A 117,820-nucleotide genomic window follows, 5' to 3' on the forward strand; every position below is an offset into this window, starting at 1 on the left:
ATAAACTCTTTTTCATAAACTATCTGAATTCTCTATTCCCTTATCTGCCTACACACGACTGCAGCTAACCTACAGTATTCATTCTGTCATTTCCTATTTAAACTAATACATATACTTCCGCAGTCAAGCGAAAACAAATCTTTTCATGACTATATTTTTCATGCTAGGTTTGTGATAAAATTTTGGTAGTTGTTTATGGTTTAAAATAAACACGTTTATGACTTTGGAGAGCTGAGTGAGTGGGTGCATGTTTAATTCTCATTTTTACTGCAAGCCTGACTTCTAGTTTCAACAATCATTTTTCATTTCCATGGAAAATATTTGTTCATGGACTAGTTTTTTTTTTTTTTTTTTAATTTGAGTTGACAAAAACCAGTGGCATGGCATACAGAGTCTATACACATCACTTATGAACTTTGAGATGTACATGACTGCAAATACATTGGTCATGGATTGAACTACATTGCACGCTAATTAAAAGTGCGCACAAAAACATAATCACTGTTTACAACTCTTTTGCTTGAATGTGAAACATTATTGACGACTATATACTATAAAAGTGGTACAGTCTATAAAAAGATGTTTCCCATGAATGGATATAAACTCACCAGCCACTTTATTAGGTACACCTTGCTAGTATTGGGTTTGACCCCCTTTTGCCTTCAGAACTGCCTTAGTGCCGATTCACATATATGCGGATTGGATGTGTTTTGAACCGCATCCAAGCCACATGAAATAACATTGCTTCCTATAGTGCCTGTTCACATACAGTGGAGCAAAAAAGTATTTAGTCAGCCACCAATTGTGCAAGTTCTCCCACTTACAAAGATGAGAGAGGCCTGTAATTGGCATCATAGGTAGACCTCAACTATGAGAGACAAAATGAGAAAACAAATCCAGACAATCACATTGGCTGATTTGGAAAAATTTTATTTGCAAATTATGGTGAAAAATAAGTATTTGGTCACCTACAAACAAGCAAGATTTCTGGCTCTCACAGACCTGTACCTTCTTCTTTAAGAGGCTCCTCTGTCCTGCACTCATTACCTGTATCAATGGCACCTGTTTGAACTTGTTATCAGTATAAAATACACCTGCCCACAACCTCAAAACAGTCACACTCCAAACTCCACTATGGTGAAGACCAAAGAGCTGTCGAAGGACACCAGAAACAAAATTGTAGACCTGTACCAGGCTGGGAAGACTGAATCTGCAATAGGCAAGCAGCTTGGTGTGAACAAATCAACTGTGGGAGCAATAATTAGAAAATGGAAGACATACAAGACCACTGATAATCTCCCTCGATCTGGGGCTCCACGCAAGATCTCACCCTGTGGGGTCAAAATGATCACAAGAATGGTGAGCAAAAGTCCCAGGACCACACGGGGGACCTAGTGAATGACCTGCAGAGAGCTGGGACCAACGTAACAAAGGCTACCATCAGTAACACACTACACCGTCAGGGACTCAGATCCTTCAGTGCCAGACGTGTCCCCCTGCTTAAGCCAGTTCATGTCCGGGCCCGTCTGAAGTTTGCTAGAGAGCATTTGGATGATCCAGAAGAGGATTGGGAGAATGTCATATGGTCAGATGAAACCAAAATAGAACTGTTTGGTAGAAACACAACTCGTCGTGTTTGGAGGAGAGAGAATGCTGAGTTGCATCCAAAGAACACCATACCTACTGTGAAGCATGGGGGTGGCAACATCATGCTTTGGGGCTGTTTCTCCGCAAAGGGACCAGGACGATTGATCCATGTACAGGACAGAATGAATGGGGCCATGTATCGTGAGATTTTGAGTGCAAACCTCCTTCCATCAGCTAGGGCATTGAAGATGAAACGTGGCTGGGTCTTCCAACATGACAATGATTCCAAACATACCGCCCGGGCAACAAAGGAGTGGCTTCGTAAGAAGCATTTCAAGGTCCTGGAGTGGCCTAGTCAGTCTCCAGATCTCAACCCCATAGAAAACCTTTGGAGGGAGTTGAAAGTCCGTGTTGCCCAGCAACAGCCCCAAAACATCACTGCTCTAGAGGAGATCTGCATGGAGGAATGGGCCAACATACCAGCAACAGTGTGTGCCAACCTTGTGAAGACTTACAGGAAACGTTTGACCTCTGTCATTGCCGACAAAGGATATATAACAAAGTATTGGCATGAACTTTTCATATTGACCAAATACTTATTTTCCACCATAATTTGCAAATAAAGTCTTTCCAAATCAGCCAATGTGATTGTCTGGATTTGTTTTCTCATTTTGTCTCTCATAGTTGAGGTCTACCTATGATGCCAATTACAGGCCTCTCTCATCTTTGTAAGTAGGAGAACTTGCACAATTGGTGGCTGACTAAATACTTTTTTGCCCCACTGTATGTCCAGAGCACTGGCGGTGCGGATTTAGTGCAGTTTTAAAAAGAGTCATATATGATTTCTGAACAGTGCCTTCAGGTTCAGGTGCGGATTACAGGCTATTGACTTCTACAGGAACCGTTTCTAAGCTGCATATATGTGAACAGGATAAAGTCCTGACCTAATCCTGTCCTGAACCTGATGTAAACCTGACTTGAACCTCTGAACAACTACTGTATCAATTAGCTGTGAAACCTAAGCTTCAATCCGCACTGCACATATGTGAATCAGCTCTTAAAGTGTTACTAAACCCACAACAGTAAAATCAGTCTGTATATGCAGTAAAGCATGCTTGTTATACTCACAGTGGAACATGAAGGGTTAATCTTCTGCATTGTGTAAAAACACAGTTTGATCCTGTCATCTCTGATCCTCCCCTTCTTGCAGCTTCCCCCTCTTATCTACTGATAAGGCATATCGTGTGGAGTCACTCTGCAGCTTGGTGTGTATGGCTAGAGAGGTTTTCATTTCCTTGGGAGAGTGCATGTGATCAGCACACGGCCAAACAGCACTGTCCAGACCAAGGTCAGGGGTTCTGTATCCTCTTACAGCAGACTGAAAACTTCAACTACAAGTTTTAACATGTGCTGTGCTGGACAATGACAGATGTCACAAGACTGCTCTAACTGCTGATGAGAAAAGGTATTAAACAGTTTATAGTTACTAAAATAATTGCATTTCCATGGACTGTGTACTGCGGGAGACCAGATAGAGTGAATGCAGGGGCCTGGGATTCGTGGCATGGATTGAACAAGTTGTTGGAAACATTCCTCAGAGATTTGGTCCATATTGACATGCCTTACTGTTGCCTTTCTATCATTTTGAAACAGTCTGCCCATTCTCCTCTGACCTCTGACATCATCAAGGCATTTTCATCCATACAACTGCGGCTCATTGGATATTTTCTCTTTTTTGGACCATTCTCTGTAAACCCTAGAGATGGTTGTGCATGAAAATTCCAGTAGATCAGCAGTTTTTGAAATACTCAGACCAGCCCGTCTGCACCAACAACCATGCTATGTTCATAGTCACTTAAATCCCCTTTCTTCCCCATTTTGAAGCTCGGTTTGAACTTCAGCAAGTCACCTTTACCATGTCTAGATGCTTAAATGCAATGAGTTTCTTCCATGTGATTGGCTGATTAGCAATTTGTGTTACCAAGCAATCGAACAGGTGTACCTAATAAAGTGGCCAGTGAGTGTATTGATCCTTTAAAATTTTGTACACCAAATCCTCAACTAAAGCCTTACCGCTGTCACAGTGCTTGTTTCCATACTGACAGCAAATATAGGAGTACATTAGACAATTCAAATTGGTAATTATCACCCCACTGAGAAAGGGAAACTGGAAAGGACAGAGAAATTAGGAGCTATATGTAGGTTTAGGCCAGTGGTCGGCAAGCCGCGGCTCGCGAGCCACATGCGGCTCTTTACACATTTTAATGCGGCTCTTCTGTGTGCTCCTCCCTCCTCTCGGGCGGCCGCCCCAAAAGTCAGGACTCTGCAGCTAGCCCAGCAATGGGCAAACTACGGCCCGGCGGACCTTTTAATCCGGCCCGCGGAGCGTGGCAAACATTGGCTGTCAGGATGTAGGCGGGGCAGCGTGACGAACTCCTCTCCTCTCACAGTCAGCCCTGAAGACCGGAACGGCGCGGGAACACGGCGAGAGGAACGCGCGGAGCAAAGGTAAGTGAATTGACACAATATGGGGAATGAATTACTATAGGGGGGATGAATTACTATATGGGGGATGAATTACTATGGGGGATGAATTACTATATGGGGGATGAATTACTATGGGGGATGAATTACTATGTGGGGGATGAATTACTATATGGGGGATGAATTACTATATGGGGGATAAATTACTATAGGGGGGATGAATTACTATGGGGGATGAATTACTATATGGGGGATTAATTACTATGGGGGATTAATTACTATATGGGGGATTAATTACTAGGGGGGATGAATTACTATATGGGGGATGAATTACTATGGGGGATGAATTACTATATGGGGGATGAATTACTATGGGGGATGAATTACTATATGGGGGGTGAATTACTATGGGGGATGAATTACTATGGGGGATGAATTACTATATGGGGGATGAATTACTATGGGGGATGAATTACTATATGGGGGATGAATTACTATGGGGGATGAATTACTATATGGGGGATGAATTACTATATGGGGGATGAATTACTATAGGGGATGAATTACTATATGGGGGATGAATTACTATATGGGGATGAATTACTATGGGGGATGAATTACTATGGGGGATGAATTACTATATGGGGGATGAATTACTATATGGGGGATGAATTACTATGGGGGATGAATTACTATGGGGGATGAATTACTATATGGGGGATGAATTACTATGGGGGATGAATTACTATATGGGGGATGAATTACTATATGGGGAATGAATTACTATGGGGGATGAATTACTATATGGGGGATGTATTTTCAGTTTTAAAAATGTGGCTCTCAAAATAAATTTCAATCATGGTTTTGGCGAGATTTGGCTCAGTTGAAAAAAAAGGTTGCCCACCACTGGTTTAGGCTAAAGTGTAAAATGATTATATTTCCCCATGATTAAGCTCTGAAGGGTGGAGTGAAAAGCGTTGGGGCATGGCCTGGCAGGAGCCCTGGCTGAGACTGCCATTCAATTCAATAACAGTGGGTCTGCATAGATGTGCGGCTTCATGGGATCCTTGCTTTGCTTAACAAGGATTATATTTCCTCTTTTTCCCCTAAAGAAAATACTAACACATTTTTAAATAAACCATTTCCATTTTCATGATATGCCTAATTTCAATCCCAATGATGTCATCACCGGGTCTCTGTGCTTCTCAGTGTAGTAAGAAAGGTACATTTATTAACCGATTTACCTGCTGCCCTATAGCAGAAATACTGCTACAGGGCAGCAGTGACATGTAAAATTAGGTACATATATACATGTGATTTTGAATTTTCCGGTGGGGGGCGAGCACGCACCCTACCCATGCCACCATTCATGGCCTCGGCTGTCAATCACCAAGTGTGGCCGGTGATTACTCGCTGGCACCCAGTGATCTCCGAGTATGTAAACAATACAGTTCTCTCCCCTGTCAGCTCCTGCACACTGCATACAAAGCAGTGTGCTTACAGTGGAAATCACAGACACAGCCCCACAGTAAAACACACACAGCAAACAGTTAACCCTTTGCTTGCCCCTCATGTTAACCCCTTCCTGCCCAGTGTCATTAGTACAGTGTCAGTGCTTTTCATTAGCACTGATCACTGTATTGGTGTCACTGGGGATGTCAGTGACACCAAGTCAGTTTCCCCCAGTGTCCGAATGCCTGCTGCAGTGCTGCAGTCCCACTATAAGTCGCTGATTGCCACCATTACTTGTAAAAAAAAAAATCAAATGGCAAAAAATATGTGCAAACCTAATCATACAAGGTGCATGAAACTATAAATGCATGAAGCTATAAATGCATCATAAATAATACATAAAAATGTAAAGGCCTGAACCCAGACCAAACTAAGTGCAATATAGACTGTGATGAAATACAACGTGAACAATAGTCAACAAGTGAACATAAATAATGTATTCAACATAATAGGACTAACACGTCCTAAGTAAAAGTGCACAAAAAACACTGTGCAAAGAAAACTGTGACAATCAAAAAGCAAAGAATTATATGTGCAAAACTAATCTTACAAGGTGCATAAAACTAAAAATGCATCTTATAATCAGGATTGATGCCAGTGCAAAACGTACAGTGGAAATAAACGTGCATCAATAAGCACAAAAAATAATTAAAGCCACGTGACATATAACAAATAATAAGTGACCATTAAAATAAACATAAGTGATCATCAAATCGGCATAAAGTCCATGTAAATAGACCGCCAACTCCAAACGAACAAAGAAACTGGGTGAAATGAATGATAGATAGCTAAAATGCCTCCTCACCTCCACGCCAAGACCCCAAGGGGCCACACAGCTTTCAGGCCTCACACTCCCAGGGCCCTTAATAGATATCCAAGATGATAGAATCACACCGATCACAGGAATATGGCCTTCCTCACTGTATAACCATAATGATTTCAGTAGTGTTGAAACTGGTAATCCTTTTCACAGGAACATCACCAAGCTCAGACGTACCCCAGAGGAAAAAGAGAGAGCACTCCCATAGTGTAGTAATTTAAAGCAATAACTTTAATGGAGAGATGCCAAATGAACACTTACATCACATCAGTTGAAATCAGGCCTCAAACACATGTATTGATATGTGTTTATACTTCCAGGAAGTACCAAAATGGCAGCGACCATCCCCACGCTCTGCTAACAGACCCACGCGTTACGTCACTGTCCTGTGACTTCATCAGGGTTATTTCAGTGGGGATATTTTTCCTGTCTCCCCACTCTTCAGATTATTGTGTCCTTAGTACTATTGATATTAGCGCAACTGCACCATTTTATGTGTTTTATTTCCTTGTGCTAGTGGTGTCTAGGTCTAGGTATTTGCAGCTTTTTTCAATAGTCCTATCTATACCTATAGTAGTGTAGAAGGTTTTTTTCTATCAGGTGATCAAATACCACTGAAAGGAAGCTCCATTTGTGGGAAAAAAGGACGTAAATTTCATTTGGGTGCAGTGTTAAAGTAACGAAGTGCCGTAACACAAAAAATGGCCTGGTCAGGAAGGAGAGTAAATCCTCTGGAGGACAAGTGGGTAATTAATGTGCCTTACTTACTAAGCCCAGATCGCGCCCTCTGCTGTCTTTATGTGTACTCCTAGAGATTCTTCAGTCTCATTGTGGTGCTGCACAGAGTGTTTGGAGATCTTACCATCTACAGAGGAAGCGAGTTACCTGTGGGCAGTAGATGTTGGCATAAGAGGGATACCAGACCTTAAAGGGACACCCTGGTTCTTTGAGATTGTTATCTCTAAATGCGCAGTGTGATTGCATATCTGGTGAGTGCGCAATCTTTACACTTCTCTGTTATCACCAATCATTGGGACCAGTCATTTGGATCCGGAAGATTTCTAGGCACCCTAATTTTTGGATTTTTGGACCTTTATCTGGCACCGTGCACATGGCGAGTCACTGACTAGTGACGTAATACACCATTTATTTATTGTTTATGTGAATGCACTATGTCACTTTAATCACTTACTTTGGGACTGTTATTATTGCTGCTATATTGATGCATAATAGCGTTTTATAATATCCTATTCATAGGTTGTTATCAAGATATTATACATGTTTTATTATTTATACTAGTACCTTTATTACTAGTATCTTTATTACGTTTACTATTATTTCATTTACAGTTATTTTAGCGCTACACCCTGTTATTAAAATGAAAATGGTAATGGAATTGGGTCAGTTTCGTTTTGAACATATCTTTTCATTCTGTTTTGTAGATAGATAGATAGATAGATAGATATATATCTAGAGTACAGCAGAAATTCTGTCTTTTCAAACATGTTGTCTTTGACATTTGGGTGTACGTTTATTAAGCAGAGATAATTTATCTCATTTCAGTCCTCTGCAATTCTCGGAAAAATCTCCTCTGTCCCCCTGTCTATGAAGTGGAGAACATTTGTTCTCAGAAGGAGAAAAGAGAAGTTTTTCCAGAGAACAGCTGAGATCTGTGTAGAAGGGGGAGGGCTGCCTGTGATCTCATGAGATAATTGTGTGATTACAGATCACCTGAGTTTAAACAGTGAAACCAAAGTTAAAAAGGCCATGCAGTGACATGAAAATAATAAGCACTGACCGCTGTTATTTTTTTATGCACATTTTGGCACATTCTTTAAATGTGTATTTTGGCTCCTTTTTATTGTGCATTTTAGCATTACTTATGTTCATTTTGCCACTTTTTAACATGCTGTATTTTTGTTAACACGCATTTTGATGTGGGTTTTTTTAATGTGCATTTTGGCACTTTTCTAAAAACACATTTATTCGCTTTGACACACATTTTGGTACAGGTTATTTTAATATGCATTTTGGTGTGGTTTGTAACATTTTGACACTTTTCTTAGCACGTATTTTGGCACTTTTTAAAAGTGTATTTTGATTTGGTTTTTATGCATATTTTGGCAAACTGCACATCTGCTAGCTACTTTTGGGTGCCATTAACAAATAATGGCACTGCAAACATGACATGCATTTTGCATGCATTTCCAGAACATACACAAAAGCGGAGGTAACAAAATGAGCCAAAATACATGTTAAAAAAGCACCAAAATGCACATAAAAATTTCAACTCACATTTAAAAAAAAATGACAATACACTATAACTATACGGTATGTATGTGTGTGTAAATATATATATATATATATATATATATATATATACATATATATATATACAGTTGTGCTCAAAAGTTTGCATACCCTGGCAGAAATTGTGAAATTTTGGCATTGCTGTTGAAAATATGACTGATCATGCCAAAAAATGCTCCTTTATTGAAGGATAATGATCATATGAAGCCATTTATTATCAAATAGTTGTTTGGCTCCTTTTTAAATCAAAATGATAACAGAAATCACCCAAATGGCCGTGATCAAAAGTTTACATGCCCTGGAATGTTTGGCCTTGGTATAGACACACAAGGAGACACACACGGGTTAAAATGCCAATTAGAGGTTAATGTCCCACATCTGTGGCTTTTTAAATTGCAATTAGTGTCAGTGTATAAATAGTCAATGAGTTTGTTAGCTCTTACGTGGAAGCACTGACTAGGCTAGATACTGGGCCATGGGGATCAGAAAAGAACTGTCAAAAGTCCTGCGTAACAAGGTAATGGAACTTTATAAAGATGGTAAAGGACATAAAAAGATGTCCAAAGCCTTGAATATGCCAGTCATCACTTCCACTAAGAAGCAGAAAATTCAGGGACCTCTTGATACCAAGTCAAGGTCAGGTAGACCAAGAAAGATTGCAGCCACAACTGCCAGAAGAATTGTTCGGGATACAAAGGGAAACCCATAGGTAACCACAAGGAAAATACAGGCTGATCTGGAAAAAGACAGTGTGGTTGTTTTGAAGGAGCACAATATGGTGACACTTGAACAAAAATGAGCTGCATGGTAGAGGTGCCAGAAAGAAGCCTTTACTGCATCAATGACACAAAAAGGCATAGTTAGGCATGTCAAGGTGTTGTCAGGCATATTGTAACCGGGCTTTTTTGTGGCATTGGTGCAGTAAAAACTTCTTTCTGGCACCTCAACCAAACAGCTCATTTTTGTTCAAGTATCTCTTATTTTACTCCTTAAAAACAACCACACCATCTTTTTCAAGAGCAGCCTGTATTTCTTTTGAGGTTGCCTGTGGGTTTCTTTGAATCCCAAACAATTCTTCTGGCAGTTATGGCTGCAATCTTTCTTGGTCTACCTGACCTTGGCTTGATATCAAGAGATCCCCAAACTTTCCACTTCTTAATAGGTGATTTAACAGTACATATTGGCATATCCAAGGCTTTGGACATCTTTCTATGTCCTTTTCCATCTTTATAAAGTTCCATTAACTTGTTATGCAGGACTTTTGACAGTTCTTTTCTGATCCCCATGGCTCAGTATCTAGCCTAGTCAGTGCTTCCACGTAAGCCACAGATGTGGGACATTAACCTCTAATTGGCATTTTAACCCGTGTGTGTCTCCTTGTGTGTCTATACCAAGGCCAAACATTCCAGGGCATGTAAACTTTTGATCACGGCCATTTGGGTGATTTCTCTTATCATTATGATTTAAAAAGGAGTCAAACAACTATTTGATAATAAATGGCTTCATATGATCATTATCCTTCAATAAAAGAGCATTTTTTGGCATGATCAGTCATATTTTCAATATCAATGCCATAATTTCACAATTTCTGCCAGGGTATGCAAACGTTTGATATATATATACACACACACACACACACTGTACACTATATATAAAACACAAATATACATACATAAACATGCAGTATATAGTTATAATTTATGTCAATGTTTAACCCCGCTAATGCTGATATTAGGAAGGAAGAAGCCTTCTTCCTCACATCACAGCAGCTTCTCACCAAGATTCTCCAGGCCTGGGCTGGAGGATCTGAGACAGAGATATTTTAAGAGATTGGCAGTGAGATCTTCAGATCTCACCTTCATAAACTGGCCATCTCTGTAAAAGTGAATGATAGAAGGGTGTGTCCTATGATGAGAAATGAAGAAAATGTTCTCTGCTCTTCACCTCAGCTTCATAAACTGGCACACCTGGGAGATCAGATGTGATCATCAGGATCTTGGCTTTTCTCTCTTTCTTAAATGGACACCTTGGAAGGGAGCTGATGGGATGAAGAGAGAGTGAAAGAGAAAAAGTCTCTGCTCCCAAATATATTATTTTTAGAGGGAATTAAAGCAATTGCTATGCACAAAGTGAAGAAACCAATGGGAACCTGTTACATTTCAAGTTATTGTTGTAAGGATATAAAAAAAAAAATCATTCTCAGTAGGCATCTGTGCTTTCAGGACAATTGCTATAAATTAAGGATACTGTCTAAACATCTAGAGCCATTTGTGATTCAGGTGTAACAGCGCTATATGTGAACAATAGAGATGAGCGAATCGAAGTATCCAAAGTGGAATTCGAGTCGAATATCGGAAAAATTTCGATTCGTGCCGAATCCGAAAAATAGCCTAATTCGGACGCGCGAATCGAAATTTTTCAGAAAATGGCGGCTGACATGTGCGGCGACGGAGCGGGGATGTCTGGGAAGGCGCGCAGACAAGGCGCGCTGACCCATAATGCATTCCTCAACTACATGTGATCGCATCAGCCAATCAGCAGCCAGCCAGCCAGCACTGTGTAATGGTCGAGCTATAAATAGCGGCCATTTTGGAATTCTTCATTTGCCTGCAGTTATTGAACAGAGGCAGACCGCTCTGTACTAGGGACAGGGACAGAGTTAGGGCCACAGAAACGATAATTGGGGACAGAGAAAAGTTACTTAGGGACAGAGAACCATTACTCAGGGACACAGACTTGTTAATGAGGGCCACAGAATCGTTATTTAGGGACAAAGAAACGCTAGTTAGGGCCACAGAATTCATAATCAGGGACAGACAGAATTGTTACTCAGTGCCAGAGAATTGTTACTTAGGGCCACAGAAACGTTATTAGGGCCACAGAATTTTTACTCAGGGACAGACAGAATTGTTACTGAGTGCCAGAGAATTGTTACTCAGGGACAGACAGAATTGTTACTGAGTGCCAGAGAATTGTTACTTAGGGCCACAGAAACTTTAATTAGGGCCACAGAATTTTTACTCAGGGACAGACAGAATTGTTACTGAGTGCCAGAGAATTGTTACTCAGGGACAGACAGAATTGTTACTGAGTGCCAGAGAATTGTTACTTAGGGCCACAGAAACTTTACTTAGGGCCACAGAATTTTTACTCAGGGACAGACAGAATTGTTACTGAGTGCCAGAGAATTGTTACTCAGGGACAGACAGAATTGTTACTGAGTGCCAGAGAATTGTTACTCAGGGCCCCAGAAACTTTACTTAGGGCCACAGAATTTTTACTCAGGGACAGACAGAATTGTTACTGAGTGCCAGAGAATTGTTACTCAGGGACAGACAGAATTGTTACTGAGTGCCAGAGAATTGTTACTTAGGGCCACAGAAACTTTACTTAGGGCCACAGAATTGTTACTCGCACAGACACAGAATTGTTACTCGCACAGACACAGAACTGTTACTGAGGGCCACAGAACTGTTACTTAGGGCCACAGAATTGTTACTCGCACAGACACAGAATTGTTACTCAGGGCCACAGAACTGTTACTTAGGGACAAAGAAACGCTAGTTAGGGCCACAGAATTCATACTCAGGGACAGACAGAATTGTTACGGAGTGCCAGAGAATTGTTACTCTGGGCCACAGAAACTTTACTTAGGGCCACAGAATTTTTACTCAGGGACAGACAGAATTGTTACTGAGTGCCAGAGAATTGTTACTCAGGGACAGACAGAATTGTTACGGAGTGCCAGAGAATTATTACTCAGGGCCACAGAAACTTTACTTAGGGCCACAGAATTTTTACTCAGGGACAGACAGAATTGTTACTGAGTGCCAGAGAATTGTTACTCAGGGACAGACAGAATTGTTACTGAGTGCCAGAGAATTGTTACTTAGGGCCACAGAAACTTTACTTAGGGCCACAGAATTGTTACTCGCACAGACACAGAATTGTTACTCGCACAGACACAGAACTGTTACTGAGGGCCACAGAAACTTTACTTAGGGCCACAGAATTGTTACTCGCACAGACACAGAATTGTTACTCGCACAGACACAGAACTGTTACTGAGGGCCACAGAACTGTTACTTAGGGCCACAGAATTGTTACTCGCACAGACACAGAATTGTTACTCAGGGCCACAGAACTGTTACTTAGGGACAAAGAAACGCTAGTTAGGGCCACAGAATTCATACTCAGGGACAGACAGAATTGTTACGGAGTGCCAGAGAATTGTTACTCAGGGCCACAGAAACTTTACTTAGGGCCACAGAATTTTTACTCAGGGACAGACAGAATTGTTACTGAGTGCCAGAGAATTGTTACTCAGGGACAGACAGAATTGTTACGGAGTGCCAGAGAATTGTTACTCAAGGCCACAGAAACTTTACTTAGGGCCACAGAATTTTTACTCAGGGACAGACAGAATTGTTACTGAGTGCCAGAGAATTGTTACTCAGGGACAGACAGAATTGTTACTGAGTGCCAGAGAATTGTTACTTAGGGCCACAGAAACTTTACTTAGGGCCACAGAATTGTTACTCGCACAGACACAGAATTGTTACTCGCACAGACACAGAATTGTTACTGAAGGCCACAGAACTGTTACTTAGGGCCACAGAATTGTTACTCGCACAGACACAGAATTGTTACTCGCACAGACACAGAACTGTTACTGAGGGCCACAGAACTGTTACTTAGGGCCACAGAATTGTTACTCGCACAGACACAGAATTGTTACTCAGGGCCACAGAACTGTTACTTAGGGACAAAGAAACGCTAGTTAGGGCCACAGAATTCATACTCAGGGACAGACAGAATTGTTACGGAGTGCCAGAGAATTGTTACTCAGGGCCACAGAAACTTTACTTAGGGCCACAGAATTTTTACTCAGGGACAGACAGAATTGTTACTGAGTGCCAGAGAATTGTTACTCAGGGACAGACAGAATTGTTACGGAGTGCCAGAGAATTGTTACTTAGGGCCACAGAAACTTTACTTAGGGCCACAGAATTTTTACTCAGGGACAGACAGAATTGTTACTGAGTGCCAGAGAATTGTTACTCAGGGACAGACAGAATTGTTACTGAGTGCCAGAGAATTGTTACTTAGGGCCACAGAAACTTTACTTAGGGCCACAGAATTGTTACTCGCACAGACACAGAATTGTTACTCGCACAGACACAGAACTGTTACTGAGGGCCACAGAAACTTTACTTAGGGCCACAGAATTGTTACTCGCACAGACACAGAATTGTTACTCGCACAGACACAGAACTGTTACTGAGGGCCACAGAACTGTTACTTAGGGCCACAGAATTGTTACTCGCACAGACACAGAATTGTTACTCAGGGCCACAGAACTGTTACTTAGGGACAAAGAAACGCTAGTTAGGGCCACAGAATTCATACTCAGGGACAGACAGAATTGTTACGGAGTGCCAGAGAATTGTTACTCAGGGCCACAGAAACTTTACTTAGGGCCACAGAATTTTTACTCAGGGACAGACAGAATTGTTACTGAGTGCCAGAGAATTGTTACTCAGGGACAGACAGAATTGTTACGGAGTGCCAGAGAATTGTTACTCAGGGACAGACAGAATTGTTACTGAGTGCCAGAGAATTGTTACTTAGGGCCACAGAAACTTTAATTAGGGCCACAGAATTTTTACTCAGGGACAGACAGAATTGTTACTGAGTGCCAGAGAATTGTTACTCAGGGACAGACAGAATTGTTACGGAGTGCCAGAGAATTGTTACTCAGGGCCACAGAAACTTTACTTAGGGCCACAGAATTTTTACTCAGGGACAGACAGAATTGTTACTGAGTGCCAGAGAATTGTTACTCAGGGACAGACAGAATTGTTACGGAGTGCCAGAGAATTGTTACTCACGGCCACAGAAACTTTACTTAGGGCCACAGAATTTTTACTCAGGGACAGACAGAATTGTTACTGAGTGCCAGAGAATTGTTACTCAGGGACAGACAGAATTGTTACTGAGTGCCAGATAATTGTTACTTAGGGCCACAGAAACGTTATTAGGGCCACAGAATTGTTACTCAGGGACAGACAGAATTGTTACTGAGTGCCAGAGAATTGTTACTTAGGGCCACAGAAACTTTAGTTAGGGCCACAGAATTGTTACTCAGGGACAGACACAGAATTGTTACTGAGGGCCACAGAACTGTTACTTAGGGCCACAGAATTGTTACTCGCACAGACACAGAATTGTTACTGAGGACCACAGAACTGTTACTTAGGGCCACAGAATTGTTACTCGCACAGACACAGAATTGTTACACAAGGACACAGAACTGTTACTGAGGGCCACAGAACCGTTACTTAGGGCCACAGAATTGTTACTCGCACAGACACAGAATTGTTACTCGCACAGACACAGAATTGTTACTCGCACAGACACAGAATTGTTACTGAGGGCCACAGAACTGTTACTTGGGGCCACAGAAACGTTAATCAGGGACACAGAATTGTTACTGAGGGCCACAGAACTGTTACTTAGGGCCACAGAATTGTTACTCGCACAGACACAGAATTGTTACACAGGGACACAGAACTGTTACTGAGGGCCACAGAACCGTTACTTAGGGCCACAGAATTGTTACTCGCACAGACAGAATTGTTATTCGCACAGACACAGAATTGTTACTCGCACAGACACAGAATTGTTACTCAGGGACACAGAACTGTTACTGAGGGCCACAGAACTGTTACTTAGGGCCACAGAATTGTTACTCGCACAGACACAGAATTCTTACTCGCACAGACACAGAATTGTTACTCAGGGAAACAGAACTGTTACTGAGGGCCACAGAACTGTTACTTAGGGCCACAGAATTGTTTCTCGCACAGACACAGAATTGTTACTCGCACAGACACAGAATTGTTACTGAGGGCCACAGAACTGTTACTTGGGGCCACAGAAATGTTAATCAGGGACACAGAATTGTTACTGAGGGCCACAGAACTGTTACTTAGGGCCACAGAATTGTTACTCGCACAGACACAGAATTGTTACTCAGGGACACAGAATTGTTACTCAGGGACACATAATCGTTTAATTAAAGAGTATGTCAGACAACATGCAGAGGAGTGGCAGAGGAGGCAATGTTTTAGGAGCGAGCAGACGTGGCAGCAGAGGAAGGGGTCGAGGCAGCACTATTCGCAGCCAGAGGCCAGTGCTCCCGGTGTCATCCAGCGGTCGTGTTTCCACCGACAACCCTGCCGTCATCGATTGGTTGGCTCGGTCGTCTTCCTCTTCCCAGGTCACCTCTGACACCTACAGCCAACGGTCGGTGGGTACGTCAGACACAACCGTTAGTTGGCATGGCCCGGGACCAAGCCCACTGAAATCACGTGTCCTCTACCTGCCCCTGTCCTTTGGTGTTCCCTCACCAAGCGAAGTATCGCATGCTGTGGGCTCAGCCCCACTGTACAGTGAGGAAGAGCTAACAGAGGGCGGTCAGGAACGGGGGGAGACATCCGCCTTTTCAGCAGCTAGGCGAAGAAGTAGTGGCGAGGAGAGTGGCCCGGTAGCCGGTCTAGAGACAGGTCTGTCTCCTGACCCAGACGCAGCCGAGGGGGCTAGTAGTGAGGCGGAGACCCTACTTGATGATGAGGAGGTTGATCACACTTGGCAGCCTCGTCGTCATCAGGCAATTTCTTCCGCATCATCAGGAGAAGAGGGTGGCAGCTTGGCAGTGAGCGAAACAGTCGGTGGGTTGCCCAGGAGACAGCAGCAGGGTCGCAGCAGTGTCAGTGGAAGCAGTGTCAGTGGAGCCAAACGGCCACGGAGTAGAGCACCAGCTCCACTGCAGCCTACCACCACGGCCAGTAGTGGTGCCGGTGTGCACGGAGGAAGCAGCAGTCAGCCAGTGAGGAGTATCGGGGGCAAAGTTTCCTACTCGGCGGTGTGGCAATTTTTCGTCAAGCCGCCCGAGGAAGTAAACGTAGCCGTATGTCGACTATGTGGCCAGAAAGTCAAGCGTGGCCAGGGGGCCCATGTTGGGACTACAGCGTTGCGGCAGCATATGCAGCGTCGCCATTTGGTGGCCTGGGAAAACCGTGATAAAGATACGGCGGTTCTGCCCGCCCCAGCCCCCGCTCCATCACCCGCTCCGTTACTTGCTCCGTCACCCGACGTCAATCGCCCTCCATCAGCCAGTCAAGGCTCCAACACCTCTGCTGAGGGGAGTTGTCGCTCGTTGGCATCTTCCGCTCGTTCAGATGCTCCTTCTCCTGCTACTCCTCTTCACGGATTCCGTCAGCAGTCTTTCTTGGAATCCGTTTCCAAGAGACAACAGTTTGCGAGCACGCACCCGACGGTGCAAAAGCTGAACGTCCTCCTGTCCAAGTTGCTGGTGCTGCAGTCCCTCCCTTTCCAAGTGGTGGACTCAGCACCTTTCAGAGAAATGATGGCTTGTGCCGCGCCGCGGTGGAGAGTGCCAAGCCGTCATTTCTTCGCCAAAAAGGCAGTGCCAGCCCTGCATTCACATGTAGAAGACATGGTGGGCCAGTCTTTGAGCATGTCGGTCTCTGCCAAAGTGCACGGCAGCGCCGACGTGTGGAGCTGTAACTATGGTCAGGGACAGTACATGTCATTTACGGCCCACTGGGTGAACGTGGTGCCGTCACAGCCGCACCAGCAACTTGGACAGGTCACGCCGCTTTTGCCTCCACGTTTGCACGTCCTTGGTCCGGCAAAGATGTCCGCCTCTACCACCTCTTCTTCCGCCGTGTCCTCAGCCGCCACCCCCGTGCCAAGTCCCATTACCCGACCGGCATATCACATGTGCAGGGTGCAACGGTGTCACGCTGTTCTGCACCTGGTATGCCTTGGCGAACGTAGTCACACAGGGGAGGAACTTCTGAGTGTAATGAACAGAGAAATCGACAGATGGCTGTCTCCGCGCAAACTGAAAATCGGAACCATGTTGACCGACAACGGAAAGAACATGGTGTCTGCTCTGCGTCAAGAAAGGTTGTGCCATGCGCCATGCATGGCTCACGTGTTCAATCTGGTTGTCAAGCGGTTCCTAAAATCCACCATCCCACTGCAAGACATCCTTAAAATGTCACGTAAACTTTGCATGCATTTCAGCCATTCCTACACCGCAAAGCACACCCTCCTTGAGCTGCAGCGGCAGAACGGAATTCCACAGCATCGCCTGATCTGCGACGTTGCAACAAGGTGGAATTCAACCCTACATATGTTAGACCGCCTTTACGAACAGCGAAAGGCCATCACCGATTTCCTGTTGTTACAAGCGGATAAAGGTACTCCCCTGTGTAACTTCGATGTCAGCCATTGGCAGCTCATGCGTGACACCTGCCGCTTGCTCAGGCCCTTTGAGGAGGCCACGCTATTCGTGAGTCGGCAGGACTATGGGATGAACGACGTCATTCCTCTGTTGCACGTCCTTGAACAAATGCTGTTAACAATGGCTGGTCAGGGTGCGGTAGACGTGGCGCACAGATCTCAACGCCACATGACCCCTGTGGGGGCAGGACAGGAAGAAGAGGAGGAGGTAGAGGAGGACATTGGTGCTCAGGAATTATTGAGTGAAATGGGTGGTTTTTCCACTCAGCGGACAGGAGTGGAGGAGCAGGAGCATCTGGTAGAGGAGGAGGAGGAGGAGACAGAGGACCCAGACGCACCGTGGCAGTGCTGGTGTGTAGAATTTTTTGACATAGGGTGATGGCAGATTACGGGCCTCCCATAGCTGCTGCCAGGCCCCTAATCTGCCATAGGCCCCTATATACCGCCTCCTCATGCTGCTGCCAGGTCCAGAGTCTCTCATGGGTCCCTGTACGGCCTCCCATTGCTGCTGTCTCCATCGCCACACTCTGCCATGTGCCACTTTCAGGTCTCCTCACACACTGCTGGTGTGTAGAATTTTTTGACATAGGGTGTTGGCAGATTACGGGCCTCCCATTGCTGCTGCCAGGCCCCTAATCTGCCATGGGCCCCTATATACCGCCTCCTCATGCTGCTGCCAGGTCCAGAGTCTCTCATGGGTCCCTGTACGGCCTCCCATTGCTGCTGTCTCCATCGCCACACTCTGCCATGTGCCACTTTCAGGTCTCCTCACACACTGCTGGTGTGTAGAATTTTTTGACATAGGGTGCTGGCAGATTACGGGCCTCCCATAGCTGCTGCCAGGCCCCTAATCTGCCATAGGCCCCTATATACCGCCTCCTCATGCTGCTGCCAGGTCCAGAGTCTCTCATGGGTCCCTGTACGGCCTCCCATTGCTGCTGTCTCCATCGCCACACACTGCCATGTGCCACTTTCAGGTCTCCTCACACACTGCTGGTGTGTAGAATTTTTTGACATAGGGTGCTGGCAGATTACGGGCCTCCCATAGCTGCTGCCAGGCCCCTAATCTGCCATGGGCCCCTATATACCGCCTCCTCATGCTGCTGCCAGGTCCACAGTGTCTCATGCCATGTGCCACTTTCAGGTCTCCTCACACTGCTGGTGTGTTGAATTTTTTGACATAGGGTGCTGGCAGATTATGGGCCTCCTATAGCTGTTGCCAGGCCCCTAATCTGCCATAGGCCCCTATATACCGCCTCCTCATGCTGCTGCCAGGTCCAGAGTCTCTCATGGGTCCCTGTACGGCCTCCCATTGCTGCTGTCTCCATCGCCACACTCTGCCATGTGCCACTTTCAGGTCTCCTCACACACTGCTGGTGTGTAGAATTTTTTGACATAGGGTACTGGCAGATTACGGGCCTCCCATAGCTGCTGCCAGGCCCCTAATCTGCCATAGGCCCCTATATACCGCCTCCTCATGCTGCTGCCAGGTCCACAGTCTCTCATGGGTCCCTGTACGGCCTCCCATTGCTGCTGTCTCCATCGCCACACTCTGCCATGTGCCACTTTCAGGTCTCCTCACACACTGCTGGTGTGTTGAATTTTTTGACATAGGGTGCTGGCAGATTACGGGCCTCCCATAGCTGCTGCCAGGCCCCTAATCTGCCATGGGCCCCTATATACCGCCTCCTCATGCTGCTGCCAGGTCCACAGTGTCTCATGCCATGTGCCACTTTCAGGTCTCCTCACACTGCTGGTGTGTTGAATTTTTTGACATAGGGTGCTGGCAGATTATGGGCCTCCTATAGCTGCTGCCAGGCCCCTAATCTGCCATAGGCCCCTATATACCGCCTCCTCATGCTGCTGCCAGGTCCAGAGTCTCTCATGGGTCCCTGTACGGCCTCCCATTGCTGCTGTCTCCATCGCCACACTCTGCCATGTGCCACTTTCAGGTCTCCTCACACTGCTGGTGTGTAGAATTTTTTGACATAGGGTGCTGGCAGATTACGGGCCTCCTATAGCTGCTGCCAGGCCCCTAATCTGCCATAGGCCCCTATATACCGCCTCCTCATGCTGCTGCCAGGTCCAGAGTCTGTCATGGGTCCCTGTACGGCCTCCCATTGCTGCTGTCTCCATCGCCACACTCTGCCATGTGCCACTTTCAGGTCTCCTCACACTGCTGGTGTGTAGAATTTTTTGACATAGGGTGCTGGCAGATTACGGGCCTCCCATAGCTGCTGCCAGGCCCCTAATCTGCCATAGGCCCCTATATACCGCCTCCTCATGCTGCTGCCAGGTCCAGAGTCTGTCATGGGTCCCTGTACGGCCTCCCATTGCTGCTGTCTCCATCGCCACACTCTGCCATGTGCCACTTTCAGGTCTCCTCACACTGCTGGTGTGTAGAATTTTTTGACATAGGGTGCTGGCAGATTACGGGCCTCCTATAGCTGCTGCCAGGCCCCTAATCTGCCATAGGCCCCTATATACCGCCTCCTCATGCTGCTGCCAGGTCCAGAGTCTCTCATGGGTCCCTGTACGGCCTCCCATTGCTGCTGTCTCCATCGCCACACTCTGCCATGTGCCACTTTCAGGTCTCCTCACACTGCTGGTGTGTAGAATTTTTTGACATAGGGTGCTGGCAGATTACGGGCCTCCTATAGCTGCTGCCAGGCCCCTAATCTGCCATAGGCCCCTATATACCGCCTCCTCATGCTGCTGCCAGGTCCAGAGTCTCTCATGGGTCCCTGTACGGCCTCCCATTGCTGCTGTCTCCATCGCCACACTCTGCCATGTGCCACTTTCAGGTCTCCTCACACTGCTGGTGTGTAGAATTTTTTGACATAGGGTGCTGGCAGATTACGGGCCTCCCATTGCTGCTGCCAGGCCCCTAATCTGCCATGGGCCCCTATACCGCCTCCTCATGCTGCTGCCAAGTCCAGAGTGTGTCATGGGTCCCTGTACGGCCTCCCATTGCTGCTGTCTCCATCGCCACACTCTGCCATGTGCCACTTTCAGGTCTCCTCACACACTGCTGGTGTGTTGAATTTTTTGACATAGGGTGCTGGCAGATTACGGGCCTCCCATAGCTGCTGCCAGGCCCCTAATCTGCCATAGGCCCCTATATACCGCCTCCTCATGCTGCTGCCAGGTCCAGAGTCTCTCATGGGTCCCTGTACGGCCTCCCATTGCTGCTGTCTCCATCGCCACACTCTGCCATGTGCCACTTTCAGGTCTCCTCACACACTGCTGGTGTGTAGAATTTTTTGACATAGGGTGCTGGCAGATTACGGGCCTCCCATAGCTGCTGCCAGGCCCCTAATCTGCCATGGGCCCCTATATACCGCCTCCTCATGCTGCTGCCAGGTCCACAGTGTCTCATGCCATGTGCCACTTTCAGGTCTCCTCACACTGCTGGTGTGTTGAATTTTTTGACATAGGGTGCTGGCAGATTATGGGCCTCCTACAGCTGTTGCCAGGCCCCTAATCTGCCATATGCCCCTATATACCGCCTCCTCATGCTGCTGCCAGGTCCAGAGTCTCTCATGGGTCCCTGTACGGCCTCCCATTGCTGCTGTCTCCATCGCCACACTCTGCCATGTGCCACTTTCAGGTCTCCTCACACACTGCTGGTGTGTAGAATTTTTTGACATAGGGTACTGGCAGATTACGGGCCTCCCATAGCTGCTGCCAGGCCCCTAATCTGCCATAGGCCCCTATATACCGCCTCCTCATGCTGCTGCCAGGTCCAGAGTCTCTCATGGGTCCCTGTACGGCCTCCCATTGCTGCTGTCTCCATCGCCACACTCTGCCATGTGCCACTTTCAGGTCTCCTCACACACTGCTGGTGTGTTGAATTTTTTGACATAGGGTGCTGGCAGATTACGGGCCTCCCATAGCTGCTGCCAGGCCCCTAATCTGCCATGGGCCCCTATATACCGCCTCCTCATGCTGCTGCCAGGTCCACAGTGTCTCATGCCATGTGCCACTTTCAGGTCTCCTCACACTGCTGGTGTGTTGAATTTTTTGACATAGGGTGCTGGCAGATTATGGGCCTCCTATAGCTGCTGCCAGGCCCCTAATCTGCCATAGGCCCCTATATACCGCCTCCTCATGCTGCTGCCAGGTCCAGAGTCTCTCATGGGTCCCTGTACGGCCTCCCATTGCTGCTGTCTCCATCGCCACACTCTGCCATGTGCCACTTTCAGGTCTCCTCACACTGCTGGTGTGTAGAATTTTTTGACATAGGGTGCTGGCAGATTACGGGCCTCCTATAGCTGCTGCCAGGCCCCTAATCTGCCATAGGCCCCTATATACCACCTCCTCATGATGCTGCCAGGTCCAGAGTCTGTCATGGGTCCCTGTACGGCCTCCCATTGCTGCTGTCTCCATCGCCACACTCTGCCATGTGCCACTTTCAGGTCTCCTCACACTGCTGGTGTGTAGAATTTTTTGACATAGGGTGCTGGCAGATTACGGGCCTCCCATAGCTGCTGCCAGGCCCCTAATCTGCCATAGGCCCCTATATACCGCCTCCTCATGCTGCTGCCAGGTCCAGAGTCTGTCATGGGTCCCTGTACGGCCTCCCATTGCTGCTGTCTCCATCGCCACACTCTGCCATGTGCCACTTTCAGGTCTCCTCACACACTGCTGGTGTGTAGAATTTTTTGACATAGGGTGCTGGCAGATTACGGGCCTCCCATAGCTGCTGCCAGGCCCCTAATCTGCCATAGGCCCCTATATACCGCCTCCTCATGCTGCTGCCAGGTCCAGAGTCTCTCATGGGTCCCTGTACGGCCTCCCATTGCTGCTGTCTCCATCGCCACACTCTGCCATGTGCCACTTTCAGGTCTCCTCACACACTGCTGGTGTGTAGAATTTTTTGACATAGGGTGCTGGCAGATTACGGGCCTCCTATAGCTGCTGCCAGGCCCCTAATCTGCCATAGGCCCCTATATACCGCCTCCTCATGCTGCTGCCAGGTCCACAGTGTCTCATGCCATGTGCCACTTTCAGGTCTCCTCACACTGCTGGTGTGTTGAATTTTTTGACATAGGGTGCTGGCAGATTATGGGCCTCCTATAGCTGCTGCCAGGCCCCTAATCTGCCATAGGCCCCTATATACCGCCTCCTCATGCTGCTGCCAGGTCCAGAGTCTCTCATGGGTCCCTGTACGGCCTCCCATTGCTGCTGTCTCCATCGCCACACTCTGCCATGTGCCACTTTCAGGTCTCCTCACACTGCTGGTGTGTAGAATTTTTTGACATAGGGTGCTGGCAGATTACGGGCCTCCCATAGCTGCTGCCAGGCCCCTAATCTGCCATAGGCCCCTATATACCGCCTCCTCATGCTGCTGCCAGGTCCAGAGGCTCTCATGGGTCCCTGTACGGCCTCCCATTGCTGCTGTCTCCATCGCCACACTCTGCCATGTGCCACTTTCAGGTCTCCTCACACTGCTGGTGTGTAGAATTTTTTGACATAGGGTGCTGGCAGATTACGGGCCTCCTATAGCTGCTGCCAGACCCCTAATCTGCCATAGGCCCCTATATACCGCCTCCTCATGCTGCTGCCAGGTCCAGAGTCTCTCATGGGTCCCTGTACGGCCTCCCATTGCTGCTGTCTCCATCGCCACACTCTGCCATGTGCCACTTTCAGGTCTCCTCACACTGCTGGTGTGTAGAATTTTTTGACATAGGGTGCTGGCAGATTACGGGCCTCCCATTGCTGCTGCCAGGCCCCTAATCTGCCATGGGCCCCTATACCGCCTCCTCATGCTGCTGCCAAGTCCAGAGTGTGTCATGGGTCCCTGTACGGCCTCCCATTGCTGCTGTCTCCATAGCCACACTCTGCCATGTGCCACTTTCAGGTCTCCTCACACTGCTGGTGTGTTGAATTTTTTGACATAGGGTGCTGGCAGATTACGGGCCTCCCATTGCTGCTGCCAGGCACGTAATCTGCCATGGGCCCCCGTACCGACTCCTCATGCTGTGACGTTGCAACAAGGTGGAATTCAACCCTACATATGTTAGACCGCCTTTACGAACAGCGAAAGGCCATCACCGATTTCCTGATGTTAAAAGCGGATAAAGGTACTCCCTGTGTAACTTAGATGTCAGCCATTGGCAGCTCATGCGTGACACCTGCGCTTGCTCAGGCCCTTTGAGGAGGCCACGCTATTCGTGAGTCGGCAGGACTATGGGATGAACGACGTCATTCCTCTGTTGCACGTCCTGGAACAAATGCTGTTAACAATGGCTGGTCAGGGTGCGGTAGACGTGGCGCACAGATCTCAACGCCACATGACCCCTGTGGGGGCAGGACAGGAAGAAGAGGAGGAGGTAGAGGAGGACATTGGTGCTCAGGAATTATTGAGTGAAATGGGTGGTTTTTCCACTCAGCGGACAGGAGTGGAGGAGCAGGAGCATCTGGTAGAGGAGGAGGAGGAGGAGACAGAGGACCCAGACGCACCGTGGCAGTATGCTGTGGAGATGGAGGCAGGGAGTCCCTCGCATTCCTTGGCACAAATGGCCCATAGCATGCTCGGTTGCTTGCGTAGCGACAGCCGAATAATAACCATCAGACAGAGGGATGACTTTTGGCTGTCCACCTTGTTGGACCCTCGCTACCGTTCAAAAATGGTGGCCTTTTTCACACCTGCTGAGAGGGAGGCCAAAATAACGTACTATAAAAACCACCTATGTAGTCAGCTGGTCTCTGCCTGTCTGCGCCAACGTCCATCCTCAGACACTGTGGGCCCTGTGCGCTCGCGTTCCGCTGCCATGGCAGCAGGGGAGGGGTGGGGTGGTAGGAGCAGTGGCAGCTCCACCAGCAGCGGCTGCCTCAGTCTGCAGTGGATGATGAGTAGCTTTCTTCACCAGCGCAGTGAGGAAACTACTAACCAGCCGCAGCAGCAGCAGCAGCATCAGGTGGACCTGGAGCAGGACCTCAAACAACAGGCTTAGGCCTACTTGGACAGCACCCTGCCAACCGAGGTAGACAATCCCCTTGACTACTGGGCAACGAAACTTGACCTTTGGCCCCAACTAGCTGAATTTGCCCTTGAAAGGCTGTCATGCCCGGCCAGTAGCGTGGCATCGGAGCGCGTGTTTAGTGCGGCAGGAGGTATTGCAACTCCGCGGAGGACACGACTGTCCACCCAAAGTGTGGAGAGACTGACGTTTGTGAAAATGAATCAGGCGTGGATTAGTCTGGATTTCAAACCACCAGTTCCTGACACAACTGACTAAATCCGCCATGAATCATGCCCCAAACATGTGCCACTTTCAGGTCTCCTCACACTGCTGGTGTGTTCCATTTTTTGTCATAGGGTGCTGGCAGATTACGGGCCTCCCATAGCTGCTGCCAGGCCCCTAATCTGCCATGGGCCCCTATACCGCCTCCTCATGCTGCTGCCAAGTCCAGAGTCTCTCATGGGTCCCTGTACGGCCTCCCATTGCTGCTGTCTCCATCGCCACACTCTGCCATGTGCCACTTTCAGGTCTCCTCACACTGCTGGTGTATTCCATTTTTTGTCATAGGGTGCTGGCAGAGTACGGGCCTCCCATAGCTGCTGCCAGGCCCCTAATCTGCCATGGGCCCCTATACCGCCTCCTCATGCTGCTGCCAGGTCCAGAGTCTCTCATGGGTCCCTGTACGGCCTCCCATTGCTGCTGTCTCCATCGCCACACTCTGCCATGTGCCACTTTCAGGTCTCCTCACACTGCTGGTGGGTTCCATTTTTTGTCATAGGGTGCTGGCAGATTACGGGCCTCCCATAGCTGCTGCCAGGCCCCTAATCTGCCATGGGCCCCCGTACCGACTCCTCATGCTGCTGCCAGGCCCGTAATCTGTCATGGGCCCCTGTTGTCGCTTGTTGGCATATTCCGCTCGTTCAGATGCTCCTTCTCCTGCTACTCCTCTTCACGGATTCCGTCAGCAGTCTTTCTTGGAATCCGTTTCCAAGAGACAACAGTTTGCGAGCACGCACCAGACGGTGCAGAAACTGAACGTCCTCCTGTCCAAGTTGCTGCTGCCAGGCTCGTAATCTGTTATGCGCCCCTGTACCGCCTCCTCATGCTGCTGCCAGGTCCAGAGTGTGTCATGGGCCCCCGTACCGACTCCAAATGCTGCTGCCAGGCCCGTAATCTGTCATGGGCCCCTGTACCGCCTCCCCATGCTGCTGCCAGGTCCAGATTGTGTCATGGGTCCCTGTACGGCCTCCCATTGCTGCTGCCAGGCCTGTAATCTGCCATGGGCCCCCGTACCGACTCCTCATGCTGCTGCCAGGCCCGTAATCTGCCATGGGCCCCTGTACCGCCTCCTCATGCTGCTGCCAGGTCCAGAGTGTGTCATGGGTCCCTGTACGGCCTCCCATTGCTGCTGTCTCTATCGCCACACTCTGCCATGTGCCACTTTCAGGTCTCCTCACACTGCTGGTGGTTTCCATTTTTGTCATAGGGTGCTGTATGGCCTCCCATTGCTGCTGCCTCCACCGCCACACTGTGGCTCCACACTCTGGTTTTGGCCCCGTGACTGGCCAAATGAGTGAAGTGTGCGGTGATTCTAAGATCGACGGCACTCATCTGCATGTCATACTGCCTGACAGTATTATTTCTCTTCCCCAGCAGACTCCAAGGGCATTTAAATTAAAGGTACAGTGTTCAGCACTAATATTAAGTCTCTCTGAAGCCTAGAAACACCCTTTTTTAAGTTAAATTCACAGCGAATATATTCGACTCGAATCGAAATTTTTCCACGAATTCGCCGAATCAGTCGAATCGAATTTTTGAATACTTCGCTCATCTCTAGTGAACAAATCCAATCAAAATGAATAAGTTAATTTCATGGAATTCTAAGAAGGTGTTCAAAAGGAGCTTCTATCCATTGTAAGTGTGATATGTTTGTGTGGCTAATACATTTGTTATGGCTTTACACTATTGGCACTTTTCTCTTGCTGACATGTATATATGAGCGATGGGATCGAACAATGACTTCTAACTTAAATCTTGCAGGAGAGGAATGTGAATGGCATGCTGAGTTGGAGGGCTTGGTGTATGGTTTTACAAGTGACATTTGCATGACTTTTACCAAGTGGGGACTCATTGACATTATATCCCTTGACCATACACACTTATAAATGTTCTTAAATTGGTTGGTGGTGGTGAGTAATGTGTGCTCAGGGAGAGGTCACATGGTGTTGTGTGATCACAGATGATTAGAAGCTCTTTTTGAACACTTAGGTGTCCTTTTATGACACAGAGAATAGCTGTAATTTAGGGGATCGCAGCTATTCTCTGGTCATTCACAGTTTATGACACTCAGGAGATCAGTGGAGAACATGTTCAGCCCTTCACTGGAGATCTGTGTTCTCCCTCCAGATTCTCCAGGCCCAGAGCTGGAGAATCGGAGGGATCGCAAACTAAGCAGAGATAATTTACCTCTGCTTAGTAAACTGATCTTTTACTGTAATCTCGCGAGATTATAGTAAAATCAGCCGTTTTCCAGAGTTTGTAGACCTTTCTCCCTTCGTTTGGAGAACTGATCTACATATGCTTCATAAACTGCATTCACAGGAGAATGCCGGAGAATTGAGCAGCGATCTAATACTGCTGGTTCATAAACGGACACCTTAGTCATAGCACTTTGCACAATATTGGATGATTTGCACATGTGCACTGGAGATGAACTTTGGACTATTTTTTGGTGTATGATTTTTAATAAATAGATTTTCTTCAATATTTCTACTTTCTATATTATATTATCTATTTATTCCTATTTTCCCACAGGATTTTTTTTTAATTACGAATTTCTGTTTATTTATATATAAAAAAAAAATATATATATATATATATATATATATATATATACACACTGCTCAAAAAATTAAAGGAACAATTTTTAATCAGAGTATAGCATCAAGTCAATTAAACTCCTGGAATATTGATCTGGTCAGTTAACTAATAATGGGGATTATCAATCCATTTCAGCTACTTTGGTGTTAATGAAATTAACAACAGGTGCACTAGATGGGCAACAATGAGACGATCCCCAAAACAGGGATGGTTTTACAGGTGGAGACCACTGACATTGTTTCCATACTTATCTTTTCTGAATAATTTTCACTAGTTTTTCATTTGGCTAGGGTCAGTGTCACTACTGGTAGCATGAGGCGATACCTGGACCCTACAGAGGTTGCACAAGCAGTTCAACTCCTCCAGGATGGCACATCAATACGTACCATTGCCTGAAGGATTGTTGTGTCTCCCAGCACAGTCTCAAGAGCATGGAGGAGATTCCAGGAGACAGGCAGTTACTCTAGGAAAGCTGGACAGGGCCGTAGAAGGTCCTTAACCCATTAGCAGGACTGGTATCTGCTCCTTTGTGCAAGGAGGAACAGGATGAGCACTGCCCGAGCCCTACAAAATGATCTCCAGAATGTCACTGCTGTGAATGTCTCTGACGAAACAATCAGAAACCGACTTCATGAGGGTGGCCTGAGGGCCCTACATCCTCTAGTGGGCCCTGTGCTCACTGCCCGGCACCATAGAGCTTGAATGGCATTTGCCATTGGACACCAGAATTGGCAGGTCTGCCACTGGTGCCCTGTGCTTTTTACAGATGAGAGCAGGTTCACCCTGAGCACGTGACAGACATAAAAGGGTCTGGAGATGCCGTGGAGAACATTATGCTGCTTGTGACATTGTTCAGCATGACCGTTTTGGTGGTGGGTCAGTGATGGTCTGGGGAGGCTTATCCATGGAGGGACGTACAGACCTCTACAGGCTAGACAATGGCACCCTGACTGCCATTAGGTATTGGAATGACATCCTTGGACCCATTGTCAGACCCTATACTGGTGCAGTGGGTCCTGGGTTCCTCCTGGTGCACGACAATGCCCAGCCTCATGTGGTGAGAGTATTCAAGGCAGTTCCTGGATGACAAAGGGATTGATACCATTGAATAGTCCCCATGCTTGCCTGATCTAAATCCAATAGAACATCATTGGGATATCTTGTTTCGGTCTGTCCGATGATGCCAGGTTGCACCTCAGACTGTCCAGGAGCTCAGTGATGCTCTGATCCAGATCTGGGAGGAAATACCCCAGTACACCATCCGTCTTAGGAGCATGCCCCAACATTATCAGGCATGCATACAAGCACAAGGGGCCATACAAACTACTGAGCACCATTTTGATTTGCAGCAATGAAAATAAACATAAATAATTTCTCATATGTTACAGCATATTATAATCAACATACTGTAATTCATAATACTGTAATTCAATAAATCAATGTACTGTAATTCCAACTGTACAGTATGTTGATTATAATATGCTGTAATTATTTATTTTTGTTTTCATTTTGTTAAATAAAGGTGTTTCCTAATATAAGAGTAATGCCATAGTGCTGCTATAGTGGTGTAGATGAGATGCACCTGTGCAACCACACCACCCTGTGTTTAGGTATATAGGTGTCCTTTTATGACACAGAGAATAGGTGCGATTCAACAGATCTCAGCTATTCTCTGGTCATTCACAGTTTATAACACCCAGGAGAATATGTTCAGCCCTTTACTGGAGATCTGTGTTCTCCCTCCAGATTCTCCAGCCCAGAGCTGGAGAATCGGAGGGACCGCAAACTAAGCAGAGATAATTTACCTCTGCTTAGTAAACTGATCTTTTACTGTAATCTCGCGAGATTATAGTAAAATCAGCCATTTTCCAGAGTTTGTAGACCGTTCTCCCTTCATTTGGAGAACTGCTTCATAAACTGCATTCACAGGAGAACTGTGTTCTCCGAGAATGCCGGAGAATTGAGCAGCGATCTATTACCACTGGTTCATACATGGACACCATAGAGTGATCTTATGATGTCTAGCATTGCAATTTTAGCTTGATGAAGAGCAGTGGTATGCTTGAAACTGCTCATTTGCGCTTATATTTGTATGAAGATACATTTGAAGTAAAGATTTGCAACAATATATATATATATTTGACATGTTGTTTAGGGATCATATTTGAATTTTTATGTATATTTATCTATTTATTGGTGAAATCACATGAAGTTGATTTATTAATTTTAATTAAGTTCGTTCACATATAGTGTGGGTACACCTGGATCACATTTGAGGTATTTATACCACGTCTTTTAGTAACTGCAGCTTATTTTCTGGTATTTTTATTCTTGATTCTCCTTTTATCCAGTGTGCGCAGACCCCCCCCCCCCCCCATTGATATCGAGAGCCATTTATTTTCCTTGTACCTGCTGCTGTTTCAGACTTGATAGCCATCATCAGTGTAATGTTTGTAAATTTTACCTTCATTGTTGTAGCCTTTGTGGGTTTATTGGACAAAATGACCAGTCAGGTTATAATGAATGGAACAATAGAAACAAAGATCCCTTCACATGAATAATGAATCTATTAGAGCATTGCATTTATCTGGTCCTTAAAACCCTTACTCTCTTGGTTTTCTGGCCTTCAGGTTTCCTCTTTATATCAATGTATCCCGCTTAAAGAATAGAAATCTTGTGATGACAGTTTTTTTGCTGCACTTAACCCTTGTAGTTAACTGTTTTTTGAATGTGCTTTATTATTATTATCAATATTATGATACAGGATTTATAAATACTGCCAACAGTTTGTGTAGCGTTTTACATCATAAAGTGAGACAGTACTCTCTCTTCCTACAATGCCATATTCCACAGCAACTACATCGCTTAAATAAAACTGATGTGCTCCAAAACTAGAAGTCATTTTCTTTTTGACTCTATGCTCTAACTCAAATTGCATCATTACCTGTATCTGTTAAGATACTATGAACCCAAGGTGTGGGGTTGTGCAAAATATTTTGTTCTTGTATTTTCTTTAAAATATCATATAGCTTTAAATAAAATGTGTTTACTTGTCGCTTTCAGCTAAAATTTAAAAAAGGAATTCTTCTTCAAGCAAGCATTATATTCTAATCCAGAGAGGATGGTGTCAAGGTATAATTTGTGTTATTGTTAATAGTTTGTGAAAAATGAAAGAGATGATTAAAATGAAAGCACTTTTATTTTTGAAAAGAATGTATTCCATTAGGAGAGATAAAGCTAACTCAAGGTTTATTTGATTAATTCCTCAAAAACTCCCTTTTAATCAGGATTGTTAAGAACAGGACTCAAAGGTGTATGTGTAGAAAAGGGAAGAAAATTTAACATGGATATGTTCATGGATATCTTCCCATACAGATGGGTCAAGGAGCAAACCAGGTTGGTAACAGAAATCGACAGAGTCAGGATACAGGGATTGCAGTCCACAGGAATACTGCTGAAGATTTTTCAGCATTGAGGCTTGCCAGAGTTTAGCTTGAATACCATGTCTGGCAAGGTGTGTGCATATTCCTGCACAGCGGTACACAACTGTAAAGTATTCTATGTGCAGAACCATGCATACAGTATGCACAAACACACATACACATGGGCTTGAGCTCTATTTAAGCAGAGCAGATCCTCTCAACACTATTCAACAGATTATTTTAAATTAGGGGGTTCCCCAGATGTCTGACATTCCCCCTATAGGGTACATTGTACTCCTTATTACTCATTAAAAAAAATAATTAGTAAATAAATACGTAAAGGCAGCAATGTACCGTTGTGCTCAAAAGTTTGCATACCCTGGCAGAAATTGTGAAATTTTGGCATTGATATTGAAAATATGACTGATCATGACAAAAAATGCTCTTTTATTGAAGGATGATGATCATCTGAAGCCATTTATTATCAAATAGTTGTTTGGCTCCTTTTTAAATCATAATGATAACAGAAATCACCCAAAGTATGTGTATGCATGAATTTGAGTTAGGGACCTTAGATTGTACACCCCTTGAGGGTTAGGGACTGATGTGAATGTACAATATATATGTAAAGTGTTAGGGACCTTAGATTATACGCCCCTTGAGGGTTAGGGACTGATGTGAATGTACAATATATATGTAAAGTGTTAGGGACCTTAGATTATACGCCCCTTGAGGGTTAGGGACTGATGTGAATGTACAATATATATGTAAAGTGTTAGGGACCTTAGGTTGTACCCCCCTTGAGGGTTAGGGACTGATGTGAATGTACAATATATATGTAAAGTGTTAGGGACCTTAGATTGTACATCCCTTGAGGGTTAGGGACTGATGTGAATGTACAATATATATGTAAAGTGTTAGGGACCTTAGATTGTACACTCCTTGAGAGTTAGGGACTGATGTGAATGTACAATATATATGCAAAGTGTTAGGGACCTTAGATTGTACACCCCTTGAGGGTTAGGGACTGATGTGAATGTACAATATATATGCAAAGTGTTAGGGACCTTAGATTGTACACCCCTTGAGGGATAGGGACTGATGTGAATGTACAATATATATGTAAAGTGCTGCATAAATTTACAGCACTATATAAGTACCTGTAATAAATAAATAAATGGCCATGATCAAAAGTTTACATACCCTGGAATGTTTGGCCTTGGTACAGACACAAAGGGTGACACACGGGTTAAAATGCCAATTAGAGGTTAATGTCCCACATCTGTGGCTATTTAAATTGCAATTATTGTCAGTGTATAAATAGTCAATGAGTTTGTTAGTTCTTACGTGGTAGCATTGACTAGGCTAGATATTAAGCCATGGGGATCAGAAAAGAACTGTCAAACGCCCTGCGTAACAAGGTAATGAAACTTTATAAAGATGGAAAAGGACATAAAAAGATGTCCAAAGCCTTGAATATGCCAATCAGTACTGTTAAATCACCTATTAAGAAGCGGAAATTTTGGGGATCTCTTGATACCAAGCCAAGGTCAGGGAGACCAAGAAAGATTGCAGCCATAACTGCCAGAATCATTGTTCGGGATTCAAAGAAAAACCCACAGGCAACCTCAAAAGAAGTACAGGCTGCTCTGGAAAAAGATGGTGTGGTTGTTTTAAGGAGTACAATAAGAGATACTTGAACAAAAATGAGCTGTTTGGTCGAGGTGCCAGAAAGAAGCTTTTACTGCACCAATGCCACAAAAAAGCCCGGTTACAATATGCCTGACAACACCTTGACATGGATCCCTATGCAATATAAATGTATGAGAGTGATCTGACATTTAAATTATTGAGCTATTGTCATTGAAGAGTATAAAACAGGTAAAGCCTTACCAAAATAAAGAAATAGACGCAAAGCCAAAGTTTGGAATCCTTCGTCCTAAATGAAGTCAACCACAGACGTTTTAGGCTACATTCACACTGAGCTGAGTGTTTTTCAGGTTTTTTTTCCCAAGTGCTTTTTCAGGCGTTTTGAGCTTTTTTTTTAGCAGATTTACAAATATTATAGGCGTTTTTTCAGGCATTTTTCATTTGTTTTTTTTGTCGTGGCCAATAGAAATAATAATAGCCGATGTTTGACCTGAGAACGCTGAAAAAAAAATTCTTGAAAAACGCTCATTCCTACTGTTCAGGCGTTTTCCATTCAACTCTATGGGGACAAAATGCTCAGATCTGCCTGAAAATTACTTTTTCGAGCGACAGGTGTTTTGCTACAGGCAACAGAATGCTCAAGCGTGAACAGGGGCCATTAGAAATAAAGGGATTTTACTTGCTGAGCATTTCTGAGCATCAAGCTTTGAGTTGAAAAATACTAAAGTGTGAACGGGGTCTTAGTGAAAGCTCTGTGGAAAAGACTGTAAGCTTTCCTGGATAAATTATAATTTATCTACCTGCTATTGATTCATTCTTTTGTGAAGTTTCCTCTATTCTTTTTAAAAAAAATAGAAATAAACTATACAGACTAAGAGTCACCGCACACATTACAATCTGACTGTACGATTTCTGTACAATCAACTTTAGATCTTCCAAAACAAAGTAATAAGAGGGCCTACCTAGTCTATCCAATCAATCTGTATACAATTAGACAGGCCTTGCACTTTGTGGTTATTGGTAGGTCTAAAGGATACTGTACAATTATATTGTAAGGTGTGTGGTGAGCTTAAGCCCTCATGCACACTGGATGTTTTGATAATGCTTGTAACGTTAACTGTGTAAATTCATGTAAAAACTTTTTTAGCTTTTTTTTAGTGTTTTTTCTTTAGTGTTTAGCGGCGTTTTCCCACGTTTTTCCATGTTTGCATTTTTTAGCACTTTTTTTTTTAGTAAAAAAAGTCCAAAAATGCCGATTTGCAGCGCTTTGTGGCGTTTTGCAGCGTTTTTGAGCATTTTTCAGCGTTAGAGCATTTTTACAGCTTAAAAACTCCTCTAGAAACCCACTAGTCCTGGGGTTTTTTTTCTAGCCAAAAAATGTTGATTACAGTCCGTGTGCATGAACACATAGGATAACATGCTGGGGGGTTTACTGGCTGTAGAAAAAAAACATCTAAAGCCAAAAACAGCAGCTGCAAAAACATCAAGTGTGCACGAGGGCTCAGGCTCACCATACACATTACAATCAGACTGTAAAAGCTCAGTAAGACTATTTTTACCAAATCTATTTAATATGAGCATGCACTTGAACTCTACAATCAATCTGTATCCAATCAGTCATTTGCACGACATAGCTATTGGTAAATAGGAAGGACACTGTACAATCAGATTGTAACCTATATGATACACTTCAGGCTCACCATAAACATTATGCTGGCCATACACTATACATTCTGATTGTACAATCTCAGTGTCAAAACTATGTAATATGAGCACAAACCTAAATAATCCAATGTATTTGTATCAAATCTGGCAGAACCTTGTACAACATCATTAATAGCAGATCCAGGGGCGGACTGACCATTTGGAAACTCGGGTACTGCCCAAGGGCCCGGGGTCAGTAGGAGGCCCCATGAGATGCCCCTGGTACCTTTTTTTTATAGGCTTTTTTGAGTTTACGACCCTGTCCAGCTCTCCTAGAGTGACTACCTGTCTCCTGGAATCTCCTCCATGCTCTTGAGACTGTGCTGGGAGACACAACAAATCTTCTAGCAATGGCACATGTTGATGTGCCATCCTGGAGAAGTTGGACTGCCTATACAACCTCTGTAGGGTCCAAGCAGGGCAGACTGACCATTTGGAAACTCTGGCACTGCCTGAGGGCCCGGGGTCAGTAGAGGGCCCCATGAGATGACCCTGGTACCTTTTTCATAGGCTTTTTTGAGTTTGGGCAAGGACACAGGGGCCCCATGATCCCCTTTTGCCCAGGGGCCCCATGAGTTGTCAGTCCACCCCTGAGCAGATCTAAAGGTAATTGCAGGATCAGATTGTAACGTACGTGGTGAGCTTAAGAGTGCAACCCTACTTTGGATAAAAAAATAGTCCTTCTGTGGCCAAGTATATACATTGCAAGTATTTTCGCGTGCTTCATTGCAAAGTCTTACTTGCTACCATTTGTGTTGGAAATACCCATAGAATTCTCTCACTTATTACTGTCTGCAGCCACCTTATGCTTCCTCAGTAGGAGGGAATGCCTGCTATCAAGGTGTGACATTACTTCAAGATTAAGGTGGGGGTCAGGGGGATTCTCTATACTAACATTGTATCTTATGCAAGGTAGCCATGTTTTAACTTTTTATCAGTGTTATTTAATCAATTCTGCTTGTAGATGGCCTAATATGCAGTTTTTATTAACACACTATTTTAAAAAGGCTTCTATAGAGTCCACTTAAGTATATACTTATATAAATCTTGTCTGATTAAGAATAGTTTACTTTAAAAGATAATTATAAAAAGAAAGTTTTGAATGTACAGTTTCACTGGTTTAATGGGACTACATTTTTTGTTATTGTGTTGTATATATTATATTTTAGTCTAAAAAAATAAAGACATTCAGTAGTTGACTTTAGATTGCTCACAGTACAACTAATAATTTACTAAATAAATATGATAAATAATGCTTGTGAAATTGTGTTATTACTTTTGTAATAATATGGAGTATTTGTCATTATTTTCTAATAAAATAGTGGGTCTTTGCCAGGAAGACTTACATTACGTGAGCTCCCTCTTCTGGTGAAATACTTAACCATACCCTCAATTTGTGAAACGCAACTCATTATTACAGCGCTTGTCATAAATCAATTAAACATTATGATGTAAATAAAGAGACATTAAGATAAAGGTAAACCTATTAGAATGCACTTTTATTTAAGACAAGTTAATTTTTTCCTACATAAAAATTACCTATATTTTAATTTGACAGGTTATTTTTCCCTTATGAAAAGTGTTACTTATTAATTTAACATTCTTTATTGATTTTCTAGAGGATTATTGTTATCCTGTCATGTTTAAATGCTATTCCAGATGAATAATTCAGAAACTAGCTGACAAGTGTTGACTTGGGTAACTTCAAGCTGCAAATTATTCTATTAGATTCTATAGCTGTCGATACAGTAAATAAAATATAAGCTGTGCTATTGCATATTTTGTTTTATGATACAATGTTTTAAACCATAGTCCAAATTTGTAATTTTCTTTTCTTTCCGAAATGATAAAATATCAGGAAGTATATAGTGAAAAAAGCCAGTATATATATTTCACAACTCTTTCTCCATCATTGACTCCCCTAGTTTTACTTCCCCGTGCTTATATGTTTTTAGCCTCCAAGTTTGGGATTTGCATTACATGTATATTTGTGACATAAAGAGCTTTAATAAATAATGAAAACAATGATAAAAAAACCTTGGTTTATAATTATGCAAACATTCAGAACATGTGAAAATAAAATTGACCAAACATTATTATGATTTTTCCTATCATTTTAACATTTCGGTTTAAAAAAAGATTCAAATTTGTAATTTTCTTTTCTTTCAGAAATGATAAAATATCAGGAAGTACAGTGGGGATCGAAAGTTTGGGCACCCCAGCTAAAAATTTGTATTAATGTGCATAAAGAAGCCAAGGAAAGATGGAAAAATCTCCAAAAGGCATCAAATTACAGATTAGACATTCTTATAATATGTCAACAAAAGTTAGATTTTATTTCCATCACTTACACTTTCAAAATAACAGAAAACAAAAAAATGGCGTCTGCAAACGTTTGGGCACCCTGCAGAGTTAATATCTTGTACTGCCCCCTTTGGCAAGTATCACAGCTTGTAAACACTTTTTGTAGCCAGCCAAGAGTCTTTCAATTCTTGTTTGAGGTATCTTTGCCCATTCTTCCTTACAAAAGTCTTCCAGTTCTTTGAGATTTCTGGGCTGTCTGTCACGCACTGCTCTTTTAAGGTCTATCCATAGATTTTCAATTATGTTGAGGTCAGGAGATTGTGAAGGCCATGGCAAAACCTTCAGTTTACGCCTCTTGATGTAATCCCCCGTGGATTTCGAGGTGTGTTTAGGATCATTATCCATTTGTAGAAGCCATCCTCTCTTTAACTTCAGCTTTTTCACAGATGGCATCAAGTTACCATCCAAAGTTTGCTGAAATTTTATTAAATCCATTTTTCCTTCTACTCGTGAGATGTTCCCTGTGCCACTGGCTGCAACACAACCCCAAAGCATGATTGATCCAACCCCATGCTTAACAGTTGGACAGAGGTTCTTTTCATTAAATTCTGTGCCCCTTCTTCTCCAAACGTACCTTTGCTCATTCCGGCCAAAAAGTTCAATTTTAACCTCATCGGTCCACAGAACTTGTTTCCAAAATGCATCAGGCTTGTCTATATGTTCATTTACAAAGTTCAAATGATAATTTTTGTGGTGAGGACGTAGAAGAGGTTTTCTTCTGATGACTCTTCCATGGAGACCATATTTGTACAAGTAGCTCTTTACAGTGGAATAGTGTACCACAACTCCAGTGTCTGCCAAATCTTTCTGGAGGGATCGTGCAGTCAAACGTGGGTTTTGAATTGTTTTTCTCACAATCCTGCTAGCTGTTCTGTCTGATATTTTTCTTGGTCTTCCAGATCTTGCTTTAACTTCCACTGTTCCTGATGACTGCCATTTCTTAATTACATTCCGAACAGAGGATATTGACATCTGAAAACGCTTTGCTATCTTCTTATAGCCTTCTCCAACTTTGTGAGCGTCAACTATTTTCAGTTTCAGTTTTCTAGACAACTGCTTAGAAGAATCCATGGTGCTGACTGTTGGGGCAAGGTCAGATGAGTCTGGGCATTTAAAACCTTTGAGACTGACATCATCTGGTCTTCCCAGACGATGATTGAGAACAATCCATGACACTGGCAGGTCTCAGCTTTGCAAAGGGGGCAGTGCATGCTATAAATTCTGCAGGGTGCCCAAACTTTTGCAGACGCCATTTTTTTGTTTTCTGTTATTTTGAAAGTGTAAATGATGGAAATAAAATCTAACTTTTGTTGACATATTATAAGAATGTCTAATCTGTAATTTGATGCCTTTTGGAGATTTTTCCATCTTTCCTTGGCTTCTTTATGCACATTAATACAAATTTTTAGCTGGGGTGCCCAAACTTTCAATCCCCACTGCATATAGTGAAAAAAGCTAGTGTATATATTTCACAACTCTTTCTCTAACATTGACTCCCCTAGTTTTACTTCCCCTAGATTGTGTGATGCTTGCATGTTTTTAGCCTCCAAGTTTGGGACTTTGCATTAAATGTAAATTTGTGACATTATGAGCTTTAATTAATAATAATGAAAACAATGATGAAAAAAACCTTGGTTTATAATTATGCGAGCATTCAGAACATATGAAAATAAAATTGACCAAAAATGATTATGATTTTTCCTATCCTTTTAACGCTTTGGTTTAATAAGATATTGACAGTTGACACTGCGTCTGTCTTTTTCTGCTAGGCTAAAATGGCTCATCCTATTTGATGCAATTGCTCTCCTTTGATATTTCATATTTGTCACCCTATTCAAATTTCCTGGGTTGCCAACTCATTCCTTTAATTGCTAGCATATATACACTACACAGACTCTGTTCCTGAGTAAATATAGATAGGGGACATCCCTAATCTAATTGACTACAGCACTTTTATAATATAGACATGTCAGTAATTAGGGAATCAATTGCCATACCTGCTCTCATTTTGTAAAGCGCTTCATTTTGTAAAATGCTGCGCAATTTGTTGGCGCTATATAAATCCTGTGTTATAATAATAATAATAATATACAGTCCACCACTACACCAGTGTCACCTCCTGAGTCAGAAATGTCATAGGTAGTATTATTAGAGAAAATAATACAAGCTGAGAAGAGATGTACAATGTTTAGGAAAAAAAAATAAAGGGGCAGACTCAATGGACCACTTCATCTTTTCTGATGTCACTCTTCTATTGCTATGTATCATCAACTGCTCCCTTGAACACCCAAGCATTTCTCACTCCTTACTTACTTGACTAAAATCATGATTATCAACACAGCCAACTAATTTACATTCAATGCTCTCCTGCTCTTCACATCACTCCTCATTGTAAACTTTCTCCTGGCCTGTAGCTTCCTTTGAGTTGAATTAAATAATTTAGATTTTTTTTGTTTGTTTTTTTTATTTTGGAAACACTGGAAGAAAAATATTGTATACAGTAAAATGGCACCAAAGAAGTTGTAAACTATTCCTTATCTCCTTTCTCTGTCTTTATAATTTGCAATTCTATGTCCCACCAACTCTACATCAAAACTGAGCCTCAAAATCTGATATTGTTGACAGATGTCAATCTGTGGCCAAACTGCCCTGTGCCAAAAATAGAGCAAAAAAATCAGGAAAGATGATAACTAGAACTGCCAGTTAATCAGCAATACTGAAAGTAAATTTGGGAACTCATGTTCAATCCTAGCTCAATTATTTTGCAGTTCAGGAAAATGGCAAATGAAGACAGTTGCTTATCGCTATAGCAACCGATTAGCCTCAATGATTAAGCCCTAAAAATGGTAAAATGTGACTACATAAAGGGGAAATGGTAAATATATCTGAATCTAAGACCAAAAAAGTCCATGTGCTTATAGAGGATAGTCCATCCGGAGAAGGGAAGGGGAGTCACCGGAATGTAAGGCACATCTGCTGTATTAGGGCAAGCCTCTTGTTGGGAGTAGAAGCGATCTCCAGAATTCATGAAAGACAAAAGAGAATACAGAGGCACCTCTTATTGTAGACTGTTTGTAGTATTTAATATAAAAAAGCTTTGCATTGGCAACTCACATTTATGAAGGAAAAAAAAGGCAAATAATGATCGTGTCAGGTGGGGTGGAGAAAGGCATGATAACGCCACCAGATGTGGAGCTTCTAATTGTGGTTGCTGATAATGCCAATTTCCCTCCCCACCATGGTACTGTATAGCAAAGTCCTCTCACCACCATTGATAGGTGCTCTAGCTGACACAGTGGATATGGCAGCAGTGCTGGATCTAATGCAGCTGCTGCTTTGCTTGATCATATACACACTGACAGGCCTTCTTTATCAATTTCCAAGATAAAGGAGGCCATGCCCTCTGAAACATGCTGTCATAGCAACAGCTCTCACACCCCAACAGCGGCCGGTGGTCAGAGAGGCTTCCTGTGTATGTGAACTCCCATCATGTATGTGATCAAGCACAGTGGTGGCTACATTCAGTCCAGCACTGCTACCATATCCACTCTGTCAGCCAGAGCTCCTATCAAAGGCGGTGAATGGTTTTTGGTGCACAGTACTGTGAAGGGGAGATGTGATTAATAAGCTCTGATTCATTTTTGCTTTTGAGTGCATTTTATCTATTTTTTATTATAAAATAAAGGGTACTGCACTAGAGCCTGTGCGCTCTTCTGTTTTCTTTATGTGTTTGCAGTTTTCACTGGTTGTGAGAGCAGCAAGGATGTGGGGCTATTGAAGATTAACCCTTTCAAAAGTGGATTTATACTGAACTTTTGGACCCTCCTTTTGCAGGTCATCTGCGGTGTTACCGGAAGTACTGGCATATGTGTATAAATTGCACATGTTGCTGCAGCGAGTAAGAATATGTCTTTTTTTTCTGATGCCTTCTACACTTCCAGGAGTGTTGGAGCATTGTGCTAATTACCCGCAGTGTCTCCCCTCTGCCCCTTATGCCGAGAGTCTATGTCTGGAACATCATGACATGTTATATGCAGAATTTTTTGTCTTTATTTGACTTGTACTAATCACTTTTTGGAATAAAGTCCCAAGCTTTTATATAAAGCTAGTTTCTAGGCTATGCAAGCTTAGGTAAGCTTATTTAAAAAAGTATGGATATAAGAAAAAAAATTATACTCACCTAGGTGGATGCGACAATTGAAATGATGCTGCATCTGTTTCCTGACGGCTTTAAGACTGAGAACTGAGCAATCAAGCACCACTGATCGCTCAGCTCTCAAACTTCAGGCTGCACAGTGCTGGTGACTGTCAGTCATCAGCTCTCTGCTCTGGCCTTCCAATGCTCACTTGAGTGCTGGGTTGTGGAGGGGGCATGAGGGACTGGCTCAGACTCTCAGCGCCTCATTGAGAGGCTGCGCAAGCTGCCAGTCCAGGCATCTGGGTGGATCACAACAGTCAGGATTTTTTCACAGCCTAGACTGGCTCAGTGATGTCAGATGACAGCAGGCTTTAGCTGAAAACAGGTCATAGGAATGCAGAACAAACTGCACTTTTGTAATCCGTAGGAGAAGTACAACCAAAAAATGCATTGGCTATATTTCTCTTTTAAAATTTATATGCATAAACATGTTTATTATTGCCCAGTTGTGTGGATTGTGAGTATTTAGAATGAAATATTTTCATTCAGTTTTTTTTTCAAGCTATGAATTGTGTTTACTGTCAGCTGAAATGATTAAAATACGCTCAAATACAATTAAATGCTAAAATAAAACTAGTACTTTTGATGCTGCTTATTTTATAGTTATAAAAAAAAAAGTAAAACGTGACCTACAGAATGGTTGTTTTGTTGTCCTGAATTAAAGTGGGATTCATTCTCCCTTTCTCCATAGCAATGCGTGTGGTAATAAAGTCTGTTATTTTCAGTTCCTGGGTACTAAGGTTTGACCATAAAAATAAAGTAATTTGCATGGAGAATTTTTTTTTTATATCCCTGCAGCAACATTAGATGCTGAAAAAATATAGCTTAGGAGTTCAGAAAATCAGGTAGTAGTGGAAGACAGATTTTAGATAGTCAGGACAAAGAAGGGTTACTTGTTTTCTCAGAAATTCCCTTTTATGATGGGTTTTCTACTTTATGACAGTGCTATTTAACCACCTGTACATATTTAATTGAACAGAACTTCTGCTAGTTGTTGTTTCCTTTTGTCAACTTTTTGTGAGATAGGGATAGGTTCCCTAACAGCCTTGCTATGTTATGTTTAACTTTCATTTTTGTGTTTTTCAGAGCATTGCACCCACAGTGTGATCTGTATGGCATCACCTGCCAGTCACTGAGAAGGCTCAGTCCTGTGCCAGGCTTGGGTACAATGAGTCTTGTCTGTTTTGTCAGCTGACTAACCCCTGGTGAGGTGAGCTTGCCATCAGTGTATTGAACCTATCTCTGACAAAACAGGGGTGCAATGTCCTGGAAGGCTTTTGTAGTTCTTCCCTTAAGGGGAGAGGGAGTCCTTTGTTAGCCCTTCCTCCTAAGAAGACAGGTTCTACAGCCTTTCCCCTGCTTGGGTCTATAGGGTACTGCCCCTCGCTTTAAGAAGGAAGATCATGAAGTCTGCTTGAGTCATCACTAGAACAGAGTTACACTTGAACCTCTTGTTGTGTTGCTTATGTGCACCAGAAGAAGTTCTGTGTGATGCTTATGGATGCTGAGCCCTACTTAGCAAATGCTAGTCAGGAGCCCTTTGTAAGTTTTGGGTATTCCAGCACCTTTTTATTCCTGTATTACTGAAATCAAATAAAGTATTGAAAACTATCAAGTATTGACCTACTTCCTTCAAGGGCAAGTAAGTGTAATCTATCCTGGGGACTAGAAATGTTCTAAAGGGGGGAGGGGTTTTTATATCCACAAGACTCCTTTAGGTGGAGGAATGCTGTACATTTAAAGTAGACCTACACCTGCCATATCATCTAAGACTGTGCATAGCTGCTACTCTCTAAAATATAAATCAGCACTTTTTTGGTGTTTTTTTAGGCCTGTCTGACTGTAGGCCTGTCCCCACCCATCCATCACCTAAGCAAGAATAACATATTCCTGCAGCCTCAGCCTCCTGGAATTCCACATCACATATCCCAGGAGGCTGCAGGAGTAAGAAATAACAGTGGCTGATAAGCGGAGCTGTGAACGTGATTGGAGACTAGCTGCTTGAACCCAGTAGAGGTAACTGGTCTCTGATGACTGAGGAGGTCTAAAGGCTGAGGGGGACAGAGATGGTGGCGCAAAATCTTGTATAATATATAACTTTTTCCCTATGCAGGTATTTTCCTGCTGTTTAAACCTCCTGTGATTCCATATCAAAAATCCTAGGAGGATGGAATAGGAAATAACAGTGGCTGACGGATGAAGCTGTGGACTTGATCGGAGACCAGCTGCCTGAACCCAGAAGAGGCAAATGGCTTCCGATGACTAAGAAGGACCATAATGGCCGCATGGAATCTAATATAATACCTAACTTTTTCTCCCTGCAGGTGTTTTTAAAACTTTTATTTAGTGTTTCAACACAAGCAGTATTAGATGGACCTTGAATGAAATAAAACATTTATTAAAAATATTTGAATACTTTATAATCCATAGTTTGAGTACCACTGCATTTTAACGGTGACTTTTCTTTTTTCTTTATATAGCCTCCTTGCTATTCTATAAAATTCAAGTTTGGGTAAAGGTTTACTTTGAAGGTTATATGTATTAGTCCTCTACAAACAATGTTTGTTTTTTGTTGTTTTGTTTTTTTTCAAACTTATTTGAACACTAAGAGTAAAGAAAAAGTGTTAAAGGAGGATGCTATTAGAGAACACCAAAGAATATGAGCCGCCTTTCTCACTTATCACAGGCAATACATTAGTCATATGTCACTTCAGCAGAACTCCCCAAAGGCAGGATAACACATAGACATTTAGAATCCTTTAAATTAAGCCATGATCTTTCAACTGTCCCTCATTTCATGTAAACGGAATAGCTTTAGGGGTTTATTGGAGAGGTGCAAAAAGATCAAGTACTCTTGTGTCAGAGATTTACTGGATACTTGAGTCACAAACAACATTCAATCCTCAGATCTTTTTTCTACCTCACAGTTATACATAATATTCGCAATACATTTAATTATTAGTGCTTCTTATGCCATAAACTTTGTACTTTGTGTTTTCTCAGTTTGTGGTAAAAAAAAAAACTTTATCTTTTACATTTGTATTTATTTTCTACTTGTGTTTCTCATTTTATTTAAGTAATACAACAAGTAATATATGTTTAGCCAGAAACAACAAATGCTAACTTTTTTCTTGAAGTAATTTGTAAAAAGTTTAACTGGAAAATATAATGTTATTTGAAGGAAAGTTCCAAAATATAAGTCCTGTATAAATTTAATATATTCACTTTCCCATTGTTGGCAGAGGAAACAGTAAAACTGCACTACTAATTAGGAAACCCTGTATGCAGATGTAATCAACAAATGTGAATGCCCATTGTACATTTATTATAAGAATTACACATACTGTATAAATAGGTTATGTTATTAATATAAATAGGTTATGTTATTACCGGTATGTGTTTTTTTTGTGTGTTTTGATAGGATTTTTTACAATAAACTGATTTCATTCACATTTTTATTTTAAATAAACAAATGAATTGCTATCCTTATGAGTTTTTTAAAGTCTTTTTTTAATATACAGTATATAAAACAGCAAGAAGCCAGTCAATATAAACAATACTGTTCTAAGCTTTAACGAGGTCCTTTCATATGTCACAAAATCCAGCTCTTGCCCCTTGTAATAGAAGAGGCCGAATATTTGCCACTCTGGTGAATGGCAAGTAGTATCTTCACTGGTTTTATTTGCTCCTGGCTTTCCTGCTATGCCACACAAAAAAGACCTGTCAGGCAGGGCAGACTACCTGATTTTTCACTGCTGCATTTACATAACACCTATAGATCTTGCTCCCTCTCCCCATCATGTGACTGCACAGTGAAAGGAAAAGCAGCAGATTATGAATACATCTCTCTTTCAGTCGTCTCTCCCCTATCCCCCTCTGCGGGACTGCAGTGGGCATTCTGACACTGGGGGGAACTGACTTGGTGTCACTGACATCCCCAGTGACACCAATACAATAAGTGCTAATAAAAAGCACTGATACTGTACTAATGGCACTGGACAGGAAGGGGTTAACATGTGGGGCAATCAAAGGGTTAACTGTGTGCTGTTTCACAGTAAGCTGTGTGTGATTTCCACTGTAAGCACACTGCTTTGTATGGCTGTACTAGGCACAGCAGTGTGCAGTAGCTGACAGGGGTGTTGTTTATACACAGGTCTCTCCCCCATCGGAGATACTCGGCGATCACCGGGTGCCATCAAGTAATAATGGGCTGGGACCCGGTGATTGACAGCCAAGGTCACAAATGGCAGCGTGGGTACATGAATTTAAGCACCTGTGCCGCCCTGCAGAAGTATTTCTGCTATAGAACGGCGTGGAAGCATTTAAAATATCACAAATGACATTTCATTCATTTCTCCGGTCATTTTTACAATGACATCAGTCATGCATGTCTGCATTTTTATGCAACGTACTGCAACCCACCAGTCAGAGTTGTCGTGTGAACAGGGCACATAGAAAATGATTGTTGATCTGTGCATATTAAAGGGATTTTTCACCTCTCAGAAACAATGAAAAGGTGAACTAACACTGTACACCCTCAACACCCCCCCCCCCCCCGGTCCCCTTTGAACTTACCACAGTAGGTAGCTGTCATTGCCCATGCAGCTGCTGCCATGGTCTGCAGATATGAAATCCCCGTTCTTCTCCATCTTCTCTGTGAATTCAATGCAATCAATTCTGGGACAAATCAGAGTGATTCTGTTTGGTCAGGGCTGGCACAGAGTATCACTCTGATCCATCTTTGAAGGGCTGCACAAGGAACACTTTTTAATCAGAGTATAGCATCAAGTCAATTAAACTCCTGGGATATTGATCTGGTCAGTTAAGCTGCAGAGGGGGTTGTTAATCAGTTTCAGCTGCTTTGGTGTTAATGAAATTAACAACAGGTGCACTAGATGTGCAACAATGAAATGACCCCCAAAACAGGAATGGTTTTACAGGTGGAGGTCACTGACATTTTTTTCCTACTCATCTTTTCTGACTGATTTTCACTAGTTTTGCATTTGGCTAGGGTCAGTGTCACTACTGGTAACATGTGGAGATACTTGGACCCAGGGGTGGACTGACAACTCATGGGGCCCCCGGGCAATAGGGGATCATGGGGCCCCTGTATCCTTGCCCAAACTCAAAAACGCCTATGAAAAAGGTACCAGGGTCATCTCATGGGGCCCCCTACTGACCCCAGTGCCAGAGTTTCCAAATGGTCAGTCTGCCCCTGCTTGGACCCTACAAAGGTTGCATAGGCAGTCCAACTCCTCCAGGATGGCACATCAATATGTGCCATTGCTAGAAGATTTGTTGTGTCGCCCAGCACAGTCTCAAGAGCATGGAGGAGATTCCAGGAGACAGGAAGTTACTCTAGGAGAGCTGGACAGGGTCATAGAAGATCCTTCAACTCATCCATAGGACTGGTATCTGCTCCTTTGTGCAAGGAAGAACAGGATGAGCACTGCCAGAGCCCTACAAAATGACCTCCAGCAGCCCACTGGTGTGAATGTCTCAGACCAAACAATCAGAAACAGACTTCATGAGGGTGACCTGAGGGCCCGACATCCTCTAGTGGGCCCTGTGCTCACTGCCCGGCACAATAGAGCTCGATTGGCTTTTGTCATTGAACAGCAGAATTGGCAGGTTTGCCACTGGTGCCCTGTGCTTTTCATAGATGAGAGCAGGTTTACCCTGATCACATGTGACAGACATGAAAGGGTCTGGGGAAGCCATGCAGAACATTATTCTGTCTGTAACATCATTCAGCATGACCATTTTAGTGGTGGTTCAGTGATGGTCTGGGAAGGCATATCCACAGACGGACACACAGACCTCTACAGGCTAGACAATGGTACCCTGACTGCCATAAGGTATCAGGATGAAATCCTTGGACTCATTGACAGACTCTATGCTGGTGAAGTGGGTCCTGGGTTGTGGCAAGAGTATGCAGGAAGTTCTTGGAGGATGAAGGAATTGATACCTTTGAATGGCCCCCAAACTCGCCTGACCTAAATCCAATTAAACATCTCTGGGACATCATGTTTTTGTTCATCCGATGCCGCCAGGTTGCAACGATGCCATGGTCCAGATCTGGGAGAGAATACCCCAGGACACCATCCATCGATTCATTAGGAGCATGCCCCGATGTAGTCAGGCATGCATACAAGCATGTGGGGGCTATACAAACTAATGAATACCATTTTGAGTTGCTGCAATTAAATTTCAGCAAAATGGACTAGTCTGCTGCATAATTTTTTCACTTTGATTTTTGGGGTGTCTTTGAATTCAGTCCTCTGTAGGTTGATAATTATCATTTTTATCAAACAACGGGGTATCCTTACGTTTCTAACACCTTACCCAGTCCTTATCAGTATAGATATCCAGCATGATATTTTTCCCCATTGAGATCTGATGTGTTTTCAAAGTGTTCCTTTAATTTTTTTTGAACAGTGTACTTCAATGCATTCATAAAAAAAAAGAAAGATAAACATGTGATGTGCACAATCATTGGAAATGCAACTATGCGCATGCCTGCTTGAGTCAATGTACACATATGTATTAGGGCTAGTGCACAAAGACTTTGAGATGCATTTTCCACAACTTAGCATGCATTTGCCATGTACTGTAGTCACGCAAAAAATTAATAGCATTGAAAAAGCCAATACCAAACTGATCTTAATTCATTTCAATGAACCATATACACTAGCTTTTAACCTGTTAGCTTCTACTACTGCCTAATCATTCTCGTTAAAGACACTTTCCACCAGATGCATTGAACCAGCTGAACAAGGATTTTAAAGCTTAAAGCGGAGTTCCACTCACTCTGTAAAAAAATAAAAGTCATCAGCTACACAAACTGTAGTTGCTGACTTTTAAAAAACAGCCACTCACCTGTCCCACTATCCCGTTTTGCCCCCACTGCAGCCCGTTTCACCGGCCGTCCTGTATTGCAGGTGCCGGCATCTTCAGTGTGGGTACCCGGCTTTGACAGCTTGCGGCTTCACAGCTGGGTGCCCACTGCGCATGCTCGGGTAGCGCTGCACTTACTGAATGGCCCCGTAGTCTTCTGGGACCTGTCACGTGTCCCACAAGACACCGGGGAGGGAGGGTAGGAGGACAACTTCCACTTCCGATCACCTGTCAAATTCCCCCCCCCCCGCTCCCCAAAGGTGCCAATCCTTAATGTTCTTTAAAGCAGAACTTCCCCTTTTGGGTGGAACTCCACTTTCAGTTTAGTATGAAAAAGAAAAAAACTGCAAAAAAAAAATCAGCACAGGGGAAATTCCAAGCAATTAATGTGAGCTGTCACTTGTGCCTGTGGCTGCTGTTTTAATTGAATAGTCCTGTCTTCTAGTCCCCCCTTTCCCTGCAACCAGGTGCCATGGGAGATCAGTATAAGCTTAGGAACCTGTAATATGCACTTGTCAAGAGTGCTGACTATGTCTGTTCGTTCCTCCCACCTCCTCCATTCATAGAAGCTGTACAGTAGCTTTGATTAATAAAAAAGGATTTGTCAGGAAAGGCCTGCCCATAGTGCAGGTGAAGTTCCACAGCGCACAAATATGCGCATGCGCAGAGTCCTTACAAGCCAAACAGATGTGCAGGCACTTGGACATAGGCACGCACACACAGGCACGCGCCTGTCACTAATGCTGGTGCCAAAAGGGCTATTTAAACTGGCTGCAGTAGTTGTCCCATTGCCATATGGTCTTTACCCTGCTCGTGTTCCCTGATTCCTGTGATTGTCTCCTGATACTGGACCAGCCTGTTCCTGATCTCCGCTTGATTGCTACCTGCCCTGACCTCTGGCTTGCCTTGGATTATTCTTCTGTCTCCTCTCCTGTCTGATTGATCCTCCATTACTGACCTGGCCTGTGACCTGACTACTCTTCCTCCTGCCACTTTAAGCCTGATCTGCCTGACTAATACCGAACCTGGCTCGTCTGACCCTGCATCCTCAGCACGCTGCTCTTGGGTATCCATCCATCCAGCACGGCTACATCAGAACCCTGCTTCCTGCCTACAACTCATCAGCTTACCATCTACTACTGGACCGATCACAGGCACTCATACCCCACCGTACCCCTGCGACCGCTGTCTCACCATCAGCAGTCCTTGAGCAGGAGTTGTACGAGAGGTCTGCCTCTTCACGTCAGGCTCACTATCCAGGTACGTGACAGGATCTGTGCATAGAGGCGACCTGCCACTCCTCCATTCATACAGGACTTTTCATTCAACTTTTTTTTAATACTGAAATGAATCAGATTGGAATATTGCTGCTGTATGTAAGTCAAGCTAATTTTAAAAGAAAAAAGAAAATTAATTCCACAACTAAATATGCACTGCCAGAGTATTTTGTTGCAGAGACTGTCCATGAAAATTTTATTTTTGTGTAACACCAGTAACAGCTTTAAGGCACACCCCAAGCCTGTAATTAAAAGCATATGTGTTGTTCCAAGTAAGCCAATGAAAACGGACCCTCTCCCAACAATACGGTTTTTAAAAAATATATCATTGTTATCTGTCACCCATGGCAGTGTCCAGCTTTCTAAACCCAATTATGGCCAGAATTTACCAACAACATTGTCAATCAGTCACCCCCCCCCCTCCACACCCAAACTTCAAAGGGATTAAATTGAGATTGCTAAATGCAGGACTGTTGAGCTTCAAAAAAGATTCGCAGAACCGTTAGCAGAGGAACCTGGGCAGATTTGCTTATCCCTAATGTGCATCACAGTGATGACTGTTTACAAGGTAATAACTTGATATTGCAAATGTACACATCATGTATTTATATAATTTCTGAATACTAAGCAATATATTTAAATTAAAGTTTTTGTGCTCACAGTTCAGCTTTGAATCTATGACTTAGCAGGACATCCAATCCCTTTTGTCTTACTGAAATATACATTTTTATGTCTGTTATTTCGGTTGAATGACACTTATTTTTATTTCATTCCACAAAACAGTTCAGTCTACTCCTTGTCTTTCTTCTTTCCTCCTTTCATATTTCAATGTCTAATTGACATTACAGCCACATTAGTCCAGAGGGACATTCCATTAAAATGACAGAAAGCAAAGCTTTGTCAATGAGCTACAAGTATCCTATGACATAAGTCATCCATTTTGTTTGAAGTTTATGAACCTTAATCATGTCATTAAGTTTCAATCTTACAAGACATCACACCTAAGGAAAAAATTCTAAACAGTAGTTTGGTTTACCTGATGTGTAATTATAGTGTCATTTAAAGTTAAAATTAAAGTTTTAAGTTAAATTGAGAGCAGTAGTTATGTACAAATGCAGGAACTCACAATAACAACGCAGCAATAACCTTCTACTGTAAACTCAGCTCTGATTTCTTTTTATTGGTCACTGTATTTTTCACATCAACATTACTCTCCTGTGTCCCTGAATAAAGCTGGGTAAACACATAAACAGATTCCTTCATCCATGCATAGAGCATGAAATGAGGGACCTTTAGTTGCTGCTATTGTATTTTGACAGCCATAATGGAGAGATGGACATGGGGTTCAGGTAAGTATAAGGGGGGGGGGGGCTGCAGCCAGAAGGTTTTATACCTAAATGCATTAGGGTAAAAAAAACTCCTGTCTTTAGAACCACTTTAAAAGATCTGTGTATTTTCAATTTTGGCCTTGAAGCCACATAAAAGTAAAATATCCCTGCTGTATGGTATTTAAAAAAACTGTTATCAGGAAAATTGAGTGCATGGCCATGGGCGAGGAGGTAAGTGTGAGCAAAATACAGCCCATGGCCCAATACACAGGGTTATAGCAATAGCAATACACACTCATGCACTTGCTCATGCTAATACACTTTAGCAGGAATGAGTATACACAAGTGACAATCTCTGAAAACCTGAAATCTCATGCATAACCTCCTACCTACAGTGCTGTAACTTAGGGCAATGCCATATCATATGGACAGACTCTCCAGTGTGAAAATGACATTAGTGTTGGTACGAAAATGAGCCTTAGTTTCTCAGCGATTGTTTAAGTCCTTTAGAGAAAAACATTTGAGCAAGAATTTGGGGGTGTTTCATGGAAACACTAGCTATTTCCTCCAAATCAGAGGACTATTGTTCTTCAGAAATTAGTCGTACGGTATATCTGTAGACCATAGGCTGCTGTTTGTTGGATATCATAGGATAAGTAATTTCCAAGTAAGAATAGCTACAATCTAGACATCACTGACTTGAGAAATATTGCAGAGTAGGCTTCTTCTGCTTGCTGGAATGGTGTAATATGTACTGTATAGAAGTAGAAGAATATTGGGAACGTAAATTGTGTTTAAGCTGCAGATATCTATAGAATTATCATGTAGGCAATTCTAATTCTGCTTGCAAAGCAGAAAACGGTTTTAAAAAGTAGAGTTGTCATACAACTGAGACAATTTAGTAAGGCCACATGATTGCCATGATTGCCATATACTATGCCCCTCCAAGGAGGATAGCACAGGGCAGGCTGGATTGTCCCAAAGTGATGTGAGATTAGTATACTGCCTCACCTAGAGAATACATTTAGTAGCACACCATAGCTTGTAATGCAATCTGAATATAGGGTACTTTTGCAAATGTTTATGTAGGTAAAAAGCATCTAGAAAACCAAGAAGAGCATGCCGTTCCCACATTGTCTAGTGTGACCTTATATGTATAAATGCTGAAACTGTCCTGCCAGGAAGTATGAGTGAGGGACTACCAAACCTCCCCTCACCTTTCCCCTGTGCAGTCTAGCCAGAGCAATTCTGGGCTGGTTTCTCTGTAATATAATGGTTCAAAATAAGGATTTAGGTAATTTAGTAAATCTGTGCATTTTGCAACTCATACAATAACTTAGGCAAAAAGAAAAAAAACATTTTCAATAAGTCACTATGCCTACCACCAACAAATACAATGTGAACCAAGACTATAGACATTTGGTAGTATCTGCTATTAATGGGTTCCAGTTTACAACAATATATTTGGATGGCTTGGTGGTGACTTAAATCCCAAGATAGCAAAAAGAATCCACACAAGCTATATAGGGGGCAGATGATAACATGTGCCACAATAATAGGCATTAGAGCAGATTTATGCAACAACTAAAAAAATACTCACATTTGTTTAACAATTCCATAAGGTGAGTTAAGGAGCCAGCAGTATCTCCTGCAAAATAAAGGTATCAACATACATTAAGATGCATTTCTGTGTATTAGCATAAGAAAGACCAATACCTGAAGAGAAATTCTTTAGAAAACAGACATGGGTTCAACCACCACAATAATGAGTGCAGGGGACAGAGAAAGCCCTGCCTTGTGCTCCTGTGCAGGGATATCTGACCAAAGGTCCATCCACCAATCCTATTAGTTGCCTTGGGATTTATATATAGTAATTGGAGACAAGTTAGGAATTTTTGGCCTATATTATATCTAGGTAGAATTGCCCACAAGCAAGGGCGGACTGACAACTCATGGGGCCCCTGGGCAATAGGGGATCATGGGGCCCTTGTGTCCTCGCCCAAACTCAAACCACACCCAAAAAAGCCTATGAAAGGTACCAGGGGCATCTCATGGGGCCCCCTACTGACTCCGGGCCCTCGGGCTGTGCCCGAGTGCTCGAATGCTCAGTTCGCCCCTGCCCACAAGTACACTACACTATTGAGTTGAAAGCCATCATGTTGTCTATTAAAATATAACTATTTCCTGTGTTAGCGGGAACTGAAGGTTTAAAAATAATTTGTGAATATTCATAGAATCATTTCAGTTAGGAATAAAACATATTTGGTATGAATTTATAATAGTACAAATAACTTTAGTAAAATGAAGGGCCAAAACTTACTTGACATGTTTGAAAATATTCAAGAGCATTTTAGTTTGTCATTAAAACCCTGAATATTCCATGACAGAAATCTATCACATGACATCTCTCGTACCTAGGATAGCCATCATTTCAGGTAACTTATTTGACTTTTGCTGTATACTAAAAACTATTTTCCTGAAGTTCTGCTTTAAGTCTGGTGCTGTTCTGCTAAGTTTAGTCAAAAAGTTTTTTTTTTAAATCAGCACAAGGGACAATACTTACAGCCAATGTGATACATCCCTTGTGTTGCTGGTTGAAGACTCAGTTAAAATCCTCTGTCTTCGAATCCCTTATACCCCACAGTTGTCATTTTTCAGTGCTGTAGGGCATACTACTAACTAGGGACCTCCCACAGGCACTCTTTAAGAGTGCCAACTATGCCCACCCTTTCCTCTCACTTTCTCCATTTATAGAAGCTGTACTATATTCATAGAAGCTGAACTTTTAATAATTGGCCTGTCCTCCATTCATGGATCACTTTTCATTCCTAGAAGCTGTACTACAGCTTCTATGAATGAAGGAGGTGGGTGGAACAGGCAGACATATTTTGCATTTTTGATGAGTGCATATGACAGGTTTTTGGCATTATTAGCCCCTGTCACACTGGGAAATAATTGCAGTGGGGGTGGGGTGAAATATTGCAACTAAATCTGCAGCCAGCAGCACAAGGGACACATCACATTTTCTGTAAGTAATGTCCCTTGTGCTGATCTTGTTAAAAACATGTTATGACTAAACTTAGGCTTTAATTTATAGTCACCCTAGGGAGAATGGGTAACTCTCTCACCTGTCAACAATGATAGCAGTTGAGAGATGGACTCATCCTCCCTCGATTCTATTTGTTAAGGACCTACTGCTTTCCTTTTTCCTATTCAGCTAACAAATGCATTTGCAAGTTTAAACTTCTTTCCTCTCAGAAAAGGAAATGATAAGTAATGAATCAGTGAGATATTTTATAAAATGTCTGAAAATCTCTGCATACAACAATAAACTCTTTCAGTACTTGCAAAAACCAGATAAAAACACAGGGCTTATTTGCAATTGCTGCATTGCTTGGTTTTTTTTGTTTTTGGGGTGGGGGGGCATTGTGAAGTGACTATAATATATCACTAGACAAAAAAAAATATAATACTGTATAGTACATAGCTTCAGCATTTCAATAACTTTATTTGATATATGTGTATTTTATCTGTTACGAAAGCCAGTTTTTTATTGTTGGATATATTTCACCTGTCTCCATCATATATTACTGCATAACTGGTATGAAAACACTCCTAAACTGCAATAATTCTAATAAATAAAATCTGAGTAGGTTACTTGAACAATTGTTTAAGGAAATTACTATTATGTGCCAGAGATTTTCCTGGAAAGGTTGAAGTCTAGTATAGTATAATTAATTTTGTGGTAAAACAAAATATGAGTGTGTTTTCAAGCAACAGTCTGACAAAAACATCATTCCTGAGGAATAAATACCTTACACCCACAAGAATCCAAAAATAACATCAGCACTGAAAACACACATTTCTACATATTTTGTACAGCAGACAAATGAGATACAGTCTTACTTTAACTTTTGAAATCTAATAGAAGGAAAGTGAGGTTGATTTTAAAGGTCATTTAGCAAGCCAATGTGTACATAGGTAAGTGGATAAAGTGAAATTCACTTAAATACTCAAAAATATATAGAGGAATTAAAAAAAATTAATTTTGCCTTGCATAAGATTTGATAATAAATGTAATGGCTGTAGTTTATTTATTCAGCTAAGTGCACATTTACTTTAAGTTCTCTCTGTGCAGAATGTGACAGGAAATCTGTCTGATAGTGGATCTCCCCCTACTTTGGAGATATTTTAATTACTGTCAATCCAAACAGTCAGAAGGTGAAGGGAAATGTCCCCAAATAAACACAGGCAGCTACAATAAAATGGTTTGGTTATAGATATAATTTAAGAATGAACACTCACAGCTGTAAATTGTAATACTATACTAATCCTGAATAGTGATGAGTGATATGAGCAAATTTTAATTCCCTGGACTTTGCAAAATAGATTAAAAAAATACAGAAATCCAAGGCACAGTGCCTGAGCCCCATTTCATTTTTTTTTTCATTTCTTACTTCATTTTCAAGGTAAATTTGAAGATTTTGTTAAAAAGGAACCCACTATACTGGTCTGGTATGGATTTGGAGGGTTACACCTGACAAAAAAAAAAAACGGATGTTGTGTCCCCCACAAAATCCTTACCAGACCTTATCCTTTTTTTAAGGTCTGATGTAAAGGTTAAAAAAACTAATAAAAGATGATGTAGGGCCCCACAACCTTCAAAAGAGAGGACAGTGGCCTCCTTCTTTAATCATATCAGTCCAAATGACTTCAATGTGGAGAGAGTATCTTGCTTGGACCTAAGACAGGACACCATGTCCCTATGTTGATTGGGACAAGGGCTTCATCCCCTAATTCCTGGCCTGGTAGATGTGAGGGATCTGTGAAGGGAACTTATCAGAACCTGAAAGTCCCCTTCAAAATTAGGGGGTCTTCCAGATATCTTCCCCCTATCTATGTGAATAAGTAAGGTGTATATAGCACGTGATGTTACTAATTCACAGAAAAAAGAAAATGTAAATAAATACACCCACACCATGGCAAAGGCCTTAAAAAAAGTTCCATTGCGTAAATCCATAGTCACTCACATCTTCCAGTAATATAGATCTATTGTCAATTACGATGAAGGATGCCCTGCTGACCTGCTTACACAAACATAATGGCCCACATACTATGACCCTGTTCCTGATGGACTCTTGTCCTGAATGACAGCTCCCAGCTAGCAACTAGCTAACATCATTGATCAAATATTGTCAGGACCATATCAAAGTTGTGACTTGCATACCCACTGTAAACATTGTAAACAAGCCAGCAGGCAGGCTGGCGTTCAAGTCAAACTCTCAGTCAACCTTAATCCAAAGTTCATCCCTAATCATGACTAGCGATAAACCAGACTGCCTGGGTTCGGTTCATCAGGGGTTTGGTGAGCTAGTTTGGACACTGAACATAAACCAAATCTGTCAAATAAAAATTTTTATTTTTTGGGGCAAATGGGCAAGGGGATGCCAAAAAGCATGATGTCAAATTCCATGAAGTTGGGAGCAGAGATTTTTTAGCACTAACATTTTCAAAGGAAAAAAAATAAAATTGCTGGCAAATGACTGTAACATCTCTCATTGACAGCTTCTTTGTTTAAATAAAAAAAAAAAAACAGTACATTTAAATACTTTTTTCCTTTTTTAAAAAGAATCTGTCTATGAATGTCTTTTGCCAGCAATTTAAACAGTTTCATTTTTTTATTTGTATATGTTATTTTTGCTGGGTAGGGTCACCCCAAAAATGCAAGCTGTTTGAGTTAAATAATAGTTAAAAAATAGTGTGAGGTCCCCCCAGAAATCCATATCAGACTCTTTGGTATGTATTTAAAGGGGGACATTACACAAAAAAAATGTGTGAGGTCCCCTTAAAAATCTATACCAGAACCTTAAGCTGAGCATACAGTATACAGCCTAGCTGGCTGGAAAGGGGGGGGGGGGAAGTGTATGGTCCCCCTTCTGGAACCATACCAGGCTACATAGCTTCAACATGATGAGGACAAGGGTCTCTTCCACACAACCTTTGCCCTGTGGTTGTGGGGGTTTGTGGGCAGGGGGCTTAGTGAATAACAATAAGGGGGCACCAAGATACCCCCATGTGAATGAGTAGTACCCCTACTCATTCAGAAGGAAAAAAATAAATGAGTTGTATCTTAGAAATAAAGAAAAACAAATATCTGACAAGCCCTTTATTAAAAAAAAAATCCCCCAAAAAGTCCCTCGTTGTAAACCCATGTTCAATCACATCGTCCAGTGATGAAGATCCACGTTAATCAATATGCCCAACGGCCGAGGAAAAAAAAAAGTGCCTTTGCTGAGACAAGTCCCACTCATTCACATGTCGTCTGCTGAAAAGTCTTATGGATGACAGCTGTTATATTAAAGGGGATGGAATCTCCAGGTGACATCATTCACTATACATACTGTAGACGTGACCATATATGTTTAATGACGTCACTGGGATCCTGGCCTTTTGCTTACTTGGCTGGGGATTCTCATGAATGTGGATTCCTGTTTATGTAAGTGAATGTGCTGAGTGACGTCAGTGGTTGCTAAGGAAGTGGCTTGTACAGGCACCCAATGCTTCCTTAGCAACCATTGACAGCAAGAAGCTATCATGTTCATCCATGTAGAATATACTAAATTGTCAGGACAGCAAATGTTCAGTGTGAGCTTACATTTGGACCAAAAAGCCTAATTTCATAACTTTAAAATGTTTACTGATTTCTAATGACAAGTGATAACAATATACAATATGAATTAAATAGTAGCTCTTGTTAGAGGTTGACTAATTCATTTGAATTTCAGGCGCACCTTGAAAACCCTCCTCTTCAGGGAAGCCTACCCCAACCTCACCTAACACCCAACCTCACCTAACAACTAACCTCCTCCACTCCTCCTGCCACTCCATCCCCCACAGCCATCTCCTCCTGTGCCACCTTCCCCTCCCTCATAGATTGTAAGCTCGAAAGAGCAGGGCCCTCGAACCCTTCGTGTACTGTATTGTTACTGTCTTGTCTCATGTTCTGTCCCCCCTGCTACTGTACAGCGCTGAGCATATCCGTTGGCTCTATATAAATACTGTATAACAATAATAATTTGAGCTTGGGTATTAATAATGTTCTAAATCACTTGTCTCTAATAGAGCACATTGTTAAACTCTACAAATAACTCTACTTGTGTGGTCCTACTGCACATTCATTTATATAGTGCTGACATTCTGTACTTTCACATTCTGTACATATATACTTGATTAGCAGAGAAATACTGTAGTTAATTGCATTCAAGCTTTCTCTCCCAGTTCTGACTTACTCAATTATGACAAAAAGAAGAAGCACTTTTTACATTATTTATACATATTAAATCTATATAACAGCAGTAGGTGCCATAAAATAGTTTTTCCCACTAAAATTGTATATTATTTACGATTATAGTAGGGCTGTGTTGTTGTCAGTGTATAGTATGGAAACATATAAGCTAACAACTGCTGAGGAGCAAATCCCATCAGCCACAAGAATCAGCTATGTGGTAATATACAAAAAAAAAATCTGTTTAAAGTTAGATAACCATTAACAATTAAAGTTTTAACATGCTGGATTTCAACACTTCCACATATGGATTGAAACAAAAGCTTTCTCACAGTGGGTTATATCTCTTCATAGAAGGGTTCATCCGACGGACAGAGTCATTAAACTCGCAGTCAGCCTAAACTGAAGAAAGTTTTTCATATTAGTTTTATAAGGAGATCAAGCTGAAATTACTTTATTCTTTTTGTAAGTTTAAGTGGGACACTTTTCTTGCCAACCCATTGGTGGTTGTTTACTGTAAAAAGTATTCCATATGTAATTCTTCACAGATCAGGTATTTCATCTCATTGCAATTCCCTATTACAAATAGTTCCAATCTTTTGAATCTGTAAAAGCTGTCACCAATTCAAGCTATGAAAAGCCCTCCATTGTTTGGAATTTGGTAATTTTGTACCTTTCGTTCTTGATGTGAAACATATGACAACAATTTTGGCAATTATATTTTGGTAGATTTGAAATGCTTGGCATGTGTCAAGATAGCTAAACAGACCATGTTACTCTAGAATGGGTTTAAGTGATTACATATTGTGTATGCCTAGTTTTCTTTTATCATCACTTTTCACTATCTTCGTATAAGTTTTAATTTCTTGTGGCAGTTGTATACTTATAGCTTGTTTTTGCAGTTAGATATATTTACTTTGAAGAGAACAAGTCAGAAGGCATTAGACAAATACATAGCATACTTCAAAACTGACCACACAGCTTTCCAGATGGTTTGAGGTTTCATTTTTACTACATTTCTATTCTTGTATAATATGTAATTATAGCCTATTATTAAACCAGCAGAAAAATGAAGTAACTTAGGTTCAGGAGGCCTTGAAGGTCTGCCTATCATTGTTAAAGTTAATAGTCTGTGGCAATGTGTAACTATGTGCAAAGAGATTAAGTATACTCAAAACTGATATTTACCCATCACATTCTTACATATCTGCACACATGGCCCCTTCACCCACTATGAACATTCTAAATCAGAGAATTAGGCAGCAGGTGTGACACCACTCCCAAATCTTTGCTCACGTCGTAATAGCCACAGAGCAGCATGGCTGATACTTGGTGGTTGTTTACTATAAGTATTCCCTATGTGATTCTTCACAGATCAGGTATTTTATCTCATTGCAATTCCCTATTACAAATAGTTCCAGTATTGTGAATCTGTAAAAGCTGTCACCAATTCAACACAAATCTGTGTGGTCAGTTTTGAAGTATGCTATGTATCTGTCTAATGTCTTCTGACTTGTTCTCCTCAAAGCAAATATATCTAACTGCAAAAACAAGCTATAAGTGCACAACTGCCACAAGGAATTTAAAGCTCTCAGAATCATAGACACCTATGACCACAAACGAGATAATGAGCCTGTAAGTAACTAGGAAATATAAAACCAGAGACCTTAGTGAGGGCTGGGTTACCTTCAACAGATATTTACTCTCTGAATCCCAATATTTCTCCTTGTACCAGAATCTCTGGTACTGTGATCCCTGTTCACCTATCCCTACTCTATTATACTCTGCTAAAATCTATTCTACTCATAACAAAGTTCAGTTTTGAGTTGGACATGGGTTTGAAGCAAATCTAACCTACTCAGCATTTGTGGACCCGCTGCACCAATGTGGCTGCTTGCCCCTTCCCAAATTTATGGCTGCTGTAACTTTTTACACTTTTTACCCAAGTGATGCCATTGACCTAATATGGCAAAAACTTGGGATCAGCATTGTTTTTGAGTCGACAGTGAGTTTGACCAAAAAATGGGAAAATGAAATGGATAAATTAAGCCAGTTCACTCACCCAAAGCGCTGATGGCAGCAGTATTACTATCACAAAGTAATAAGGCTTTCTGGCTCACCCACTGGCTTGTTTCACATAATAAGAAAACTAGCAAGTATCCCAGGTGTCAGGAGCATATTTGGTCAATGGCGTCATCCAGATTCCCCACCACCATTCCAGGTGCACCAGGGAATTGTCAGTAGTGAGGAGAGTCAGGCGGGAGAGGATCATTGTGCACAGGCCATTGTGATTCTGTTGGAGGGTTGGTGGGAAGTTGTTCATCATGAATGATGATGGATCCTCATTGCGGAACGATGTAATTGATGATGGAATTACAACTTAGGACATTCTTTCTTGCCACATAACCCATGTGTGTGGTTGCAAGCAGGGGCGGACTGACCATTTGGAAACTCGGGCACTGCCCGAGGGCCCGGGGTCAGTAGGGGGCCCAATGATCCCCTATTACCCGGGGGCCCCATGAGTTGTCAGTCCGCCCCTGATTGCAAGGAGGGTGGATCTTAATGCACAAATTGCACATATAAGTCCATAGAAGCTGGGGTTTCTTTGCTGATAGAGAATTAATTGCAAACTGTCTGCAGCATGACTGAGCTGCCAATTCTAATTATGATTGGGAGCCAGCAGAACAGACTTCTGATCATATGACTACTGTTATAGGAAATCACAAACCTCCACATCTACCGGGTCAGGGATGTAGAGACGAGACCCTTATCCCAATAAAATAGGGACATTGTGTTTTGTCAGGGGCCCCATGTTATTGTTGGGGGGCACATACTCACTGTCCCTATCTTTCATGGCCAACCAGATTGCATACCTGGATAAGTGTACCTGGGGTCCCCTACACATCCTTACCAGACACCTATTAAAGAAGAGTATTTTTTTTTTTTTTTTCTTTAAAGCTTGGGGTTCCTCTTAAAAAGCATACCTTTTAATAAGATAAAGGTCTGGTATGGATTTGATATCCCCACACATTTTACTTTTGTTTGTTTTGCATTAAATACCCCCTTAAAAATCCATACCAGATCCTCATCCGGTTTTGGGAAGAGGTGGATGAAATTCATATGAAGTTATCTGTGACAAAATACATAAAGTAGGAGAAATCAGGTGACATCATCATGCAAACAAATAAAGAAACCATTGTTAGAGATGTCAGAAACTGAGCAGTGTATCTGTGAGCGGCTTTAAATAATGCTGCTGAGAACAGCATATTGTGAGTGGTTTAATCATTGTTCTAGTTAATAAATTTTATTGAATTGTTTTACACTAGGAAAAGCCTCTTTTTGTAAGTAATGCTTATGTGAAGGAACTCTTCAATGACACATTGGATGGCAGAAAGTAGGTAGTAGATGTAGAGTATTCGCAACAAGCTCTTTTGATCTACTTATTTATAAAAGAGGTCAAAAGGATCTGATGAGTGAGTTGGCCAAAGGGGGAGCATGTTTTTTAGTGGTGAAATTGTCTTTGATTTATGTACTTCTGAGCATATTATTGGCCATAGCTTTGGTAAATGGCAATTTGATATTGCCTTTTTCCATGGTTACCTTTTAACATGTCAGATTAAAGGTCATTAGAGATAATATCCTGTCATTTATGTGCAATACAACTACCACAGATGAGCATTATATCTATGAAGGAATGAAAATTAGTGCTAGACAGATATTTCCAGGACTTGCCTAGACAATAGCAATCTGCTGGTAAAACCAGGGCCAGTGCGAAACTATTTTGCGCTCTAGGCAAGACCAGTTACTTGTGCCCCCACCCCCCCAAAAAAATTTTAAAACAGAAAACATTAAATCCACAAAATATGAAACTGCTAAATGTCTTTTAATTTGCAAAAATAAGTGCCATACAATGCCACCAGCATCAATATTAAAGGCAAAAAAGATATATTAAACAAATATAAATTAACTGTATTAACCAATAAGACAGAGAAACAAAAAAAAAGAGACAGAGTTACAAAGCTCCACAGTGGTCAGCAGCCGCCAGCCAGCTTGCAGTAAGAGTCCGAGTCTGAGAGGAACACTGGAGCTGCAGCTCAACTGCTTCACTGGCCCCAGACACCCTGCATCTTCCTTTGTCCTTTCTTCCTTCCCCTCTGCAGCCCCTCCCCTCAGCTGAAGGATCATTTATGACATGGCGGCATCCCACATGATCAATCAGCATTGTCCGCCCCCCTTCTCCTCCTGTCATCGCCATGACCCACTATCCTCCTAGGCTCAGCTCACCTCTGATGGCTCTTGCTGGAGTGTTGAGTCCAGGCTGTGGCACACAGTGAGGACAGGCGGCCTCCCAGCACTACACTGCTTCCCTCTCATACACATTGGGCCCCAATCATTCTATTCACATAGTGTTAACCCTGAAATCAGAGCACACCCCCACCTATTGATTGGCTCCAGCTGTGTAGAAGAAGGCAAGGCCAGCGCTGGACATGCCCAATGCGGACCAATCCTCTGTTCAGGGACTGCTGACCGGGATCCTGGGCTAATGTCATCACTCCCCATCCTAGGGGCATAGGTGAAGCCAATACTTCACTGCTACATGGAATACTGTTTTATATATATATATATATATATATATATATATATATATATACATATAAAAAAATTAAAAATTCATTCAAGAGGTCTACAGGCCAAACAGAGAGAGTGCTAGCCCATGCTGCGCCCAGGTGTGCCTAGGTGGCAGCCTAGTTTGCCTAGTGGAAGCACCGGCCCTGGGTAAAACCTAAAATTATCAATTGACTTCACTTCCCTTTTCTTCTCCAGATAGCTGGAATTGGAGCTTATTGTCCTCAGAGTCTAGAAAAGTGAAGTTCGGGTAGGACTACGAGGTTGAATACTTAAATAGTAAAATCAAAAATATTTTATATATTACATCTCCCTAACTAGGGAGCCAGAAAGTGGTTGCTATTGTAATTACCGACTCACCTTATTGTAACATGGTGGGGTCCTCAAAAACCAAAGCAAAGCGAAAAAGATATTGGGGGATCCAGGAGACCCCCTCAAGAAAAAGGCTCTGAAAGCGAGCCAACAGCGGTATAAATAAAACCAACAGCTTTATTAAATTCACAGAATTTCACAGGACAACTAGGCTCACAATAATTTCTCAGTCTGTTTGTAAATAGCCAGGGTACATTAACTTCTGGGTAAACTTCTGCTAAGCAGTAGGGAACACCTGCTTCACCATCTAAATAGGAACTGACAGACCTGAGATCATTGATATTTTCCTCCTATGGCTACCTTTGTTTCAATGTGTGTCGGTTACCCCTACAGACTTATCCTGTATTGTGACCCAGTAGAATATTGTTTGGTTTCTCCTTGGTGGGATGCAAGTATACAAAAGAGTATAAAGTTTGCTTTATTCAGAGTAGGGAGAACTAGAAATTCTTTTTGAAGTATGGCATGAATTTCCCAGACACATTTTACTAAAACAGTTTTCTACATGTTACAAGCCAACACATCCACTGAGATTTGTCAAAGTCCATTTTTTGTAAAAACATCTGCTGTATGAAAGCATAATTGCATACAGTACTAAGCTAAAGCAAAACATCATGTCTATTGTCTAATGCCTTCGAGCTTAACATGTAGAAATGTAATCAACTTTTGCTATGAACCCAATAATATCTTGCAGACTAAATATATAAAATAAAACGAAAAAAATTAAAAGTTTTGAGGAAAGAATAGTCATAATATTGACAAGATGGATACATTAATTCCTTTCACGTACATCGAGTTAAAAAACAAATATAGAATATTGGCTTGGTAACTGGAGTCTTTTTACATCCTAAGGTGGTATGCTTTGATGACATAAAGTCATATAATATGAAGTCATGTAGTGTAGTTTAGTGTAGCACCCTCCTAGTCAGGTGCTAGGATAGTAACATTTAGTTCGAGCCCATTGCAGTCAGTGGGATTAAATTGTTCTGTTAGGCAAATTTAGTTTGGCTCACTGATCCAGTGAAGCCTAAATTTGTTTGGTTCATTGTTTAAGATTTGGGTAGGTAAATTTAGTTTTGTACCACTGTGGTCAGTGGAGTTGGATTTTATTGTTTTAGTCTGGTCTGTGTTCCAGAGGCTGCATGATTGTTTGCTTCTCCCTGTTCACCTGGAGGAGCTCTTGGTAATAGAGGCAGGAGGATTGTAATCAGCAGCTTAATATTTATTGAGCCCCAGCCAATCCCTGGAAAATTTGGCCTAGAGGATTCTGGGAGAATGCATAAATACTTTGGAGCTGAGAGCAGAATTTCTCTTCTTTCCAAGGGAAAGATTATCACCTAGGGGGGCTTGTTTGTCCTCTCTGGGCACTGCTGCCATGTGCTTGTCAAGTGGAAGCTCCAGCTGGGAGGTTGAAGGGTTTGAAGTCACTGGTTGCTGCTGAAGGCCTTACGAGAGGCTGTCATCTGAGGATCTAGTCTGGTACTACTGGGAGGAATTTCCTGCAGGATACAGGTAGGAGGCAACCATATGTCCAGAGGCAATAGTGAGTACAGACAGAGAGAGAAATCCTAGAGACTGTGTGCTGTTGTCACCCCTCCTGTGTGCTTGAAGGGCTGCTATGTGTTTGCTAAGAAGTTTGTCTTAACGAGCATAGTCAGTCCATTCCTTGTGAAATAGCTGTTGCTTGGACTGTTCACCAAAGGCTCAACCTTCTCAATACTGTTACAGCAGAGGCTGTCCACTATTTGCTACACATGGACAGTGTTCAGTGGTTCAAGAAGCAAGTTTAGGGTCATTTTGGGTTATTGGAGTATCCTACTTTCATCCATCCCCATCTAAGTTCAACCTTTTATTAAAACATCAAAACCACCAACCCTAGACTGTTTCTTGAGCCAAAAGTGTGCATGTGCCTATGTGCCTGGCATCCGTTGGAAAAGACTCAGGTACCTAAAATATGCTGGCTCCCGTGGGGTCCCACTGCTCTGTTTTGTGCCAACATTCACTACCTCAGTCACTGCCCATGAGATTGCCAATCACTTCAAAAATAAGATTCATACGATTTGTGATGAGACAGATCTATACAGATATCTTCCCCACTCATCACTCCAAGACCACAGGTACACTCATTATTTCCCTTATTAAACCCCACTACTATAGACGTGGTTGCTAAAAAATTTTTAATGCCCCCTTAACCACCTGTCCCCTGGACCCCGTTCCCTCACAAATGCTACGGCCACCCTCTGGCTCTATTCTATACTCTCTAACTCACATCTTCAATCTCTTCCTCTCTTCTGGCATCTTCCCCAACTTTCTTAAACATACACTAGACATCCCCATACCTAAAAAGTCCTCACTGGACCCCACCAATCAAAACATCCTACACATCATACCCATGCTCCTCTTTTCCTCCAAACTCCTTGAGTGTCTAGTCTACAACCCATTTCACTGAAAATAACCTTCTTGATCCCCTTCAGTCTGCATTTTACCCTCAACACTGCAGAAACTGCTCTCCTAAAACTCACAATCTACTAATGGCTAAAACTAATGGACACTATTCTGTAGTCCTACTCTGGACCTCTCTGCTGCTATGATATAGTGGACCACCTCCTCCTTCTCAGAAAACATCAGTTCTTTGGTCTTCATAACTGTACTCATCACAGGTTCTCATCCTACTTATCCCACCTCAACTTCAGCCTCACTTACAATTTTAATGCCTCCTATCCAATTCCTTTCTCTGTCAGGGTCCCCCAAAGGTTCTGTTCTTGCACCCCTCCTATTCTCAATCTACACCTCCTTCCTGGGTCAGCTGATGACTTGACTTCCAATACCATTTCTATGCTGATGACACCGAAATCTATCTCTCCACCCCACAGCTCACTCCATCAGTCTCCAAACTCTTCACTAATTTACAGGCATATCAGTTTGTATGTCACACCACTTCCACAAACCCAATTTATCCAAAACCAAGCTCATGGTATTTCCTCCCCCACATGCATCTTCCCTTGACTTCTGTGCCAAGATTGATGGCACAACTATCAACCTGTCCCAGCATGAAAAGGGGCTTGGCGTTATCCTGGACTCTAAACTGTCCTTTTGGCCCCACATCCAATCATTGTCCAAAGCTTTCTGCCTCAACCTACACAACATCTCCAAAATATGCCCCTTCCTAACCAATGGCACCACAAAGCTTTAAATTAACTCTCTAGTCATTGAATGCCTCGACTACTGCAACTTTCTCCTCATTGGTTTACCTCTACATAGGCTATCTCCTCTTCAGTCCTTCATGAATGCTCCTGCCAGGCTCATCCACCTTACCAGCTGTTCAGTGTCTGCTACTACTTTCTGCCAATCCCACCACTGGCTTCCGTTTACCCAACAAATTAAATTCAAAATACTAACAACAGCTTACAAAGCCATCCACAACTCAGCCCCCAGCTACATCACTAACCTAGTCTCAAAATACCAACCAAATCTCTCTTGTTGTTCCTCCCAAGACCTCCTGCTCTATAGATTTTTTAACACTTCCTCCTGTGCTTGCCTCCAGGACTTTTCCCTAGCCTCTTCCATCCTATAGAGTTCTCTAGCCCAATCTGTCCAACTGTCTCCTACTCTGTCTACCTTTAGATGATCCCTGAAAACCCTTCTCTTCAGAGAATCCTGTCCTGTTCCTACCTAATAACTGTACTTCCATCAGCTCATCCCCCAGTTATTACCTTTTCTATCACTTGACCCCTACTATTAAATTGTAAACTCTAATGAGCATGGGGCCTCTGATTCCTCCTGCATTTAAAACTGTACTGTTTGCTCTCACATTGTAAAAAGCTGCACAAACTGAATATATAAATCCTGAATAATAATAATCTTGCTAGATAATAGAACTATTATTTCCAGGTGTGGGTAATTTGGTGAGTTACTTCATATGACATTGCTGGTACCTGGCAGTTAGACAGACAGCTATGTAAGCTGCAACTGGAAATCTAACTTGAGCCTCCACAGGGCTGCTATGTTTCACTCCCAATGGCAGACTGAATCAGTAGGGGACCAAATGGATAGGGATATGCCATGGGAACGAAACATTGCAACTGAGCTAAATTCAGAAAGGCCACTTAAAGCTGAACTCTAGTCAGATATATATGGCTAAATGTATATCAATGCTGTAATTAAGAATACATCATTAAATTTATTCTTTAAACACAGAGCAGAGTAAGTAACTGAATTTGGCCTAGTATCAGCCTTTTGCATTCCCTGTACCACAGGGCTGGAGTGTGAGACAATGAAGCAGCACAAGAAACCAACCACTTCATGTGCTGACAAGAAGCATGGCAATAGGCAGAGAAAGTAAAGTGACAGAGAAATGAGTTCATCACTGTACTACTTCTCGCTGTCCTTTCACAGGCCTGGGCAGTTCCAAGACCTTTGGCTCAGAGAAAATGGGTTGGGTGATGTTAGCCATCTGACTGAGAGCATCTAGGAGCAGAAATATTTTGGGATGAATCTCTGCACTGAAGTTTTTTTTAACTATTCATTTGGATTTTGTTATTTTTGGCTACAGTTCTGCTTTGAACTACTTATACACATTATACACTGCAGTCACATTTCATAGAACATCTATCCCTGCTTATGGTACTACCAGTCAAATGTCCTAGGCTGTTTTGAATCTTAATGGAGGCTATGAGTATCTTCCTAGTGCTGCATATCATGTTTCCTGAATGTAAGAGACAGAAAAAAGATGTCAACAGGCATATTTTTGTTCTGCCTGGGTTACAAACAAGTGGGTAGAAGTTCAAAGATCATTAAAGTACAACTCCTGTAAACTTCAAAGTTTGCCCTTGCAGTGGGGCTGAACCTACCTGCTTGTTTAGGTTTAAAGGGCATGGAAAAGTAGATTCAACCAATTCTTTAGTCCTCCATGCTGATAGACTGGTCCCCACAGTATCTTCTCCCCCATGTTTCAGTTGCCTTTGATAGCCCCACATGTTAACTCCTTCCTGCCCAGTGTCATTAGTACAGTGTCAGTGCTTTTTATTGGCACTGATCACTGTATTGGTGTCACTGGGGATATTAGTGACACCAAGTCAGTTCACCCCAGTGTCAGAATGCCTGTTGCAGTTGCTGATCACCGCCATTACTAGTAAAAATAAAAAATCCTAGTATATATACCGCCATTTGTAAAAGCTATAACTTTCATGTAAACCAATTAATTTACACGGATTTGGATTTGTTTTAGCAAAGACACGAACCAGAATACATTTTGGCCTAAATTTATGATGTCAAAAATCAAAAATTAAAAGTAAAAAATATAGTTTTTTTCTCAAAATTGTCGGGTTTTTTAATAGCGCAAAAAATTAAAACTGCACAGGCAATCAAATACCACCAAAAGAAAGCTTTATTTGTAGGAAAAAAGGATGTAAATTTCGTTTGGCTGCAGCGTTGCATGACCGCACAATAGTCAGTTAAAGAAACGCAGAGCCATAATGCAAAAAATGGCCTGGTCAGGAAGGGGGGCAAATCCTCAGGAGGGCAAGTGGTTAAAAAGAAAAAATGAAAAAGACAGTGTAAACAAATAATAAATAAATTAATTAAACTAAAGTGCCCCTGTGCCTAGTGCCCAAAGAACACTTACACTCCCGCATGCATATGCAAATGGTGTTCACACCACACATATGAGGTATCACTGTCAATATCATAGCAATAATTCTAGTACTAGACCTCCTGTGGAACTCTAAACTGGAAACTTGTAAAGTCTTTTAATTGTTACCTATGGAGATTTGTAGGCACCATAGTTTGGTGCCATTCCTCGGGTGTAAGCAATTTTAAAATTAGGTATCTATTTACTCTGCGTAACATCAAATTTTATATGTTATCAAAAAAAGGGTATTATATTGTGTTTGTACGCACTAAATCCATTAAAGTGTATTTTTTTTTAAATAGCATTTTAAAAACTGGTGCGCAGTTAACGTGCTTTGGAGTCAACAAGGCAAACGGTGCTACAGTATATAGAAAAACTGAACTGTCTTTTCTTGTATATAGACATATTCATGTAAACAAGAATGCTCTGTGGGATGTACCATTTAAAGCATATCTCATTCTTGTTAAAATTGATATACAATATATTGTCGGTACAGAAGCCTTTTGTAAAAGAATGTTTATAAAAAAATGATCTTTCCAATAGAAATTGCAACCAGTTGTTTACAAAATTTGCAACCATATTAAATTATGGCTTCCTTGTATGTGAGTATTCTGTGCATTGCTAGTGTACAAACCTACTCCAGAAATGTAAGTTCCTCCTCATGTAGTTGGCTCACTGATGCCCAGTAATTTTTCTCATTAGTACTTTGGAATCATGTGACAGTAACAGGAAGCTCCCCACTGAGTAAGTATGGTGTGGATTCAGGAAATAAAAGCTCTGTGGAAGCCATGGAGTTGATTTACTAAAGGCAAATACTGTAGACTGTTTCACTTTGCAAGGGAATTAGCTACAGAGTGTAGTGAATACAGTGAAACTCTGCTGACTTCCATCATCAAAACATGTTCGTGGAACAATGCTGTTTTTTTATTTTTCATTCATGTGATTATTTTTTGCAAAGTGAAACTTCACCACATTCACTATTCACTGTGATTCTGCCCAGGATTTCAAAACACTGTTAAAATGTCAAATCGCACATTAACATTCATTTCAATGGCACCTAAAAACGCGGGGCAATTCTGCCGTGATTGTCACGCGACAAATCGCATTGCAGTTGTGCAAACCAAAGTGTGCAACATGCGTCGTGTGATTTGTTTTGCATGATTGCAGTGCGATCATGGCAGAATCTCCCCACATTTTTAGTGTCATTGAAATGAATGGCACTTGAACATGCTGATGTGTAATTTGACATTTTAACAGCACTTTTTGAAATTGTGGGCAGAATCGCTGTGATTCTGTCCGCGATTCAAAATGCCTATGTGAACAGAGTCTTAGATCTTGGGCAAATCCCCCTGTAATGTGCAACTTCCCTTGCAAAGTGAAGTCTATTTGCCTGTAGTAAATTAATGCCTGTGTGTGTTCCAATACAAACAGGTAGGATTATTCAATGGAATTTGCAACATCTATTGAATGAATATAACTGATCAGAAGATGATTTTTTTTTAGTTAGAGTGGCACTTTATTAAATTAAATTAATATTTTATGTATTTATTATTTTCTTGATTTAATTTATTATTAACTTATTATTAAACTTCTTTATTATCAAATTGATTTATCATTATTAAAACATTTTACTTTGGTAACAGTAGATTTACTCGGACAATTTAAATAAAAATAGACTCAAACACTCAATAAACAAAAAAAATATTTTATGTATTTATTATTTTCTTGATTTAATTTATTATTAACTTATTATTAAACTTCTTTATTATCAAATTGATTTATCATTATTAAAACATTTTATTTTGGTAACAGTAGATTTACTCGGACAATTTAAATAAAAATAGACTCAAACACTCAATAAACAAAAAAAATATTTTATGTATTTATTATTTTCTTGATTTAATTTATTATTAACTTATTATTAAAGTTCTTTATTATCAAATTGATTTATCATTATTAAAACATTTTATTTTGGTAACAGTAGATTTACTCGGACAATTTAAATAAAAATAGACTCAAAACACTCAATAAACAAAAAAAAATTGTATGTATTTATTATTTTCTTGATTTCATTTATTATTAACTTATTATTAAAGTTCTTTATTATTAAATTGATTTATCATTATTAAAACATTTTACTTTGGTAACAGTAGATTTACTCGGACAATTTAAATAAAAGTAGACTCAAAACACTCAATAAACAAAAAAAATAACCCCACCTTTAATTCAGTCTGTTATTGGGCTCAACATAGATGAGTATATCTGGATTTTGTGCACCCAATCTATTCAGTGTACTCCTTGCAAGGAAACATCAAACTATTTGGTTGAGGCAATTTTGGGAAAAATATTATTCTACCCATCTTCCTGATGGTACAGTCCCTGATTACCAGTGTTTTGTAAGGCCTTCATACATTATAATCCCTACTTCTACTAGGTGGGCTTTTCTACTACAAGTTAGGATGGTTAATAAAATCTAATGGTGGCACTTTAGGATTTGCCATCACATCTTCACACAACTTGGCCAATCTGGGAACTGAAACATAAGAGTGGCCTTCCTTTTTTTAAAGTCGTTACCTTTCTTTACAGTAACCTGCTGCCTGATCATCCAAAGACACTCTCATCTTACCACATCTAATGCAGGGCTGTCTGTTTAGTATTGTTCTGGACATTAATATTGACATTTTATAGATAGGTAACTCCTATCCTCATATTGATTAGTGCTTCCAAATTAATATTAACTACCGCAGTAGAAAACAGACACAAAAATATACACTCAGTATCTTTCCAAATAATTGTTCTGTTTATTTGGTGCATTTAAAGTTTTTTTATACACAGGATTATGTAGGTATCACAATACTGTTACAATTGTACTTTTATGGTAACAAGGGGCGTTACATAGACAGTCCAATTTCTAATCAGGACTTGAAGGAATGCAAACGTAATCAAAACATTATTAATGCTGTGTGCACAATGAGTGCAGTGTACAACATAGGCAATGCATACAAAACAGAATACAATTTTATACCGAATTTACAAATTTCCTTAATAGTATGAAGACTTTTTCACGGGTATTGGTCACCCTCAGGGGTGCATTTTGAGCCTCCATTTCTTTACGATTCTAAAAATGGAAACATTCTCAATGTCAAATACTTTTTTGAAGACCAAGAGGACAAGAACGGTCTGCTTGCTTCTCTAATCCGCACATGCCTGGAAAGTATGATAGGTGGTTTGAGGGCAGCAAAAAAGCCTGTAGGAAAAAAAACTGCAGAAACCTCAGGAAGTGGTGAAACTAACGGAACTAATCCAGATGGGAAATTGAATTTTGATGAAGCAACATATGGGGGTTGATTTACTAAAAACTGTAGAGTGCAAAATCTGGTGCAGCTCTGCACAGAAACCAATCACAATCTAACTTCAGCTTGTTCAATTAAGCTTTGACAACATTTGATATGCAGAGCTGCACCAAATAAACCCCATGGGAATCAATATAGTAATCAAGATGGGAATCAAGATATCACTTAGCAGGTACAGTAGGTCATCAAGGAACAGACCAGGGTTGGCAAAAGACCGCCAGTGAGGTGCCAAACCTAAAGGAACAGTCAGCACCAGCAACAGGACGGCAGGTGAAATGCTAAGGAACAGGTTGGGGACAGTAATAGGCAAAGCAGCAAGGTGATTGCACCGGCAGGAGACTTTCAATAGCAAGTCAGTAGCAACAGACCAGGACAGTAACAGATCACAAGTTGAAGCAAGGCAACAGATAAGGTCAAAATACCATTGAAGACAAGTCTGAAACAGGGGGATGCAGTTTGAAATCAGTGGTACCGTGATATTACACTATAATGTCACTATATACCTGGAGTTCTAGGTGTGAATCTGGTTGTTACGGCATAAAGAAATGGTTACATGGCTCTATCTACTGTCTTAAAACGAGGGATAATCTTTTTATTTTTGGGACATTTGATGGATTGAGACACATCTTCTGCTCTAAGAAAGTTTTACTGTGCTATGCTCTGCAGCCAAAAAGCTTGTCAGAAATCTTTTCTTGAACAGCCAGTAAATAGCAAAGAATTAATATGGGGATGACACTGTGCAGAAAAAAAAAAAACTATTCTAGATGTACAGTATTACATGGCATTTTCTAGTTGGCCACATTTCTGTTTAAAATACAGTCTTCACAACATTAAACAGAAATGGCCTCAAGTTCAAAATTAATCTTATAAAGTATTATCTTACTGAAAGAGTAGTGGATGTTCGTAATACTTTTCTAGCAAAGGTAGTGAGTTGATCGCTACTTTAATGGCTTTAAATATGCTTGGGACACACATAGATCTCTACTCAGACAAAAAAGTTAACAAAAAACAAAAGCCTAAAAAAAAATAATAATGCCCCTCAAAAAACCCAAATAAAAAATACAAAAGCATATATAAAAAGAAAAAATGGGCAGACTCGATAGGCCACTACACTAGGTCTTATTTCTGCCATTACTTTTCTGTGTTTCTTTAGAAATGTAGGCACAGACTATTGTAAAAGAGCAGCGTCCACGATGCACTGTTTCCCTTTTAAATAGCTGTATGTCTATTCCCTTTTAAGCTGTGATAGCATCTTCAACTGAGCATGCCTAGAGCACACACAGCACTGGAAAACAGACAAGAAATCTATACAGGCAACCTGATGATGTAAAACGTACAGCATGCAGCTCTGTTTATCATGGGTAAGATTAGAATAAATATTTAAGCTGAACATTATTTAAACTGAGGACAGCATCCTATTTACTGTATTGTGTCAATATTTTGTCCGTGAGAGCTGTGTAAAAACATTTCAATTTACTAATGAAAGGATAGAAAATGATTGTATTTGTGGTTTATTTATTATGGCCTCTGGAAACCCTTGCAAAAGGTATACAGATTAACTCAGGGATATAGATGACAGTGAACTATCAGATGCTGAGCTGGAAAATGACGCAGTAAAAATAGAAAGGCATCTTATTTAGGAAGTGGATTTCGAGGGAGCAATTAACATTTCATAGTAGATAGCAGATAAATCTTTGATGGTTACTTACAAGCACATTGTGTCCTTGCCATATGTCATTGTTATAGTTGGAATATTGTTATCTGTACCTTTAGCATAATATTTTTACAGCTGTGTATTATAATATATATATATTTATACACACACACACACTATTGCCAAAAGTATTGGGACACCCCTCCAGAAGCACCTAGGCATGCAGACTGCTTCTACAAACATTTGTGAAAGAATGGGAGCTCAGTGAATTCAAGCGTGGTACCGGGATAGGTTGCCACCTGTGCAATAAGTCTATCTGTGAAATTTCCTTGCTACTAAATATTCTACAGTCAACTGTTAGTGGTATTATAACAAAGTGGAAACAACTGGGAACAACACGATGTGGTGGGCCACATAAAATGACAGAGCGGGGTTAGCACATGCTGAAGTGCACAGGAGTCACCGACTGTTTGCAGTGTCAATAGCTAAAGACCTCCAAACTTCATGTGACCTTCAGATTAGCACAACAACAGTGCGTAGAGCTGCATCCAAGCCTTACATATCCAAGTTCAATGCAAAGTGTCAGATGCAGTGGTGTAAAGCACGCTACCACTGGACTCTAGAGCAATGGAGATGTGTATTCTGGAGTGACAAATCACGCTTCTCTGTCTGGCAATCTGGTGGATGTGTCTGGGTTTACTTGCCTGACTGCATTGTGCCAAGTGTAAAGTTTGGTGGAGGGGGATTATGGTGTGGGGTTGTTTTTCAGGGGTTGGGCTTGGCCCCTTAGTTCCAGTGAAGGGAACTCTTAAGGCGTCAGCATACCAAGACATTTTGGACAATTTCATGCTCCCAAGTTTGTGGGAACAGTTTGGGGATGGCCCCTTCCTGTTCCAACATAACTGCCCACCAGTGCAAAAAGCAAGGTCCATAAAGAGTTTGGGGTGCGGGTACTTGACTGTCCTGCACAGAGTCCTAACCTCAACCCAATAGAACACTTTTGGGATAAATTAGAATGGAGACTGTGAGCCAGGCCTTCTTGTCCAACATCAGTACCTGACCTCACAAATGCGCTTCTGGAAAAATGGTCACACATTCCCATAAACACACTCCTAAACCTTGTGGACACACTTCCCAGAAGAGTTGAAGCTGTTATAGCTGAAAAGGGTGGGCCAACTCAATATTGAACCCTACGGACTGAGATGCCATTAAAGTTCATGTACGTGTACAGGCAAGCGTACCAATACTTTTGGCAATATAGTGTATATATAGTTGATTCAACTCGCCAACATTCACTCTAAACAAAATTATTGTAGCCTTCATTTTTATTAGTATTATATGGTCAACACAACATTACAGTTCATTTTGAGCCAACAAATCTGGACTTTGACCATCACATGCCTTGCACATGCCACTTTTAGATCCAGTCATCTAACCACTCAACCTTTAACAGGTATAATATATATATAAATGTATCTACTTGAGCATTCTAGAGTTCTAAAAGTCAACAATATTATGTTGTTCCATTTCAGTTTTTTTAAAAATCGGTGGCCAGAAAGCCTGACATCTTTGCCTGATGGGTAATGTGCCAACAGCAGTAAAGCACTGCCTAAGTTACCAGCACCTCTTAAAAGAACAGATATGGATTGGAGATGTAACAATTCCTGAACAGGTACTAAAATTGTATTATTACTTTTGTAATTTTTCATATAAGCATTAAAATTGCTAATGATAAATGTCTGTGATATAAATGAATATTGTGCTTGAATCCCAATGTCAAGCTCCCCTTTCCACCTACCCGCTAATCCCAGGTTGCTGTATATTGTGACACATCAGGAATTTATTTATGCAGACTTGTAAAGTTTTACAAATAAATCAAATGTTATTTGTCTATGGGTAATTTGATATGTAGCTATTCTTCAGATGAACAGAGAGCCATGCTGGCTCAATATGGTGAACAATGGTGACGTCAAGTGGTTGACAGCTGTGTGAGATAGATTTTTTAAATATGTGCAGGCAGGGTAAAAGGTATATATGTGTATATATATATATATATATATATATTTATTTATTTATTTATTTATTTTTATTATATATGCCTCATCATCATTATCAGTTTAGGTCCTTTAATGAGTGATCATTAAATTAGGTGGCCTGTGCTTTTTATGAGCCTAGGGTCAGTGTCCCCTTTGTACATTACTATTTGCCTATTAAACAGGAGCCCAAATCGCTTATTAAAGTGTTATTTTAGGGTTGTGAAATACTTTTTTTAATTATTTTGAGAACTGACCCACTAGTTACATGCATTCTATTATAGATTAGGAGAAGAGAAGTAATGCATTTGTTGAAAAATATTGTTGGGTGAGCAAATACGGTTTGTCTGAACTGATTCTGATACTCATTTTCATTTGATTGACATATTTTACCATTTGCCATTATGTCACTTTGTTTTTGGGGGTTTTTTTGCTGAAAAGAGTGATAGATTGCTGCTGATACAAAATAGCATTCACAATTTAATGCAATATTCTTAGTATTTGTAGAATATAGCAGAGCAGTTGCAATCAATCTCTGTGTAAATATGTCATTTACATTATACTGTGTTTGTATTACTGTATATAACATTAGCCATCTGTAAACTTAATAAAATAATCTAATATATTCCTTTGCTACTGTCCATAAATTGTAGCATATACTTAAATGCTACAATTTAAGTATATGTAGTATATACTGTATGTCATGTTTTACTAAGTACAAAAAAAATGAAGGTATTTACAGTGAATTTGTTTTTTAAACTTAGTAAAACATGCTGAATATACTGAAAAACAAATCTAAAGCTCAATACTTGTACAAAACATACAGAGTATGATCTGCTCTACTAAATGCATACTTGATGTCATATATGTAAATAAATAAACCTGTTCTCCTTTCTGGAATATGGCATTTAAAGGCCATTGTGTGCATTATATTCTCCTATTACCATTGTAAGCTACATTATTCATAATACATAAGGGGAGTCTTAAAGTATATTTAAAGCCAAGACCATAGTGTTAAATACCCTGTCAGGTTTAAATTGACTATATTTTTCTCTTCTGAAGAGACTCCCCTTCTTCATTTTTACGGTTGACCATTATCACCAAAATAGATACCTGAAATGTTACAGTTGCAACTAGAACAGGATTAGAGGGGACCATATGCATTAGAGGCACCTGTTCTAGGGTCCACATGACAAGTGTCACTAAGCTAGAGTGATTTCTTTTTACTTCCTTTTGTATAAAGGGGCTTTCTCTTGTGCTGTTACATATGCCTGACATTAATAAAATGACTCCTTTTGTTGCTTTCACAAATATTTGATGACATGACAGGCATCTTAGTGTCAAGTTTTTAGTTACCCTTTTCAAAAGGATCTTATTAATGTTTTTATTTTTAAGGAGCCCCATGAAACAGGCCTTCCTCAACATGTCAAGATAGTAGAAGTTGGACCAAGAGATGGATTACAAAATGAAAAGGTAAAACATCACTAGATGAGTGTTTTGGATAAAGAGCAGGGTCCCTAAGGGCCCATTCACATCAGATGCAGTTGGATGTATTTTTGACTGTGTTCCTACTGCATAGATTGCAGTGCACAGCAGTGAAAAAAAGTAGAGCAAGCTGCATTTGTTTGCACGGCAAACATGCAAAAAGATGCACAGATGCATGCAAGTGCATCACAATGCAATGCAGTGCACATAGAAGCCCAAAGAAAGAAAGAAGAAGGAAGTGACATCAAAGGACAAATGCATAGCAAAAAATGCATTGCAAACGTGCATAAACACACCTAAGAACTTGCGTCAAACGTATGCCAATGCTCAGTAAACATGCAGTTTCTGGTGTGAATGGGCCCTAAATGTTTTAATTCAAAGATCCACATTAAAAAAATGTTACCGCACTGGGACCCAAGAAGAAAATATTTAGCAAAATGTCAGCAAGGTCACACAAAGACTAGTGACAAAGGATGAATAATAATAATAAAAAAAACAAAAAACATACAAACAGTAAAAGAATGTGTTTCTATTCCTGTGTATTCATTATTTTTATTTATTTGTAAAGCAGTCGAGTGAAAAGCTAACTGGTATTAGTACAACAAGTATAATTAAAAACAGAATAGATTCCTGAGTGTCATTCCAATAGGCTTTTGAAGGATCTAGAGCATCCCTGGGCACCTCAAGGAGCAAATATTTGTTTTGCCCACACTGTGCTGACAGTAGGAGAGGCTTAAAGGGGCACAGTTAACAAGATCTGGAACCACCACCCTGCATACATAGCACATATGTATCACAGTCCTTGTATTCACAAAAGATTCTTTAAATACAGTGACAGTTTGGCTTCTGCATATATTTGCAAATGTGTGCAAGTAAAACCTCTGTTTTTAACAAATTGGTAAACAGTGGGGCGTATTTACTAAAGCCGGAGAGTGCAAAATCAGGTTCACTTCTGCTTTAAAACAGCTTCCAGGTTTTATTGCCAAAGCTTAATTGAACAAACTGAGGTTAGAAGCTGATCGGCTTCCAGGTACAGCTACACCAGATTCTGAGTGCACCAGCTTTATTAAATCCCCCCCCCCCAGTGTGTAGAACCCTCCTAGTGGTTTAGATAGATAAGGTTTAGTATGTGTTTTGATAGGTAAATGTAGTTGTCACACTATAGTCAGTGTGATGGTGATTGTTAGGTAAAAACATAGCTTATACACTGTAATCAGTGTTGCTGTGTTCTGCTTGTTAGGTCTGCTCTGTGTGTTCAACTGCTGCCAGCCTGATGGCTCCCTCTGCATCCAGAAGTCTTGAGAAGTTCCTGGATGATAGGTGTGGAGTTATGCAGATGGCAGCATGAATACTGATACAGCCCTGGTCTATCCCAGAGAGAGAGGCTGTGACGGCATGCTGGCTATTCGGTGAACACATTGAGCTCTGTGTCTTTTTCTGGACATGATTGGTCCAGCCTGGAGGGGGAATGCTGCCCTCCCAGGCAATATGGCTGCATCTGCTGTTGTAGGCCACAGGTGGACGACCTGAGGGCCTGAATGCTGTGACCTAAGTTCTGCTAGAGCTGACTGAGGGGCCGTCGACTGAAGATATGATCTGGTATTATGGAGTAAGCAGGGTCGGACTGACCATTTGGAAACTCGGGCACTGCCCAGGGGCCCGGGTTCAGTAGGGGGCCCCATGAGATGCCCCTGGTACCTTTTTCATAGGCATTTTTGAGTTTGGGCAAGGACACAGGGGCCCCATGATCCCCTATTGCCCGGGGGCCCCATGAGTTGTCAGTCCGCTCCTGGGAGTAAGGCAATCATCTGTTCTTGGGCCTTGTGAGTACAGACATCCCTAAAAGGACTTTGTGCTGCTAAAACCCCTCTGGTGCTAGGTAGTCAGCTGCGGGTCTAACTAAAGGGGACTCTGGCTGGTGTCCTGAAGTACTTAATCTCCTTTTTTAAAGGGACTCTGCTCTAGCTTACTACTACTACTACTACTACTACTACTACTACTACTACTACTACTATTGCTGCCTTAAAGCTGAAGCCCACTGTTTGTTGCAAGCACAGACTTTATTATAGATTATCTTGAAGAATACCTTAGTCCTCAAGTTGTACATAGTTCATGTTTGTGGAGTATCCCACCTAATTCCCTCAACCCTATCCAAGTTCTCAGAAAATTAAAGTAAAACAAAAAAAAACAACTCCCTAGAGTGGTCCTTGAATAAACATGTGAATGAGCCTATGTACCTGGTTGCGGCAGGCAAAGCTACCCTGGCAAAGCTTTTAGGGAAGACCTGGACAGTATCCCACGGGATATAGCGTATTTTTAATTTTTTTTTTATGGCTAGCTGCTGATTGTACTGGAAATTGTTTGGATTGTGTTTTTTCTTTGAACAGCCCTTCCATGTGCTCTTTATTAATATTTAAAAAAGCTAGTTATGAACTGATTGAAGCAGATGACATTTTTGTTTACCTTGATGTGTTTAGTGCAGGGACAAATGAGGGAACTTCAACTGCCATTGTGATCTTGCTGGGCTTCTGGTGTGTCCTTGCACCTTCAAGAAGTAATGGGCTACCTCAAGGCATACCTTCCATCAATGTATTAATTGCTATATATGCTCCAAGGTGGAGCGTCTCATAGATTAGAGTTTGGGGCCACACTTCACAAAGGGGCCTTTTTATAAAGTACCACCTGCGGGCTTGCTCCTAAGCCACTCTGCTTGCATCCATAGATACAGACAGTGCAGCTTGGTCCCGCACCCTTAGTCCCACATCGCATGATTTGACTGAGAGCAGCAAAAGCCAATGGCTCCCACTGCCTCAGCAAAACCTGTGAAAGCAGCAAGAGAAAACAGGGCCACCATAGGGAGATTAATTATAAGGGTGTGGGGGGACAATACTGTTACCTAAACATTTTGAACCCTAATGCAAGGAATGCATTAAGATAAAGAACTTTCGGCTTTAGAACAACTTTAAGAAACACTGCTGAAAAACAATGTTTTCATTGCTATTAAGCAGAAAAATCAAGATATGTGCATGTGGGTTAAAACTATTTTAATCAATTGCATTATCCTTCAAGGGATTTCTGATAATTTACTAACTGCTAAAACGATGAGCTGAGACAATAAATGCAGGATTATGATAGTTTAGATCTGAAGGGGGAAAAAAGTGATTTGAATTAATTATACAAAACATCACAAACAGTTTTTTTTTTTTTTAAATCTCCAGCACTTGCTATGGTTAGTTAAAGGTCTATCAGTAGAATCTGAATTTTAAAATTTTTTTGCAGGTGGAAGATTCATTTTACGGTACCTTTTCATACTGAAAGGAGTGTAATGTTGGCTAATGATCCCACTGTCTTAAGATCCAGTTTTCTTTGACAAATGTGCATAAGTGCTCTTGTGTCTTGTGAATTTCTTTCCGTTGAGAACTGTAGCTACCACTTATCTCTGCCCTTTATAAAGAGGGTGAAATTGGCCTAATTTACTAATGAAAATGAAGAAGAGCAGGGATGAAATGTTGGGGTTAACTTGGATTGCGAACTGAAATGCGGGCCCATTTGTTCACGTGTATCATGATTGATTGCAATTCATGGAACTTATTTTACTTGTACTTATTTGCCATACATGCTGATTATCCAGATTAAGTTACCTTTGTGCTTCCTGTTCTCTGAAAACTGAATTTTAAAAAAGACAGCATATGTATGTGTATTTATCACTGGGATATTTATTCCATGTACCTGCATGTGGCGTCTTGTACACTGGCTAGTGCTTACATTTCTGCACATGCTCATAAAACTCGGTACATGTGCAGTTGTGTACTGATCTGCGTATAGTTTACTGAGGCAATTTACAGGGTTTTTTTCACAATTTCCTTTAATTATAGCCATGTACTTTTAATACAATTTTAATCTTATATGGCATGCACATTTGGAAAAGCTTACAGTAGTTAGACTCAAAAAGTGTAGCATGGATGCTAAAATGACAACTGAACCCACAAAAATGTTCATATATTACAGCTTACCCATCCTTAGATGTGATGGCTAGATTAGTTTCCTTTTTACAGGCTATGAACAGTTATGGCAAGTATAGAAATCTCCAGATGATCTTGACAAAAATGCAATGGCCTTATCTTTCTTTAGTAAACTACTATTCCCATCAGTCCTCATGTAATGGAGATGACCAAAGGCAGGTGTGATTGAAGTCCAGCCTCAGTAACAATCATGGCTCCCTCCATAGATACAATGGAGGAGTAGATATAGCCACCCAGGAACTGAAAGTGTGTTATCACAAGATCTCCAAAGGAAAAGCGAGGGAATAAAGCCTGAAAAAAGAAAATTATTATGGTACAGCCATCACATCTAAGGACTGGTAAGCTTCATTATATTAAATTTTTGAAATTCTAGAGTGACACTAAACAGTATCCTTATTCTCAAAAAATAATCCTTATACATCCACCACCTAATGCCCCTGTAATATTTTTTCATGAAATTGTTTCTTACTTTTTGTCTTTGTAATGTCCTCCATGAGCTCCTGAACCTAGCCTTTTCCCACTTGCTTCCATGTGTCTGGAGTAAGCATTGCACATTTTATTGTGGTCATGTGCACTTCTCTATGCACACTACATATCCCATCCCTACAAATCCCATAGTCCGTAGTTCCTATTCCATCTCTGGAGTGAGCAAGGTTGACTACATTCCTACATACAGTGGGACCATGGTGCACAACTGTAGCCACCATCAAACAGGAAGTCAGGTAACTGCAGCAAAAAAAAGAATTCAGAGATTTTTAGGAGTCTGTGAGCAATAGAAGGTACTTTCTTGAGATAAAGTGATTCTAAAGCCTAAAAATTTTACCTTAATGCAAGGAATATATTAGGGTAAAAAATGTTTAGGCATTGGTATTGGCCCTTCACCCCCCTTATACTTACTCGAGTCCTCATTATATCCAGTGCTGTGCACATCTGCAGCTCTTCATTCCCCTCATTTCTGGGTGTCACAGGCTTTTCTGAGGCAACAAGAGCCTTTGGCTCCCACTGCTGTTAATCAAAGCTACAGTAGTGATGAGGGAGCGGGGCCGTATCAATAGGCACAGACTGCCGTGCTCGGAGAGAGCCCACACAAGTGCCCCCTATGGGAAGCAGCTTCCTATAGGGGGCATTATCCAGAGAGGAGGAAAAATGAGTGGCAGTGGGGGACCCAAGAAGAGGAGGCTTGGGGCTGCTCTGTGCAATTCAATTTCACAGAGCAGGTAAGTATAGACATGTTTGCTATTTAAAAAAAACAAAAACATGTTATTCACTTTAAGAATGCATACTTCAATATATTTTTTTCAAATTAGAGTTTATTGTCACTTAATAGTGTACATTCTAGAACAAATCATCCCTTTAGTAAATTATGCATGCATATGCTATAGACTATGCATATGAGTTTACATACATTGCAGATGCAAATGCAGTTAAAGTGGTTCTCTGCATTAAGGTGAAAAAAACCTTCTGCATTCAGCTCCCCCCCCAGCCCCCCTAAATACTTACCTGAGCCCAATTTCGATCCAGCACTGTGCTCGAGAGCAGCAGCTGTCTTCACTCTCTCTTTCCTCATTGGACAGAGAGGCAGCAGTGGGAGCCATTGGCTCCTGCTGCTGTCAGTCATAGGGCACGCAATGCTGTCAATGGACACACAGACCCTGACCCGGGAGTGAGCCCACAGAAGTGTCTCCTTAGCAAGCAGATTAATAGGGGGGCATTTCGTAGAGGGGGTGAAGTCTGGAGCGCCGGTGGGGAACCCAAGAAAAGGAGGACCTGGGCTGCTCTGTGCAAAATCATTGCACAGAGCAAGTAATATGACATTTTTTTTTTAATTAAAGGTTTACAGTTGTTTTAGTTCTATAATATTCAGTCATAATTGATATGCAATCATATGCACAAACCAGACCCAATAACTGTACAGGTCTGACTGTTCTAATGCTCAATGCACATGCTAAACTGAAAAACCATTTGTCCTACATGTATTCCAAGACTGGGCAAAACTTTGTTAAATGATTTCTCAGTTCATAGATTCATCTGTTATGCTATATCAATCTGTGTTGTTTATGATTTTTCAAAAACTCTTTTATATTAACTAAATTTGAGTTTTTAACAACCTGCTTTGTTGCAATGTATTCAATCAATAAATATATAAGTATAAAGTATATATATATATATGTAAGTTTTTTTCCCTTATAGGAATTTGTGCCTACCAATATAAAAATTGAATTCATCGACCGCCTTTCAGAAGCCAGGCTGCCTGTTATAGAAGTCACCAGTTTTGTTTCTTCAAAATGGGTACCGCAGGTAAAATATTTTTAACTCTTTACACAGTAGTTAGTTCATGTATATTATATAATAATAGAGAATGAAGATAGAAAGACCTCTGTGAGGTTGATTTACTAAAGGAATAGGAAGTGTTCACTTTGCAAAATGAAGGTCCATTCTACTTAATGAAGTAAAAATCTTGTTTTTTAAGAAGCAAACATATCTTTACACCTTTTCCTGAGCTAAGTGAAAATTAATTTGGCATCATGAACATTATGTACTCCACTAGTTATTCCACTTCTGTGAATGTTTAGAGCCAACCTTAAGCTGGCCATAGACGGATCGAAATTTGACCGATTCAGCAGGAACCGGACAAATTTTGATCCATCTATGGGCAGGCTGGTTGTACTGAAGTTGACCTATCGATCCACTTTAGTACAACCAGCCTGTTAGGTTTTTTTTTTGTTTGATCACTGATGGTGGCTATAGGTGCCAGCAGTGATCATTGTATTCTGATGGCTGGGAAACCTCCTGCTGTCAGAGCACAATAGCACAGTAGGAGGGATTACTCTAACTGTGTTAATGGGGAAATCGAGCAATTTTCTTTCAGGTTGAAGGAAAGAAATTGCATAATGTATGGCCTGCCTTAGATACAGAGCAGCTGATAAGTGAGCTGGTACTGTGCCTCATACAACCCTTAGTATACTATTGATTGAACTGAAAAGTATATAATGCTCTAAAGTTTATGGAAAAAGATATTATTGGTCACATTGTTATCAACAAAATCTTTTTAGAAACATCTTAACATGAGCTGGCTTATCTTTTTCTATTGTTTGCTTGTGACTTTGAAAAAGCTTTGAGGCTGAAGTTGAAGAAAGTATTAGTAAAACATTTAGCTGCAATAGAGCTAGTATTGATGTGACTTTAATCCGGATGGAAGACTGTAATATTGTGATTGCATAGACAGGTTGCCTCTAGCAAGATATTTAGTGTATCCCACAGATCTTAAGAATAGTCAATGGTCACCTTCTCCAATTTCTTTCCTTTTTTATGTGCATTGAATGACACACAAAAGAAATAAATGTACCTATAAGCTAAATATACTGTTTAAATTCACTTAATTACAGCAAAGGCACCCGTAAAATGTTTTGCTAAACAAAAAAAAATTATTCTTGGACGCAAAAAGTTTATAGAGAGAATAAAATTCCAGCAGATAAAACCTTGGAGCTGGCAAAGCTGAATACTTAATTGCTATTGCAACAAGGCTTTGTATTGATTTCAAATTAGAGATCTTGGGTCACTGAACACCTAGCTAGAGGCGGAGTGGAAGGTTAAACTGGAGGTTAAGGAAACAATACTCCCCAACTCAGATAACTCATTACCTTTGAATGATGAAAAGGAGAAAATGCCTGTAGGTGGTAGTGAGTAGTATTGTCTTCTATGTAGTGAAATATTCTGTTTTTTATATATCAAAAGCTAAGTGTATTTGGAGACAGTATATTATACACAGCATCCGCTCAGGCTAATGACAATAAAGTACATCTTTCATTGAATCCATAGGTCATGAATTTCTGCATATAGATCTGTTGGTAGAAAGAGTAAGAAAATGTCAATACAGTGATTCCTTATATTTTACCAACTCTACCCAGCACCAATATCATTATAGTTTGAACAACTGTCACACTGTCATTGTTATAGCAACCTGGCTGTGAAAGCTTTTCATTTGTTTAGCACAGTGGCTAAATGGTTAGCACTTCTGCCTGGCAGTACTAGGGTCGCTGGTTCAAATCCCAACCATGGCACCACCTGCCTGGAGTTTGTATGTTCTCCCTGTGACTGCGTGGGTTTCCTCCTACACTCCAAAGACATGCTGGTAGGTTAGTTGGCCCCTGTCTAAATTGTCCCTAGTATGTACATGTATGAATGTGAGTTAGGGACCTTAGATTGTACGCCCCTTGAGGGTTAGGGACTGATGTGAATGTACAATATTTATGTAAAGCGCTGCGTAAATTGACTGCGCTATATAAGTACCTGAAATAATAATAAATAAATATGTTTACAGTTTTATCAGGCTATCTGTTTGTATGTATGCTATTGCAGAGCTCACTCCTAACAGCTGTTTCATATTGCTCCTCCTACAGCTGCCTGGAATAGTCACATTTACAGTATGCTAGGTGCTATAGAGAAACAAAAGGTTCAATATAATATTAACTGAACTACTAGGGTAAAGGAAATATAGAACACCACATTTCCATTTAAATGTGTGCATTTAAGTGAGTATACAGATGTGGAAACAGGCTCATAAAATACTTAAAGCCCCTCATATTTTATATATTACAGAGGTTTGCTTGCTGCTTATGATGGGGGCAATGTAGTAGGCTAGTAGACATTTAAGAAAAAGAGAGGAAGGCGCCTCTAAGTGACAATTGACAATTTATTCAGTAAACAATGGAAAATTTGCACTTACAAGATAAACGGTTAAAAAGGCTCATCCTGTGGTAATTAGATCCAGGTGGGACATCCAGCCGTCCAGCAGCAAACTATGCCTATAGGATCAGGGAGTAGAGACCAGGATGTGCCTGTGCATCAAAAATGAAGCTTGGAGAGCAGAGTCAGATGTAGCAGGTGAAGGGGGCGGTAATGCATTTCGGAGCATGCTCAATAGGCTCCTTCTTCAGACCTCTGAGGTCTGAAGAAGAATGCACAGGCACATCCTGGTCTCTAATTCCTGATCCTATAGGCATAGTTTGCTGCTGGACGGCTGGATGTCCCACCTGGATCTAATTACCACACGATGAGCTTTTTTAACCATTTATCTTGTAAGTGCAAATTTTCCATTGTTTACTGAATAAATTGTCAATACTGCACTTAGAGGCGCCTTCCTCTCTTTTTCTTGTTACTGCATTAGAGCCTTGCTTCCACTCTAAGAAGAGCTGCCTCAGTGTTACTTCTCCCATCCATCCATCCATCCATCCCTGATATCCATCTGGCACCTTTATCTTACAGCTACAGAGGTTGGGCTCCAACAAGCCCTATACAATATACATTTTCTAGTAGACATTTAAATCAACTGAGAATAAAATGTTTTAAATAAATGTTGTTCATTGCAAGTATACCAACCTATACTGTTCCTCTATGGAATCCCTGGAAAAAAGTGGGTAAAAAAAGAGAAGTAGGAGAAGGTGGGAGAGATCCTTATTGTGTAGTATATAGAATTCCATTTGAATTGATGATGTTTTGGAGAAAGAGGAATTGTACACTTTAGTTATACTCGTGGTAGTTGCAGGAGACCAAAAGGCATCTGCAACCTTGATGATACCTTGATGGGAACTTTGGAGAGTATATCTGTCTCTGTGCAGACTGTTATCCAGACATTGGGGTTTTTTCCCAAAGCTTAAAGTGTTACTAAACCCACAACAGTAAAATTAGTCTATGTCTGCAGTAAAACATACTTGATATACTCACTGTGGAACCTAAGGGGTTAATCCTCTGCATTGTGTAAAAACACTGTTTGATCCTGACTTCTCTGATCCTCCCCTTCTTCCAGTGTCACCCTCTTATCTCCTGATATATCGTGTGGAGTCACTCTGCACATGCTCAGTTTGGTGTATATTGCTAGAGAGGTTTTTTTTTGGGAGAGTGCATGTGATCAGCATAGGGACAATCAGAACTGTCCAGACAGAGGTCAGGGGTTCTGCATCCTCCTAGAGCAGAAAGAAAACTCCTCCTTCAAGCTTTAACCAGTGCTCTATTGAACACTGATAGAAGTCATAAAACTGTTCCAACTGCTGATGAGAAAAGGTTTGTAGCAGTTTATATTTACTAAAATAATTGCATTTCCATGTAGTGTGGAAGACCGGATAGAGTGAATGCAGAGTCCTGGGTTTAGTAACACTTTAATTAAACAAGCTGAAGTTAGAAGCTGATTGGCTAGCAAGTACAGCTGCACCAGATTTCCTACTTTCCAGTTCTAGTAAATCAACTGCTTTGGGTCACAATTTATGATGGGAAAATCCAGAACACTGGCCTCCTGAATGGTTTGGTTTGCTGCTGGTGTGGTATTATCAGTCAGAAAGCATATCCAAAAAATCCTGGAAAACACTGACCATGTATTTCCTGGTGACATGCAGACACTTCTTCATTAAAAGGTATGTCACAATTCTGAATTTAGAAACCAAGAGCATTTAAAAGGTACATGTATTCATCAGGATTTATTCATGGTTAAGTGGTTAATAATTATATTTTATAAAGATTCTTTTTGGCTAGAGAATCTGGAAACAGAAGCAACGTGGCATTCAGCCCTTTCTGAATAGGAAACCATGTAGGCTGCTAACCACCCTGAACAAGTCATAAAGGTAACTAGGAAAGACTATACTCCTGGGAAAAAAGCCAAAATGAATCATTTCCAGAGAATGAAATGATTTTCAAATGTTTGGAAAATTAAACACTAATGTGGACAATGAACTGAAATTTACATTCATTCTGTGTTACAAGTAAAAAGCATACACTGGAAAATCAAATGATATTTGTCAAGTGATAAAATCAAGTAAGATTCCCTTATGGTTTCTCACGTCTGTTTACACCCAATGGTCCATAGGGGAGAATGGAGGGTCCCATTATGGCCGCCTTAAAAACTGGCAGTTGGACCTAATTAGACCCTTCTTGTGAAAGGGGCCTAATGGCTGCTGTACTTGTTAGCAAATGCAGGGAAGGAGAAAGGTGGGGGGGGGAGTTGGGAAAGACAAGGCATATCACACACTTTGATGGACATCCAGTAAGTGTAAAATTAATTTACATGTCATCAAATGTATTCTATTGTCAGTACATGCACTGTTATGTTATCTAATTTTGAGCTTTTCTTTATTCTTGCTCTTATTCTACAGTCTCCATTAAAGTGAGAGAAGTCAAGTGCAGGAGAATCACATAGTATAGAATGGTAAACCAATATTTGAAAAACATCTTGGGACCTTGTGGTTTTCATTAAAAACAGTCATTTTTTTAAATGTTTTTTCTGTAAGATTTTAAAACTTTTCTAGATGATGGACTCCACACCCCAGTACATATCATAATAATTTACTCAATTCTATACTTCCACTGTAGAGAAACAGGTTACATTCCATCCAGAGAGTTAGGTGTTTTCCTTATCAATTTTACTGCACGTTTTGCTTTGAGAGGAAATAAATGAGGTTCAGTTATTTTTATTTCAAAATTAGAATACAATTTACTCAAACATATAAAGTGATGTTAGCAATATGCAGTTCTTGCTTTTTGCTCTGCCACAGTTCTGTGCAAAATTAATTGTGTCATAAAATAATAAAAATGCAATACAATAAAGCTCTTGTTTCAGATGTCAGACCATGCAGATGTTATGAGAGGTATAAAAAAGCATGCAGGAGTACAGTACCCAGTTCTCACACCCAATATACAAGGGTTTCACTCTGCGGTATGTATGATATAACTTTTTTATTTTATACTTGTTATTTATCAGAGCCTGCAACAGCCAATACATCATATATATTATATATTGTTACTTCTGTAAATTAGGTTTTTTAACTTTTTCCAGTTAGTGACCCATACAGTATTTCAGTACAGCATGCCATGCACTCTCCCTTCATCATCCAAGGAGGTGTCCTCCCCCGTTACTCTATGCCTTTATTCTAACTAGAACTTTTGATTAAGCACTTTAAATGGAGTTTAATTTTTAAGGAGTCAGCCAAGGTTAAAACAGATTGTACCCTTTATGACTTATGATAATGAGTTTAACCATCCTCTGATTTCTGGTATTGTCCATCCACTTAATCTAGCAGTTGTGATGTGCTCTCACTTTCGGATTTTATGTTCATTGTATATAACATAAAAATGAGATATGGTGCTTGGGTTTGATTTACACAGAGTTTGGGGAATCCTGTTAGAATTTGAGCTTAGCAATAAGCATGGTTTAGCTAAATTTTGGGAGAGAATCATTTCATGCCGAACCCAGGAAAAACTGTCACATGATAGCAGGCCACCGGCCCAATCATCTGTGGCTGTTGAATTTTCCGTCCTTCAGTTACACATAACAAAGGGAGGAGAATGCTGGTGACATCAACAACCTAATATAGCCACATGGACATTTTTGGACAATATTGTTTTGTGTCTGCAGGGGCCGGGAATTTCACAGTCGCAGCTCATTGGGCTGGCAGTCTGCTATCATGTGACAGTTTTCCATTGATTAGAACTGAACTCAGTTTGGCTGGAACATTATCTCACCCTTAGCAGTGAATCCTATTGAATTCTATAAATCCTGTTATAAATTGAATATTAATCCAGAATGAGTAAATTAACAAATAACCAATGAAGTTCAGTGCAGTTCTCCATTACAATACAGCAAGGCACTGAATGAAGGAGGAGAAGCTTTCATTCATCTGCCTGTAGGTAGGTGCAGCATGATGTGGCAGGCAGAAAACACACGGAGTCCAAGTGCAGTAACAGAAATATGTTGTAACGGAAGTCTAGTAACACGCAAACAAGCCCGGCAGAAAGGTAACCCAACCAGGAAAAATTACAGGTTATGGCAGCAGTGTAACAGTAGTCTGATGACTCATGGGTGCTGACAGCGTCTGTCTCAAGGGAAGGAATGCAGTCTGGCCAGTCCTTACCCAAATGAGGAGGCTTTCAGGAAGGATGGCATGTCCCTGCACTTTTCTTACTCCTCCAGAATTTTTCTCTGATGCTAAGAACTTTCCCTGACAGATGGGTATACTGTCCCTACACTGCCACTTGCAAAAATGTGCACCAAACCTGGGAGCCAGGGTCTTATATAGACTCTCCCTGACCCAAGATAGCCACCACAGTCACATCCAATTGGATAGCTGTCTCCCTGTGACCAAGGAAACCATAGAAGAACCAGGTCCCTCTCAACTTCCTTCTCCACCTTTATTGCTGCTGCAGATGAACATCACTGGCAGTGGATAAGATAGACTGCACCTGCCTATATGCCTGTCCCCATTCATAGAACGCTTTTCATTTGAGGAAGTTATAGTACAGCTATAGTATTCTTGACTAGTGCCTACAATAGATCCAGTAGCTTGTAAGAACCTCCACAACACTAGAAAATTACCGCTGCAGGGATATGCAGGGGTGGCAGTGGACTAAAGATTTAAAAAAAAAAAGAGCAGCCACCACCATATGGGACTCTTCTTATACAGTATAAGTACTGTCTCTTGTGTTTATTACAAAAAAAGCCCAAAAAAAACCCAAACCTGAATTTAAGCTTTAAATATAGTTATGTGGTACCGGTAGACTATAAAACTTTTTTAAGGAATTGATTGCAAAGCTTCAAAGGTTGAATATCTTTTATGTCTATGTGGAGTATGGCTTTAGGAAAAAAAAAAGAAATATTTTAAAAACCAACAGAATGTTTATTTAGAAGAAAAGAAACCTGGTCCAGCAGTGAAATATTCCCTTTGTTTTTTTGTTTTTCTTATATAATGTAAATCATATGTCACTATCTAAATTCCTGCTAAACAACAAAAGATAAAACATATGTATGCATATATTTTTTGTGTCTGATTGTGTGTCTATGTTCTAAAGATGTTTTATGCACCTCAGAATTACATTTTACTTGAATTGAAAGAAAAAAAAACTCCTTGTAACTTGGAAAACTATTTAAGCAGTAAATACTGCAAATTGCCAGTTGATAACACATTAAAGCATAGGCATGAACACGGGATGTGCCTGATGTGCCTAGGCACATCCTAATCACCTCTGTGCGCTGGGCTTTCTTCTGGCAGAATTGATGCAGTTTGGTCCGACATCTCTGCTAAATATACACAAGCAGCAGTGGCTGTGATGTGAGTGTGAGGATGTTTTCTGTGTAAGATCCTGTGAGAAGTGCAAAGGCTGCAGCCACGGAGTAAGCAGGCTAGCAGGCAGTAAGCCACATTTTCCGATGCAGCCTCTCTATTCCCGGCTTCAGGTCCCTTACAGTATGCCCCCTGGTGTCTGTCTCCCGCATTTATGCGACAGAAGCATAGCGAAGGATGGAGTCAGGCCAGTCAGCAGCTAGTGATGAGTAGACTGTGACAAATAAAAAAAAAAAATCATGTAAAAAAGGCAACAATTTATGAACAAATGGCTGGGCCAAAGAGAAATGCTTGGCTCAAACCGAATCTTTAACATTATTAGGAGCCACAAGTGATGATGAGTGCATCATTGGAGTTTGAGATCCTATAACTGTTGGAGGCTAGGGCTGAGGTAATTTTTTTAGACAATTAGTGGTAACTAGGCAATTAAAAAAATACAGTATATATATATATATATATATATATATATATTATATTGCCAAAAGTATTGGGACGCCTGCCTTTACACGCACATGAACTTTAATGGCATCTCAGTCTTAGTCTATAGGGTTCAATATGGAGTTGGCCCACCCTTTGCAGCTATAACAGCTTCCACTCTTCTGGGTAGGCTGTCCAAAAGATTTAGGACTGTGTCTATGGGAATGTTTGACCATTCTTCCAGAAGCGCATTTGTGAGGTCAGACACTGATATCGGATGGGAAGGCCTGGCTCACAGTCTCCGCTCTAATTCATCCCAAAGGTGTTTGATTGGGTTGAGTGCCAGGCAGTCAAGTTTCTCCACCCCAAATTTGCTCATTCATTTCTTTATGGACCTTGCCTTGTGCACTGGTGCGCAGTCATGTTGGAACAGGAAGGGACCATCCCCAAACTGTTCCCACAAAGTTGGGAGCATGAAATTGTCCAAAATGTGTTGGCATGCTGATGCCTTAAGAGTTCCCTTCACTGGAACTAAGGGGCCTAGCACAACCCCTGAAAAACAACCCCACACCATAATCCCCCCTCCACCAAACTTTACACTTGGCACAATGCAGTCAGGCAAGTTTTGTTCTCCTGGAAACCGCCAAACCCAGACATGTCCATCAGATTGCCAGACAGAGAAGCATAATTTTTTACTCCATAGAGCATGTCTCCACCATTCTAGAGTCCAGTGGCGGCGTGGTCTACACGACTGCATCCAACGCTTTGCATTGCACTTGGTGATGTAAGGGTTGGATGCAGTTGTTCGGCCATGGAAACCTATTCCATGAAGCTCTCTATGCACTGTTGTTGTGCTAATCTGAAGGTCACATGAAGTTTGGAGGTCTTTATCTATTGACTCTGCAGACAGTTGGTGACTTCTGTGCACTGTACACTTCAGCATGCACTGACCCTGCTCTGTCATTTTACTTGGCCTACCACTGCATGGCTGAGTTGCTGTTGTTCCCAGTTGCTTCCACTTTGTTATAATCCCACTAACAGTTGACCATGGAACATTTAGTAGCAAGGAAATTTCATGGATGGACTTATTGCACAGGTGGCAACCTATCACAGCACCACACTTGAATTCACTGAGCTCCTGAGAGCTCCTGCATGCCTAGGTGCTTGATTTTATACACCTGTGGCCATGGAGGTGATTGGAACACCTGAATCCAATGATTTGAATGAGTGTCCCAATATTTTTGGCAATATATATATATATTTACTGTTAAATGTGGTCACTGACATGTTGTGTCAACCATCAATTTGTAATAAATCAATTTAAATACGTTTGCCTGAACCCAATTGAGCCAATAGTACTTGAGCCTGAAATACCACAATGTGGCTCAGCCCACATCGATATATTTCATATATTCATTTTACTTGGCATTTAAAGCTGATTTGTTCTAAATTTCCAAATGGGGAATATTTACAAATGCATGTTCTATTGCGTTGTCCCTTCTCAGATTGCAGCAGGAGCTAAAGAGGTGTCTGTGTTTGGTGCAGCATCTGAGACATTTAGTAAGAAGAACATAAACTGCTCCATTGAGGAAAGTATGTCAAGGTTTGAAGAAATCATACAATCAGCATATGGCATAAATATTCCTGTACGTGGGTATGTATATATTTATTAATCTTTTTCAGCTCTTAAAAGTGATCCTTCCACTACAGGATCTAAAGTAGACCAAAGTCAGCCTGGATCTTTCCCCCTCTTTCACTAAAAATCCCATCAGTATACAGCTCTACATGCTGATTTGAAATATTCTTACATTAATTTTTGAACAAATATATTTTTATTTTTACAATTACTGTTTTTATCATTGCCTGACTGAATAAGGTACTGGTAATGTAAACCTGGCCTCACAGAACCATCGTGGGAAGTTTACATCACTTGTGCATTCCCACTCAGATGATGCACTGTCACATGTTCCAGGAGGCAGGCCACTCAGTATGTTCCAGAAAGTAAAGGGAGTGTCGGAGATCGCCGCACCGCTGGGCTCGGCGCAGGCGCAGTACACCGCCCTGTACGCGGGCGCCGGGACTTGGCCGTCCGCGGCAACCAGGTTCGCGCATGCGCAGTAGAGACCACGGGCGCGCGCCTGGCACCAATGACAGCGCAGGGCGGGATATTTAAACGGCCCTAAGCTGTCATTCAGTGCCTTTTGGTCTTTCTGAATCCTGTGAACCTGTTAACCTGTCAAAGTAAGTTGCTGACCCGGATTGTGCCCTGACCTTGCTGTTTCTCCTGTTCTTGACCCTTGCTTGCCTGACCTCTCTCCTGAATGCCCCCTATTGGATCTGACCTGCTGTTGCTGACCTGGCGTGTGACCCGACTATTCTTTGCCCGCTGCTCTGTACCGCACCGTCCCCATAGTTACCGACCCGGCTTGTATGACCTTGCACTTGCTCAGCCATCCATCCATCCCTCTCAACGGGGTCTCCAGACCTCCTCATACCTGGCTCTCTCCCGTGGGAGCCCCTGGCGAATACCCCTACCACTGACGGGTGTCCTCAGTAGTCATGACCTGGTCCCAGGGTACTCCAAGTCCATCCCCACCATCAGGGGCCCTGGTGAACAAGTACTCTGGGGCTTAGACTCCGTGCGCTGGGAACATCCAATCAGTGGAGTGCTAGTGGTACCGCCGGGCGGTCCCTTACAGGGAGATAGATTCATCTGCCCTTAGTGAAAATGGCCAATAATAGGACACCAATATGTCCCTCCTGTGTAATCAAGATGCTCACAGGAACTCCTTGATTACACAGGAGGGACATATTGGTGTTTCCTTTTTGATATTTTGGACAATTTTTGGGATTTGATTTCACTTGAACTGTAGGGGAGCTTTTTCAATTATATTGTGGTATATTCATTATTATTTTCACTTGAATTGTAGGGAAATGTTCAACTATATTGTAGCATATCCATTATTATATTATCTTGCACACATAGGCAGAGAAAAAAATGCAGTGAACAATTGTAGCACTAATTAGAACGTAAAGTCCCGTTCACAATAAGATAGATGACAACAAAGTCCATGTAGGTTTCCTATATACAGAAATGAAGAGCCATGCATAGGAAAGGAGTTCCAATCTGAAAAGGGGACCACCACCATACACCCAAATAAATTGGCCTCTTACCAAAAGTGTTGACCAGGTTGGACAGGTCGGTCAACATACTGTAAGCAGTATCATAATTCCAGCAGGTGCTGCAATGAGTTCTTGTATAGGAAATGCTCACAGGGTCATCCAAGATATTCCTCCAAAAAGAGCTTCAAATGGCAAACTCCCCATCAGGCCACCAGAGCACCATTTTTGTTGCTGCTGATAGGTTTATATTGAACTGGAGGGGCAATCATGTTAGAAGGGAATTTTCCAAATTGGAAACCCTATGGATATATTCCCTCAAGACATATGTTCCTTTTGGCCTCAACATTGAGTGGGATGTAAATGCCTTCATTAATAATAGTTGATTTTATATTACACTGTATTTTATATTTTTGTGAATGATAGAAGTATTTTTTATGAGTATTATAGTCTTTTTTTATGTGTTGTAATTTTTGATCTGTGACACAAGATGACACTGTCCTGAATTTTTTCTATTTAATTCATTGTTTTAATGTTCTCTAAGAACAATATATGGTTTTAAACCAAAATAAAGCTAACCATTTGCTGCTAGTATGGCATTTTTTTGGCGTCATTTTTGACAATATATTAATCTGATCCCTGCTAAATGGGATCCGCTGTCACTCCCCACTGGGTTTTGCGTTTCCTGTAGGTGGAACGCATTGTAGTGTGGAGGTTTTTTATTTCCTGCCTCCATCTCCCGGTTTGAGGTGTTGTTTCCGGTTTGTGGAATGCCCTTTAATGAGGGGGAGTGTCCCTCTTGGCTCTATTTATATCGTGCGATGCATCGCTCAGGCCGTGCCCCTGATGATGTCTGTTGAGGACAAAACGCGCAGGGTGGAGCCATGCTGTGTGACATCATTGCTCTCTTGAGGGACAGTGACCATCTTGTCCCTTTGAATTTAATACACTGTGTGTTGGCAGTTCTTCTATTCATGTGGTGCTCTGGTGGCCTGATGGGGTGTTTGCCATTTGAAACTCTTTTTGGAGGAATAACTTGGATGACCCTGTGAGCGTTTCCTATACAAGAACCAGTTGCAGCACCTGCTGGATTTATGTTACTGCTTATGTTGACCAACCTGTCAGCTGTCAACACTTTTGGTAATAGGCCAGTTTATTTGGATGTATGGTGGTGGTCCCCTTTTCGGACTGGAATCCCTTTCCTATGCATGGCTCTTCATTTCTGTATATGGGAAACCTACATGGACTTTGTTGTCATCTATCTTATTGTGAACGGACTTTATGTTCTAATTAGCGCTGCAATTTTTCACTACAATTTAGTATAATAGGTTATTGTATAAAGTTTTGGCAGGTGAGAGTGACCTTGCTATCATTATTCCAAACAGTTTTCTACTGTTTTAGCAATTCATTTATCTGACTATTGTAGGTATCTTTCAGACAAGAAGCTTTGTCATGCATGTTGGTGAACTTTCTAAAGCGTAGTTAGGAGAAAATCAATTGTTTTCAGAAAGTCCCATTTACATCAATACATTACCTTGATGTAGCGACATGCTACTGTTTCCTTTTGTCTGTGTATATTTTCAATTTAAGTCTAAAACACACAATGCAACATTCACATAATTGGTGTCATTATGTGCGTCTTTCCTAAAGTAAACTTAAAAGTTTTTTTTTTATAATCAGGTTTTTTTTTCTTTCCTACTGCTTCCTGAATCATTGATTTGGACCATGTATGCGTAGGAGGAACTTTGACTTTCCTAGTTGCATACTTGTTCCAGGTAAGCAAGTCATTGGGGTTGACAATAAATAGGCTGTTCTTTTTGCAAATGACTTTTAACTTTGCAAAGGATTTTTCCCAAGATTAGTGAGTGTGGTAAAAATTCACCTTGCAAAAAATACACATTCACGTTCAAGGGAAAAAGGGTATTTTTGCTTGCACATGATTGAATGATGTAAGTCAACAGAGCTTTACCTCATTCACTAGGGTAAAAGAAAATTCAATTTCAAAGTAAACAGCCTATTTGCCTTTAGTAAATCAACCTCCAGGGACGCTAATAAGGGGAAAGGTAGTCCTCCCATATTTGGCCCAGGCCTCAATGGGTCAGTGTGGGTTGGAGTACTTGCTGAATGCAGCTCACCTGCTGCTGCTCTCCCCTTCATTAGTAGAGCACTCTATTATGAGGTCAGCACAGGTTTTAGGGTTTTACTTTGGGGGATTGCAGGAAATATCAGGAACTTGTGCTTGAATAATTATAATTGTTTTTAAGCTTGTGTACACCATGTCAGTAACATCTACTCTTGATGATGAAACATGTTGAGAATTGGGATGCACTGCATCTTGACATTTTTTTGTTATTCTGTGGAATTCTAACACAAATATTTGTGCATAAGATATGGAACTCTAATTACAATGATATCAGATAAGCTATTTCTTTTCACAGAGGCATGTCTTATATATAATTGTCGTAATAAAGTGTTACTTAACCCACAACAGTAGGAATCAGTTTGTATATGCAGTAAAGCATGCTTGCTATACTCACTGTGGAACCTAAGGGGTTAATCCTCTGCATTGTGTAAAAAGGATGTTTATCCTGTCTTCTCTGATCCTCCCCTTCTTCTACTGTCCCTAATCCATCTGCTGATAGTACAGAGCCCTAGGAGTCACTCTACACATGCTCAGTTTAGTGAGTATTGCTAGAAAGTTTCTAGTCTTTCTTTGGAAAGGTGCATGTGATCAGCACATAGCCAATCAGCAGTGTCCAGACAGAGGGTCAGATGTTATGCAGCCTCATAGGACAGTCAGAGCAGAATGAAAACTCCTCCTACAAGCTTTAACCAGTGCACAGCTGGACACTGATAGAAGTCACAAGACTGCTCTAACTGCTGATGAAAAAAGGTATTTAGCAGTTTATATTTACTAAAATAATTGCATTTCCATGTTCTGTGCACTATGGGAGATCAGATATAGTGAATGCAGGATCATCAGTTTAGTAACGTTTTAAAATATTTGTTTTCATACATTTATACTATTGTTTGTGTTGTACCTCATATAAAGTCACATGGGCATTTGGAATGTATTGTTGGTTTATATCATGAGGGATGGAGGTACATCACCCTCATATACCAGATCACTATATACAGATTGCAACAATATCTATACTGTGACTTCTACACCTATCCTACCCTGTACTGTGCCAGCCTGTAATACACTGTACCTGTATTGTGCCTTCTACTGTCCTCAGAGCCTCTACCTTCACAAGACCTTGTAATGGGCCAGCTTACCATATACTGTACCTGTAATGTGTCCTCTACCCTCATAGAACCATGTACTGTGCCCTCTGCCCTCATCCGACCCTGTACTGTGCCTTCTACCCTCATGAGACCTTGTAATGGGCCAGAATCATATACTATATACCTGTAATGCGCCCTCTACCCTCATAGAACCATGTACTGTGCCCTCTACCCTCATCAGACCCTGTACTGTGCCCTCTACCCTAATCAGATCTTGTACTTTTCCATCTTAGCATACACTGGTAGGTAGGTGTTGAAGTTTATATGGGGACAATGGGGATTGGGCAACTTTGCCACAATTGTAGATCCTTCTATCAGTTTTTAACTATGACAATCTATCCCAGTATTTTTCTTATTTCCTAGCTTCAAGCAAACTATTGAAACTGCAGTAAAGATAAACTGAAATCACCAAAAACCCCAATCAAGGGACATCTAATAATTACACCCCAGTTTTTAACAAAGGGTTGTTTTAAACCCGAGAATGGTAAAAAAAAAAGAAACATTTATGACAGATTTCCATGAACAGTTTAATCAAATGCCATAGTGTCTTTAATTGCCAACAACTTTAATATATTCACATATTCCAATATTAAAGAGTGCCAGAACAATATCTGCTGTGACTTCTTACATTTTTCTTAAATGTCTTTTGATCTCTTTCTTTTTTTTCGGAATATAGAGGAGAAATTTGCATGGTGCGGTGCAGAACAGAATAGTAAAGACAAATACAAAATAGAGTGCTTAACCAGCAAATAAGTTGTTTCGTAAAGGGCTTCCTAATATGTATTAGTTCCTTATTCTCTTAGGATTCTTTATCTAACAGCATCTATTTTTTTTTTAATATCCTCATTGTGTAATGTGGAATTTTGAAAAACACAAATTTCAGGTGTATTTGTAATTTGTGGAAGGCAGAACAAGTGATTTATATTCTGTAGGTAAAGGCTTATTGACATAAACGTATGACACACTGTGGCAATTTTGTTCTATAAGGAACATATATTGTTCATTCCAAAGACATGTATTGCTAAGCACTAGAGTGACATCTACAGGAAGGCTGACATTAATACACATGCAAATCAAAAGTTAGCTTATGGCTTTGTTTTTCTTAATAGTTGAAGCTAATACTTTTTTGTCATATTGCAATACATTCCTTCTGTATTTCACAACTACATACGCATAAACATCTACATAACTTTTATTTGGATCTTCAGCTGTAATTGTGGCCACTTTATCCATTTTTTTAAAAGTACATATCTTGTGTCTCATAACTCATACTTTCAAGCTCACGCTCCATGTGTGCAGCTATTAAGGATAAAGGGCTGTTTACACTTTCTGGATCAAGTCCAGGTCTTTAATCTGTACATTTACTATTGTATACAATATGTTGCTGAGTCCTTGTGAAAAACAACACGTTTTAGCCATGTGGGCCATCTGCTCTTTTATACTGTCCTTGGTTTTGCTGAAAATGTAAGAATAAGATGGAGTCATTTATGAGAAATGTTTATAAAACATGTTCTGAAAACACATGTTTATTATTTCACCATGCTTATCGTAATTTCATTATATGAGCACATTAACATATTCACATCCTCAGATTTACACAATGATTAGTGTTTCTAGAATCTCAGTCTGGCCATGACATAATCCCCTTCAGAATTGTTTAAATAGAGTGTAACTATTGAATATATGTATGTAAAGCCAAAATTATTTTCTTAAATGAAGCTGGGTAAACACTAGTAGAAATATGAACAAAAATGTGTACTAAAATTCTTAGGAAAATTTGTACGAAAATTCTCAGAACATTCTAATGTCATTCAAAAGTAGTTCATGATGTTGTTTGCTTCTAACATTTGATTAAGTGTATACCCAGCTTTACAGTACAGAAGAGTTTAAACCTCTACCAGTTAAATGTTGCTGTTTGTGTCCCATTGACAAGATTTCCCTTCACTATCATTGAATGGAGCAGGATGTTTTAGGATATCTACAAAGTGAAGGGAATTCCCCTGTAGGACAGTTCTTAGCAGAACAAGTGAGCCCATTTGACTATTTCGCATCACCACTTTGTCTAGTGACAGCTGTAAAATATGGGGTTTCCATCTCTTTCTGTTTCAGTGATAATGTATACCAGGAAAAAAGAGAAAGGTTGAATTTTTCTGGCAGCAATACTGACTATAGTTAATGCTTACAAACCCAATCCAAAAAATAGAAGTTTGAGCTTTATATACATTTCATGGGGATGTCTTAGGCATTTGCACAGGTGCCTTGAATGATCATTTTATTTGTAAAATGATAATCAGCTCCATCTAGTGCCCATTTGTTGTATTTTTTTTTATTACAAGATTTCAGCAAAATACAACATTTTGACCACTAGACGGTGGTGGCTATCAGATGAGATATTGCAAACATTGCAGAGATCATGTGAGAATGCTTAACCACTTGCTGCCTGGCCTAAGGTCAAATGACGGCTGGGCGAACACTCTGAGAGGGCATCATATGACGTCTGTCCCAGATCGCGCTTTGCACATGCCTGCAGGGCCGCGCTGTAGCGAGATCTGTCACCTGCCGTGTACCTCGGATAAGGCCAATGACAGATCTGTGTACCGGCCCCGTTGCCAGTACCATGTGACCTGAAGGTCACATGACAATTGTATACAATGGATGGCTTTCTTTCATGCCATCCATTGTATACAAGTGTATCTAGCTGTGAATGGTCACAGCGATCACATGTACGGACTGGGCCAATCACAGCCCATCTGTGTCATGTGATTAGCCGTGGCCAATCATAGCTAATCACAACAAAAAAAACTTGAATTGTTTGATGTCATTCATTTAAATGCTTGCTTATAGCAAAGAAATTATTTGCTATAATCAATCAAATTGTGTAAAAAAAAGAAATACTGATCACTTCCCCAAAGTAGTACAATGTTACTATGGTAACATTATACTACTTTGGTCATAGTGAAATATGAAAAAAAAATCTTAAAAAAAGAGAAAAAATTTAATAAAAAATAAAAAGATAAATTAAAAAATAGTTTAAAAAATATTTTTTTTCGTACTGTCACCAGTCAGTGTCCCTGATCACTGCCACACCAGTTATATGCTGATGCTGTACTGCACTGGTGACAGTATGTAAAAAGAAAATTGTGAAAATAACTTGTTAAATTTCTTCATTTTCCAAAAAATGATGACAAAAAAATTACAACTTCAAAAAACTCGCCATGCCTCTTATGAAATACGTCGGACTGTCTACTTTGCAAAAAGGGGTCATTTGGGGATATCTGTACTATTCTGACATTTCTGGGCCTCAAGAAATTAGATTGGCTGTCAGTACTTCAGGATTGATCAATTTTCAGATATATCCCATAGTTTGTGAACTCTATAACTTTCCTACAGACTAAATAATAAATACTAATTTGGGTTATTTTCACCAAAGAAATGTAGCAGAATACATCTTGGTCTAAATTTATTTATTATTTACAATTATTTATTTGCAAACTTTTACAACAGAACTAAAAAAAAACGTGTTTTTTTCACAATTTTTGGTCTTTTTTTTGGTAATTTAGCAAACAATAAAACCCCAGTGGTGATTAAATACCACAAAAAGAAAGCTCTAGTTGTGTGAAGAAAAAGCTAAAATTTTAGTTTGGGTACAGTGTTGCATGACCACGCAATTGTCATTCAAAGTGTGAGAGCGCTGAAACATGAAAATTGGCCTGGGCAGGAAGGGGGTAAAAGGGCTTGGTATTGAAGTGGTTAATCTGGGGGGGAGTGTCAGGATGAGCTAGCAGATTTAGATACACTACCAAGTTGAAGACAAACTCCAACTACCACTTTTAAGCAGTTACAGCAACAGTTTTTTTTCCTGATGGGATAAAGATATCACATGAATTATTAAAAGCTGACCATTGTAAGAACCTCTATCAGTGGTAAATGGTTTGCCTCAACCCCCTAACTGCTATATCTTTAGGACAGCTTATTTTATTTAAAAACAACAGACTTGCTAACCAGATCACCAAGGGGGAAAAAAGAAAGCCAAACGAAGAAAATGAATACATCTAATAGTAATCTGCAATATAATAGATTATGGTTTTTCTGGTTTAATACCACTTTAAAGGCATTAAAGGGCTATGCTAATGCACAGTGGCTAATTGGTTAGCACTTCCACTTGGCAGCAAGAGGGTTCATGATTTGAATCCCAACTATGGGACTATATGCCAGAGTTTGCATGTTCTCCCTGTGCCTGCATGGGTTTCCTCCAATTTCCTCCCACACGTGAAAGACATGCTGGTAGATTATTTGTCTTCTGTCCAAACTGGCCCTAGTATGTATACTTATGAATGTGAGGTAGGGACCTTAGATTGTAAGCTACTTGAGAGCAGGGACTGATGGAAACGTACAATAAAGCACTTAGTATATTGAAGATCCTGTATAAATGCCTATAATAAAATAAGAACAAACCAATTTAACTACTCAAATACAGTGAAGGAAATAAGTATTTGATCCCCTGCTGAATTTGAATGTTTGCCCACTCACAAAGAAATGATCAGTCTAAAAATTGAATGGTAGGTGTATTGTAACACTGAGAGACAGAATAGCAACAAAAAATTCATAAGAAATGCATGTCTAACAAATTATGCACTGATTTGCATGTTCATGAGGGAAATAAGTATTTGATCCTCTATCAATCATCAGGATTTCTGGCTACCAGGTGTCTTTCATACAGTAAGAAGCTGAGATTAGAAGCAATCTCTTAAAGGGAGTGCTGCTAATCTCATTTTGTTACCTGTATAAAAGACACCTGTCCACAGGAGCAATCAATCAGATTCCAAACTCTCCACCATGGCAAAGACCAAAGAGCTGTCCAAGGATGTCAGGGACAAGGTTGTAGACCTACACAAGGCTGGACTGGGCTACAAAACTGTTGCCAAGCAGCTTGATGAGAAGGTGACAACAGTTGGTGCAATCATTCGCAAATGGAAGAAACACAAAACAACTGTCAGTCTCCCTAGGTCTGGTGCACCATGCAAGATCTCACCTCGTGGAGTGTCAATGATCATGAGAACAGTGAGGAATCATCCCAGAACTACACGTGAGGATCTTGTCAATGATCTCCAGGCAGCCGAGACCACAGTCACCAAGAAAACCATTGGTAACACACTACGCCGACAAGGATTGAAATCCTGCAGTGCCCGCAAGTCCCCTCTACTCAAGAAAGCACATGTCCAGGCCCATCTGAAGTTTGCCACTGAACATCTGAATGATGCACAGGAGGACTAGTTGAAAGTGTTGTGGTCAGATGAGACTAAAATCGAGCTCTTTGGCATCAACTCAACTCGCCGTGTTTGGAGGAGAAGGAATGCTGCCTATGATCCCAAGAACACCATCCCAACTGTCAAACATGGTGGTGGAAGCATTCTGCTTTGGGGGTGTTTTTCTGTTAAGGGGACAGGACAACTGCACCGCATCAAAGTGACGATGGACGGGGCAATGTACCATCAAATCTTGGGTGAGAAACTTCTTCCCTCAGCCACAGCATTGAAAATGGATCTTGGATGTGTGTTCCAGCATGACAATGACCCAAAACACATGGCCAAGGCAACAAAGGAGTGGCTCAAGAAGAAGCACATTAAGGTCCTGGCGTGGCCTAGCCAGTCTCCAGGCCTTAATCCAATTGAAAATCTGTGGAGGGAGCTGAAAGTTTGAGTTGCTAAATGTCAGCCACCAAACCTTAATGACTTGGAGAGGATCTGCCAAGAGGAGTGGGCCATAATCCCTCCTGAGATATGTGCAAACCTGGTGGCCAACTACAGGAAACATCTGACCTCTGTGATTGCCAGCAAGGGATTTGCCACCAAGTACTAAGTCATGTTTTGTGAAGGGGATCAAATACTTATTTCCCTCATGAACATGTAAATCAGCTCATCATTTGTTAGACATGCATTTCTTTTGAATTTTGTGTTGCTATTCTGTCTCTCAGTGTTACAATACACCTACCATTCGATTTTTAGACTGATCATTTGTTTTTGAGTGGGCAAACATTCAAAATCAGCAGGGGATCAAATACTTATTTCCTTCACTGTACACAATTTGAGGTATAAAGGTGTACCACTGTTAGCAATCATCATCACTGTAAACTGGCTTTTCGCAAACTGCAAAAACTATGCTGGCTAGCAGGTGGGATGCTTTAGTTATAGTAGGCTCCAGGGCTGTTTTGGAAAGGGCATTGTACTTATGGAAAGCTAGTTTAGAAGAGATGACATGTGGGACATATAATGAGAAAGAAAGATGTGTAAGTCTGTGAATTAATTTTAGGCCATTCACAATAGCTGAACAGTTTTCTATCAGTGTTGGTTTTGTTGGTTAATGGTTAATGTGTGATATAGCATCTTCTAAATATTTTGTTTTGCACTCCTGTTAGAAATAAAACTCTGGCAGAAAACAGGCAATGATTTAAATTATAAATAATCTATAGCACACATGATGAAATTGTAGACAGCATTATGTTACAAAGTCGATGAAAAGTTTCATATAGATAATAAATATGTGTTGTACAATGCCGCCTTTTGGAAGTGGAAAGGCTCATAGAAAAGATTCAGTATTCTACACAGATGTCAATAATAAACATTTCAACCAGAAACAGAAGGCTAAACGGAAATATTGTAATGAAAAACATTTAATGTGCCAAAATACTTGACATCAAACATCATATGGAACCTGCAACAAATTTGAATTGTGGAACACCATGCCTGTTAATAGCACCTACCAGGCTTCCTGATTATGCGTGCAAATGCAAGTTAATATTTATGAAGTATATGGGCCATCAAGCATATGTAAATACATTAGGATCTGATGGCTAAACACTGCATATTTCTATTTACAGATATGTGTCTTGTGCATTAGGCTGTCCTTATGAAGGAAATATTGAAGCTCATAAAGTGGCAGAAGTAAGTTTTTCTCTTTGGTTTGCAATTACATTGCTAGTTCAGAAATTAACTGGATGATCTGTTTATAGGTAAAACAGAAAAAGAAAAAAATAGCAATAACTAGTAATTTAAAGTGGTAGTAAAGTCTCTTTTTTTATTATTTACCAAAATGTGCCACGCTTCACTTATAAATGCTCAAAATAAATTATATATGCATACAAATTGCTACTATTTATATCAAAGAAATATGAAGATAAAATAAGTGAATCAACCAATATCAATTTCCCAAAAACAGTGTCCATATAATTGTCAAAAACAGTCAAAAAAAGAGGTCCCATATATAAACATCTTCAAACATGCAAATTTCACTGTGGAATAAAATATCTTGTGCCTCTTAATTGATTTTTTGTGTGAAAAAAACTTTAATTTGTTTGCTCTCCCACCGATTGTGCTCTCACCTCGAGTATATGACCAAACCGTTAAGTAAGGTCGTATAAAGCTTGTATCCCTTTAAATGGGCCAAAGTATGGATGGGATGGTATCTTGCTGTTTGGGGTCCTCCTCCACTCAATCGATGGGCTCCCCTTCCACGGTGGTTGATATAGAGAAATAAATCACATCATAGCGTATCATCCTTTTAAAATCATTTATTAATAAAAGTATTGCACTCACATATACTCTGTATATAAATCACTTTGTGCACAAAATGTATCCTCCAGATTTTTTCAGTGGTGAAAATCCTAAAATTGCCAGCTGGTGTCAGTATGGAACCATCGAGCATTATGAAATGAAAGCCTTTCCCCTACGTGTTATGCCACCGATCACGTGGCTTCATCAGGGGGAATGAGGTGAGAGCACAACCGCTGGGGGAGCACACAAATGAAAGTTTTTTTCACACAAAAAATCAATCAAGAGGCATATTTTATCACATAGTGAACTTTGCACGTTTGAAGAAGTTTATATATGGAGTTCTTTTTTTGGCTGTTTTTGACAATTATATGGACACTGTTTTTGGACACTGTTTTTGGACACTGTTTTTGGGAAATTGGTATTGGTTGATTCACTAATTTTATCTTCATATTTCTTTGATATAAATAGTAGCAATTTGTATGCATATATCATTTATTTTGAGCATTTATAAGTGAAGCGTGGCACATTTTGGTAAATAGTATTGGTTTGGCACACTAGTATGAGTATGTGTTAGGTGCAGGCAGGGGCGGACTGACCATTCGTCTACTCGGGCACTGCCCGAGGGCCCGGGGTCAGTAGGGGGCCCCATGAGATGACCATAGTACCTTTCATAGGCTTTTTTGGGTGTGGTTTGAGTGTGGGTGAGGACACAGGAGCCCCATGATCCCCTATTGCCCGGGGGCCCCATGAGTTGTCAGTCTGCTCCGGGTGCAGGAGACTCACAATCAACACTCAGTAATAATCATCCCTCACAAAGCAGCTCACAAGCTTCTATTTTTCAAAGTCTCTTTTTGTACTTGTACCTACAGCCTATAATAAGGCTTACCTGTAGGTACTGTAAATATCTCCTAAACGTGCATAGTTTAGGGGATATTTACTTGTAAAGCAGCAACAGCACATGCACTCTGAAGGAACAGCATGCCTGTGCTGTGCCTTCAGAGCTGTGTGCTGTAAAAATTAACATCATCGTTGCTCGACTCTTCAAGCCCGTGAGCCCGTGGGTAGATAGAATAGGCTTAGAATAGGGGTGCGAGTAGATTTAGCCTTAGTTAGAATTGAACTGGAATTACACTTTAAAATCTACTGTACAAAGTAAACTTTGTTGTGTAGATTTGCAGTATTGAAGTTTCATGTTTATATTTCATTCGAAAAACAGTAAATGACTGCTTCCTTTGTTCAAATCAGGGGCGGACTGACAACTCATGGGGCCCCCGGGCAATAGGGGATTATGGGCCCCTGTGTCCTTGCCCAAACTCAAAAAAGCCTATGAAAAAGGTACCAGGGGTATCTCATGGGGCCCCCTACTGACCCCAGGCCCTCAGGCAGTGCCCAAGTTTCCAAATGGTCAGTCCGCCCCTGGTTCAAATTGAACTATTTATCAGACTATCTTATATACTATGTGTTACTTAGGTATCCAAACGATTGTACAGCATGGGCTGCTATGAGATTTCACTTGGAGACACTATTGGAGTTGGAACACCAGGCAGCATGAAGAAAATGCTTGAAGCTGTGGTGAAAGAGATTCCAGTTCATGCTCTGGCTGTCCACTGTCACGACACCTATGGCCAGGCTCTGGCTAATATTCTTACAGCATTGCAGGTAAAGCATTTTAAGTAATAAAATCAGCCTTTACGGTCAATAAACATAAAACAAAATATGACAATATTGACAAAGGTAGAATTTTTCAAGCAAGAAGTTAGAGTCTCACACAAGAAAAGCTGCTGACTGTTGGCAGGAATGACGTGCAGGTGTCCAGAGGCGCCTACACATTACAAGCAAACAAAAGATTTCCCAGCACACTTACCAGCCAGCCTGCAAAACAACCAAAGTGCCCTGTCTAACAGTTTATGTTAAAAACAGAGGGTTTTGTTTGCAACAAAGAAAACCCCAAACCCTCTATTTTTAACGTAAACTGTTAAACAGGGCAATTTTGTTGTTTTGCAGGCTGGCTGGTAAGTGTGCTGGGAAATCTTTTGTTTGTGATGTGTGCTGCCCTTTCATGTGCACCTTGTTAGGGGTGGTTGCTATTTTTTGTACAGGTGACTAAAGAAACCTGCTGCAACTTTAACTACCTCTTGCTTGAGAAGCCTATAGATTATCTTTGTATTGTTTCCTTTGTGTGAACTCCTGGTGTTTCTACTAGCCCTTCTGATTTCCTATTAAAACTGACCACACTAGGCATGAGAGCACAGTGTGGTCAGTTTTCTGTCTGTCCTGGGAGTAAATCCAATGACCAGACTTCTGCTGATACGCCTCCCTCCCCTGCACAGCCATTCTTTGGGAAGATGAATGTGCTGCTGTTTCTCTTTTCCCATCTCTCTAAGATCATTATGTAGAGGGAATATGATCACTTATAAAGAAGGGAAAAGGGTATTTATAATGTTTTTTTTTTAAATGTATACATAAATGTTTTGCTTTCATTTCTACTTTAAACTGAATGGGTTGTTTTACAAGGTGAGGGTTTACAATCCTTTAATGTTAAATTGAGGAAATATTTACCCTTTTCATAGGGTTCATGTTACAGGAAAGACCCTTTCCTACTGAAGATCAGATTTCACTGGGGGAATCTTGGTCACATTTTACTAACTCCGCTTGATACAATATACATAAAATAAATGTTTTCAATCCTCAGTTTTTGTGCATATGACAAGTAGCTGTGAGCCACACATTGAGCCAGCTCTGGAAATGGGTAGTCACCTGTATTTCCTTTCTTTGGATGCCGTTCCATTACATGAAATCATCTGTTTATCTGATGTTCATGTATTTGTCTCTGTCAGATGGGAGTTAGCGTTGTAGACTGTTCTGTATCTGGTCTTGGTGGATGTCCCTATGCAAAAGGTTCAACTGGGAATGTTGCAACAGAAGATGTGCTTTATATGCTAAATGGACTTGGTATTCACACGGTAATACTTTGAGCATATTTTTGCTTGTTTAATGGTTTATTATATTACTTTAAAAGAACCCATAAGCTTAATGCCCCTATGATAGGAACTAACAGACTGGTCATCCTCTTAAGTAACACTGAAAGCAGTCTGTAGTAATTCCAGTATTGTGTGATTGAATTCACCTGTGCTAATTATAGGATCATTTACTGGCTTCTGAATAGAGGTTTAAAGGATAAGATCACCTTTTTGGGAACATGTTATATGTTCCACCATTTTTTAGGGTGGAACCTGTAACATGCTCACAATTCTGCAGCCGCTGCCCCCCCTGCTGTGACAGCAGTATGGGGAGAAATTCCCCGTACTAGCTGTCACTTTTTAAGAACAGGACAGCCGTGTGGGGCTCTGCCCACTCGGCTGCGTCATTCATTCACAGTGTTCTGTGAATGAATGAACTACAAGTTCTGACAGCCTTAGTGGCTGTCAGCTTGTAGTTCTCAATGAACTACTGGGGCACTGCGGAGCACTGTGGTAGTTCATTGATTCTTCATGTCAGTATATCTGCTTGCCTGTAAATCTTGTATGGGCAAGCAGATATACTGACAGATCTGCAGGAGACCTGCATGGCTCCAGCAATATGCTGATCACTAATGCAATGCTTTACAGGCTTCTGCAACCAAAAATAACAAATGCCCGTTTTTTTACCTGCAAAAAAATGTGCATTTATTATTTTTGGTCAAAAGGTGAACTTATCCTTTAAGCTTTCCTGGATAGGGCATAGATTAAACAAGACTCTGAACAACACAACATTGCTTGTAAAAGAGAAGCCATTCACATCAATGTATTGTTCTATAGGAGCTACGCTTTTGCTCCAGTTTACACCCCTGCTCATTCACAACATGCTGATAAAGACAACCACATGTCTGTCTTAAAAGACATGGGAACCTTGTAAACAGTGCTTTTTGTTCTTAAAAAAAAGCCTTATTTTTTTTACAGTCAATTGATGTATTTTATTTGATAAGTTTAGATACAACAGTAAGGTCCTTACTAGTATTTATAAGATTATTGAGCTGCAGCAGCTCATACCCTTCCTTCCAATGTGTTAAGAGTCATGCCATAGTTTGCATTATTCACAACATACCTATGACAACAGCTTAAAGTGGCTCTGCTCTCTAAAAGTAAACATTTGCTATGTTATAGTGAACATGAAGAAATTTTATTTATGCCTATGTAGTACCCTTCAAAATCTACTCTAAATTTCTTACAGAAAACACACCAAACTCACAGGATATAATAGAAGTCTATTGCTCAATGCAGCTAACCTACTGGAAAGCAGCCTAATAACCCTTTATTATAGGGGATAATATGCCCATTGCAAAAGTGCAGTGTAGATGATGTTTAATACACCGAGCGTCTGCTGGCATTGCTCTCCAGGCTGTTAGAAAGGTCCCAGGTGGAATGCAGTTGGTATCACTCGGCTTGGGATAGGCACCAGCAATATGCACTCTGATGCTGTGGGATGGCGGCTGGGCAACCCATTGATCATGATCTTGGCTTGTCAAACCACCATCCTAGAGCATGGGCATGCACTTCCATGGTTTGAGGTCATGGACCACATCAGAGGGCTTGCAGGACATGAGTTGAGTACTCCTGCCTTTGAGTCTGCTATGGATTTCACGGGTGGTGCTACATGCAAAAAATCCCATAAAAAGCTGTGCAGTCTCCCCAAAAAACATACCAGAGGCTTAGCTCAGCATGCAGCCTGGCTGGCTAGGAAAGAGAGGGTCAGCAAGCATATGTCCACCTCTCCTGAACCATACCATGCCGCATGCCATCAACATGGAAAAGGTACCATGTCAGGGGCAAGGGACCATTTTCCTATGTTGAGGGGGACAAGGGCTTCTTCCCCACAACCATGGCACAGTGGCTTTTATTAACCACATCCCCACTGCACTATAGCAGATATACTGCTACAGGGTGGCAGGGGTGTGCAAAATCACTTATATATACACGTGATTTTGCATGTCCGGGTCAGGGGTGCGCGTGCGCCATTCGCGTCCGTGGCTGTCAATCACTGGGTTCCACCCGGAGATTACCGGGGATTTCAAATGGGGAGGAGGGCTGCTTTGTTTACTAACAGTTCTCCTCCCTATCGGCTAGGTCACACTGCTCTGGATGGCTGTGCACAGCACAACCATCCAGAGCAGTGTGCTTACAGTGAAGCACCAACACACCGCCCCCCCCCAAGTGAAACATTCCCAGCACACAGTTAACCCTTTGATCGCCCCTCATCTTAACCCCTTCCTGTCCAGTGCTATTAGTACAGTGTCAGTGCTTTTTTTTTAGCACTGATCACTGTATTGGTGTCACTGGGGATGTCAGTAACAGCAAATCAGTTCCCCCTAGTGTCAGAATGCCCTCCCAGTCTCACTATAAGTCGCTGATCTCCGCCATTATTAGTAAAACAAAAAAAATTAAATTCCAGTATCTATACCGCCATTTGTAAATACTATAACTTTCACGTAAACTAATTAATTTACACTTACTGGGATTGTTTTTAGTAAAGACATGTAGCAGAATACATTGTGGCCTAAATTTATGATGAAATTTGAATTTATTTAATTTTTTACTGGACATATTTAATAGCAAAAAGTAAAAAATATTGTTTTTTCTCAAAATTGTTTTTTTTATAGCGCAGAAACTAAAAAACACACAGGCAATCAAATACCACCAAAAGAAAGCTCAATTCATGGGAAAAAAGGACATAAATTTAATCTGGGTGCAGTGTCGCATGACCGCACAGTTGTCAATTAAAATAACGCAGCGCCTTAACGCAAAAAATGGCCTGGGCAGGAAGGGGGGTAAATCCTCAGGAGGGCAAGTAGTTAATAACTCCCTCTCATAAACAAAATGCCCCTAGTTGTAAATCCATGCTAAAATTGTCCAGTGATGTTGATACATCATCAATCTTAATGAACAATGATCCCAAAAACTCACTAACAAACACAGTGACTCTCATTCAGCAAGCTCGCTGGAGACGCGCTCTGATGTAACAGATCAAATATGATTTAGACCATATTTAGTTAATGACATCAGTTGGGATGCTTTCCAGCTTGTTTACAATTTGAAACAGGCCAACAGGCAAAGGGATCCTTGGTTGCTAGGATACTGGCAGCCCCCCTGCATCTAAGCAACCAATGCTGTGCAGTTTCTAGCGTTCTTGCATTCCAGCAACCAGTGAAGTCTGTGGCCTGCAGAGCAGCAAATCATCATTTAGTGGTAGTAGTAATAATGCCACTAAGTGAATGTCTTCTTGCTGCAGTAGCAGTAGGTTCATACAGGTGCACGTGGCCTCCGTCACTCTGAACTCAAATATCATCCCTAATTACCAGTCATCAGGAGGGGCAGCTCTGAGATTAGGAAGCAAAGCCCCGTTCCTCTACCAAGATGGCTATCCCCACAGAAGACACATTGCAGAACAAGGCATTTTAAGTCAGTAATGGGAAAAAGATCTGCTGCTTGGTGTCTACAGGAAACACTGATACTTATTCCTTTGCACCCTGCTTACATTTTTTTTGTAAGCATCCACAGTGCAGATCCCTATTATAAGAAAGTGCAGGTGTTAGCACAAATGTTTGGCACATCTATAAAACGTCAGGAGCTGTTTCATTAGATCCTAGGTACCTGCTGCATTTTCAGGCAGTGAAAGCTCAGGTTGGAAGGTCCAGCACATAAATGAGGCTGTTTGTATGTACAGGCCAATTTCAGCATGAATTGCTACTATTTCAAAGTGCTTCTTTTATGACTGATTTAACGTGCTGTGTGTATCTGTACTATATAAAATGAACATATAGTCTGTTTGATGACTCTCCCTGATTGAGATGCAAAGCCATTCTGTCAAGCACTCATAAGACCAATTTATGTATTTGTTTTACCATTCTAATGGGAGCTTTCTTCACTCAAGCTGTTAACGAGCAGAGAGTAAACAGAGCTCATCGCTCTTCTGAACTTATGAACTATGCTTTCTGCTTTCTGGTCACAACAGAAATATTATGAACTGCTGGACATGCCACACACTCTGCCACTTCTAAGCTAGTGAAAGCACAATTTAATTTAAACAGCACCATAGCGCAATAAATTTAAGAGCTGCTTGAGCGCACAGCCAGGTTAAAAAAATGTTTATCCTTTTATAAAACCGAATTTTATTCTTCTAATGCACAGAAAATGTTGAACCTAGATTTCAGATTATGAATTTCACCATATAGTTTCCTGCTTCATTAGAAATATACTATGCAAACACCCAATCGTTCAATCAATCAATTAAAGCACATCTGGTTAGCTGGCAAAATAAATCAGTAGTCTACACTACTGTAAAATAATTCAGTGGAGCATAATCATTTTCAGGTTGGGATAGTAAATGTCAGACCAGTCTTTTCAAATGACAATTGCAAAACAAGCCAATGATTATAATAGAGATAGAATAGACTTAGGGGAACAAACTCATATCATAGGCTAGAATTAGAGGAGCTAATCTAATGCTAGGATGGAGTTTTGGGAACAAAACCAATCCTAGGATAGAGCTATGGGAATAAACCCAATGATAGAAATAGGGGAACAAACCCATATCCTAGGATAGAATTAGAGGAGCTAACCCAATGCTAGAATAGAATTATGGAAATAAACCCAACGCTAGAATAGAATTATGGGAAAAAACCCAATGCTAAAATAGAATTATGAGAACAAACCCATATCCTAGGATAGAATTAGAGGAGCTAACCCAATGCTAGAATAGAATTATGGGAATAAACCCAATGCTAGGATAGAATTATGAGAACAAACCCATATCCTAGGATAGAATTAGAGGCGATAACCCAATGCTAGAATAGAATTATGGAAATAAACTCAATGCTAGAATAGAATTATGGGAATAAACCCAATGCTAGGATAGAATTATGAGAACAAACCCATATCCTAGGATAGAATTAGAGGCGATAACCCAATGCTAGAATAGAATTATGGAAATAAACTCAACGCTAGAATAGAATTATGGGAAAAAACCCAATGCTAGGATAGAATTATGAGAACAAACCCATATCCTAGGATAGAATTAGAGGAGCTAACCTAGTGCTAGGATAAAATTATGGGAACAAACCATATGCTAGGAAAGCATTATGGAAGCACACCAAATAGTAGGATTGAATTATGGGAGCAAACATCTCTCGGTTGTTTTAGGAAGTACTTACCCTCCTTAGTCTCTCTCATTGTTTTTTCAAATCACTAACCCAAAACAAGAACATTTGTATTGAGTGTCTTGACTTAATATATAGATAAGCTCAGTCTAGGAATATAATGACAGCTCAAGAGCCTACCTTCAGTACCATCAACTCATCTATCCTTACCCGCTGAATATGTTTTCCTAAACCCCATACCCATATGAACACAGGTTGCCCACCTCTAGAAAAGATTACTTCAGTTAATTACATAGATAAAAATGGTTGTTAGTGTTAATATTTTAAAATGGAACTCCAGTTTGTACTCCAAATTAAAAGTAAGGATATAATAGAAGACTACATACATGCTTAAAACAACATAAAGCCCAGTTTGTACTGTATAGTTATTTGATTATTGTATCTAATTGGTATACAAGATCTAATTCAAGCCATTTACAGGAATACAGGTATTTCTCTGTAATTTATGTATTTCCTCTTCTTTTTTTATAGGGAGTTAATCAAACCAAAGTAATGGAAGCTGGTCAGTTTATGTGCTCTGCCTTAAATAAGAAGACAAACTCCAAAGTGGCATTGGCAACATTTCCTTTATGATGTGTTTACTTAGTTAAAGGAACTGTCCTGCAGCATATGTTACAACTAGCACTAAATTAAATTACTATCTTCTTAAGTAATTAAAATGTTATGCAATACAGTAATCCTCTTCATTTTGTTTGTCATATTTATGTTGTCAGAATAATTTGTATGACTGCAGTAACTCCAGAATGTTTACTGTCCTATTGTAGACGACTTATGGAGATAAAAGGAGTATAAAATATATTCCACAGCCCTCTTCAGATTCAGGACGATGTCTTCCTCCTCCTACAAACTTAAATAAATATTTGATACCATTTTTTTTACAATGTCTTCCCCCCTCCAACAAAGTTAAAGGAGATGTTTGGGCAAAGCTCTTTTGCCATACTTCTCCTGTTCTGCACTATGACCCAGATTCAGCAGACAGCGGGCTAAAGTCTGCTGTCAGATGACATCACAGGGCCAGCCCAGGCTTTGTAGAGATCTGCCCAAGTGCCTTACCAGCAACTAGCTCAGCCTCTCAGCATGGTGCTTCAGTGAGTGCTGGAGGAACAGAGATGAGAGTCAGTGACTGACAGTCACTGGCTCTCTGCTCACTGAAAACTGAGAACTGAGTGATCAGCGATCTTTGATCACTCAGTTCTTGGTGTAGAGGCAGTGGGGGACAGCTGCAGTATGAGATCGATGCTACATCCACCTAGGTGTGTACCGGTAATTTTTTTTTCAAATCCCACACTTCTCTTTTAATCATATATGATACTATTTTTTTTAACTTCCTCTAGAGATTTCCAGTCAACATTTTTTGTAAGGATAAACCTTCCTAACTCTTCAGATGTTCAGTTTTCAAAATATTCAAAACGGTATCTTCCTCTTCATCTTTCACCCTCCAGAAAATGCATATAAACCGCACATAGTGCATTACCCTTATCACGTAAATTTTCTAATAAATCATACTTCCAAAAATGTACTCAAATCCGTGCCGTTGGTATTACTGACACTAGATGTCAGTAGTGAGGGATTGCTGGCAATTCCTCCCATTATGTCTCCTTCATTAGGGTTGGTAGACCTTAGATATTGATTTCATAGTTTAGGTTGACACTATGTATTTAAGATAGTTATTTATTCATTTATTTTATTTAACTTACTTTATTTTAATACATTTGAGATGTGCAGGATAATTTCATGCATTGGCCTTTAAACAAGATGGCGATCTTCAGCCACGGTAGGGAGGAAGGATAGTATATGAGCTGGCCGAATGTCTGACGGATACATCCTTTGATAAAGTCTTAATGACGAAATGCATCAGCAAGTGACGTCAGACTTAAACCGGAAGTTTTGTGGCAGCCATCTTGGATGAGGTCTAACTCATAGAGACTACATAACAAACACTGATGTACATCTCATCCTGTAAGCGCTTTTCTATTTAATAAACAGCTGGTTGTGATTTTACTATGCAATATTTGCCCATTTTGTCTTGATGTATATACCGACGTTGGTGTAAACAACAAGAGTGATATTTGTTGGGAAGAAAAGATTTTTCTGTCCAAGGTTTTTTGACTGATAAGTCTGGTAAGGTGCATGGTTTGTAAGGTGGTGGATCACTTTTCCTATTGGTGGTCACAATCTGTGGAGGATAAGGAGCACAGAATGGCACTATATGCCACTCACTGATTAGTAGTATTGCAATATATATATATATATATATATATATATATATATATATATATATATATCTTAGAGGGTATGATTATCTTGGAAGAGGAGGACGAGAGGAAGATTGATTGAAAAGATTTTAATATTTGTAATAAGGTGAACAAGATATATTCAGAGGGTAAGAGAAGAAATTTCAGATAACACAGGGTGACACTTGGTGGAATTTATGGCATGGATTTGAGTACATTTTTGGAAGTGTGATTTATTACAAAATGTATGTGATATTGCAATGCACTGTGTGTTGTTTATATTCATTTTTTTTTAGGGTGAAAGATGAAGAGAAAGATACCGTTTTGAAGATTTTGAAAATTGAACATCTAAAGAGTTAGGAAGGAAAGAAAGATTGCGTACAGTTGTGAATTGGGGACGTTTACTGTTTGGACGCTGAGAAAGATATATATTTTGAACTTTCTTGGGAGGAAGTAACATCTTGGCGACCAGGGATTGGACACATTTGAAGATATATTTACATGGAGGTTGATGTTCTATTGTTATAGGAGTTAACTGGTTTTTCATTTATCTTATTAACAGCACATCATAGTATTAGAATATTTCTGTGATGCTCCCAGTTTCATTGATTCATGCTGCTTTCGGAGACAGTTCCCTACATGATTTGAGATTAGAAGACGCCCACCTTCAAAAGTTGTCATTTTACTTTAAAAGAAATGCAGATACAAATACCCTAGTTGCAGATCATACTTCACTCATTTGTAACTTGGGGCTTTAATTGGCCTTTTCCCCCATCCACAGAAAAATGTTTTTAAAAGGCAAAATAGCTTTAGCCTGGAAAATCTGACAAAGTTTTAAATAGTTTCAACAGACTGTTAACACTTTGTGAATGCTGGTGCATCATTTACACCTACTGAGGTTCATTTATTAAAGGTAAATAGGCTGTAATTTTTTTAAGAGAAGTTGCAATGTGTAAGGGAATTTTCTCCAGAGCTTAGTGAATGTGGTGTAATTCACTTTTAAAATGAATACCCAGTCAAGTGCAAGGTAAAAAAAAAAAATTCACTAAACTCTAAGGAATACTTCCTTTGTAAAGTGAACAGTCTATTTGCCATTGGTAAATCAACCCCATTGTGTTTAGCGGGTCTTGCTGCAGAATAGTGACGGTACTGCTAACTACAGCTAAATGTTTTGACACCTTCATAGTACATCTGCTTACAGGAGCATTATTTACTAGTGGTACTGCAGATGGTTCATGTGAACCATGGTACTTGGTGCTAAGTTGAAGAATCCTAAAAGAAAATGATGAGAAACTTTTGTGGACCGAGCAAATCTCAGCTTTTCAAGAAAAAAATCAATAGATGTAGCAAGCATAAATTCCAGGAGAGGATTTACTGTTTGCTCTTTATAGTGGGACATTTTTAAGGAGGAATTATATTAGATCAATATAACATTTACAACTCAATCCAGCCCTGAGCTGAATAGGTTTCTGAATTTGTAAAGCAGAGAAAGGTCAACTCCATCTGCTGATATTTTTGCCAAAAGAGATAGTAAACTCAAGGCCAAATCCTTTCAAACTAACTGAGGCTTCTCCTGCCTCATTAAATGCTTACTTTCAGAATTTAACAGAGCTTTTTAACTTCTGCTTAAAGTGGTTATACAAGCTGAAGGTTTTTAACTTCATGCATGAAGGTAAAAAACCTTCTGTGTGCAGTTCCCAACTCAGCCTCATCCCCGTCTCAAT

At 40.9% G+C, this 117,820-nt stretch overlaps 1 protein-coding gene across 4 annotated transcripts; it reads left to right on the plus strand.

Annotated features, from left to right (window-relative positions):
- The first annotated feature begins 73,221 nt into the window (after nucleotides 1-73,221).
- On the plus strand, nucleotides 73,222-114,539 carry HMGCLL1 (3-hydroxy-3-methylglutaryl-CoA lyase like 1). 4 transcript variants are annotated; one of them, XM_089694138.1, is made up of 10 exons: nucleotides 73,222-73,360; nucleotides 75,186-75,325; nucleotides 77,082-77,159; nucleotides 83,384-83,491; nucleotides 88,788-88,895; nucleotides 93,219-93,367; nucleotides 104,999-105,062; nucleotides 107,142-107,330; nucleotides 108,509-108,634; nucleotides 114,334-114,539. In XM_089694138.1, the coding sequence occupies exons 2-10, from the start codon at nucleotides 75,230-75,232 to the stop codon at nucleotides 114,433-114,435; spliced, it is 1,020 nt and encodes a 339-aa protein (XP_089550264.1). In that variant the 5' UTR covers nucleotides 73,222-73,360; nucleotides 75,186-75,229; the 3' UTR covers nucleotides 114,436-114,539. The 4 variants fall into 4 exon arrangements, with proteins under 4 accessions (XP_089550264.1, XP_089550265.1, XP_089550267.1 ...); XM_089694139.1 differs by having other exon boundaries at nucleotides 88,800-88,895; XM_089694141.1 differs by lacking the exon at nucleotides 108,509-108,634.
- Nucleotides 114,540-117,820: the final 3,281 nt, after the last annotated feature.

The sequence above is a fragment of the Staurois parvus genome, unplaced genomic scaffold (genome assembly GCF_062004578.1).
Source record: "Staurois parvus isolate SC_StPar_1 unplaced genomic scaffold, SC_StPar_1.0 ptg000652l, whole genome shotgun sequence".
Classification (NCBI taxonomy): Eukaryota; Metazoa; Chordata; class Amphibia; order Anura; family Ranidae; genus Staurois; species Staurois parvus.

What these genes read in the sequence shown, in the direction of transcription:
- HMGCLL1 (XM_089694138.1), top strand. Translation starts at nt 75,230, where the DNA reads ATGGGTAATGTGCCAACAGCAGTAAAGCACTGCCTAAGTTACCAGCAC. An exon ending in CTTCAAAATGGGTACCGCAG is followed by an intron (nt 83,492 to 88,787) that starts GTAAAATATTTT and finishes AATACAATAAAG; the next exon opens with CTCTTGTTTCAGATGTCAGA. An exon ending in TACAAGGGTTTCACTCTGCG is followed by an intron (nt 88,896 to 93,218) that starts GTATGTATGATA and finishes GTCCCTTCTCAG; the next exon opens with ATTGCAGCAGGAGCTAAAGA.